Source organism: Netta rufina, assembly GCF_964035555.1.
Source record: "Netta rufina genome assembly, chromosome: 5".
NCBI classification, from domain to species: Eukaryota; Metazoa; Chordata; class Aves; order Anseriformes; family Anatidae; genus Netta; species Netta rufina.
In genome coordinates, this window is record NC_140128.1 from 29270475 (window position 1) to 29414590 (window position 144116).

General features: G+C 43.2%; 2 protein-coding genes across 2 annotated transcripts; both read right to left on the reverse strand.

The window, feature by feature from the left end:
- Positions 1-22568: 22568 nt before the first annotated feature.
- Positions 22569-67073, reverse strand: COX16 (cytochrome c oxidase assembly factor COX16). The gene is made up of 4 exons (XM_084288354.1): positions 66974-67073; positions 56574-56651; positions 35212-35274; positions 22569-22917 (listed from the first exon to the last, which is right to left on the reverse strand). Exons 1-4 carry the CDS (start codon positions 67031-67033, stop codon positions 22801-22803), a joined length of 318 nt encoding a protein of 105 aa, XP_084144480.1. The 5' UTR covers positions 67034-67073; the 3' UTR covers positions 22569-22800.
- Positions 67074-71702: 4629 nt separating this feature from the next.
- On the reverse strand, positions 71703-122809 carry LOC311210420 (deubiquitinase DESI2-like). Its single transcript, XM_084288352.1, has 5 exons — positions 122330-122809; positions 88839-88911; positions 87435-87528; positions 86241-86382; positions 71703-72491 (listed from the first exon to the last, which is right to left on the reverse strand). The coding sequence occupies exons 1-5, from the start codon at positions 122366-122368 to the stop codon at positions 72249-72251; spliced, it is 591 nt and encodes a 196-aa protein (XP_084144478.1). The 5' UTR covers positions 122369-122809; the 3' UTR covers positions 71703-72248.
- Positions 122810-144116: the final 21307 nt, after the last annotated feature.

A 144116-nucleotide genomic window follows, 5' to 3' on the forward strand; every position in this document is an offset into this window, starting at 1 on the left:
ACAGTGAGCCTGGAGGAGCTCTGTCTGTCTCTCCTCAGCAGTGGATCTGCACCCCATGGCTTGCAGAAAGAGACCTGCAGTGAGGCTTTTCTCACCTCCCAAGACAGCTGCAAGGGCTAATTACTTGACATTTGCCTGCAATGCCCTCCAGAGGATCAAGGTGTGGTTCAGTACACCCATTATGTGGCTCATTACAGACCTTAGTGTTTACTAGACAAGGGAAAGAGCATCCCAGGAGAGGCATCAGCATGGAGCAGCCTCCTTAGTGTTACACACTTCTACTCACACCACCAGAGCAGCAGGACCTGCTGTGCTCACATCCCCCTTCAGCTAGTCCTGCCATGAACCCTGCACTCCTCCTGCAGCTGCTGTCCCTACCGCCACCTTCTCACTGGTTTCACTGGCATCTGGAGATGGAGCGAGCCCTCACCTTCTCAGCACGCTTATATTACTGTGGTGTTTCATATCTTTCCTCCTTACTGAAAAGCAGAGTGGAGGGTAGCTCCATGCCCCACAGGACACAAGCTGCACATCTTCGGTGGACACATTGAGATGGTAAGTCCATTACCAGCTTTCATGAACAAGGAATGTAGGTTCAAGAAAGGAAAAAGAAATATTATTAGAAGGACCACAGCCTCAATGAGTCCCGTCACTTCCCCCAGCTGCTGCTGTGTCTAATCATTTTCATAGTGTATCAGGAAGTGTGAAATCACCGATTAATTTTATGACTCTGATTTTCATCACAGAAGGTGGGGACGTAAAACCTCTCTCTCCTCAGTGCAGTTGCAGGTTTATTCTCAGCCACCAAGCCTCCTCCCTTACCCCAGGTACCACTGGGGAAACCAGCGCGACAAAACGCTGCAAACCAGGTCACCCTTCCTCTTTGACAGAAACACACAGACAAGCTCCAGTCCTTGCTACAGAACCCCCCAGGGTGCTGGGACATTGAGCAGAGGAAGTTTCCTTCACAGACTTGTCAACAGTGCTCAGTAAATAAATAAAATGCGTGTACCAGAGCTCCGCTGCCAGGGGAGGCTCTCTCACACCTCCCAGCAGTGCAGAAGCAGGGCTCTGAGCCCAGACCCCCAGGCTGTGAAGCACCAAGTGTCCCAACTCACACCCAGGTGCCTGTGCTCAGCACTCACAGCTCTCTGAGCACTGCGCTGGCCTCAGCTATGCCCAGGGCCTCCAAACCTCGTAGGCCCAATTCAGACAACGCACACTCCTGAGCTATGGACAGCCCTCTCTGGCCTGCTGCAGAAGAAGAGGACAACCCCTCCTCACACCCATCCATGCCCACCAGTTTAGGAGCTCTCCCTTGCCAGAGGTGCTTACAGAGAGCCGTGCATGAGCTCCTGACCAGCTCAATGTTACCAGAGCACAGGGGGAAGGACACAGAGCTTCCAGTCATTTTAGCAAAATGCAGATGATGATGGCTTCCACCCGTGTCCAAACTGGAAAAGAAGATCAGAGCACTGGGACAGACACAAACCCCTTGGCCAGGGCACAAAATTAAGCAGGGTTTTACGGGCTAGGATGAAAGGGGAAGTACTTCAAAGACTGCAAAGCATTAATTTTCCTTTTTGCTGTGGTTTTTCCTTCCCCCTTGCTTTAATATGATGGATCACCTGATAATGACAGGCAGCCACTGTGATTGACATGTACATCCTGGATAAAGGAGAACAGGAAATTGGATCTGAGGCTCTATACTGTATTTCAGTGAGCTCTGGAGCCACCAGAAAGGGACGCTTGGTCAGACTGCTAATGCCATCACATCTCCCACAGCCACAGACATGCAGTCGTGTGTCCAATTTCCTGCCATCACTCGTTGTGTCTATCGTGCAGCCAAAGAACAGCAGCATGAAGTATATCTGATTTAGAGATGTGCATGAGTGAGGCACAAGCTCTAGCTAAAGTAGGAGATTGAAGTGTTGATGGTTTTCAACAGGGAGCCTTCTCGTCTCCTCCCTGCCCACTCCAACCCATTTTTTTCCAGGGCTTATGGTCACAACTATTGCCACTTTCACCAAGACCTCAGTGAACTGTTTTAATACTGGCTTTTCTAGCCCAACTTCTCTCTTCTGTGAGGAAAGACCTCTCAAAGTGCACCAAGACCTTTCCTCTCCCCCATCCTCTGGTGCAATCATGGAGGCAATACACTGAGCACAAAACCTTGGTTACCTTCACTCTGACACCTTCTGCATCCTGCAGGAAGAGCTGGCTTGCCAGCTGAAGGGGATGGAAAAGCAAGGAGAACCACAGCAGGACAGGAGTAGCATTGCTAAGACTGAATGAAGTCTCCTTTGGGTTTGGATAAAGGATGTAGCCCTGCAGGAGCTGTCAGGGCACCAGGAATCCATTCCTGTTGTGGGCTTTGCTGGGTCCTCAAGGGTTTTGCCCAAGCACAGCCAGACAGTCCTAAAGAAAATACCCTGCATGTTTCACGAAAACAATTTTAATTTTAGTTCTATGGGTTGGACAAGCATCTGAACATGCATGAGTTTTAATTGCTTTCCCAACTTTGGGGGATCTGCACCACGTCCCCTTGAAAACCTATTTGAATTGCCAACATAGCAGAAAAATCCACCCAGCAATAATATCCCTTGCCTCACTGGCCCATCAAGCTGAAATGTAATAGACAAGATATTGATGCAGCAACCTGATGTAATCAAGAGCTATAAAAGGCAAAGCAGTAAATCATTTGGATGCAACAGTCTGTGCACTTAGCTGTTCTTTATGTTTTCTAAAGCATCCAATAAACAAAATTGTGCTTAACTACTAACAGTCGCACAGAAATTTTCCTTGCAAAACTTCTGTTCTTACAGAACGCAGATGGCAGTAGGGAAGGAAACATCTGGGAAGTAGGTCAAGAAATGTCCAGGATTAAGAATGATTTTTTTCTTGTTCTTCCCTGCAGGCAGATTATCTGAAACTCACCTCACTGATGAGCACAGCTTTCAGAAAAGGCAGCTCTCGCTGCTCCTGTGGTTAAAGAGTCAACCATATCCTCCGTGGAACTCAGTGCTCTTAGGACTGAGCATCAAGCGTGCTTATAAGACCTAAAATGAGAGCTACAGCTCTGGGGGAAGCTTGTGCAACACTAACTGGAAGTGAAGAGTCAGGTCTGTCTCTTACGCCTCAGTTAGGACCATCAGGAGCCGCCCTGAAGTGATGGAGCTGCCTGGCAGAGACGGGGATGCTGACTGCAGCGTTCCCCCTGAGCAGGAGCTGCTGGTCCCCAGAGCTGGCAGCTCAGGTAAGCTGGAGAAACGCACACAAGGGTGGCCACAAAAGAGGCTCTTGCTGGAGGATCAGGAGACCAGAGTCCCCTCCACAGCACAGAAGTGGGTCGCAGCCCCCTCCCTGCCAGGGTCTCAGTGTTTCAGCATGACCTGTAGAAACACAAAGCCTTCTTATAGATTTCAGATATGCAGAAGCACACTTTTGTTCCAGCCCACAAGACAAGCTTTGGTTTTCCTCCACATCTCAAGACTTTGGTTTCCAAATAAAGAATCAGCCAAGATATACAGAGGGTAAATGAGATCAATAACTCCTATCAGCTTCTAAACTGACTAAAGAGACAGCTCAGGAGCTGGAAAGAGCTGTAGATTAGGCAGAAACTGAGGCATTTTCTTAGCTGCTTCTGTACAAAATTCCTGAGAACCAATGGAAGACGGAGCCTTTCTTTGTCTACTTGGCCTCAGTAATAAGGCAAACCTTGATGTCTCAAAAGGGAGGGCAAACACCAGCAGCACTGCAGTTTCCTTAGGAGCTGTGGAGCATCTCATCAACCTCACCCCAGCAAATTCACTGCAGGTGAGTGCTGTTGCTCTGACAGAGGCACACAAGACAAAACTTGCCAGCAGAACCAGCCAGGCTTTTTGGTGGGTGTTTGGTGGCCAAGTATCCCTGACAGCCGTGGAACTGCTGCAACTTACCCCAGCTCAGCATCTTCCTCATTGGCTGACATTTAACTGCCCTGCTTTTTCCAGGATTTATCAAAAACTCAGGCACTCAAGGTGACTCATCCCCAGCTAAGCCAGAGCAAGCAAGAGCTGTCATGCTGCGCAGTGCTCTGGCTGCCCAGGGGGGCTGTCAGTAACACGGAGTGACCGGGTCCTCCCTTGCCTTATTAACTGGGGCAGCAGCAGCGTATTGCAGGGCATCAGCCAGGTTGGATGGACCCCTCCTGTGTAAGGGAGATGGGGATGAGGAGCAGCCACCCCCCGTGTTGAAATGGGCTAACAGTCACACTACTGCCACAGCAAAATTCAGGTATGTATGTACAGAGCAGCCCAACTAGCTTGCATGGAGCTACATCATGATAAATAGGAAGAAAAACCCTAATTATAATCACTTGTCAAGTAACTTGCACTTTCCCCCCCACTCTCCTCCCTTTTCCTTATAGCCTGTCAGTCTCACTGTCAGCCTGCTCATGATTTTCATGGTTCTGCAGCATGTTTAGACTGAGGATGAAGCTTACACGTGAGCAGGTGAATTAGGGGCAGCAAAGCAGTACCCAGCAAAGCCTGGAGGAGGAGGCATGTGCTCCCAAAGGAGCCGGCACGGCCGCCAGCAGCACATCCTTCAGTCCTTCATTGCTGGGCTCCTGAAAGCACATCCACATCTGGACACACCAAATGTTTTACACCATGGGCCCCCTTCCTTCCCCTTCGGATCCCAATGCCAGGCCTGGACCACTGACATTTCTCACTAGAGGGCAGCAGGATGCGTTTAGAGATGCACATAGCAGAGCCAGCTGTGCCAGATATCAGGCCAGCCCTCCAGGTCCCCCAGACCAATAAATAGCTACTCACACACAGGGATGGGAAGGAGAGAGCCAGCAAAGCCCAGGATTGCACGAAGGGGTCCAGGGCAGCGCTGCCTGTCATTAATATGCTTGGCACAGCATTAAAAAGGGGAGCAAATGGGATAGGAGGCCAGCACGGCAGCCTTGATGTAGGACATGAAAGGAGACATTTGCTATCAGAAGATCAGAGACAAGGAGGCACCGCTGTAAAAAAAGAATGGCTACAGCAGAGGGTTCAGCTGCTGAACAGCCCTGTGATGGGCATGAATTCGGAAAGAGCTGCTGCTCCCTCAGAGAGGCATGTGCACACTTCCCTGCCTTTCCGTGGTTTATTATGGAGAGTTGTTGTACAGGAAGGAGACGGGAGATGAAACTGCGCTCATACTTCAGAGCCAGAGCTGCTAAAAGCTGTGGAAAACTGAATTGAACGCACAGGATGAATTGAACAATAACACTGAAGTGACACAAAGTTTGTCACTGGCATGTCGGGAGTGAAAAAAGAAGTGGAAATTACTTGGCGTGGCAAGCAATCCTCTGTTTGAATAGTGGAAACTGCGTTTTTAGAGCAGCTTACTGTGAGAGCCTGATTAGTCCAAGAGCACTGAATGTAGCACTCATTTGGCAGGCCGGGAATCTTCCATCTCAGTGCAGCCTAGCGCAAGCGTCTGCTCCAAAGGCATCTGAGGCAAGTGGCTTTACTTAAATATAAGACATACTAGAGGTGATCCCACTAAATTACTGCCCAAAGTGGCTCAAACTTCACTAGGCAGAAAGCAAGCTGGGAGCAAAACCCCAGAAAGCAAGAGCACATGCCAGCCATGATGCAGTTCATCTGTCACCAAGGATCAAAGAACAATCTTGCCAGAACTACATCAGCCACCCCAGGTCCCTCAACACACCACTGAAATGAAGCAGTCTGGAGGAGCACAGCAAAGATTTAATTAGCCATAACAATACCACTGTAGGACCAGAGCTGAAGAAGGCAATAGCCAAACAGCACTGGGGAGTATGTTTCTACAGACAACGGGAAATCACTGTCACTGGGACTTGGCTTCAGAGAGCCTCCTGGGTCTGCATGGGATGTTAGGCCTGGAAGGGCCTGCACTGACCAGTGAAGTTTGGTAGGAGCCAACAGCTGGGTTAAGTTATGCCCCAGATACTCAATTTCAGTGAGGCAAGTAAGGCACTGAGCCCCCAAACACACTGCTCAACATCCTTCTTTCTCTGCAAAGCGTGTAGAGAAAGAGCTGCCCAAGGGAGCAGGTCCACTGGTGGGTTTTGGTTTACTAACACAGCCCACCTGCAGTGAGACCTTGCTGAGCCCAGAGGACAGGTGGGGCACCAAAGGCACCAGTCAGAGCCAGGGAGAAAGAAGTACAGGACAAACAAAACTATAAAAAGAGAGAGCAGGCACATGGAAACGTGAAATTGCCTTGTCTGAGCTTTGGCAAATTGGCACTGAAAAGGAAGTGTGAGTCATGAGAAGTAAATGATAAAGTTCCCCTAAACCTGTCTCATTTATTTAAAATTACACAAATGCAGGTTGAGAAGCTAAAAGCCTGTCAGCATTCCCCATCTTCACAAACATGGGTCATGGGGACTCAACAACACAGGCACCAGGTTGACAAGAAGAGGCTGCGGCGGGCAACCCCCACATCTTCGCATTCTCTCCTTTACAAGGCTCCCTCCTTTACATCTTTCACCTGGCCTGTCATGCCTCAGCCAAAGATTGCCATGGTCCCACAGGGACCAGGGGACCTCTCCCTCTGGAAAGTGGGATTTGGGAGGCACCGACAGCCAGAACCTGACAGAAGGACAAGGCATTGCAGGCTGACGTGGCTGGTCCAGCAGCCTGCATATTTGGCCACAATGATCCTCCTGGCCTCAGTTCACTGATGGGTGTCTCCAGCACAAGGGCTGTGGTTACAGCAGCCAGTCAGCCCTCTGTTTGTAGCCTTCAGTACTGGTTTACCATAAGGGAGTGGCAGCCTGCATTCCCCCAGGGCTGTCCTTCTGGGACACTGATAGCAATTTGGAGAAACCAATAGCAGGGGAGGCATGCGAGAGCTTCACTCTGCAAAGCTGAGCTTGCTAAACATCAAATTGTCTTTGGTGGGGCAGTGACGCTGCAACAGCCCCACCAGAAGCTGGGCTGAGGACAACTGTGGCCAGCTTCTTCTCAACTGGAGAGGGAAGGATGCCTTGAAGAAAGGCTTGGAGGACATCCAAGCCTGAGGACAGCTCTGCTTGGACTTCTGAAATGCTCCCAGGTTTTGAGATGACTTCCCGGAGAAGTCGGGTGTTTGCACCGCTCTGTAATCTGTGGAGATTCCCCTCCCACCTGTTACCTGCTGGTCCCAGAGCCCAAACATTACCCAGGCAGAACAATATGAGAGCACAAGCAATTTGCCTGCATTGTTAGGGAAGTGGAAGCAGGACAGCAAGCCCCAGCCCTACAAATGGTTATCTTTCAGTACATAATTCTTAATTACATACTTAAGTGAAGCCTAGAGTAATTTAGTAAGTTAAGCATGTAATTCCATTTTAACTGATGGGTAAGCCCCTGGAGCAAGTGCTTATGTGTACACAGGGCTACTCCCTGACTCCTGCAGGGCCCCTGGGGATCTGAGAGGTCTCATTCTGGCTGCACTGGGGGTGCTTCAGCAAGACACCGCATCAGCGTGCAGGCAAGTGGGCTACAAAGCCCTGCCCCAGACTTACGTGACAACCCCAAGCCACTGAGAGAGCGAGTCTGGGTGATAAAAACCCTCTTCTGCTCTAAGAAGGGTGGATGTGGGATAGATGCAGCCCGATCTGGCTATGCACTGTACCAGGCAGCCCCTGAGCCTGCCCGGGAGCCCTGCACCTCTCCGTCTGCCAGCACAGCTCCAGCAGGCAGCCAGCTCACCTCTGCTCACCCCGGTGCACAGCTGTGCTGGAAGGAGTTCCTAGCACAAACCTGCCTACTTCTTAGTTTCACCATCTATAAAATGAGGCTAAAAATAGACATCCACCTTTAGAAAATATCTGGAGATCCTTTGATGGGTGCTGTGCAAACAGAAATTGTTGTCATTAACAGCCAGGTAAGATGAAAAAAAAGAAGTGGGGGGAAGACCTGTGCTGAGACTTCTGATGGGTTTGTTGAGTGAAAAATAAAGATCTATTAAAGCTACATTTTACTGCTTAGATTAAAAAAAGTGCCACTTATTTCCCTTTTCATCATGTATACCTCAAGCCTTGGAGTCTCAGCAGCTTGTAAAAAGTACCTTGGATCATTAGCTCTTCCACCAAAATAAAAAAAAAAAAAGAGAAAAATCATTGTGGCTTAATTAATCTTACTGGTGACTGCCATGCAGCAGGAGGTAGTATAAACACACGACTGAAGACTTGGCACACTGAAGAAACATCACACTTCAGCTGGTGCCAATACAATGGAGAATGGATTTAATACAACACTCAGGGGAGGAAGCAGAGGGAGGAAGAGAGGTGAGAGTTGCCTGCTGCTCTCAGACACAAAGGAGGCTCCTGAACAACAGGAATTGTTAAAAAAAAAAAAAAAAAAAAAAAAAAAAAAAAAAAAAACGACAGCAGGGGTTTCACATCCACCTTGCTTGGCAAGGAAGGTCACCTGAGCCAAGGCAAAGGCTGCAGATGGCACCTTTATCAAGGCACAGAGATCTGTAGCAAACGGCCCAGTACATGAGTGCACCTTCAGCACCTAAGGAAGACCACGGTGTTGTCAGTGATTGTAGTGACCCCTGCTTTATTATCAGCTACAAAGAACCACTAATGGTTTGAGCTGCATGATAACAACACCAAGGGATTTATCTGGTGCAGAGGATCAAGGCCCTGGGCATTGTGTAACTGCACAGAAACTAGTTTTTACCCTCTTACCAGACTGTGAAGGCTGGTCAAGGGTGGGAATAAAGTGGAATTATCCCCTTTTCATAGATGCAGCAGAGAAATGATGCTATTTATCCACAATTACAAAGGGAGACTGTGGCAAACCTTTTCTGCCTCTTTCCTTAGAAAGTAGGGCATGATTTCTTTCAAGAGCAGCAGTCAGTAATTTCTCCAAGGTCAACAGTCAGTTCAAACTAGACAGCACAAATGCTCATTGGCATTTTAGAGGTGAACAGCAAATAAGCATTTGTTGTTGAACAGATACCCTCCTCTCTTCCTTGTGCTAGATCTGCTTTCTTCTTAGGGAAAAAAATATACATAAAAGAAACAAATATTGCTAAGTAGCTTCCACTAAGGTGTGCTATGTCGCTTTTCCAGTGCTGCCTACCCTCTGGGCAGGACAGGGACTTACTCTGGGTGAACAGCTCAAAGCATCTTGCACATGGCAGATTTTTTTCTGGTTGGGTATCAACTAGAGCATACAACCACCTGGGAAGAGACATGAGGAAACTACTAGCAGAGATGCACAAAGGAGGAAAACAAGTTGAGGAGCTGGGAGGGGGAGGAAGTATGCAGCAAGACGTATCTGCCATGGCCAGCGCTAATATCACTGCGCCCAGCTTGCGTGTGACTCAGTCAATCCACTCTGGGCATGACATTTCTCTTGGTAGAACATGTCCTCTCCCCAGCTCCTCCGCTCTAATGCACTGATGCTTTCATTTCAAAAGGTGACATGATTACAAGCGATGCTAAAAATACACAAGGGCTTTCATTCCACTCCCCCGTCTCTGGTGGAACAAAATTTCCAGCTTTCGTGTTAGCCATCAAACAGTGATTTAATCTGAAAGGCGTTCTGGGGGCCAAGAACATTCCTTTTTTTCATTATCTCCTTCCTTTACAGGACATTAAAAACCAAGACTCAAACTTAGAGCCCAGTCTAGTTGTTCAGATGGCTGTCAGCCCTCCCCAGCCCCACCAACAGGAAGGGGTGCCATTCTTCCACCCATCCTTCAATCTTAACCATGCCCTTCTGTGTGGTTACAGATCTAGACTGGTAGCACTCAAATTTCCCATGCCATTGGCCATCTTAGCTACTTTGAGGCCACCATAGTCTTATGGCAAGGAAAGGGCTGAGTTTATAACAGACACACAGAGCTGGGGTTCATCACACGCAGCAGCCTGCTGCTCCCCCAAAATTCAAGCCTCCAGTGCATACACACCATGAAGGCCCTGCCAGCTACCTGGGGAAAGAGCCTGCCAGGAACCAGTGACAGGCTGGCATTTACATGCAGGAGATTTTAGATAACAGAGTTAATTGTAAAAATCTTCAGCATTTCTTGCACAAAGTGCTCAATGTACTTGAAATGCTGCTATGGATTCAGTCCATGGATGATGCAGATGCAGGTGAGCTGCTCAAAATGACTTGAAATTAGTTTATAAAATTACTTTTTTTATGTAACCTCAGATTGCTCTAAGCTTTCTTTAGCTTTAAATGCTTTTACCTCACATATGAAACATTTTCTGCTGTGGTTTGAAAGACATATCCTAATACTAAGTTACAGTAATTCCTGCTTGTGTGTTAGGTATTCAAAATAGAAACCTTAATTACAAGTTGGAAATGCTATAAATGGCAGGCAATAAATCTCAACAACAGAGGATCAAAAGGGAATGAAAACCAGCAACATGGTTGTTTTTAATCTAAAAAACAGGGCACATTAGTCTGGTACTAGACCTCAGTTGTTTGGAGAATTTTACCTCAAGCAACAAACTATGTAAAATGGTTATGTCGTAGGAAAATTAAGAAAATACAAACATTTCTCTTTAGGATCATTGTCAGTGTCACAAAACTCAGGTACTGACATTGGCTTTACATCATTCTTTCAGAAGAAAATACCCTTTGTGCCTCTGATTTGTATGCACAAGTGCTAGACTATTGAAAGATACTTCTTTTAATGAGCACTCCAAAATTTCCCTTTCAATATTACATAGGAAAAAAAATAATGGTTGAAAGCATCTCAACAACATCTTTTGCTGTCCCCAAGTTTTTTACTTGCTTAAAATCATATGTTTATTTTTATACCTCAGAAAAGCCTTTTGAGGTGGATGTTTTGTAGCAGCACACAAGCCTCACATAACAACTTGATAATGAAGTTAGACAAAGAGGACATCTTTCTGTACAAAAATAGCATGTGCACTTTATGTTCTAGTTACTGATCAGAGATCATTTGAGTATAAAATTTGTATTAAGGGATAATGAATTAATCCTTTGGGAACACGGAAGCGAGTTCCTCTGTAAACCCAGAAACATGAGCTACCTCTCCAGAAGAATTAAGAAAGGGGAAGATGGCCTTCTGAATGACTGGTTCAATTACAGAAGCTAAGAATTCATTAATTTTAAAAGATTAACTAGACACTTTCATATGTGCTTGGACTAGCTGAAGCAGTCTTCCAGCTCCTTTGAAACACAGGCAAGAGTGAACTGAATACCTATGTAAAAACACTGTGAGGTTTGAGAAGCTCCAGAGAGGCTGTGAGGAGCCGCAGCCACTGGGGCAGCCTGCCCCCTCCACATCTCATGGTGGTGGCATGGAGCCCACTAGGCCCAAGCCACCAAGCTGTGGCACCCAGTCATGAAAGGCTGGCAGCAACACTGCCAGGTGAAGCCAGCCGGGCCTTAACTGCACCCTATAGCCCATTTTTACAGCAACTTGGGAGACAATAAATAAATGCTTTTATTCCCCTGTGCAACCAGCAGTGCCCTGCCCTCCAAGCACCCAGGCTCGCAGCTCCACGCAGGAAGCTCTCCAGCCATAACTCCTCATCCCAGGCCTGCAGCAGACAGTGCAACATGGTGGCTTTCCAGCTTGACTCTGGCTCCTGACACGAAGGCATCCCCAGACCACGACACAGGGAGGAGCAGGCAAACAGGGCCAGCAGCTAGCAAGAAATTTCCTAGTCGTACTAATGGGATAATGAAGTGCAGCTCCAGGTAGTAACAGCTTCTGCTGAGCATCACAGCCCCGAGGCCGTGCACTCACAGGGAGAAAGAAGCTATCTTTGGTAAACAGATTTCACTTGGACTGAAAATTTTCTGTCCTTTTTCGCTGATTTGATTCAGCAAAGCTGTTTCAGTGGCTTCCCTTGCCATTATTGATTTAAATACTTCTGCTAATTATTTGGCACACAATTGAGAATTGCCCAGCTGCTGCAGTTATCCGTGATTTACCAACCACAATTCACTGACTGGTGAACACCATGCTTCTGACGGCGAACTCATCGGCTTGCTTACACTGCAGTAGGGCTTGCTGCCATGTGCAGAGAGGGGGCTTTGTCTGCCCCTGAGGACAGCTCAATCCTCCCAGCTCTGCTTAAACCTCTTCAAAAAGAAAGACAGAGATCACCTTCAAAGTAACCACAGTTTATTATTTATCTCTACTCTTCTTTTTTTTTTTTTTTTTTTAGTAACAAAATGGTCATGATTATTAATCATGATTGTTTTGATTGAATCTAATTGCAGTGTTCCCTAAAGTGTAGCAACACTCCCTCCACCCCCAGCCAACCGAAATAGAAAAATCGCATCCTGAAAATAGCAGCAAGAGACAGTTAACAAAACCTGGCCTCCCACAAGTTGTGTCATTAGACCAGACAGATCTTTGAGATTAAATCAGCTAGGAGACTATGGCTATGAAAGACATTGCTGCCTTCCCACAAAAGCCGTTCCTGCAGCAGAAGCCTCCTACATCCCTCCCTATTCCACAGGATGCAGAGCTGGCTGGTGCTGCCCCTCAACTCTTTTTGGAAGGTTTTGGCCAGTCCTCCCTTGGCAGAAGGTAAATTCACAGCATCCTCTATGTACCTTCTCTGCAAAGGGTAGCTGCAGAGTCAAGGGTGGAGTTTTCAGATGGTCTCCCCCAACTCAGAGATAGCCTGCAATTACTGTAGGAATGCTGGAGTTATATTTTCCTCTGAGTTATACAAAAGGCCCTACTATATCATTTTATGGTCTCTACCAGAGATAATACATATGATTTCCTGTTCCATGAACGACTGAGGGATTACTTAAGCAAAACTAAACACCCTGCATTGTGTAATTACATAAAACCCTAAGGTGGGCCCTCTACAGAAAGCAAACCCAAGGACCACTCTGAGCAAATTGACTACAAAAAGGGTGCACAAATCTCTGGCTGAAATCTGCTGGTGGAGACCTCCTCTGGAGATCAGACTGCTGCAGCTGCATCAGTATAAAAAACGAACTGGGAAGGAAAGGACATGCCCCCAGCATGATACCACAGGCTGCAACAGAGGCACCCACCTCCAGTCACAGTACCTAGAATGAGTCACAGCTCAGGACAGCAAGACACAGAAAAACCCAGTGTCCCAACAAAATCCCAGACAAAACAGCATTCTTTATACGGGATGTCAGAACCTTCCCTCTGTTCTGGCTGCCTCTTTCTCATTTCAAGTTAACAGATCTGTGTACAAAACCCTGGGCTGGGCAAGGCTTTCAGGCACTGTCTGGCAATTACAGCGCCCCCCCCCCCCCCGTGGATACTTAGGTTTGGATTTAGGAAGTCTAGAAACTACCAAAACCAGAAAAAAAAAATGGAAGTATTATCAATATATTATCATCACAATATTTTAAGGGCTTCCAGTCTTTTTCCTAGTCCCAAAACCTTACAAATGTAGCGATGCAAAACTCTCAGAGGACTTACCTGTGTTGTCTTGTCCAAAAAAAAAGGTTTGCATATTTCCTCCAAGAGTTAAAGTAACTAAAAAAGAAAGGAGTCTGTTATTACATACAAACAATCTTTTTGTTGGCCTTCACAAGAAAGGAAGTGAGACCTCCAGCTGCTTTATAATTTCTCCCACTATAGCAAGCAAAGGCACACCTGCCTTCTGGAACAGCAGTAATTCAGGCCAATGCAGATCAGCTGTACTTGCAAGGCACGCTAAAGGTGGCTTGACTTCTAAAAGCTGTCAGGTCTCTTAAAGAGCAGGAATGACAATAGTTACAGATGGAAAAGAGCTGGTAGGTCACTGAATCCAGCCTGCTGCAAGGGCAAGATGGACTCTCCAAAGAGATACGCTAAGGACATGTCGAGCCTTACAGTGATACTACACTTGATTTTAGCCAAAAGGCCAAGAAGTGATAATAGGAAAGGGACTGAGGATAAAAGTGACTGGTGGCTGCCCCCGTGCACTCTGCCAAGGTGATCCAGGGCAAACCTCTTTGGAATAATACTCAGAATTTATTAAGTTGGGTGGATGGTATTTGATCTGCTCTTCTTAATACATAATCCTGAAAGGTCTATGCCCAGTTTTCTGCTGTAATAATAATGCTGTTTTGCATGTTACAAGAAACCTGAATCAATAAAGTGGTCTCTCAGGGCTGGTTTGCTGACACACTGTTCATGACTTTGCTGTACACAAGGTTATCTTTAATGGCAGAAAATATCTTTTTATTGCTCCCCGCTGACTTGGAGGAGACTATAGATCCTCTGACCTTATTGCCCATGCAACTTGTGCTCTGGCTGAAGGACAGTCCGAGCAAAACTTGCTTTCAAATTAGGAAAGATGCCTTAGCCTGTTTCATCCAGCAGACAGGACTGTGCTCAGTCCTGTTCAAACAAGTTTATGATTTCCCCTCCTCCGTGACATGACTCCCCTCCTCAGAAAGATAGCTTAGATAACTGCCTCTGTAGTAGGCAATGCTGGGATTGCAATTATATCTAAATACCGGTGTTACCATGTAAAATTTCTGCTGATCTTTGAAAAATTAATTTACTGAGATAATCATTAAGTTGCCAAGAAACTCAGAAGCTTTTCAAAAGAAAGAAGGAATAATACATTTTAAAAGGATGTCAATATCAGAGGTGATCTGATTTTCAAATTTTGTTCAGGGTCCATGACCCTGTCCCAGAGGGCTTGGGGAGAGAAGCCCATGCGCACCAGCAGTGGAGCACATGCCCTCTCTATTTTTCCAAGCACCCGTGTGAAGGTTTTGTCTTTACTTTCCATTAAAGCCAAAAGTGGAGCTCTCCAGACTGCCTACTAAATGAGGAGACTTCTTAGACTGGCAAATGTAGTCTTTGGGACTGTCTATATACGTATGCATATCTATATCTAGCTATTTGATAAAGGCATGTAACAACACACTAGGGACATTAAGGTATTCTACAATTTTTTATATTTCATTAAAATTTCATTAAGGTATCCTACATTTTTTAAATTTAAGATTTCCAGCTACACCTCTTTGCACAAGGTAAAACAGAGAATGGTGAATCCTCCGAAGGCTAAAGAAACTTTTCCAAGGAGAAAAGGACAACGCACAGAAACAGCGTGGTCCACTACTTCAGGAGCTCCTGGATTACACTCTCTCTGGCCTGGGAGTGTAAAAGACAACTAACGCCTCTTCTCTCAGTAGGTTCTTGGCATTACCTAAACATACAGAAAGGGAGATGCAAAAACTATATAGAATATGTGGCAGTTAAAGCGGACAGTGCCAGCAACAAAATTAATATATATATTTATTTATATATATACATGTATACATAAGTAGTATATATAAAAGTAAATATCCTTTTGGGGAGAGAAATTTCTTGGGAAGAAATTTTGATGTTTTAACCTTGGGGAGCTGCAGAAAACCCCATGCAGCCTTCTGCTGCTAGCAAAAGGGAGTAAGGAGTGGAACAGTAGACACCTCAGGGATTAATAACTGAGAACCCCACATACCAGATGATATATGTAGAAGATACTATCAAATTACCTGAGTCCTTGAGGTTAGTCGAAGGTAGTAATGTATGTATCAGGCTTCACCTGGACATTATCATATCTGCATTATTAAGATAATGTGCAGTATGGGTTAGAAGAACACTCCTGTCAGATAACATTGCACATCCCAATGGAGCTTCAAGGGACAAAGACAGCTTAAATTTTAATTTCTGATGTGAATAATTCATTATGTGGCTAAGAAATCTTGAATACATGAAAGATAAGGTCTCCTCCTCCTGTATGTGCTCCAAATCACTGACCAGACAATCAAGTTTGTCCACAGAAAGTACAGGTTCCCATATCCAGCTTTTTCTTGCAAAGTACGAATAACCTGGGTTAGTCAGAAACCTCACTCCAGGTAACAAAAAACTGCATGATCTGTGCTGGCTGTCGAGGAACAATGTTCAAATAAGTACTTAAGACAAATTTAAATTTCTGAATATTTGCAAACATTGGTCTTTTTAGCTAAGCTGAAGCATACTGTGAACATGCCCAGCTGCTTCGTTGCAATGACTACCCTAAGTCAAGATAAAAAACAGTGTTGTAATTCACTTTTAAACCTTCCAACCCCTCCTGTCATTTGTAAAAGGTGAAGTTTTACAGACTTGATCAAATTGCATTCATGTTCTTCTGCTCTTAAAGGTTAATAAAAAATAAAACATGATTTTGCTGTTTATTATTCCAGCATGACCGATAAGGATGCTTGCACTTCACAGGGAGCTCATGGACTAAAAGGCCTGTTATGAGAAACGTGCAATCTCAGATTTTTGTACTGAAAACACATTTGTATGGTAAAGAGCATCACCAGGGGGGTGGAGAGCCAAATTACAGTAAGACATGACCCCAGAATTGGATGGACTATGGTCAATTCAAACTATATGAATGGGAGTAGGACTGGAGTCTTTCCATCTTTGATTGCCAATTTGTTTCTAGACAGGCAACTTAAAATGATGGAAAGCCTACAACTATCACTTAAACAGGGGCAGTGCCCTTTGTAGACTGGGAAAAATGCTGGCTTTCTTCTTATTGTATTATGGTACACGAGAATTCTCGTTGAATACTTAATACAAAATGACATCATTTAAGATGAAATAAACAGAAATAAATTCAGGTTATATTATTAGTGAAAGCAGGGAGAAAGAAGGACTTGTTTCCACAGACAACTTCATCGGTTAACGTGAAAGTGACAATGCCATCAGCCAGGTTAGCAGCATGCTGGAGGCAGTGAGGGGCAGGTCTTCTTTTTTATGAGTAGCCAAACAGGTCGTGAAATCTTCTGTAAACTGCAAGCATACAACTTAACTAATGCAGGCGTGCTTGTCTGCTGGGCGTAATGCTTGTGTACGCAGCCACAGAGGTGTGCAGTGACACACTCAGCCAGAATGTAGGATGTAGATTCACCATTTGACTAAGGAATTGACTGAGATTGCTGGTTTAAAAAAAAAAAAAAAAAAAAAAAAAAACATATTGTAAAGAATTTTCTATCTGCTTGATTGACATTTTGCAACCTGTTCACTGAGAGGGATTTATTTTGGCAAATTACTGAGAATATTTTTTGTGAAAAGTTTTGGCAACTGCTGAAATATTTTGTGTTGACAGTCTTTTGAGTGAAAAACACACTTTAGAGATCAGTTGTGGCTTTTCATTTCCAAAGTTAAGCTGCCTGAGAAAAAAGAATCAAGAAGAGAAAAACATAAAAAGGAAAATAAAACATCACAGTTCACCCAAACAAAAACATTTCTAAAACTATTACCTTGCAAAATATTCTACTTGACTTTTTGTTCTGACTTGAGACAAGACCATTTTTAAGCCCAGAAGTTTTTCCTGAGACAGAAACAATTTTCCTTCCTACTCCATCCAGAGGGACCAGTCAGAAAGAACACAGTGTTTTCTATTACTATTTTTGTCCTTAAGATTTTTTTTCTTTCCACTTCTTTTTTTTTTTTATTATTTTCTCTTATTTCCTTTTTTTTCACTTTCATTTTCTTTCCCTTTCTTTCTTAAAATGCCCTATGCACTACTAAACAGGGAAGAAACTTGAGCCTGGAAACCAAGATTCTTTGCTCTTGCTCTCCTCTATTCCTCTGTTATTCAGAAGGAGTATGAAAAGAGCTATATTAAGCTGAAATTTTATTCTGCTGTCCTCTGTTCAACAAAAGATAGCCCACTAAAGCCACTAAATCACAGATAACACTTCTCTGGGCAACATTATTAGGAACTGACAGCTGGTGATGGATGAAGATCTCATCTTTTAAAGAAAAAAGTATATTTAATTTCCTTTGTACATAAAATAGAGAGCACAGCATTGTGTATCTAAAGATAAAAAGAGACCCAGTGTATGCAGGGTGCCATACTTAAGGGGATATAATACTGGGTCTGTGTTTCTGAGCTTACATTTTACAGAACATCTTCAAATTAATTTAGAAACCACTATTCTTCAATTCTCAGTAGAGAATTAACACTAAAAAAGAAAAAGAAAAAAAAAAAAAGAAAGAAAAAGGAAAAAAAAAAAAAAAAGAAAAAGGAAAAAAAAAAAAAAAAGCAGGGGACATTCTGCAGTCAGTTCCATTAGAAATAAGCAGCTCAGAGACTAAGCTGTTACTTTTTAGGAAGAACACTGGGAGACAGGAGAGAAATGGATTTACAGGGCAGCCAGATGGGGTTCTGCCCAATTCTTCCTGGGATTAAGCACAACTCCTGGGAGCCACTGGGTCTCCTCGAGGCCGACACCAGATTTGGTACTGAATATGCACAGTGGAGTTGGTATTGAACACTGAGGATGTCATCAGCTACCTTGAAAGAGTTATGTTAGATTAAGTATGGCCATTTTTCCATCATCTGAAGCACATCAAGCCAGACCCCAAGTACGCTGGGTGAAAGCAGATAAATTTCTTCTGTGGAGGCACAGTAATACACACACAGTGCTCCCTTATTTCTGGTTTGTTTTTCCCTCAGATGACTGTGACTGTGACACATTCAACTCTTCACATTTGCAATGTATAACCATATTTTACACGTCCTTTCTGCGGCACTAACAGCTGCTGCTTTGGTTGAATTTAATTTTAACACACCTCCCAAGCAGGATAGAGATGGCGACGATGAAACTTTAATTACCTGTCTGCGCTAAGTAAGACTTTAACTGCTCATGTTCAGCAAGAAAATATGGCCAGTCTGATGCCAGTGGTAGGAAAGACTGCTTCAGTCTCCTGGGGTAAAGAACAGTTTAAGAAAAACATCTGTATGGAGTTTTTGTTTCCAAGTCTAGAGACTATTTGTGCACTGGATGAGTCTGGCTGCAAGTCCTCGTAGGAAAAGGAGGCCTAACTGTGTGCAATTACCTGCCTTTGATTACAGACTCGTAGTTAGCTCGTCTAAAACACAGCGGAATTTTTTGTGACCCTTACTCCACTGAAGGATGAAAAGAAGCTTTCCACTGAAAACACTGGGGAAAAAGCAGTCTTTCTAAAAGTAAGTTTATGGAAAAATTCTGTGACCATCTTCATGTCAAAATGGTTATTCTGCTTTCTCTAAGACTTCAGATCAACCCCTTCTTCTGTCTCATTTCTTTACTCTTACTCATTTCTTTACTCATAACGAACGTAGTAGCAAAGGATAATGTTTAGGCTTTCCCATTTCTTACAGAAAGAAAAGCATCTGGAAAATATACAAAATCAAAAACTTGTCCCAGGCTTGAGATGGAAATCCAAAGACAGCAACTTAGACCAAATGCAAGATCATCACAAAGTACAAGGGTCTACACTGGTATTTCAGAAGGTGAAACCTATTGCTTTAATTTTCACCTATAGACATGTACATACAGTTAAGCAAAAACTGTTGATGTAAAACATCCAATTAACAGGATAACCTTTAAATCACTCCAAGGTGCTGCTCCTCTGTGAAGAAGTGGGTTTCTCCTGATCTGAGCGCTCAGCAAGGTGGACACACATCTTCACACACCCATCAGTGTTAGCAACCCTCTGCTTTTTGGGATTCCTCCCCAGCTGCTGATGGGGTATGTGTAAGAAGTTTTTCAGAAGTTTCTGCATTCTATACTCTGGTCTAAAAGTCCCATTGCTCCTCTGTCATTATGGCACAATCTTTTTTAGGGTAGCTGGAGCAATTTTCAGCATCTTGGAGGATCAATACTGGCAAGACTATCTTCTGCATGATTCTAGAAGTTTTTAACACCAACTAGTCATCCAAATATATATCCGAATCTTTGAATTTTGAACTGCTATGCTATTTAGCAAGTTTTGAAAGCTTTTTAGATCACAGTAGCTACAGCATTGGCTAAGCTTCTACATCTCTGTTAAATGTGAACTAACGTACTTTACATTTTATCTTTTGGGTCATCCACGAGTCTGCAAATACGAAGTGCCATGGGAGAAACAAACTCAGCAGAATCCACAGGGCTGACCTCATGCAAGGTTTGGTTTGGACTCTGGACTGCAGCTGGGATGCATCCAGCCGGATACCCACGGGTGCTACATTGAGCTCTCTCCATCCCCAGAGACTGGTGCCCCAGATTCCCACATATGCAGTACTACTTCTGTGCTCTACTCATATTCTTGTTATGGACGATCCCAAAGACCAACCTTGTCACAATTTCTTTGAGAAGTAAACGCTTCCTCCATTTTTTTTTTCAGTCCATATACACACAGACACCTAGCCAGACTTCTTAGTCTTTTATTTCCTATTTCAGCAAAGCTGACTAGAAGACCTGGCTTCATAAAGTGCTCTCTTTTACCCATTTAATACTTCATACCTCCCACTGAAGTCTTGTTTTCATTCCCCTCAGACCAGTATATGCTAGTGACAAAAGAGAATTCAAAACTGTTTCATTACCTCTGGCCCCTCAGCCACATGTTCAGGAGGCTGAGAATAACGATTCAGGAATTTAACAGGGTTATCCCCAGGTGCCTTGAAGATCATCAGAAATGCTGTAACATGGCTTTCAAAAGGATAGTTCAAAAATAAGCAGCCAAACTAAGCATGAATCCTGAACCAACTGATGTTTGCCTCTCTCTTTCTCGTTATGAACTATAACTCTCTACATCTAGAGTGCCTTCTACTTTGGGATGCTTGATAACTTAAGAGACTTTAATTGACTCTTTCAACGTGGTCTCTTCATATGTATTACTTCCAATTCTGTGGCCACAAAAAGCACGATATAAAACTTGAAGCTGTTGTCCAACTTCATGGCACTAAAGAGAAATTCCTGAAGCAGCTCTCCCCGTTTAATAAAGAGTATAGCAGTACAGCTCCTATACCTGCCAAAAGTTTTTGTTGTTGTTGTTGTTTGTTTGTTTGTTTTGGTTAAAATTCATAAATGATTCAACAACATTGAAAAAAAATGGGATTGGAGGTTTGTTTTTTTTAGTGGACTATCAGTAAATATTCTAATTGGGACTATGTCTTCATATATAACTTCAAGAGAAGGGGCAAGTGAAAAAGTTTTCCAAATGTATGTCACTTTTGCTCAAAGATGCTGAAATAATTCCATCACTTTCCAGAAATGCCATTTCACAGGTAGTTACAAATATGCTCACGGAAACTACAGAAAATGTAGTGTCAGTCTAAAACAGAGGCACCCTTCTCTCCCCCCCCTCAGCAAGCAACCATCTAAGAAACATCAGAAGTCAAAACTGAGTCTTAAATTACGACATAAAAAGTGTTCTACGAAGAATTACTTACAACCACATTCCAAAACCGTTGAAATAACATTGCTGTGCCCCAAATACTTTTTGTGGAATATCAAATTCGTAAAAATACACAGGATCTGTGTATTGGCAGTGTTTTGTCCGTCAAGAAAAGTGCTATGCGTAAGGATTTAATGAGAGAGAAATATCTTTTCTTCTTCCCCTGGGGAAGGGGTAACTTGTCCTACACACTGTGCCTAGAAAGCCACATGCTTGTTTCAGGGGTAGCATTGGTCCACCCTGTGAGCCAGTATTGCAAGACTGTGAGCTAATCATGCCTCTGCATATGCAAAATAATGGCAACTTGTCAAGGCTGGGAAAAGGAAGATGCTTATCCTCTGGGAAACAGGTAACAAATTTGCAGAATCATCATAAGATGGGTCTATGCCCAGGAACATAAAGAAGTGTTTCCAGTGGTCCAGCTAGTACCTGAAGAGCAGCTGTGATGCCAGCATCAGCAGGAGCCCTAGCTCAGAAAAGACTCTGTCACTGTACTTAACGCACTCACGTCCCTTGAGCAATCAATCTTGCTGCTGCCAGAGCTGCACCAGAATTTGAATTTGAAGAGTTGAAAAGTTGCTTAACAAGGTAGGTAGTTTCAACTAGTCCTCACCTGTCCTATTTTATATCTTATTTGCCCAAGAATGTTATTTTATCTTTGAGGTAAAAAAAATAAAATAAAATAACAAACCAATGAAATTAATTTCCTTCTTTTCCAGTTCTAACAGAGCTTAATGCCACTGTATTCTAGCTTTTTAATCATTTCCTTATAGCATTTAGATTGCATGTGACATATTTATTGCAGAGACAAATAAGACCATATCTCTATGACTTCCCAAGGGATTTACACATAGGTGTCACTGAATGCTCTGAAACCAGAATCTGTTCATCTGTGCTCTGCTGCTCCGTTCCCCCAAAAAGGAGTTTTACAAGTGAGGCTGAGAAGCTCCAATGCAAATGTCCTGCCTGCACAAAAGCATCAATACACCCATCACAAAAATCTGCCCATAGCTAAAAAAAATATTATTTAACCAATTTCCAGCTGACACTCTGCACATGCCTCTGCACAGACAAGCTCCTGGAAATGAAACACAAGAATATTATTTAGCCAAAAATGGGCTCACTGTTCCTGAACAGTTGATATGCCTGTGGAGTCCCTTCCAAGCTTAAGAGCTTGAAGTCATGCAGAGGCTCTCTGAAGCGACATTTGTCTGGTCACACACATCTAGATGACAACGCTGCTGTTCTTGTTGTGGTACTGAAAAATGACTCTTGAAATGATATCTCTTGCTGAAGCACCTCAGCTTTAAACAATAATTGTTGAAATGGAAAAGGAAAAATCTGATATACTCAGTAAAATAATCAGCTGTTGTTTTTTGTTTGTTTGTTTGTTTTATTGAGAACTCTCACATACAGCCTGTGGAACTGTGCAAATGGATGCAAACAAAGAGCTTTGTACAACATGGTGCCTTTTGGGTTCCTCTCACAGTTATACACACTGGCATGAATTGCTCAGAGCAACGCTGTCCTCCCATGTCTGCTCCTGACAGTGGAATAAAAAATAAGATAGTCCAGCCTGAGACTTTTTTCTGCGGGCAGCAAAGTAGGCTTGCTTGATCACTCTGTCTTGAGATGGGCAGCCTCCCGCCGCTGCTGCTGAACAGCCCTGGAATCTTCCCACAGCTGGGGTCCTCTGATGTTCTCCCAGTTATCCAAGTCAGATTTTTCCAATTTCTGCAGATAAACATAAAAAATAAGTGTCACCTTGACAGCCCCATGATTTAAAATACGTATTATTCTACACTGTGTTCTTTTTGCACAAGAAACAGCATCACCGTTGGGCTGAAGAATTTCATCCACCCTCCAAAAGTTCTTCAACAAGGAAAAAAATCATGCAGTATCCACACAACTGCATAAATAACTAAGGTAGGCATTACTGCTTATCAATAGATATGGAACATGTAGAACAGGAATAAGTACAGCATCTGAACATGACTGAAGGAGGTATTTTGTATTCATTCTTTCTTTTGACTCTCACCTTGTCTTCCAGATCAGTTCTTCATCTGCAAGTCTGCCTACTACTGAGGTAGGAGTGAAAAGCATTGGTATAGCTCAAACAGAAGATTATTATTAGTGACCTGAAGTTTCTGTCAGCACAGATACAAAGCATACTGGAAAAGAGGAATCATCTAGCACTAAGAGCCAGTAACAGTGCAACCCCTTCCAACCCATGTGGTTTTATATTGAGAAAACTATGTAATGCTTTTTACTATCTAGTTTCATAAGGCAACTAACTGTCAGAGATAGGTATACATGGGATATGCTAAGTGGCCAAGCTGTCAGATACTTAAAAACTAGCTAGATTTTAAATTAAATCCTTTCTACCATCCCCAGAGTCAGAAGGGGCAGTGACTGGAGTCTATATCTAGTCTTAGAAGTGCACAAAACCAAGGAACAGGAACTCTCCCGACTTTACCTACCACGTGCTGCTGTTGAGGAAGACAAATTTATACTTCTCCTCCACAGTCCTTCTAGCAGAGATGCAAAAACCTCTTCCTGGCAGGCACAGACCTCAACTCTTGCACGCCAGCCTGCAGCATAGGATGCTGTACCAGACAGGAGGCCAAGCAGGGGTTGTGCACCTCTGCCGGAACGAGGGCTATTCCGCATGCTAGTGAATAGGGCAATATTGCATACCAGTAATGAGATGTACTGCAGTGGGCTTTGAACCTCCGATTTGTCATTAGGGTTTAATCTCAGCAAGTGCTGTAAGAACACACCAGAAAACACTTAACCCTGGCCTGAACTTGTGGTCTAATTTGCCTACTGTCAGTCATCCAAACAAATGGCAAATACTGAGGGACTTGAATAATAGTCACAGAATAATTCAACAGCTATAACAGACCTGCTACTATTAGTTCATGTTATGTAAAAGTTTTCTGTCACTTCTACAACTTGTGGAAATTGCAACGAGGTTAGTCAGATATCAAAAGAAATTAGGCAACATTCTACAGAAGATACATGAGAACATATGCACAAACACAGGAGACTTTCACAAGGTAGGAACAACTGAATTTTTCATACAGCAGAGTTGGCACAGATCTTTCTGAAGAATTGCCTTCATTATTTTATACATTTTATGATTAGCCGGTATTTGATTTCAACTAGAAAGGATCTGAGCTGATATAGGAGGAGGGAGAAGGAGGGTGTTTAGGGAAGGTACACATCATCCCCTGCATCAGCAAATATCCACTGTGCAAATTCAGAATTTAACACCTGATTCAAATGGAAGCTTTAAAGAATCCACACTGAAAATAACCTTGTGCTTTAACAGAAGGAAAGCATGCTGGTTTTATTAAACACAAAGGTACCACGCAGCTGTGAAGATCTAAACTATTCCCAGAGGTGTTCAGCTCACAAAATCTGAACAAGAAACAACATTTAAAATATATACAACAATACTTGTAGTACCCAAAGATAGACTACATAAAGAAGTCTATCAGAACAGATACGTATACTGGAGGTCTTTATGAAAAGTTTGTATTAATCTGCCCCTGAAACTTCACAAAGGCGTAGAGGAGGCAGAGATGAGGTTTGTTCAAAACAGAAACTGCACAATCAAAACTGCACAATCTAAACAAAGACAAGAAAGCATTTTGGCAGCTTCCAACTGAAAGAATGAAGGTACCTGGAAAACACACTGTGATATAATGACAGAATAAAACAACCACGGTTATGCACGGTAAATGGAATTGCCTCAAACTATGAACAGATGAATCTATTTACAGAGCTAATTTTTGTCAATTAAAATATAAAGAATTAAAGACTCTAAAGAATACAGAGAGAAACTATTTTTTCCTTTTTATTCTCAGATTTATATAACGAAGGTATCTTCTTTCTCTCTACCATTTAGGTGCAGCACATGCTGCAAAGTTACAAAGCTCCTTTAGATTGACTGAACTATGCTGTATAGTGAGAATTCAGGCAAGAAGTTAGTGGTTTTTTTCCAAATGAAGTCAACCTGACTGGACATTCTGTTGTTGTTGTTGTTTTAATTATTTTATTTTAACCATCTGGACTCCGCCCACCTACTTTCACAGAGACATCACATAAATATGGTAAAACTACTTCAGCTTCTACTAAATTGAAATCCATATGAACTGGCAATCTTAAAAGTGAAAACCTTTTCCTCCCAGTTCAAATGTACTAAATAGTTAATCATTGGAGACTACAATGATATGTAATCAGATCAGACCAGCACAGTTCTCCCTACTTGTCTCAAATAGCCCAAGGGATACTGAAAATTAGCTGTTTAAAGTAAGATCAGTGTAGTCCATTAAATCTACTGATTCACTTCCTAAATCAGCTAAACTGCCTCTTAAAAGTACAGGACTGACAGAAGCTGTAAATTCAAGGAAAAAATGCAGCTATGCAGAGAGGCAAAGGGAAAAAAAAGAATGTTCAACTGCTTGCCACACACTTGACTTTTAAGATTTTTGTTAAACAGCTCACCTGGCACAAATGCACCAACAAGGAGAGAAAGAGAAAGTTCATTGCTGAACTGCTGGTTCAAACGCCTTGCTGGTTTAGTAAGTAAAAGCCATCATCCTCTGTCTGCCTTGCAATAAAATACATTTTTTTTAAAGAGTTTGACTTCCACTTTTGCAGGACAGTTATGTCACAAGAAACAAGCTGAAATCTGCAGAAATTCACTTTGAGCTATTGGTGCTTAGGTGGAGTTAACTCAAGGTTGCCACCTGCAAGAACTGTTTGGCTTTCCTCTGTTTCCTGCATATGAAAGGCAGAATAAGAAAATCCTGTTTACTGCCTGGCTTGATGCAATAAATTGTGCAATGAGCACCACAGACAGAAATGACTCCAATTCAAAGAGACAATTATTTCCCATTATTGTAGTAAGCAACCCCATTTGCAGATAAAAGCTGAGCCAGGGAGGAACATCCTCATGGCTGAGAGAGGCAATGAAAGAAGTGCATTAAACCTGGCTGTTCTTGCTGGAGTGTCAAAACAGCCTGAAGACCATAAAAGATAGATCGAGAAATTGTTCTGACACACAGATGGAGAGGTGCAGAATGAAGGCTAACAATGTATTTGCTATCTTGTGAGGGACTGCAAATCACAACTTTATCATCATTTATGATCTGGCCTCGTTACTATTATCTCCTTACAGCTCTTTCCCAGAGCCACCTCTCTGACATATCATTTTCATAATAAAAACTTAATGTCACTCACTTTCCTTAGGATGTGACATAATTGTATATTTATCTGTGATTAGTGCTCCTCAGGTTAAAAAATAAACATTTTTTTCCAACTAGAGAATGCTTAGTTTTTATGTTATTAATACATAAGCAAGTTAGGAAATAGAATGCCGTGGCCAGAATAAATTAGTTTTTGTTTGTTTTTTTGTTTTTTGTTTTTTTTCTTTAAGGGAAGAAACGTAGTGGTTTTTTGTTGCATGTAAGCATCCACAGGTTTGATTCTCTTTTTGGCTTTGCTAAAGACCGGCAAAGAAACTCAGTGAAACCAACAGAGTCCTTGTTGCTGCCTTCAGTGGGATGCCAATGCCACTCACCTATGGCACAACTAATTAATTTATAGTAAACTCAATTAAGAGACTCTTCTTCCTTAGATTACTTTCCCCTTAGACCATTTCTGCACTGTGTGGGGCCGTGCTCCAAATCAGAGAAAGTGAACTAGATTGGGAAAACAAATACATACTGTTTATGAATTAACTCCATTTAAGCATAAGACTGCAAATACTTGAACTGGCATAGCTGGAGGAATCACTGGACAGACAACAAACAAACATCTTTTGCTGGCTATGTTGCAAAGATTTGTATCACAGAACTGCACCACCGATTTCTCTGTGCATCATTTTCCCAATTTGAAGAACGAAAACAGTACTTGCCTCCAATTCATAGGCGTCATAGAGTTTAATTAATGTTTATAGAGTGCCCTCATAGCCTTGTGTGAAGGTGCTACAGTGATACAAATTACTTAATAAACCAAACAGTGAAGGTACTTGGTTAGAACCATATGGTTACAGTCTTGAATTTTTAAAGTAAGAGAAAATAGCATTAAACAGATTTTTATCATGGAGTTGGGGTTTTCCATTTCCATTTTCCACCCCTCTTAAAATGGAGAAAGTCTTAAAAACTGCACTAAATCTCAGCGGATGACCCAATACCATTTATGCATTACACCTGCATACCATCCAAGATGAACTTCTGGATTCAAAGGATTCACAAGCTCAAGGAGTAAAGTCAAGAAAACTCAAATTGCGCTGGTCTGTTACTTTTAGTTTATCTTCTTTTCTTGAGCAAAAACAAAATTCTGAAACATTCAACCTATAAAGAATAGCACGAGTGCAATATTACACCTTCAAGATCAAACATCCAAAATTCAGCAAATTCCACTTTTAATTTTAAGCGATAAAATACATGTAGCATAGCTTCCTGTACCTGGAAGTTTTACTAAGCTATGGTTAACGTCCCTCAGGAAGAGAAGAGCTATCCGAGGAGGTCTGTCCTCATTTCTGCAGCAGATCCCTTTAGTAGAGGAGCAGCCAGGGATGGACATCTGGGACGTGTGCGGGCTCCTTTTCAGATATATAAAGCTGAGCTTGGTTGAAGGGGATGTGAGACCTTTTGCAGTGCAGCAGCACAGAAGAAGCAACAAACACCACCTGAAACCTCCAGTTCTGTGGCTAGGAGGAAGAGCATATGGATTTCTACAGCACGTTTGTAGAAATGATGTCTATGGCTCCCTGTCTGCAGCCCATAAAAGCGTAAAGAATTTTTTGGGCTGACAACACAGAGAAGGTTTATTTCAAATATCTTGCTTAAATGTTTTTAAGCAAGGACATTTGTTTTCACTGTGTGTATAAAGTTTGGCACAATACATCCTTCTAATAATTTAAAAAATATACTTTTGAACAAGTAATCAAAAAATAGAGGTTTACAAGGATCAAAATATATCAGACTTGTGAGTCACACATGGCTTTTTTTCCCCTCTGACAAGATCTGAAAAATAAGCTTTTGCAGGTTTCTAATGTGAGAGAAAAAAAAAAGCTGTGATGAATATCAGAGGAAAGGGCTAAGAGACTACCACAACAAGAAATGATCAGTTGCCACTGTGAAACGCCTAACAGAAGTGTGTGGGTACAAGAAAAGAAACAACTAGAGCAGGTTTACAATGATAAAGTCAAATTAAACTTAAATCCAGGCCACTCAAGGACTACTTCAAAGTAACCATACTCCTTCAAATCAGCAGCAAACCATATTAACTAGTCTATCTTTCTGAGAAGCTGAGTTAAATATTCTGCCTCTCACACGCTGCCGCCTCTGTCCTGGCCTCCGTTAGCTCAGGTAACACACAGAGGTATTGTAGGTTAGGACTTTGTTTCTCATCTACACTTTCCTGCTGATTTTCAACTCATCTGTCTTCCAAAACTTGCTTGTCAATTTATATGCTGAAGCAGAATGCCTTTCTCTTTGCAGAAACTGTGGTTTTGGCTAGCTGTTAACAGAGCAACTTCAAACCTTTCAGCCATAAGAAGTTTTTTCAATGACATCAATGGTGACTTTTTGATTTTTGTTATTGGGAAAATTTATTTTGAAAAAAAAAAAATCTTCCCTTTTGTTTCCTATGTGACTAACATCCCCTGTCTGTTTGATGAGGACAGTAATATAGGTAGGTGTCAGTCCCCCACTGTATTGCCAAGCTGCTTCTCAGCAATACTGCTGAGTGTACAGTAAACAAGTAACTTGCAAATAAATCTACCTTCATTCTATCTAAACCAACAGGTCCTCAAAATTAAATCACCAAGACTGCTGTACTGAGAAGGATCAAGGCACATAACTAAATTTTTACAAGAACGAAGAGGAAATTTTAGAAGTTAAAGTCTGGGGTCTCTCTTTGGTTGGAGAAGACCTGTCACTTAAGACAGCATCCCACTCTCTGACAGTAACTTGCTACTGCAGAGTACATTTGTACAGTACAGTTTGAGCATTAAATAAAGATGGATAACAACTTGAAAGCAAGTAAAGAACATGTGAGAATTGTATAACAATCTTCTGAAGTGTTTCAAAATATAGCTTGTGTCCCTACGTGGGCATCACAGAAAGTACACTGGCAGTCACAGAATATTTCACCTAGTGTTTACAGAATGGACAAAAACAAGGGCTAAGGCAAAACAAATGTGAAGTGGCTTATAAAAAGCTGCTTTGCCTCATCACTGAGACAAGAGCTTCCTTGGAAACTATTTGCTTTGCTGCATCGTCTTCAGAGGCAGGCAGTGCAAGGCACGTACACAGCCTCAACTGTGCAGCTAAATTCCCATACAACATATTGGAAGTTATTTTGGATATTTTATACCAAGGATGTAACAATTCACCGCTAGGGGCCCATTAACATGACAGATGTGCTTAACATCTACATCTACGTAGTCAGCTGCACAGGGAAACACTCCCAATACTGCCTGGTAGGAGCTAGCAGCATCCCCTAGGACAATAACTGAAAGAATTCAGTCGTGCTGTGTGGATGACACTTTCCATAGTCAAACCCTTTGTATGTGTGTGTGAGAGAGAGAGACAGACAACACACAGGGTAGCTCTAACATGCTAAGAGCTGCTCAGTTCCTCTGGGATTAAAAAACCATCCAAGGGGTGCAACAGCTACAAAGATGTCTATTTTGGAGAGAGGGTGAGGAGCAGAGATTGTTACAGGCATTTGCATGTCTTGGTCGTGTTTGCTGCCTGCTTGCACTCCTAGCTGCCTCACTTTGCTTTTTGCAACTATGAGAAATCAGTGTCTTCTTATTGGGATAAGGGAAGTGCAGATGCAACACACATGAAAGAAATAGCTCACGGCTACAGAAAATCCTGTGCAAAGAGAGATGCTAGAAACACAACTAGAAAAGAATTTACAAGTCTGTTTAATAAAGATGAATTCCAGAAATAAGACTGGTAGAAAGTGATGTCCTGTGCACTTCCCTCAGGAGGCTGTGTGTCTTGCTTCCTGGAAACTTCCACAACAACTCTTCCCAAGATCCTATTGCATACCCACTCAGAATAAAACAAGTAGCACAAACTATTTTAACTAAAATCCTTTCCTTCTCTTGCCCATGGCAGTCCCCACTGATGACAAACTAACACCATTTTGTTCATCTCTACAGAAACAGAAGTGATGAAGACTTATGGTGAAATAAAAACTCTCAAGACCATTTTACATATGAGTAAAGTGAAGTGCAAGCAACTTCACCCTGGGCTTGACCCAGACACAACCCGGAGGACAGTCAGAACCCATGGCTGACTGGAACCAGCTTTTCTTAACCACAGGCTGACAAAAAGGAGAGCACGGGAAGGGTCAGGGTGATTAAAGGAAGAAAGAACAGTATCGCATCCTCATTCAGTGTCACAACTTTGGGCAGATTTTTTTTCCCCAGCATCTCTGACCCCTCTCAAACAGCTCAAGGCAGTTAGTCTCTCGTATCTAGCTCATAGGCACTGAAGTGAATCAATCCTACAGGCCGATCTGTTAATTCCAAAACAACAAAATCAGTAATCCTCCAGTGCTGATAACAGCAGCAACAAGGTGCTTGCAGATATCAGCCACTGGTATTCAGGAAATACCTACCAGAACCATCCTCGTGTCCATATACTCCACTATATCCGCTGATTACTATAAATTACTATGTCACTACACTGTCACTTCATGAAAAAAATGTTTCATCTATTCTGCTGTGACTGCAATCCCCCAAGTCAAGTCAAATAAGCACTAAGCATTTTGAATCATTTTTAGTAGAGCTTATTCAAATGCTATTTTGTTTTACTCTTAAGAGAGTAAACACACAGGTTATGTCCCCATACCACCTCTCCATGCAGCTGCTTTTACTTTTTGAACTGTCCCGGATAAACATTTTAACACTGAAATTACAAAAATTCTGCTGTAATTCTCAGGACAAACATTTACATGTTTGTCCAGAGCTAATGTTGACCTTTTGTGATCTATCAAATTATGAGGAACAAAAACCTGCTACATATTCATATACTTTAAGTCAAGAGAAGGGTTCTCTAGCCTGGCTATGCACAGAGCAGCAGATTCATTCACTTCTCCAATGCCAAGACCAACAGCTCACAACCACCTGAAGAAAACATTTTAAAGTTTTGTAGATTTGATATTCCGTAAGACAGAGAACCCATTTTTGCTTGCTGTTATGTTCAAATGATGTTCCTCTCTGTTAATGATGGATTTCACTTCTAGTTTTAATATCTTTTTTAATTATTTTTTTATTATTTTGAATATCTTTGTTGTATTCAAGAACTCATCAATAGCTACTACTTTTTTCTTATGAAGGTGTATATATACACACAATGTAATCAACATGCTTTCTTGAAAAAAACCTGAAAGATACATTTTTATTTTTTTTAACATTCTGGCATCTTTCCATTTTTTTATTTTTTAACATTTCCAATTTTTTTTAACAAATATAACTGGCTATTTTAACAGGTACTTTGCTCTCCTAATGCGCCCTGCTTAACAAGTAGTACTAACAGCTCTCTGCACCTGCCTGGCTGCACTTTTAACTACTTCAATACTTTTGTGTCACTTGTACATTTGGAATGATTTCACAGTTTCTTCCAGATCACTGAAAAAAGTACTCAATATTGCCTAGGTACATCAACTTGTCAGCTTAAAAGAAAACTCTCTGATGTCCTTTTATCAATCTTCTCTACTTTATAACTTCTCATTTGCTATTTCCATAGAAATCATTTTACATTTATAATTTACATTTTTTTTACCCCTCTGCCTTCAATTCCCATTGGTTAAAAACATATCTGATTCAATCCTAACTGATTTTTCCATTGTAAAATGTTAATTCTGTAGATTACTAATACATTCCTTTTGAAATTGTTTTTATTTGCTTGAAAAACCCTAAACAATTTTTTGTCTTAGGGTCTGCTGTAACTGATTGAGGCCACATTTTTTAGTGTACTAGACCATTATTTTCACAGAAGTACAGAAATTAAGTGCTAGAATCAGGAATGTTAATTTGACAACGCATTTAAACCAACGCAAACAAATGTATTGTGATTGTTAGACATCCATGAGGAAGTCTGTTACTCACCACAAGAATCAGTCCTTTATCTCCCTCTTTCAAACAATATTTTTGTGCTTTCAGATGAAATACTCTAGGCTTCGGTCACAGGTCAAGCACTTGACATTTTTTACCATGTGTTCTACAAGGCACAGCTCAGCAGCAGAACTACATTCCCATTAGTACCCGTGTCACTAGTGGACAGAGCCAAGATTTATTAGGCAAAGGGGAGCAGCAAGGACTAATTGGCCGTATGAGGACACATAAGCGTGTGAGAGGAATACATAAACAACAAAGAACACATGCAAAGGCAGCTTGCTCCTTTGGCACATCCTAAGACACAAGATAAATAGCATTATTAACAGATTTGAGATATGAGAAAAGCAGTATGTATTATACATGCAAATTCACTCTTGCTCAAAACAAGCATACTTTCTGGAAACAGTCCTCTATGAAAAAGGTAAATTTTGTACAGTTTGAGAGAATAGTATTTAGTAAATCAGAAATTAAAAATGTCATAACGTTAATTTCCTCATAGCAAATTGGTATCTACTATTACATCTTTACATCTTTGTTCATCACCATCATGATGAAGACCAAGTGCAGATTTCAAGATTTGAAATATAAAAATTGTTTTTGGCTTTTGTAATAAATCATAAAGATGTATGCTTTAGCAGAAATTATGACATTCCAAAAGAATCTGGTATTTATTCAACATGAGCATTTCTGTAAGGACAACAGGATAATTTTAAAAGTCTTGAGTTGGAGGGGCACAGGCAATGGACATCTGCATGCATCACGCAATCGTGCTTCCAAACAGCTGGCATGGTATCCTCAGTAACAGCTGCAGATATAATGCTAATAATATTGTAAATAATGCTTCACATATCAAAACAGCAACTTTTTTTTAAACTGCCCTTGATCTCTTACTATGTTATATTTAGTAACAGCCACTAGTGTAATCCTCCACTGTGACCTAAATATAGACCTGTAAGATGTTCTTAAGAGCTGCATTTTTGACAAGTAAAGGAATAAAGATGAGGTGGGAAAAAAAAATGCTATACTGGTACAGATGAGGTCCACAGAAAACTGCTCTCCTAATGTCAGCAGTATCTCTGTGATTGGTTAGATTTTGTGTACCAGAATAGAGAGGTAATATTGATTAAATTTGTCAAAGACTCACACAAGGCCTGTGGAGTACATGCCTGACTGCTGAATTGCTCCTGATTCCACCAGATTCACTAAAGCAAGAAATGAGCATGCCTAGTGCTTGCAAGTTGGTGCCCATAGTAAAGTACACATTGAGATTAGAGTCAAAACAATAATCTGAATCTCTTCTAGTTGTGTGGAAATTCAAGCCCATTTGTTTTGTTGAACTGCCCTCTATAACACCCAAGCACTACTTTGGAAGAGCTGCAGCCTGGCAACTCTCTGTGGTTTAGATTAAGAAAAAGTAAGATTGCTTCTGTCACTTCTGTCCATCAGGAAGGAGCCTCATTACCCAAGTAGGGTTGTAATATGTTGTTATGCTACTCGTATTTTATTACCATTGATTTCTCCATAAAGCGGATCCATTTATGGTCATTTAAATATTATCCTTCAACTATTTACTTATCTTGCTGGAAAGAAAGCTAACCATATCTGAATACAGATCAGTTGATTTTGTGGTTAGGTAGTGAGTTAAACAGAGGGCTGTGGTTTTTTTTTACAGCTTGTGGTTCTTCCATATAAATAAATCAGAATAGCCTTATAGTACATTATATGGGAAGTGACATACAGAGTAACGGCATGGGCGATCAGAACTTAATGGATGTGTACGTTTTGTGTTTCCAGCTGAGCTTCCCACATGTACTCAGAGATCAAATATTTGTATTTCCAACACCATACAACACAGTTCTTTGTAGAGTGAGGATGGCCCAAAATTATTTGCAGTAATGGTAGAACATTATCATAAACCTGGCAGGTAGGTAGATGTTCTGCGAAATTACATACATAAAAGTGCAAGAGATAAATTTTATTTTTATTTCAGAGACAAATCACAAAAGGGTAACGTAATAGAAAAGTTTTATTAGCAAGACCATGTACTACCATTTAAATACTTGGGTATGAGAGCTATGGCTGTAATCACAATCAAAATCTTGAAAGGCCTGTGACAGGAATGTAGTATGGGAAGACAAAGAAAAATCTGTGATCAACATAAAGACCACAGGGATAGATAACGTGTTACCTGCATATTTGATCCATGTAATTTAAAAACATTAAAAATCATCAGAACTATTTCTAATCCTTTATTTCTGGATACAGGGAGGTTTTTTTTCCAGTTTTCCTAACAAGGTTTTTCGTAGGCCTGTAGTTTTCTGAAACTTCGGATATTAAACTGGCCAAAATAGCTGTTTTGGAGCTCGGTAATCTTTGAAGAAAGTTGTTGAAAAAAGAAGGAAATATTTCTCTATAAAGTTTTCTGAAATTACGAAAAAGTAATGGCAATTGTTTGAAAGCTACGGAGAAGTTTTAAGAAGCAAGAAATAGTAGCAGGCAGCACATCAAGTACGTTGCTCTGTACTTCAAGCTACAGATCATCAAAATCTATGTGGTAGAAGTGTTTATACATACATATTCCATCTAAGTCCAACATCAGCTCTACTTTTATAGACTAGGTAAACCACAGCCATAGTGGAATTTATTTGTACCACTGTACTTGACACCTGGACATCAAAGCAAAGCTGTGTTCAGAAAGAAGCACTGCATGTTCAAAAGCCTTTCTTTATATAAAACCTTGTTTTTATTAGACATCAGTGAGTCAAAGGCAGATGGCTAATCTAATTTTAGATAGGGACAGATCCACCCCACCAGTGGCCAGAGTAATCAAGGGTAGCCAAGGTTATGAGCCCCAAGCAATAGATTTATTTTACCTCATATTCCGATTCCAGCGTCACATTGTTCTGTTTTAATTTTTCTTTCAATGCAGGATCAACCTGTAAAACAAACAAAAATATAGCAAAAAAAAACATTTGTTTTTAAGAGCTTCTAAAAGAAATCTTAACCTCAGATAAACGAAGTATTAGTATATGTAAATCCTCCTCTACTCTAAAAAAGTATACGTGCTGTCTGTTCAGACACCAGTATGATGAACACAGTGCAAGAATTGGGCTCAAAAGAGACATATCAACAAATCAAAAAGGAAACACATTTATAATTAGTCATGTGCTTGCATTACATTTAACATTTAAACCTGTGTTTGGTTTGGCGATTTCAAACCAGTCAAAGCCTTAACAAACAAAAGAGGACCAGTAAAGAGAAAATTGCCATCACATTACATATTTTACTCCTGAATGGTATGTTCAGTGAGTAGGCACACAATACACTCTGCTTTACAAAGTCTATACATGAGTCACACTTCCAAATTTCAGGTGAATGCACTGCTCCTTCCTAGCTTTAATTCTGTACCAACAACACTTGTGATTCCTGCCACCTTTCAGGTGGTCAAAGAACAAACCTAAGAACAGAAATTTGAGTGAACCACAGAGGATGAATCTTACATAATTGAGCCCGAAGGAAGCTATAGTCATCCCTCCCCTTGCTAATTCTGTCTCACACAGGCCTTAGAGCAGAAGCAAAGGAGAAAAAACTAGCATTCTCCATCCTCAGAGAAAGTGTTTCATCTTCTCCTCAAAGAGAAATCAGCCAAATATGCAGTATTCAGACACAGTCTTTAAGCTAATCAATTAAAATATCAAATAAATCTACCATGACAAACCATTCTCATTTTTAGACCTTAAATGCAAGCAGTGCTAAATGAATCAGATGTGTAAGGGGATTGGTAATGTATTTAGTTCTACATGTATGGTTCACTAGTCCAACTATGACCAGCTCAATGAACAAAAGTTCTTATTCGTAATTTGCTGCTTCTTGATCTGAAAAGTACTCAGTTGTCCCCGCCACTGTCAACTTTGAATGCCTATAAGCAGTCTAGAAAAGAAAAAGGAGAGAACACAAGTTATAGAGCTCTCCCGGGCTACCTTCAGATCCTGCCCCAAGAAAAGCATGTGAAAGTCACTTAGCTCACGACCCTTTGTGGTACTCAAAATACATACGTACCATCTACAATGAGGGGTATTGCTCTGAGAAATTTCCCTGGGCCATAATGCCCCCCTTGCTGATGCTAGGCAGCACGCAGCATGTGAGACCTCTGTTCCCAAGCCTGCTCAGACAGCCCAGCCTCGCACCACCCGTGCATAGCCAGAGGGTCATTTCCCTATCCACCCAGAGATCTGGCCTCAGCAGCACATGCATTTGCAACCTACAAACCCATTATAGTCGGGAACCAAGACGTAACATCTAAAACATTCGAAGTTTGTACAGGATGCAGCTCTCACATCCTCTGTAATAACAACTTCTGTAAAACAGGATATTGACCCCCTATATCAAATAAAAAATGAGATGCCACATCTCTGCCTTGGTATTCAAGGACTCCATAGGACTGCCCTTCATTAAAGACAGATTGCCTGCCTCTTTCTGTGACCACGACCTCCAACAACAGCCATGCCTCATTAGATCAATGAACCCATCCATCACACGTGCAGAAACGAGACCTCTTCGGGCAGCCAGACACACTTTGGAGCTTGCTTTCACAAAGATAAGAGTGATCACGGACCTCAGTGTATTCAGAACTAAATGCAAACGCTATTTGTTATGCTTAGTGTTCTCACAACACACACATGGGGAAGGGGAAATAAATGATGCTCCAGCAGGTGAAAAAGCAAGGGAGTTTTATTTCCTCCTATGTTCTCCATTTAATAAGAAGGCACCCAAGATAACACAGTAGGAGCATCATTTTTACTTAATTAACCACGGCTATAATTTAGCTTACAAAGGCACCTCAATATTCCCTTTATCAAGGTTTACTTTAGCAATTTTTAGTGTGTGGCGTTTGCACGGCCACATTTGTATAAGGTAAAGGGAAACAAGCAGTGAAGTTATTGCCACTTCTCCTCCAAGTCCTTCTGTCCTCATACTTCCTTGTGTATTTGTTCTCCTCTGCCTGAACACAGGGAGAAGACTACCTAAAACTGAAACCCAGCATCCTGGGACTCATAGCTGTCTCATGCTGTAGCTGTAATATTGACAAAAATGCAGAAATGAAGGAGGTTAGTTTAAATTTCTCTCTCTCAAAAAAAAAAAAAAAAGTTATCTCATAAATGAGAAATGAAGAGAAAGTACTTTCTTAGAAGCACAAATTTTATCTAGCAAATTAACTTACTGAAAAAATAGCAGTTAAACCCCATCTTGAGGGGAAACTCTGCACACTTGCTGGCAAGCTCTTAATATTTACTATACAAGCACACCAAAGACTTAAGTCCAATCTGCAGAACATGTTATTTTGCTTCAAGTTGCACAAAAATATCAGGGAGCAAATATGTATTTCCTCTTGTCTTTACCATTTTTGTTCTGTACATACTTAACCATGAAAAATAATTTGAACACCCTTGACTCTGCAGAGAAACTGAGTCATGTGCATGTTCCAAAGCCTTGGTTGCAAACCCCCGCTTTTCAGTTGCCAAATCTAGACAAATCTAGGTTACAAATCATTTTTAGAACCAGCAAGGCAGTTGATGAAAAGTATGTTATAAAGCTCTGTTCTCGCAGTGTTTGTACCATGCTGCACTACCCTTGTGGCATTACAAGAACAAAAAGAGGAAAGCAGAACAGTCCTGCTTTCATTCTGACCAGGCAGACAAACATCGGTAAGAACCACGATCCCAGATCATGTTACGAGAGCTGATGGGGGAAGCACACAAAGCCCAAATGCCCTCACAGCCTAGCACTGTCCTCTGCACCATAATTTAGGAGGCAGGAGGAGCAGAAGACAATATCCCTTTACACTAGGGGACTACTGCTTGTCAGGCAAAATCTCAGATGCTCCTTTAAGATCCATTTAAATTCAGGCTCTGTCACTAAATACAGAATTCAAAGACCCATGTTGTTCTTTTAATTAGTGCATAATTTTTAATTAAATTCTTACTGAAAATCTATTGGAATACTTGATGCAAGTATTTGGACAGCTTTCATGAGAAGCCATCAGCAAGGCCTGGATACCAATACTGAAAATACCATTTTCCAAGGCAGGCTGACCCCTCCCTACTTCAATTGTGTAGTACTTGTAGAAAAAGTGAGTGGAACATTCTCAGAGCTTACTTCACATCACGTCAATCGGAAGTGCAAGGGCAAGTACAGACAAACCTCAAAAAAAGTTTAAAAGTTATCGAATTAGAATTTTGTCCCATTTTTGTCTCCCATTCTTTCAGACTTACCCCTACTAAACTTCAAAAGGTTCTCAAAATTCTCAGAGAGAATGACTTTAAAAATACTCTTAGGTGACTAAAGGTAATATGGGTTAAGCCCAAAAATATTCTCAGAAATCTTAGTAGGCAGCTATTTGAAGCTGTAAGCACCTTAAATCCTTTTAAAACGTGGCCATCACTTCTCATTTTAAGGCTGACATTTTGGGTTTTCCATTAGAACCAGCTGACGTATTTCCCTCCAAGCCAGACCTCTGGGTGCACACGAGGAGCATCACGGCAGAACGAAGCACGAATACCTTGGGCTTGCAGTCCTGACCAGACCAGGGACTCCTGCAGCATGCTGTGAAAATCTGTTAGCCTCTCTTCACTCTCTTGGGTAAAGAGAAATTTTTATTTGTGACACAAATATTTCTGGTATATTTACAGACCTGAATGTGCTGCTACCAAAAATTCTCTGCCTAACAAGTTTGCGCTGGTCTTCAGTGACCACAGTACATTGAGGTTTAGAAGTAAATAATGTAGACAGAGAGCAACTGAAATCTGTGAATGTCACCAATTTTACCTCAAGGATATGTAAAGGATAGCTCTTGCACAAAGAAGCCTGGAGAGTAACACCACTGTCCCCTTTCAACACTGAGCATGGGAATACGAAGCAGATTAGCAGCATCGCTCCCATTCAGCCTTCGGAAAGGAGGAACGGGTTGATTCATGCTCTGGTTTTCAGGGCAGCATCTCCACCACGCCTGGGTGTGCAACTTCAGTAGCCCACCTTCACAAGCAGCCACTCTTTCAGTTACAACCATTATGCTTTATTTGTCTGTATGTACTTACTATTTGTAGCCATGGGTTTTAGTACAAGCCAAGCCTTGAGTACATTACATGCTCTAAAATTACGGGTTCCCTCGTGCTACACAACGAAACTGTCAGGAGACAACCGTGTCATGAGGGGAGGACTGCTTTTAGCAGTCTCCTCTCACATCAGTCTGTACAGTACATTGTATACTCGTGTCCAGACCAAATATTTGTACACCAAAGTCTTACAAAACTTTCCCTCTAACAAACATTTCCAGAAGACAGTAGATGTTGATACCCTAAAACAAATAAGTTATTTTTACAAAAACTTGAGTATCCTTTCTTACACCCTAACCCCCACAAAATAATATCCCACTAAAAGATTTCAGCTTTTACTTGGAAAATGAGGAAGGACGATGGATTGGCTTTAATGAACGTGAATTAAGCCTCCTCCCCTCCGTATCTGCTCACACCAGCACAAACAGATGGGACACAATTCTCCTGCAGCATCCACAACACAGACAGTCCACAGAACGACTGTTTACATGAAATTCTGCATTTTGTTCTCCCCACCCATTTTTTAAATCAAGCATCAACCAGCAGTACCACTTTGGGCCATCCCAATAAAACATCTTCTTTGAATACACTTATCACATGCCTGCTCCTCCAAATGGAAAATCAGCAATCTTGTGTGGATCAACTTAAATCTTCTTTTTGAGAAGAGAGTCCCATAAGTTGTTACAGAAGTCTATGTCATAAATATTGCAACTTGTGGTTTATGAGCAGACTGAGAAGCTGTAGACAAGGCATAAATCCCAGGACTCGGGCAGTGCCACATAAAAGCTAAACAAAGTGTCATTCTGCTGAATGAATTAAGAAAATAAAGGTCAAAGCATAAGTAAGAGGAAAGTGCAAGAGAAAACATACTGTTACATGCAACTTCATGCCCAGCATTCTTTAACTACATTATTCCTAATATTTAATACATGAAAAAACACTTGCATAAGGCTACTGCATAAGCTTAGACAGGAATACTTCTGAATAGTGGGCAGACATCTGAGATCAAATCTACAACTCAGGTTTGTGTCCTTTGACTCTTCCCTAAGATCTGCATAGAACACAGACAGTTAAACAAAAAAATATTTCATCCAGCCTCTGACAGGAATCAATGCAGACATTTCCAAAGGAGCAATATAAAAATCTTATTACAGCAGCAGTTCCCACAGTTATGGCACATGATGTGCCAGTGATCTCTCAAAATCCAAATCTTCTACTTGCTTCCAGATGGATTAAAAAAAACCCTACAATCCCAAACTCTGGACCACACATTTTCACATAATAATGCCAAGGGAAATGCAAGCTATTATGTTAAAGGCTAATACAAAGATGAAACCATCCCCTTCATCAGCAAGCACTTAAGCATATCTAGATTTCTTCATGTAAGATCATCAAATCTAACAAGGGTTCTCTAGCTCTCATTTCCGAGAAAAAAAGTACTCAAGCACTTAATCAATGATTTGTATGCTTTCGCATTCTGCTTGATTTTGCAGGTGCACATTTACTTATTTGATTTATAAAACGTAAATTAGTGCCTTAAACCCTGGCTCTGTACACGCTACCATAAATTTCATTTCACACTAAAATTCAGTGCAAAACCCGTTCTTTCTGGTAGAAAACAGAGTATTCCAATACAGGAAATTAAACAAACAAACAAGGCCACAACACTAGAAGTAACAGGAAGACCTCTTTTGTGTGTGTGAAAGGTTCCTGCAAAAAAATAGGCATCTTGCTGTGTGCATGAAGATGAATCAGTCCCAGGCATAGACCCAACCACCTCTGTTATCACCTTGAGGTCAGAATGACAAATATTTCTGGTACAGGATCTCAAGGCCAGCACTCCTGAGCTTTGCTGTGTCTTAGTTCCCCCGATAGCTCAAGTACAAGGGGAGGAACTCACCGAGTATTGTGTGCAGTTATTCCTAAATCTCATTTTTAGCTCCTTCAGAACAAGAAACAAAAGTGTAAGATCTTCCAGGTGAATTGGAAAACCATGTTTAAGACTCCAGCATAAACTACACTATGCAAGAAAGACAAAAAAAGGCTCAGCCTGCTTTTACAGTCCAAGGATTTAATGTTTTAATCTATTAGCAAAGAAAGAGGTGAAAAGCAAGGCAATGGCATTCACCTCTGGGCCACAATGCAAACCGGTGGTTGCTAACAGGAGATTTTTAACCTGGAAGAATGGAATTGCAAAATTTGTTGAATCGGCTATCACAAAGCATTGCCAGGGAAAACTGCATGAGGAGTAAGTCATCTATTTCAAAAAATATTAAAATAACTTCTCAAGGTGCCTTTGTGAAGCCTCTTTAGTATGCTATACCTGGCCTGTTACAGCCACTTAAACACTGTGAAATACAAGACCCAAACTAAATGCCCTTAAGGTATGAGTCCAGAAAAAAGGAAATGCTACAAAAGCAGTACTTAACAATTTTCCTCAAAGTGGGTATAATTTATGAAAAATACATAAAATCTACTAAAAAATTTCAACTTATTAAATATGGGTTTCATCATACCTTAACTTACCTGTGGGCACTTTGCAATGTCCTAACAAACCTGTCAAAATTCCTTACAATGCTTCTGCTGTTAATATATATTTGTCATTTACTTTTTAGAGTGTGTTTTCTGCATATTTTGTTTAGTCCATCACCATGTTAGTTATTATTAATACTGAATTAACTAGCATATTCAAAAAGCACGTCCCATTCTAACCTGAAAACATTGATCTCTTGCATTCAGAGTCGTATCTTTACTGACAGAAGCAAAAGCTTTCATACTGAATAAAAAATGCACAAATATGAAAGGAACTGGGAAAACAGCACACACGCAGTTTAAGATTTTCCTTCCCACTCTCTTACTCATATGCTAGCCTTGGACAGAATCAGCCTCTTTGTGGTAACTCTAAAAAATAGGAAAATTCCTTAAGTTTCTGTTAAAAGCAAGCAACTTTAATATACATTTTCTTCTGCTGACTCGAAACATTCATCAATATTAATATATATGTGTAGGGTTTTAATTCTAAAAATTGTATTTTGTTATGTTTTAGGAGGCCACTTTCACAGACAATACAATTCTCAAAACTCTCCGTAAGTACTGAAACAATGTCGACTTTTTTTTTTTAAGGCAATTTTAACAGAAACAGTTTTGGGAATTCATTGTGAACTTAGCAAATTTGCTTTGGTTGTCCTGAAACTGCAACTCTGCAAATAAACTATGTTTTGAAAAGAAAAAAAAAACTACCGAGTTTTAATAACTGCCATCCTAAATCTCCATGTTCTAAAGGAATTATTGCCTTTAAGAAAGCTTCTCACTCTACAGCTTACATAGCACTTAAGTAAAAATACTTTCCACACTGACATCTAGTGAAGTTTTACAGTAAAAAGAAAAATCCTGTTCTATTTTGCACCCACAGAAAGCTTTTCATCTTCCAAATTAGCCACATCTCAATTACTAACTTATGTATAAAAATCACTAGAATTTGTAGCACATTTGTACATTAAGCACTCTTTTATTTTAAAAGATATCTTGCCACTATTTTTAAATAACACATTTACCTGCCAGAGTCCCAGAAATTCTGATGAGTATATTTGAGGAAGTTATCATTATAAGATCTGGGGCATATTAGAGGAAGTTAAAGATAAGATCTGGGATAATTAAACTTAAAACATATCTAATAAAGTTACTGTTTTTCCATTATGCCAGGTGAAAATTGGAGAGCTGGGCGATCACCAACCGCATGAAGTTCAATAAGAGCAAGTGCCGGGTCCTGCACTTGGGACGGGGAAACCCTGGCTGCACGTACAGACTGGGCGATGAGATGCTGGAGAGCAGCCTAGAAGAGAGGGATCTGGGGGTCGTGGTAGACAGCAAGTTGAACATGAGCCAGCAGTGTGCCCTGGCAGCCAGGAGGGCCAACCGTGTCCTGGGGTGCATCAAGCACGGCATCGCTAGTAGGTCAAGGGAGGTGATTGTCCCGCTCTACTCTGCGCTGGTGCGGCCTCACCTCGAGTACTGTGTGCAGTTCTGGGCACCACAGTATAAAAAGGACATGAAACTGTTGGAGAGTGTCCAGAGGAGGGCTACGAAGATGGTGAAAGGCCTGGAGGGGAAGACGTACGAAGAACGGCTGAGGTCACTGGGCCTGTTCAGCCTGGAGAAGAGGAGGCTGAGGGGAGACCTCATCACAGTCTACAACTTCCTCGTAAGGGGGTGTCGAGAGGCAGGAGACCTTTTCTCCATTAACACCAGTGACAGGACCCGCGGGAACGGGGTTAAGCTGAGGCAGGGGAAATTTAGGCTTGACATCAGGAGGGGGTTCGTCACAGAGAGGGTGGTTGCACACTGGAACAGGCTCCCCAGGGAAGTGGTCACTGCACCAAGCCTGTCTGAATTTAAGAAGAGATTGGACTGTGCACTTAGTCACATGGTCTGAACTTTTGGGTAGACCTGTGCGATGTCAAGAGTTGGACTTGATGATCCTTAAGGGTCCCTTCCAACTCAGGATATTCTATGATTCTATGATTCTAAAATCTGCAGTTCCCATTTCCCAGTAGGTGTTCTGATCAGTTGGATCTTGTTGCTTAAGGTATTTTTTCAAATCTAACATATCTATTTGTAGAAAACAAACAAAAACACCATAAAAGAAACATGTCATACTTCCAATATTAAAAAAACAAATACTGTAAGACTCAACAACAGCTATCAGAAAGCAGATCCCCAAGCCCTCTGGCTATTATTGTACTTTTAAGGGCTAAACATCCAACACCAAAAAATGAAGCCATCCACAACTTTACTAAGTTCAATGTGAATTATGAATGAAAAACACTTTAATTCATACACTTAAGATATTATTAATATCTTAGGCAAGTTCTCTCTCTTCTCTATGCAGTATCTGCAAAGCTTGTATTCATTCCTACATTCTCTCCATAATCAATGAAGAAAGAAAGAGTCCTTTGGGAATACCTAAATTAGCCTCCTGCTCTGAATCATCACAGAGGATGGAAGGCTGTATGAAAAGCATGCGTATTCTTTGAGGGTTTAAAAGTGGACAGACTGTTAAAGAGAGCCCATGAATTTGTTGGCCCCAGAGCTGTCAGTCTACCCGCACAGGGACAACAAACTCAAATGCCTTCTACCCTCCTGAAGCTGCCCTCCAGGGAGGCAAGACACACTCTTACACCAGCTACAATGTTAATTTCGGCACTCATTAAAGGTTCTAAAAGCAAAGTCTCATTTTTATGCCCCATCAAACTAAGGCAGTTAAGAACTGCCTGACACAACTTACAGGAGGCTCAGTGCTGACTCCAGGGAAAATATATCGCCTATTGAATCACAAGCACAACTATAAATGCCTTGTGCAGTGGCAGATTTTTGAAGAGAGACGGATTATATGTTTTCCCTTCTCATTAGTGATTGCACTCCAGACAAGAGTTTGGGTTCTGCTGTTTCAGACTGCCACGTAACCCGTAGCTTGGAACAGAACCAGTTGACTTGAGACTTTCCAGCCTCAAAACACAAAGGGGAAGAAAGGAAAGGTGCACTCAGAGATCACACTTAAAATGGAAAGATTCATTCCCAGGCAAAGTGTTTTCAACACTCCCTTGGTAAAAAACGTTGAGATCTTCAAGTCAAAAGCAGCAGAAAATCCTGGTCTAGGGACTGGGACCTCGGTACTTGAGCTCCAATCTGCTGAGACCAGTGCCATCAGCTTCACAACAGGAGTCTGGAAAGCTAGTTGTCTTCTGGTGCTTGAGGGAGGTGAGGGGGAAAAACAGCTGGATATTAAATATGTTTTGGCTAAAAGCTGCCTGAAGCTAAATTACACACTTGTAATCACTTCAATTGCAAGGCAGAAATACTAGTAATTAATTGTGTCAATGTGACAGGATTTAAAACAACCAAACAGAATTCTTGGTACTGTATAAAATGTAAAAATCTGAAATCTATCAACATTTTATAAACTGAAATTAGTTCCACTTACAATGGCAGCAGAATGAGTTTCTCCAGTTAATAGCCTCCTCTTCATCTGAATCTAATCTTGACAACAGAAAAGAAACACCATAAAGAATTATGAAATGGAAAAATGGCTTCTGTTTAAAAATGAGGAACTCAGAATACTTGCACTCTATTTCATATTTTGTCACAGAGAAGCTCAGTAATCTGAGGTAAAGCTGCCAGATGTCCAGCTTTCTCCAGACGCAGCCTTTTTTTTCCACCCAGAAATTCTGTCCAGACAGAAAAAAAGAGAAATTTGGCCATTTGCCTGGAATTTCCAGATGCTGGGCAGCATAGTCATGCAGTAGCTCTGACGCGGTTGCTAGATGCTTGGAAATCCTGCAGAATGTGTGTGTGTGGTGGGACTGTCACACTTCCAAAGAGAGTTACCTTGTGTGCAGCTGTGCAGAACATACCTAGCATGCTGCATTTACTGAGTACTCCTGAGTAAGATACACCAGATAGGATCCAAGTTCTGTCCTCAGTTACCTGGACAAAAAAAATGAGCAAGCCCTCACATGAAACATTCACCCTACAGCAATATTCTAAGTGCACCCACATGCATACATACACAAGAAATTTGGAACAGCACATGGGGTCACCAGGGTATTTACTAGTTCAGGACAGGTAACATAACAGTGGTCATATTGCTGCTACACACATCTCAGGATTCAGAACTAGACTTACAGGGACCTAGCACCCGGTTGCACAGCAAAATCCGCAGCATGAATTAAACTTGGAAATTTAAAAAAAAAAAAAAAAAGAGAGAGATTGAGATGCCTAGAAGGGGGATACACGCTAGGCAGCAACTGGAGCAGCAGTAACTAGAGACAAACAACAGGAAAGGCTGAAGAGCTTCCCAGAGAAATTAAATGTGCCTTTAAACTCTCATAAACATCCTGGGCAAGGGCCTTCTGACTGAAAAAGAAGGTACCAGAAAACAGTCATACTTCTACAGGCATTTTGCATGAAGCCTCATAGGTTGTAATCATCAGCTCACCTTGCTGAGATCACATTTCACTAACGCAGATTGAGAAATATCTGTTTAATGGAACCTAAAAGATTTAATAGATGCCAAGCATGCAGCACCCTGAAAGCTCTGGTACCAGAGAGCTTGGCCAAAAGCAGAGTATTAGGGATATAGCAGATTTTCAGTCCAACAGTGATACACAGACAGATATGGAATGGAAATTTTAGGGAAAAAAACCTTTAGATCTAGACAGATATTAAGCCCTTGAATCTTTTATGCATAGTGGGAAAATTGAGTTAAAGACACAACACCTCTCTGCCTCTCAAAGACATTTTTATATCACTCAAATAATGTCTGTTAATGTATCCTTACAAACGAGACACAGCATGACATCCTAGCATCCTAGGTAGAAAAAAAAAAACTGTCATTTCTACACTAGTAGTAGTCATTGCATACTCAAGCACTAATAGGTATCGGCTTTCCTTCACAGCAGAAACCTATGGAAAAAGCTTGACGAGGGTTTGGTGAAATAATTTATCATGGAAACTCCGAAGATTATTATTTAGAGTCTGTGGCCAAACTCAGCATCATTAACAATAAATTTTCACATTCATTGCCAACAAATATTCTGGCACAGTATTACCAGACTGAAACTAAATATTCATTAAAATAAAAAAAGTTATTTCAAAGTTAAAAATTAGTACCACTTTAATTCTTCCTCAGTGAACACATATTGCCAAATAATACTGTTTTAGTATCATCATCCCATCTCGATTTGATGAGATTTCCCCAACTTTTAACAACCGTAGTGAGGTTCTGAGCACCCATTGCTGTTTCAGGTAATTAGTATAAGTCTTCTGGTATTGACAGGTCTCCTGGTTTCATAAGAACAGGATAGATAGGCTGGGTCTCATTTTTCTTCAACTAGAAACATGATGATGTGAAAAGGGCAGCTGCGGGCAATACATTATCTCCAGGCTGTCCTACAGTGCTTTACGCTGTTTGCGGTGACAATAATCAGTGGGACTAGGTGGATCCAATCACTGGAAGCCATTCTAAAACATATACACAATGTCAGCCTCAGAACGGAGCAACAAAACTGTTACTGAGCATCAGGCTGACTACATAGTTGGCTTTTGGATTGTTAATATGCTAAACCAAAAGGATGTCTGAAAAAATGAAAATATACGTGCCTGTCTGGTACAGCAAATTCAGCAAGCACCTGTTTATACATGAAGTGGGAAAGTAATCTGAGCTCAAGCAAAATGGATTAGTTTTTCCTGAAATCAATGAAAAATACATGAAGCCCAACATTAGCAGCTGAACCTCAAAATCTTCAAGAACAGCATGGATAGAGAGAGCTTATTTCCATACAGTCCCTCTGGACTGAACCGAAACAGCAGAAAACTGATGTCTGAACATCTGGTAACACCACAATACAGAGCATGAAAAGCTCTGCTACCCCTTCATTTCTGTGCCATATTGTAGGACTGAAATTACTACCTTGGATAATTCTGAACCACGGTCAAAAGATGTAGCAATTTCCAAATTCTCCCTGCCAACAGGGGCCAGGCTGCTTCACTTAACATCCAATTCTAAAACCCTCCACTAAGCAGGCCATGCTTGAAAGCAAGGTCTGCTTTAATTTAGCAAAATGTTCTTCATTACATAAAGACAAATGACGGGCAAAGATTTTTTTTCTGCTATAAGCAATCATAAATGTACGCCTCTTTGCATTCTCTAAAGAACCAAGCAACACTTCAGTGTTTTATTTTCTTAATTTTTAGAGGACCTAGGGCCAAGCTCTTTAATTAATTTAGTCTCTGAAAATCACCTAAATCAACTTACACAAGGAAATTAGCCAAATTAGTTTGTCTTCATTAAACTTGTGACTCAGGCCACCCTGACCTGCTTAAGTATAAAAAAAAAAGCCAATATCAATGCCCATGCTTGTGTAATTAGCTTACTGAAACCAATTAAATGCATGAAAGTGCATTATAAATAAATAAATGCTAGATAAATGCTAGTTGAGAAGACTTAATTATTCCTCCAAGTTCAGTGACAGACATGGACACTAAAATGATTACGTATTTCCTTGCTGACAAGCTTCGAAAAGATACCTTCCCCATCCAAAAAATCCACCAAGCATCAATTAAAGAGATTTTTATGTTCTTTTTTTTCCACACTCGAACCAAACAGGATCTTTTTAACACTACCTCCTACAGCATTACGGAAGAGGCAGAAGGAAACTCTCTAGAATCACATTACACCTCAAAGAGGATCAGCAGATGAAATGAGTTCCTTCACCTTCAGCCCATTCCTACTGGTTTGCCAATGAAGCTCCAGGGAAGGAACATATAGGGCAAGCCTCATCTTACCTAGTTGTAGCTATCTAAACTTTAGATCTGAAGCATGAAAATTCTGTTTAAACTCCTCTTACAATCAACTGAGTAGAGATAGATGGGTATTTCTAGAGGCAATAAATGCTACTTTTAAGATATGCATCCAAAAACGGAACTAACTCTTCTGCATCTGAAGTCGTGCAAAGGTTTATATCACCTACCGTTCACTGGTCAAATTAAATACACCCACATGCAAAGGATGGCAACTCACCTCACTGAAAAGTGGCAACAATAAAGCATTGAGCTCAAGCACTCTACTTTTCCTGCAGTCAAAACAGAACGTCTTCCTCAAGCATCTCCCTGAAAATGGAATTAAGCTTATTGCAGAGGAATTTCTGTCTCAAACCACCAAGCTATCTGAAATAGCTGTCTGGATAGCTATTTCAAACTAGGCTTTTCATTCAAGACAACGGAAACATGATCAAGATGAGTCCTAGACAGTGCACTGCATTGCATACATACATTTAGAGCTATAATTTCACTTACGTAACTCTAATAATACAAATAATCCAATTTAGACTATTTTAAATTAACACTGTTAGCATTTATTGTGACCTTAACACCAGAAAGAGGTGTTGACACACCTGGAACTCTAGAGGATGATTTTGGAACAAAATCAAGCAGAAAATCTTCAGAAAATCAAAGACAGCTGAGCAAATGGTATGACCTGAGCAGGCAGCAATAGTTACACCCATTAGTTACCATAAGAACTACAACACCATGTTATTTCTCCAGTCCAGCCAATCACAAGAACTTTACCTATCCAGATTACTCCTTGAAATCATGAAGTCACTCAAGTTTTGCCAAGAGCTTATGATCTTTGGGAACACCAAGGTATAATACGATTTCAAGCACAGATATTTATCCATTAAGAACTGCAATAAAAACACCTTGCAATCTTCAGTCAGTTGACTAATTTGGGGGAAAAAATGTGAAAATCACACCTTTACATCCTGCTACAATACTGTTTGCTATCCCAGTAAATCCTTATTATCTTTGATAGCTTTGCAAATAGTATTTTTTTTTTTTTAACACAGCTGCAGGTCCTCAAGTAAGGTGAACAAGACAGCTATGATAAAGCAGCTCTATCTTGCTCAGGTAGATATAACAATACGTTTAACGATGGGGTCAATCTGTTCACAGTCAACAACTATATGTTTGAAAAAAAAATGGCATTGCTTTGGGCATTTTAAATGCTACAGACCCATTCAGGGTCTTAAGCAATTTTGTTTTTGAATCTTCACCTCACATAAAATATATTATTTAAAAGGAAAAAAAACCACACACACACACAAATGCATTCAAATCGGCAGATCCCCCTCCTTGCATATTCAGAAGAAAATGCTGGACTGATTTCCCAGACTTTCCTGAGGCAAATGCCAGTTATGATCTCACCTGATAAAAAGGTCTCATGGAAACAGGTAATTTTTTGCTCCTATTTCCACCTGAAATATTTCACCCTGACCCAAAGCACTTGAACTAATGGATCTCACCTGAGGAAGTACTTTTTAAAAAAATACTAATTTGAATTTAAATAATTCTATTTGAACTAATTAACTACCCTATTCTCTATGTAAATTAGAGCAGCATTAATTATCTTCCTCTTACAGAGAAAGTGAGACTCACTAAAATTCAGTGACTGCTTTCTACAGTCACTTAATACCTCAGTAAGACAGAAAACATTACCTGGATTTCTTAGCATTCTACTTTAGAGGTGTACTCGCTTTGTTTAGGACAAAATAAAATGAAAAGTGAATCAGAATCTACATAGCTTATAATCACTGAAGAGGTCAGTCAGTACTGTAATGCTTTTATATATTCCACAATAGGAACTATTTGCAGACTTCAAAGGCCCATTGATGTTTTGCATCCTGTCAAAATGATCTAGAGACTCCAGGTTTCCTAGAAGTGCTCCTGCTGGACGTGCCCTGAAGGAATTTGCTTCCTACCTCCTCCCTGTACTCTGAGAACCTGACTCACAATAACTCCACTTCAATAAAGCCATACCACTTAAAAATAAACATTCTGTTTTATTAGTCAAAACAGTTTGCTGAGAGACTAAAAGCCTAGATTTCCCCAGGTAGTTAAAACTTTGCTTCCCTTCAGCCCTTCACAGTAACCATCTGTTAATGGTACAAACCATGAAGTCATTACTCTTGCCCAAGATTCTTACATCCAGAATTAGATCTGAAACAGCAAGTCTCTATCATGCCTTGAATGACAACAGTGGGCACACAGTAAACAAGCAATTACTATATACTTGAAATTATTATACACTTGAAAGGGAACATTTTCTGTATATTAAACGGAAGTGACATTTTCAGTTTTAAAACACTTCTTAAAGAAGTATCACTAGTCAATTACATACGCAACATTAAAGACAAAGAAAGGGCCTGATTTTCTGATTGAGAATAAAGATGTTTGGAAAGATGCCTATACAAAACTACTCATTTCTCCTCCATTAATCCAATGTGATTTTCCCGTAAGCATACCTGGTTTGCTATACCCAATTTCAATTTGCATAAATTCTTCCCAGAAAAGAAACAATTACCCAACCTAATGATTTCTCCATTAATGGACATTTTGGCAACAATAGATATTGCAGAAGTCCTTGATTAGTTTCAGGAGAATTCTGACTGGCATAAACAGGCATTTACATCAATAAGTGCCTCAGCACAAATTTGCTTTAAATGCAGGATACCCGGTGTCCTGAGGGAGTACAGCTGATCTAGGTACGCCAAGTAAATTAAGGTATACCCAAAATGTTAGGGTTTTTTTTTGGCTTTTGAAAGACATGCACTCAAACAATGCCCTGATATCCAGAGATGCTATTCTAACTGGATAAAACATCCATTCTTGCCTCCAGCCCCTCTCCAACTGCAGCTCTGTCCCCGTACCAACCCTCACCCCACTCATCAGTCAAGCCTCTGCCCCAGATACCAAGGCATGGCCCAGATGACCAAGAGGACAGAGGTCCTTCTGCAGCCCATTCCTGCTACAGCTCTAAACTCTGTTTCTCTCTCAACCCGAATCCTACTCCCAACCCACTGCATCATCACCAAACCATATTCCCTCCGAAGTCCAAACCACCATTTTCTCTTGAATTTTAAGTTCCTTTTCAAGGAATGTTCTTCAAAACACCGTTTTATACGATAAGTCAGTTTGACATTAATAACATAGGTGATGTCACTAATGCAGCTTTTGTTCATTGAATTACAAGAATACAAAGAGAAAGTAGCAGGTAACCCTTCAGCCACTAAAACACAGAAACTAATTCAACTGAAAAAGGAAAAGGAGAAATAGTTTTAAAGGGAAGGGATCACAGTTTAGCATTTTAAATGTACTAGATATACCACAAAAGGAGCATCTAAGTCCTGCCTATCTAGCAGTTTAATTAGCAAGAAAACAAGTTTAGCAGTCATGCTCACAAAATGAGGTGTACAGTACTTTCAACATCCTTAATATACAATCAAAAAAGATAGGCACTCAGGTATTACAAATCCTAACCTACATCCGGATGGCTTGCTTAACTTTTTGCAACCTCAATTTTTTTTCAGCAGTAAAATGGAAATAATGTCTCAGTGAATTAGAATGGTTCTTAACTCTTTATGGGCATAGAAGCAAAAACTAATGAAATACATTGCTTTAATTTGTCTATAACTAGCCCAAAGTTGGTGTTGGTGGTTCTCAGCCAATACTGCATTGTTCTTTATCTAAATTGCACGTACTCTTAAATAAAATCATAATGAAAAGAAAAAGAAAATACAAAAGAGATGCTGTAGCCTTAACTAGTACAGGCTGTAGCAAAATCCAGATGGCCTCTTTTAACTTTTCAGAGAACTCCAGGGTGCAGTAGCTTCCCCTCAGAGCTTTCATGTACTGCCTAATTCAGTGATGCTTCCCTTGATTATACATGCTGGGACACAGAGCCCCATAGATGCGAACAAACACATCTATTACTTTGATTTTTCTCTGTGCTGTGGTCACTGTCCAGATCATGGAGGCCAAATGTAATCACCGAGTATGAATCTGACCAAGAAACTGACAGAAACAACAGGCAAATTCTTGCCTCTGCTGTGATCCCCATCTGGATAGAGGAAAACTTAGCTACAGCTGGTCCTGAAAGCCCAGGCCTGAAAGAAAATAACTTCCCAGCACACAGCTCTGTAGAAAAGAGTTGTAAGATCACCCTCCCATTTTAAGGGCTGCCTCAAGTATGGGACTGAGCAGAAGTGGGCCGTGTGGTGCCTCAAAGGCCGCGGTCAGGTATGCAACACAAGGAACAACAGAGGGCAAATGAAGTAATTCAGATGGCCCACAACAAGGTCTAAGACAAAATATGGGAATCTCCAAACCCTGAACAGGTAAAGATCTGGAAGATTTGGTCACAGTAGATAGCTGCTCTAAGCCCATTCTTTCCTAGGTTACAAACTCTTGTCACAGACCTCTCAGGCACAGTGTCTGGAGTCTTACACAAACTCTTCTTACACAAAGTGCTACACAGTCTTTAAAAAAGCTTCAGGTCACCGGCAAGTCAGCAGCACTGAGACCTCAAAGCTTCTCTGCATTGCAACAGCAGGCTTGCATACTACAAAGTTAGACACACCAAATCAGTACTACTTCCTACTTAACTGGCATGCTCCTTTCAGATCATTTCACACATAATTTGGAACTAATGGTACACTTGGAGACATAAGTAGCACTGGTAAACAAGCCACTTCTCTCATTCAGAAGGTTTCCAGCACATTTAAAGAAAGGCTTCTTCCACGTAGTACATTTTGCCACGGGGAGTAAAGATTAGTTCCTGTTTCTGTCACAGAGCTTAAAGAACAGGATGTAGCACAATGTTAAAGGTAGCTGCTTATGTCAGTCAACTTGAAGCCAAGCATCCCCCCAAAATTCAACACTGTTTACTCAACACCAAATAGTTTGAAAACAGAACCAAAAGATTATTGTGCACCTTCTAAAATAATTTTTTTTTAGTCTAGATTAGGTATAAAAACTTCATAACTTAACCTCTCCTAACCTCTAATCTGTATCTCCCCTCTTCGTTTAAAACCATTCCCCCTTGTCCTGTCATTATCTGCCCGAGCAAAAAGTTGCTCCCCATCTTTTTTGTAAGTCCCCTTTAAGTATTGAAAAACTGTAATAAGGTCACTCCTGAGCCTTCTCTTCTTCAGGCTGAACAGCCCCAGGAGTGAAGAAATAGGAAGATGTGCTACACTTCCTTTCTCCACACTCAGAATTGCCATTTATAATCAATATAAGGAACCACATTATTTATGTTGATCATTTTCCAGAGACAGCAAAAAGACTTGTCATTATTTCAGCCTCTATTGTTATCTACACTGCTCACTGCCTAAGAGCCCCTGGTGTAGCCCAGGGTTCAGTGGTGAAAGGCATTAACGTGTCCCAGTACTAACAGTTTGCTTATCCTAGTAAACTATCCTTTGGGCAGAGTGACCACGCAATGGTGGAGTTCACTATTCTTGGCGAGGCCAGGAAGGGGACCAGTAAAACCGCTGTATTGGACTTTCGAAGGGCTGACTTTGAGCTGCTCAGGACACTGGTTGGTGGAGTCCCTTGGGAGATGGTTCTGAAGGGCAGAGGGGTCCAGGAAGGCTGGGCGCTCTTCAAGAGGGAAGTCTTAATGGCGCAGGAACGGTCTGTCCCCACGTGCCCAAAGATGAGCTGGCGGGGAAGAAGACCGGCCTGGCTCAACAGAGAATTGTGGCTTGATCTTAGGAGGAAAAAGAGGGTTTATAAGCTTTGGAAAAGTGGGCAGGCCACTAAGGAGGACTTTAAAGAAGTAGCGAGGCTGTGCAGGGACAAAATTAGGAAGGCCAAAGCTCATCTGGAGCTCAATCTGGCTACTGCCGTTAAAGATAACAAAAAACGTTTCTATAAATACATCAACACAAAAAGGAGGACTAAGGAGAATCTCCATCCTTTACTGGATGCGGGGGGAAACTTAGTTACAAGAGATGAGGAAAAGGCGGAGGTGCTCAATGCCTTCTTTGCCTCAGTCTTTAGCGGCAATACCGGATGTTCTCTGGATACTCAGTACCCTGAGCTGGTGGAAGGCGATGGGGAGCAGGATGTGGCCCTCATTATCCATGAAGAGCTGGTTGGTGACCTGCTACGGCACTTAGATGTGCACAAGTCGATGGGGCCGGATGGGATCCACCCAAGGGTACTGAGGGAACTGGCAGAGGAGCTGGCCAAGCCACTTTCCATCATTTATCAACAGTCCTGGCTATCAGGGGAGGTTCCAATCGACTGGCAGCTAGCAAACGTGACGCCCATCTACAAGAAGGGCCGGAGGACAGACCCGGGAAACTACAGGCCTGTTAGTTTGACCTCAGTGCCAGGAAAGCTCATGGAGCAGATCCTCCTGAGAGTCATCATGCAGCAATTGCAGGGGAAGCAGGCGATCAGGCCCAGTCAGCATGGCTTTATGAAAGGCAGGTCATGCCTGACGAACCTGATCTCCTTCTATGACAGAGTGACGCGCTGGGTGGATGAGGGAAAGGCTGTGGATGTGGTCTACCTTGACTTCAGCAAGGCTTTTGACACCGTCTCCCACAGCATTCTCCTCAAGGGACTTCGCTGCTCTTGGCTTGGACTGGCGCACGCTTCGCTGCGCTAGAAACTGGCTGGATAGCCGGGCCCAAAGAGTCGTGGTGAATGGAGCCAAGTCCAGTTGGAGGCCAGTCACTAGTGGCGTCCCCCAGGGCTCGGTGCTGGGGCCGGTCCTCTTTAATATCTTCATCGATGATCTGGACGAGGGCATCGAGTGCACCCTCAGTAAGTTCGCAGATGACACCAAGTTAGGTGCGTGTGTCGATCTGCTCGAGGGTAGGAAAGCTCTGCAGGAGGATCTGGATAGGCTGCACCGATGGGCTGAGGTCAACTGCATGAAGTTCAACAAGGCCAAGTGCCGGGTCCTGCACCTGGGGCGCAATAACCCCAAGCAGAGCTACAGACTGGGAGAGGAATGGTTGGAGAGCTGCCAGGCGGAGAAGGACCTGGGAGTGATGGTGGATAGTCAGCTGAATATGGGCCAGCAGTGTGCTCAGGTGGCCAAGAAGGCCAACGGCATCCTGGCTTGTATCAGGAACAGCGTGACCAGCAGGGCGAGGGAGGTGATCATCCCCCTGTACTCAGCTCTGGTGAGGCCGCACCTCGAGTACTGTGTTCAGTTTTGGGCCCCTCGCTACAAGAAGGACATGGAGGTGCTTGAGCGGGTGCAGAGAAGGGCGACGAAGCTGGTGAGGGGCCTGGAGAACAAGTCCTACGAGGAGCGGCTGAGGGAGCTGGGCTTGTTCAGCCTGGAGAAGAGGAGGCTCAGGGGTGACCTTATCGCTCTTTTTAGGTACCTCAAGGGAGGCTGTAGCGAGGTGGGGGTTGGCCTGTTCTCCCACGTGCCTGGTGACAGGACGAGGGGGAATGGGCTTAAGTTGAGCCAGGGGAGTTTTAGGTTAGATGTTAGGAAGAACTTCTTCACTGAAAGGGTTGTTAGACATTGGAACAGGCTGCCCAGGGAAGTGGTGGAGTCACCATCCCTGGAAGTCTTCAAAAGACGTTTAGATGTAGAGCTTAGGGATATGGTTTAGTGGAGGGCTGTTAGCGTTAGGTTGGAGGTTGGACTCGATGACCTTGAGGTCTCTTCCAACCTAGAAATTCTGTGATTCTGTGATTATAAGTCAGCACATATGCAAAATGAAATGAAGAGTAAAGAAAACCATTTCAAGTACCGTGCCATGTAGTTTGTGGACATCGTATCTTATTTGAGCAAATTCACGGAGTCCAAAAGATCCCCCAACAAGATACAGCTGGAAAACAACAAAATGAAAATACGAGTTAGGACTAATGCAAAAAGAGCACATCACATACTGGCTCACTTCATTTAGCAAGGCGCTCTGCTATTCTTCCAGCAGAAACAACAGGAACTAAAGAAAACAAAATGGAGCAAACGTATAGGAGACGAAAGAGTGTGTGGAATGTCAGAGATTTTTCTTTCACTCTGGGACAGGATTTCACAAATTCCTTCCTTCAAACACCAACAGCTGCATCACGACTCCCATCCTCTAGAAACTTCGTCTCCTCTTACCCCTTTTTTACCTCCCCATATGGCTTCCTGACATAACTGCAACAAAGGAACCTTTTGTTACTGCCACAGCATTTATTCCCATCATTTTCAAACTCTGTGGGGAAGTAACAATGCCGCGTTGACTGACTCTGATGTCTGTGTGTTCCAGATCTAATTAAGCTTCTGAGCAGACTGGCTCACTGGAATTGTGGTTCAGTGATACATTATCAACTAAGCTAAGAAATCACATCCAGCACACCTGCACCATTATTATTGCCTCCTTAGTTGTCTTGCAATTCCCTCCATACCTGCAAAGCTTATTAAAGAGAGTAATACAAGGATTAAGGGGGGGAGTGCTTCATAGCAGCATTAAAAAAATTATTATTCTTTCTTATGGCAGAGGGATATCATAACATTGCCTATGTATTTTTATCGTTGAAAATGGGCAGATCAACCAAAAGATCAAATATTATTAACAAACACCATGAAGGACTTAAAAACTAGCTTAGAAATCTCTCTACTTTGTGGAAGAATAAGTTTTTTTTCACTGCTGCTCTGACATGACAGACTTTTTCTGCTGTTCTCTGCTCAGGCTGAAAGGCTTCACATCTACAGATGAGCATCTTAAGGACGGCTGCAGAAGCAAAAGGAAGGGGAGACGACCAACCTATTTTGACTCTTCTACCTGTTACAGTCCTTCATTACAGGCTGCTGCTGCACTGACAGCCATTCTCTGTGCAATGATGGTTGATTCTTGATATACATTAGGTTTGCTGCAATGGCTTGTGTCCAATGATTGTTATAATTATGCTGCGCAGGTAGTTAAAAGGGTATGTGCTTTCCAAACAGTATCCTATCCTAAGTTCAGGCCACTGAAGCCACAAAACCATATGCATTCAAATAAAAATAAATAAATAAATAAATAAATAAAAAAGCCTTCTACACTTATTCCTTCCATTTATTCTTTCTAAAAGGTGCAGGACTACGGGATTTTCCATCAAGCAGATAAAGCTACTCAGAAACAGGCACGTTTGAAGAATTCATTTCGTTCTTGCAGATACTGAATCATCAATATATGTAGCAGAGAATTATTAAAGGGAAAAGAATGTCTTTCTCACGTATAACTACTTTGTTAAGAAAGAATAACAAGAAACAAAAACTAAAAGTATTCAAATTGGTTAAAAATAATGTGAATATTAAGATATATTCAGTCAAAGCAGGTTTGTCAGCTGAAGGTATGGTATCTTCATACCATATGCTGGAAGTCTCAAGGATCAGCCAATAATTGAATGTTACTGTGGCTGACACCTATCTGCTAATGAAAATCTATGCTAATTCTTTAAGTCCTAGTGAGTATTCTGTTAATTAACAGCCTATGAGTTAATTTAAACTTCATGTCCTAACAAACAGAAATCTGTAGTAGTATAGACAAGATTATGGCTGCTACAAACTACAGCTTCTGTTTGTCTTGTCAGTGAGGGGCTGTGGTGGAGCAAAAGCAGCTGCACTAGAACTGGTTCAGTGCACAGCTGGTAAAGTAGGTAGAAAGTAGAAATTATGATGTCACTTCAAAATTAATTTGTCCAACAACAGGCTTGCATAAAGTACATTGTTGTGAGATGCAACATGAACAAAACCATGCTCCAACTAAAATAAATAATACATTTTTTTTAAGCTTTGATAATTTAAAACTATGTAATGTACATCATAGCTAGGGGAAATCAGGTAGATGGCTGTTGCATGAAATAAGTCATGTTTCTCATTTTGTCTCATCACATTCTATCACTTGTTTGACAGCAAACATCCATTATAAACTGCAGTTTACGTTTGCAGCTATATCCATGTTAAAAATTTGAGACTCACACCTCTCCTCCGTAAGACAAGTTTTGGCCTGAAACTGTAATTTTACTTAGAACTCTTTATGCTGCTAAAGGGAAGGAAAAGAAGAGAAAGGAAACACTTGGACTCTGATCTACTTTTGCTCTTCATACAGCATAAGCAGTATGGCCAGCCTGGCCTGTCGGACATTTTGCTTGTCAGACCTTACCAACAAAGTTGCCTTTACATTTCCAATCCTGCAATGGTGAATTGATCTTTCAATGAACCATCAGTTCAGCTGTGCCAGAGTCAAAGCCCACTGATGCTGTAAGGAACTACAGCTGACACTGAAATATTACACAGCGTAAGGCTGGAAGGTTAGGATTCAGATTATATAAAAGCACTGAATATACATAAAATATGAAGATATTTACAATTATATTTGATCAATGTTTTAAAGAACCACGCACAATGTCTTCATCGCAAAAACAGACCCAAATCAGCCACATTTAGCACTTAGTTAACCAGCCAACAGCATGGGAATACAGTTAGCCAACAGCACTGAGCATGAATTCCCTTTATCTCCACGTGCCACAGCAGCAATGGGCAGCTTTTCAGTCAATTATATTTTTAAAACCATGTTCAAAAGCCAATAAAAGCCATGATAGAGAAAGTATCAATGAGTTTACACAACTATAATAGCAGTAAAGGTAGTAAAGGACTCAGTGATTGACATTGTGTTGAATGGAAATATTAGCTTGGGTTTAAGTTTCTCCTTTCTCATTAGGAGAGAAGATGCCCTCACCACCCTCATTTAAGTTAATTGTCTTTAAAGAGAAAAATACAGACATATACACACACAATGATGAAACATCAAGATTCAGCAATCATAATAATCAGAAGTGGGACAAGAATTGATGTTAAGAATTCCAGCAACGTCATTAGCTGACTGGCCTTGCATATTCTGTATGTCTGACATGTTTCTAGCTTTGCAATTTGTGATGGAGATAATCTCCACATTCCCTGCAAGCCAAAGACAGAAGCAAAGTTCCACACTTTCCACCTGCAGCCCTGCATTCTTTCACTGTGAGGGAACTATTAGATTTAAATGCATCAGAACACGGAGCAAAAACTTTATTACACAGTAAACACTGTCTGCCTAGTTACTTGAATGCCTTCAGCAGATCAATTAAACGATGCTACGATTTCACTTTTTTCTTTTACTTACACCTGAAGTTTACTCTTAAGAAAGCAAAAGTGGGAGACATCCCAGTGAGCCAGCACTTAAGGCACGTTAGTGCAAGCGGCTTAGCAGCACAGCTAGCACGATCCCCCCATTAAAGATTTCACACTGGATTATTCCTTTATGTTTCAGTGAGTACACAAAAAAAACTATGATGTTGTAATGCAATTATGCATGCATGGAAGGCTTGCATGTTGCAAAACAAAATGAAAGATAGGATGTGACATAAGAGCACCATCTGTCACATATACTCAGCAACCTCAATACATGTCTTATGTAAAAAAATGACATAAAATTCTCTTTAATTCTTTTTAAAAATCTATTTGCTCACTTCTCCATTGGGAAGTATGTTACACAATTAGTTATGGATGGCATCAGACTGATCACTTAATTGCATCTTAGGATGGGTAACACTCGTGTTTGTCACCACCACCAGTGAGATGTTCACTGAGGACTTGTAACAGCACAAGAAGTTCGGACTTAAGAGCAGATCCCACCCTTTCCTGCATACCCTTCGGTCCCGTGAGTTAACAAACTAACAGGAAAATTTCTCCGGCAGCACCAGCAATGTGCAGCATCCTAAGCATCCCTGTTGCTAGAGGACCTCACTCCTGCTATAGCACCAATTGTGAAAGCCAGATTACTAAATTACTTCACAGTTGTTGTAGATCCTTAAATTAATCAGATCACTATATGTAGTGCTGGCAACACGTATTACACACTAAGTGTAAAAACATGCTAATTTTCTAGCCTCTTCTTTAAGAACACTGCAGCAAAACCCTCCAGCTATTCATCAGGAGCTTCAAAACTAGAACAGTCGCGAATGGTTTTATTTTAGTTTGCAGTGATCACAGTCAAAAGGTTTGGGGGTTTTCCTTTTTAAAGAACTGTCATATATGTGGTGCGGAACTGGTGAAAGACAGCAACTTGGCAGCGCAGAAGACTGAAGTCTCTTATTTGTTCCTAAATAAAGTAGCATTCAAGCTGCCAGTCCCACAGCAGAGCCCGGCAGATCATCTGAACCTGAAGCGCCCCCCTCTGCCAGCTCTAGAGAGTATTTTATGTTCCAGCCCAACTCCAGCACTGCTCTAATGCAGAAATTGTTGAGATGAAAACAGGGCAGAATCTTCTCAGAAACTAAACTGCATGACCCACTGCATCAGGTGAATTGGCTCAATATGTAGATTGGTAGAAACCGACCTACAAACAACGCAGAACTGACAGCAACCCACACGGTCAGTGCTCAGTGTGAGCATTAACAAAAAAAAAGGGGCATTTTCAGCCCCAGCATGGTCACCCTGCGTTACACCCACTGCTTGGACTGGGCAAATGACACTGGAATTTCATTCAGCAGCTGCAGCTGTTTGAAAACCGAGTCTGCCAGGGTGGCCAAGCTGCAGTTGCTGAATACCATCTCCTTCTTCCGAAGCCTCTAAAAGCCAAAATTTGGGTTCATTATTAAAATTAGTATTCCCATTACTCAAATGTTATAATCTAGCCAAGGTACACTATAATGAGAAACTGTTTACACCTTATGGCAACCCGGGGTTCTTGTCACCTGTTCACTCTATGAAAAATAAACTGAAATCTACATTAAAGAAGATAAAAACAAACCACTACTAGTCAGGAAGCACTTCCCTGTTGACAATGCTGGACAGGGACTGAAAATTCAATGGAGTATCATTAATCTTACCCACTTATATTCACCACCCCTTGAAGAAGGTGGATCTTAAAGCAGGACTATGCACACAGTGTGAGAATAAGCAAATCTCTACTTGTGCTGCTGTTCCAAGGCTCAGCACCCATCTGCAGATCTCTGAGTGCCAGCTTAGTCCATCCTAACAGCACTGAACAATGTAAGCACACTCCTGTTCTAAAATAAAAGAGAGGACAAACCTGGAATACAAGAGAGTAGCTAACATTTATCTGGAAAATGCTACTCAAAGATTTAGAATCAAAAATAAAAGTTTAAGGCACTGATTCAGAAGATGAGCTCAGAAACTCTAAGACCTGCCAGTCAACTCAACGATGGATGTCAGCTATTTCAGACTGCACAAACTGGAGTCCACAGAAGCCCTTTCAGCCTGAACATGCTGGCTTGCACTCCGGCATGAACGGTTCTGGGGGTGGTTTTATCTGGAGCAGCTCCACACTCTGCTGTGGATTCAAACACACACTCAGATGAACAGGAGATGCAAAGGAGAAGTGCAGCACAAGTCATGGACATATCCCATGATAATCTTAGAGACCCAATATTTATAATACAAGTGATTAAAGCATTAAAATGACACGATCCAACTCAATGATTTAGAGCTACCAATTTAAACGTCTAAAAACTGTTTTGTATTTATTGCCTTTCTAGGCTACAGATTTAATACTTGTGGGCTTTTACAGGCAATCACAATTTATCTACAAATATTAGAAGTCAGAACTCGTTTACCATGGATAAATGTAAACTCCTATCCGTATCCCAAAAGCATATTAGCATTTAAATGAACTGTTCTGTATATGTCAAATTTTATTGTAAAGTTGCATGAAGTAATATATACTAATAAAAACCCTGCAATTCAATATTATGAATTGTTTAAGGTGATAATGTAAATGATGTTAACAATAACACTGACATATCTGGAAGTAAAAAATGCTAATTGTAGTTATTCTTTTTCATACAATACCAAAAGATAATTGAATAACAGTTTTTATACAGAGACACTGATGGCAACAATAAATCTCAAAAACATGATTACTCCCAAGAAGAATTTTTCACTTTTCTAAGTGTTTGTATTATCTTTTATGGCTAGATCCTCCAAAATCAGCAGGGAAAAAAAGCGTGCCCAGTGTAGAGCTTATGCCAGGATTCAGAACTGAGCAGCTTTTTATGCAATGTTGTATTTAAGGGAATCTTTGGACACTTGGTTATTTAAATACATTTAAATGATAAAAATGTACTTTCCCTACCCATTAGCCCAGTACAACTTCCAATATTGGTGAGTCACAGCACAAGGTGGCACTTCCCAGAATTTACAAAATATTTCTGAGCATCAGTCTTAGCTTCTAGATGACCCCGACTTCACCAGCGAACAAAACTAATCCGCATACATATGAATTCATATCCTGATAACCTCTCCTTTTTTTTTTTCTTTTCTTTGCCAGAGGAGGTCAATAAAGTTGAGAGAAAATGGGTTCATTAACAAGGCCTGAGACACCTCTGACATTCTCTAATGGTGCCTGGGAGCGCTGACCGCGCGGCTGCAGCTCTGGTAGCAGCTCTCTCTCATCTGACCTTTCTTCTCCTCCTGTACGTGACAGGCACTCTCGCTGTCTCTTAACAAAGTGCTTATCAAAGTAAACTTGCACTGTTCAAGGCAGCAATGTAGATGGCAATGTAGTACAGTCTGTGGGCAGACACACTGATGGAGATATATTTTAGGAACACGTTTATTCACAGAGAAAAACTTTCACTGTTCCAGGCTACCTTCACCTTCTCTTCTGGCAACACTATGCACACCAAAGACAAGATCTGGAAAGAGGAGATACACAAGGAAAGTACTTGTAAAAGCATGGTCATTACAGAATGAGGAGATTAAAAAAAGAGAGAAAGAGAAGGAAAAAAAAAAAAAGAATGAAAAGATGTCAAAATCCACAGCTATAGATATGAAGAATGTCACTACATGCTAAATGTTTGAAACCTGTGAGCCTGCATATATAGAGCATTACACTTATGTTAGGTGTGCAGTGAAAATCACCAAGTGAGGCACAGACCATGTTTCCTGTCTGCCAAGATGCTGCTTTAGATCCTCTGCATTTATTTTTTCCCTTGTAACATGTTGACAGCAGAACTGGAACTGGATCTGTACATTCTTTTTGCAGCTTAGAGTACAAAAGATCCTTGTCTAGAATCAGCCAAAGACAGAAACAGAAATTCAGGTTTTGGCAAGTGTTGTGAGCATACAAAATAACATTTTTTAACATGTGTTTAAAACCTGTAACTGCTTTGCTATTTTGAAGCCCAAACACTACCTCAATGACTTGGAATCGCCACTTACACTTGTCTGAAAAAAAAATACTTCTAGCAACCTTCAAATGTTCAAAACTGCAGCAGAGGTACCCTAACATGATCCGTGTCTTGTAAGAAGGGTGTGACACTGGATCCACCTGTTGTCATACCAATGAGCCTCACTCTCTCAACATCTTAGAGAATCACCCCACCAGCTGCAGTATGCTGATGGACACATCCCTTTGGGGCTGGTAGAGATGACTGTGGAACAGAGCCAAGCATCCCAAAGACGTGGAGGCTCCTTCCTTTTAATGTCAAGCCTTACTTACCGTGATAGGAAAGAGACAACAATACAGCTGACAAAGATGTTTAAATTACCACAGTACGGCCCTTCTGTCGTAATAGCAAATTTTAGAGCTACAACTGTAAGGTCACTGAGCTCATCCCAACATCTACACAGATGCTGCCATCTTCACCAGTGCTTTACGACTACGCACCCTGCAGCGCTCAAGCTGTTAAGATATTCCATGCCAGGTTAGATTGCTCTCTCCCGCACGCATACAGTTTTACACCATGCAGAACCTGAGAAGTTTACAGAAAAAGAGAGTTAAAGAAAACGTTGACAAATCAAGGTTTCCTGCAGATTAATTCCTGCCCGCTACAGTCTCCCTGGTGCTCACAAAGAAACAGTCTTATCTTCTGAAAAAGCACGACTGAAAACTGTGATTTACACATCTTACTCTGAAAGCTGCTGTCATTTTGATGTTTTAAAGATGAACCAAGAAAATTCCTTCTGCATAGAAATATTCTAACAGCCCCAAGCCCAAATGAATACACACGCAAAAAAAGGGTCAAGATAACTTACACTAAAAAGGAAGAAAAATTTTTAAAGCATGTGTGTATATAGTGAGACCCTCATCTGTTTTTGAATTATGATCTCTTCAACCTTGGATCCTTTTTAAAGAGTAGTGCAGGGACTTCTCATTCAAATATGCATTACAAGAAAGGAAGATATGAAATCGATTTGAATTTTAAAAAAGCCAACATAGTATTGATGAAAAGTCCAGCACTGGGCTCATGTCCCTCAGCAGTACTGAAGAATAAAGTCTCATCTTTGTATAGAGAAAAATTATGTACAGGATGCAAGAATCTAAGAGAGAACTTTCATTTCAGTACTATCAACAACTTCAGCAGAATTTAAAGGGTTACCAAGGCATGCTCCTTCCCTGACTGTGCACAGATTCAGCACATTTTCTGCTATCACTGATCGTTTAGGAATATTCTGCTCAGCTTCAGAGATGCCTTCAGAGGTCAATAGATAGCTGAGAAACTGAAAAAAACTGCACAAGTTTTCCTTTCTCTTACTCCTTGGGAAGCCTTTGGGCAACAACACAAACATTCTGAAATATTCACAGGGGAGACTAATTTTAAGGCATGGAGATATGAAACCCTGGAAGGAGATATGACAGAGTATTTCTCAATATTATACTGTTTCTGGGGGAAAGATAACTGCGGTAAGGAAAGAGGAATGAAATTAAACAGGACAAAAAATATAAGTCTCTAAAATGTCTGCTATGACTGATGGCAAACCACGCAACAACACCAGAAGGCCCAGAAGGGCAACCAGAGGTCTGCCCTGGCCCAGGAAGCTGAAGCCCTAGCTCCAGCACTGGAGCAGAAGTGAAAACACGATGTTGCTGACAGGTGGTTGTTAAAGCTCTTCTCCATGTTTGTTTGTGTTGTTTTTTTTTTTGTTTTTTTTCTCCTTTCTTTAAACAAGTGTTTTACTTTACACTTCTTTCTGTGTCGTATAATATGATTTGTTTTTTCCACAACGCATATTTGTTCTGCAGGACCCACCCCACCCAAGATACCTTCCCACTTTGGAAAAGAACTAATAAATGTGTTGTGGGTTTTTTTTTTTTTTCAGTCCTTTCAGAACACAAATGATAACAAGCATGTCTTTGCCATACTTTTTGAAAGTTTTATCAAAGTCAAGATCTTGCACATCAGTTGCATCTCCTCACCCACTGCACCAGTTAACCTACCAAACCAGATGCAGTGTTATTGAAAAGCTATGGTGACTTTCTTCTCCACCAGTGTACCACTTCTAAGTATCTGTGATTTAATCATTTAGTATTATTCCCAAACTTTTTAATGGAGTTAAAATTGAGCTGCAGAATATTCAGCTGAGTTCTCCTTACTTTGAAAGCAGCAAACCTTAAAAAAAAAAAAAAAAAAAAAAAAAAAAAAAAAGAGACCTTAATAATCAGGTAAACAATAGCACTGTGACCTAAAAATACACCCAACCTGAAACACCTCAGAAAGGTGTTATTAAACTCAAGAATAATATCCGAATGTCCAAACATGAGGGCACTAATTTCAGTCTGAGCACCAAGAAGCGCAGCTCCGGCCAGCCCTCGGGACACAGGTGCATGCAGCGGGGTGGCTGGACAGCTTTAGTGCCGTACCCCCGAGCTGTTTGCAGTACCAGGGACTGGACTGGCTGATGCAAACGGTTCATGCAGCTCTGTCATTATCACATTAGCTTGTTGGTTTTTTTTTTGACCTGTTTTCATTTCTCACAAGTGTCTTTATCATCGTTTTGACAAATGTTACTTGAGTGCGTTCTATTTCATGAGCATTTCCACTTAAAGCTCCTACCCTGGACACCTCTGGAATGGCACTTACTCGCATCACTGAAATAAACAGCCTGAAACCTTTTAATCCTTTTAACTTTAAAGAAGCGCCGCCGCCTTTCTCCGGACCACCCCATTCTTCAGACGTGAGCTGCGGGAGATTTAAGGAGGATCCCGTTCATTTACCCAAAAGCACTATAAAATATATTAAAATCACCCTTTACCCTACTCTTCATCCACCTTGAAAGCCACTTACCCTTTCAGCACCCCAAACACGGAAACGATCGTGAGGCTGCCCCCGGGGCACCCAGCGCCCGCCTCCCTGCCCTCACCCCCCGGCCCCTCGGGCCGCCCCCCGCCCCGCTCACCAAGAGGGGGACGCCGTAGGTCATGGTGCGGCCCCTCCACAGCCGCCGGAGCCGCTCCATGAGCCGCGGCAACGTTTTCCTCCCTCCTCCCCTCCCTCCTTGGCGGTTCCGGGCCGCCACAGCGGCTCCCTCCGGCGGCGCAACGCGGCCGCGGTCGCAGCGTTCCGCGGGGAGGCTGCAAATGGCGGCGCCGCGCCCCTGCCGCTGTCCCCATCCCCTGTGAATCCCTTGTCTGAGGGAAACTGTGTGCAGGAGGGGCAGGTCGGGCTCTCTTCCAGGGCTGTGCACGTTCAAAGTTACTCGCTGCACCATAGTCCCTAGGGGGGGGTGAAAGCGCCGTCCACAAACCAGAGCCTGGCACTGAATTACCCTGCTGAAATAAAATTCCTTTTGGGTGTGTATGGTGGAGGAGTTTGCCCTCGCTAAAGACACCTTTGAAGTCGCAGAAATGAGTAAACAACACAGAACTACAGAGAAAAAGGCTTTCAGGCAACCCTGAGGCTGATGAGCAGCTACTGTGCGGCCAGGTGGTTGGTGGCTGGATGTCCCCAGGGAGAAGTTCCCTTCGCGACTCCCAGAGGTGAAAGCAAGAATGTGTTTCTGCAGCCAAATCTGCCCCAGTAGGCAGAGGAAAGGCCTGCAGCGAATAGTTGGGGAAGGAACAAAGGCTCGTGTGCCTGTGTAACGAAGAAAAATCCATGTGAAAATCGATAGCTGCTATGGCGTTCCCAGCAGGGAAGAGAGCAGCAGTCCCCTGCCAGCAAGGTGAGGACAGCCTCTTGGCACCTGCTGAGCCATGGGTACTGCGCTGTGGAAGATCTAGCGCTGCATGTGTACACGCTTTGTATTCACCAATAAAGATTTGTAAGGGTCACAGTCCCTGCTGAGCACACCCTGGTGTTGAACGTGTGAAAAAGAGCGTCACCGAGGGGATTTGATTCAAGTTCTTGGCATTTTTCTTCCCTGTGGGCTTCTGCGGGACATTCATTTGGAAAAGGGCTTGGCCTGGGCTAAGTGGACCTCAAAAACAAAACATGCCACTTTGCAGAATGATGATTAAATGATGACTAGCACAAAGGAATGATTAGTTCACTGAATCTCAGCACACGTGGGGATTTTACTGCCATCTCTAAAGCCAGCCTGAGGAGCTGAGACCAGGGGCATTTCAGGAAAGCAGGTGGCGTGGAGAGACAAGGAGCTTCCATAGCTTACCCCAGGGAAAGCAGGACAGCAGGAAACATTGCCATTCAGATTGGTAAGGCTGAGGCCACCACTGAATTTAAATTTACACAGCTTCCACCCTCCCCAGTGAGACATATAAAAATATTCGCTCAGTGGATGACCAGTACATAGGCAGCTGAAGCTATACTTACAACAAAACAGAAGTCAGCTCAATACTGTTAAGGAAAATGTGCAAACCCCAATAGGTTTTGCAGGTGAATACACATCTTCTTTCCTGAGGGCTTTCTTCTATGATTTTGAACTTTCCATCAAATCTCATTGATTAGGCAGTCCTCAGGGTCTGGCAGTTAGCTGTGTCTTTCATTTTGTTTCCCAAGGAGATAAAACTACCATGATCATACTGCCAATTTTCCTCCACTGTTATCCCTTATCCCAATCATGTTGCACTCCCAGAAACTTTTAAATCCGATCAAAACAAAGCTGGCTACAGCAGCATTAATGGATCATCTGCTGCGGTTTAGAACCAGCAGTCATTCATTCCTGGTAGCAATTTAATGTCTTCCACCATCCCCTCAAACACCTGAATTCCAGAAATGCTGACTTTTGTCTGGGAGTGAAGAGTGCAAAAGAACAGGCCTGTGTTCATCTCTGGGCTGCATTCAGTCTGAGATGAAGTCATCACAGAGCACTCCTATCAGCACCGGGAATAATCTGAAATTAAGACAATTGCTATTGCAGATACAGAAGTGCTGAGAAGAATGATTACTACTTACCTCATTTGCCTCACTGTAACTTTCCATAAACACAGTTTGTCCTGTAACTTGAATTAGACTAACCTTACCTTCATTATTACTGTCTCACCTGAGGACTATTAGCTCCCTGCTAGAGAAGTAACCCTCAGCTGCTGATGCCCATGTACAGCGTTGGTGCCCTCCCATTCCAGCTTCAACAAGGGCACAAAAAGTCCTGGCAGTAAGTAGAAGGGTTAAGAGTCTGTGCTGGTGCCATTGGGTGCTCTTGTCAAGACTCATAAGCTGCTCTTTGTTTTCACTGATAATTGCTGGTAGCTAAATTTTTTCCATGGTGTTATAATCTAAAACAGTCAGAGAAAGTAAATAAGAAACTAAATGCAAGTGTTATGATAATTACAAAATAATAGCAATAATTCTGTGTTAGAAGGATAAGACAAGTGCTTAAACCAAACATGCTGTGCTAGAGATGAACAGTAAATTAGACTTAAAAATGTTTTCATTTTTAATAATCTAAAATGTTGTTAAATTACAGAGATAAAGCTATCACCAATATATATTTTATTTCCACAGTGTCCCTTTGTTCTTGACATTGTTGGTCAATCACCTTGAACAGAGAGGGGTGGGGAGAAACCTTTCTGAAGACTGGAATATACTCTGGTTTTGACTTATGACAGAGGTTTCATGCCTCCTTGTTATGACCCCGACTGCCATAAACAGACTGACGAACATAAAAGTAGATAAACAAACATCTGGTTTTTATGACACTGACAGCTCTTCCCAAGCGTTACTCCCAATGCTTCAAGCACATAGTCATGTCCCCCCCAAGAAGGTTGAGTGCACCTTTCTTGTCTGTGTTACAATACAGCCAGTTAAACATTTTACTTTGTGAACTACTGTGAGAGGGTTTTCCTCATGAAACGTGCTGCTGGGGCCATAGTTCTCTCCTAGGTGTGTGCATGAGGTTTTACATGGCGCTCAGGTGCTGAATGGAAACCCAAGGGCTGGCTGGCTGGCTTTTGCCATGTCAGGAATGAGGTGCATCTGACTGCAGTTTCCCTGCCCTGCATGGAAGCTCTGGGAAAGCCTTTTCTCACTTTCCTCCAGAGAAGGACTTTAGAAAGAGATTTGAAAATTCCCTGCACGTATTGTGCTGCTGGCTATTGGCAGGCACCCTGGGAACTTCAGACAAATGGAGCTTGCGCTGCTGGTTCAGGCTACAGTGACCATGACTGCAGGGGAAGGGAGTACACAACAGTACATTGTGTAATGTTTCTGGGCAGCAGGATGGAGAACAGGATAGAAATCTTATTAAACATCCCTGGATGAGCCAGGGTAATCAAGACTGGTGCTGGATTGGATACCAGGAGCTGCAGAATTGCTCACAATGCAGTATTGGCTGTGGGTAGCCAAGGTTGGTAAGGAACATGACTTTAGTTCAGTACAGAACTTGCAGCAATTTGTTCAGAGGATAAAAATGAGAGGTGTGTTGTAAAAGGTTTGTTGCCCAAACACACACAAGTCACTCCAGGCAGCAGTGGAGTGAGACCAACCTGTGCGTTGTATTTCCATATGATACATCTCACCAAAGCCTTTCTTCATGAAGAGTGTGCACATGTAACAAGCCACTAAGCACTGCCTGTGCAGACACGATGTACAGCATAGCCAGCCATGAAAGCACACGCTTCTGTATACCTGAGCTAAGGAAACAGTTGGACTTAGCACACTCTTGGTCTGACAGCAACCAATGAAAGGAGACAACCCATCTTCAGCGCTTGTAGTTTTTCTGGGTGGAGGGAGGAAGTCCTGACTTGGTAGCAGCACTTGAGAACAGCACTTCTAAAACAGACACCTTCTGTCAGCACTGGGCCTGTTCCTTTTTCATCCTCCTTTGTGTGGCCAAGAGGAGGTAAAAGGGAGAAAGTGGGGTCTGGATTTCCCCTTTGATGCTCTCCCACATCATCTGAATAGAACTCCTAGTGAGGTAACTGAGTGCAAGTCTTGGCGAATGTGTCCTTTCCTCCCTCCTCAGCTTTCTTATCAGCCATCAGAATGAGCAGAAAAACATCCAAAGACCAGATTTTTCTCAAGAGCCGGCCTGGAGAGACCAGTAAGCCAGCTCTGCCCATTTTTCATGCCATTGAAATAGTGCACACAACAGAAGGCACCATGGTGGCCCATGCATGGGAAGGGTCATCCATGCTTTCCTGATGTGGCCCTAGGTTTCCCCTCCACCTCCAGAAAGGGAGGAGAAGGAAACATGCTGACATTCTTTGGGTTCGCCACTTATTTGTTACCTTCTTGGGTTGGCATTAAAATAGGCTGGGGAAGGGTGGCTCGGGAGACACCTTTTAGGTCTTGTGAGTACAGAACAAGCTGAAGGAAGTACTGGTCTTCCCAGCAGATTCCTTCTCCTCACCTTACTGCTCCAGAAGGCCATTTTCCCCAAAGACAGCCAGCAACCATAAGCTAGGAGACAGATTCATCAGCCTGGGGAAAAGAGGAAACCAGGAACACTGCCTAGAAATAGGGGAACTGAGAGGGGTCTGTGCCAAAAAGCACCAATATGGACAACAGTCATCTCTGCACCTACTTAGCAGCTGCCTTTATGCACTAGCCCCATCCTTTTTTTTTTTTTTTGACCCCAAAGAAAAGCCACAGTAACACATTCATTTTCTAGGTTCTCTTTGTTATTATTTTCAAGAGCAGGACTGTCATTCGAGCTCTTAAACTAGAGTACTGAAAACTGGTGTTTGTAGAACAGCAGCACCTTTCATTTGTCCTTCACGTGAGTTAGAAACCTGATAATTACAAAAGGGATGGGGCTGAGTGGAGCTTGTTGCTGGTCTAAGAGATGAGGTTGAGTTCTGGCTCTGCCTCCTTCACTGGGTGTGGGCAGGAGATTTGCCATTTGGGAATGGCAACCCCAGCCAAAATAGAGTGGAGGCTGCTGGGCTTAAGTGGGTGGGGGAAGAGATAAAAAGATAAAACTGCTCCAGAGGAGGAACGTCACAGTATGGTGCCCCCCGTCCCTATGTGTGCTCTCATGCCTGAGAGAGTCAGCAGTTCTCCATGGATCGAGGAGCATGAGGATCCTGGGAGGAGAATCCAGCTTAGTTGCCACACCTCTCAGCTCAGCGCTGGAGTTCACAATCGTTTTGGCAAGCAACTGTCGTGGCAGCCCTCCGAAAAGGGTCTGAAGCTTCTCCTCCTCAGTAGGGGTCTTCCTTCCCCTGCGTTGTCAGGTGAAGAAAACAGAGAAACCAAGGTGTGTGAAAGAGTGAGCGAGGAAGAAATAGTACACGAGAGAGGAGAACGTTATTAGAGAGCATACTGGGCACAGCTTAGACCCGGGTATGTCTACAGGTTCGCGAGGTGCCTGAGGCTGAGGGGGTGGCGGAGGTGGAGGGGGACTCCTCATCCGTTGTGTCCCCCTGCTCCTCCTTGTGGAGCCCGAGGCTGATGTGGCTCTGCAGGGCTGCTGGCGTCAGCCACTCCTTGGGGAGGCAGCTCTGGAGGAAGGGGATGCAGGAGCTGAAGTAGGCCAGGCGGTTCACCCAGCGGGGGATCTCCTTCCCGCACAGGATCTGTGGAGCAAACCAAACAAGAGCATGGTTAATAGTACCCAAACACATCTGCAGTGGCAGCATCACCTCCATCTGCTCCGTCACCTCAGCTGGTGTGCTCCCCATTGCTCTGAAGAGACCTGTTTGAATTCAGGGAGCGTCCTCTACAGCCAAAACCAGCTCTAATTGCAAACGACAGCACGCAGCGACTTCTCAACACACACACAGCCCTGCCAGCCATAGCCCATATCAGCATCTGAGCAGTGACTGGGGAAAACAGCTCATGGCCCTCAACATCTTCGGCCAGACCATTCTCCAGGCAGTCCATGGGTTAAGGGACAGGCCTGCTGCTGCCCCTCCGTCAAGACAGAAACACTCATTTTCAGAATTGTTCAAAAATTTTGGGAAAAGATTTAAGCTGTTGCTGGGCAGACTCTAGGAATCGAGAAGCCAAGCCTGACTAGGCAGATCTCCGGAGATGCCTGAGAAGCTGCTCTTCCTGCTCACTTTTCTTCCTTGTGCCGACACACCGGGTCGGTCAAGTTACAATACCTCAGGGTCCTTTTCCTACTGTCACATCACACTTTGATTTCTCCTTCCGTAGCATTTCCTAAATGCAGGGAAGAAATCTACAAATGTAAAAATACTAGCTTCTCACTAGGTCTGTGTTTCATCACACATGCTGCTGGCCCCAATTTGGGTTACACTCTGCTAGCACAGGCACTTTTTCTAAGTCATATCATATTCAGCACAATGAAACACCTTGCTGCATACTGCAGACCCTTCCTTCTGCAGCATTTGACCACACATACATACAGGTGCCAGATTTTAGAAGCTCTATCTGGCTTAGGCCACATAAGGAAAATTTCCCTTTGCATTTTACCATTTCCCAAAGCAGACACAGAAGAGGCACCTGGAACTTACCAGCCTCAAGGATCTGTCCTTGGTAAATACACTGCCTGTGCTGCCCTACACCAGTATGCTAGAGCCTGAGGTCTGTGGCAGGTCATACTACCTGAATTCTCCTTCCCACCCAGCACTGTCTCCAAGGCAGATGTTGAGGAAATGCCACCCCACAGACCTCGTTCTGTACTTTACATGGATTAGTGCTTCCAGGGCTGTCCACGCTGCACCTTCTGCCAATACTAAGCTCCTTTCATTTCTCTCCCACCTTCTTCCTGACTAAAACTACACTTAATTTAATACCAATTACTGCAAAAACTAAGAGGTTGTTTGTCTCTAATCCACTAAAGAGCTTATTTGGTGAGATGTCTGTTATTGACAGTGGAAATGCAGGAATGCTTAGAGGTTTCAAAGGATTTTTCAGCGAGCAGCACTGGAGCAGTTGCAAAGAGGACATGCCATACTGCTGGACAGGTCTTAGGACTGATGGCCAGCTGGTCCTTCACGTGCACTTTGGTCTGGCCAGAATAATCTAAGCTCCAGTCCAGCAGTCACCTTGAGTGTAAGGAAATTAGCTTACTCCGACAGCGTGGAATTTCCAATAAGGCGTGGAGATGGCAGCAAACCTGAGACCATGCTAATTTGACTATGGAACTAACTTTATTCTGACATGCATTGTTTAAAAATCAATGTGTGAAACTGAAGCCATTATCATTAGGCATCAGAGAACGAGCAGAACCATTTGGCTTCTTAAATTATTTTCAGGTACAGAGTCCTGTTCTTTACTCAATACCCTGTAAATTACAAGGGTAATCAAGGACTTCTAATTCAGTTCTTAATGGTGCTGCATTTTACTTAACCTCAGACACAGCCATATGAATCTGTGTTTTTAATATTTTTAATCTGTGGACAGTTCCTTCAGTGGCAATTCTTTATCCCCATCCGGTTTCCATTGCTAGAACTACTGCCTGAATCAATAAGCACAGGCACTCTCTACCTGCATTTAAGACTCATTCAAAGAAAATCTGCTGATCTATTTGATTTTCTCATCAGACGCCTCTGATCATTTTCATAAGAATACTGCTGAATTTTTAAAACTGTACTCAATATCTTCTACTCGAACATTGAACTTGAGCCAAAACCAACAAATGCAGCAGAATTGCCTCTAGATTTTGTAGCATTTCTCTTTCTTCCTGCCCAGGAACTCAGGCAACATATTGCCAGTGTAGAAAGTGACTCAGTTCAGGCTCCTTGTGATGCATGCATACATGTGAATTCAGTTCTCAAGGAACCATAGGTCTTCCTAAAGATTTCTCCCCCCCAGATATTAATAGGAAAACAAAAACAGGGTATGATTCTTCAGAAAATTAGTAGAAGCAATAGAACGGAACAAGGTAAGACTGCTTGAAATGGAAATACAGCTTTAAAATTTGTCTTTCTTTTCTAAGCAGATTCCCTGGCAAATGAAATAGCACTTCCAAATGTGGAAGCGATGCTGAAACGTTTGCTGTTTGTTTATGGGAGCTTCTTCACCCAGAATGAATCAGTGAGGCCAGGAGGAGCCATAAAAAGAACTGAGAGATGTGTGGGCATCATGACATCGATCAGCAAAGGGCTGTTTGTGAAGCTTAAGGATAATGATAGAGTCAAAGCGGTTTCCCTTTCCTCAGTAGTGTTTGCCCTTGTCTCTCATCAGCAAAGCCTCGTTACTATTCCACAGCAAAACACAATGCTCCACGGGAGCAAAAGGGCAACTGCAGGGAATTCCACTAACACTGTAACCTTCTCCTCTGTTTTCAGCTCCTTGCCATAGAGTGTGTCATGCTACATCATCCAGCAGTACTTGGCTCACGGAGAAGCATCAAGTAAGCCTGACTGTGATGGGATTGAGCCAACCAAACTTAAATAAAACAACACAAACAAGATGAAGTGGGTGTTTTCCAGCTGTGTATGAATCCACAGAAACCTTACTGCAGCTCTTTAAGGCAATTCTCAACTGAAAACCACACATTGAAACAATAAACTTAATAAACTTACAGAACCCTGTTACCATACACTGTTTCCACAAGATTTTTTTTTTTTAAAGGTTCTCAGAAATTGGGTATTTAAGAGTTTTTTCTTGCCTGACAACCAGGTTATTTTTTCTTTTTTTGAGGGGGGTAAACTTTCCTGTGATGGGTCATGTAGCTGTCATGTCAAACTTAGCATATAAGCCACTATGGGTCAGAAATCACTGGTCCTGGCCATCCTATCAAATTGTCCTGCTACCATCCCTTTTGGAAATACCCAGGGACCAGAAAACTACCACAGCTGCAGCAGAGCCTGAGCGTGACACCTGAAAAAAGCACAGCTGGTGTGCAGCTGATTGGAGAAGAAACTTTAAAGAAACACCTAGGGCCACAGAAGGGCAAAGCATATGTGAGATGCAAGCCTGAAAGGTAGCTCAGGGGTTAGCTGTAGCTTATCTGAGGCATAGAAGTGCTTGGGATGGGCAACCCTGCATAGTACAGGAGAGGCTGGACTATGAGCAGCAAACCTCAGGCCATTCAGGCTAAGCAGAGCTCTGCAGACCTCCTGTGAATATTGTCTGGCTATCACTGCTGAGCACAGCTCTTCCTCATCTATCTCGCTCTGTGAGGTGCCTGAAGGCGTGAGTTATTCCACCCACCCCACAGAGACAGCCAGCCACTGCCACAGCCTGAAACGCAGCCCCTGGGACAGCGGGTGCAGCTTCTGCTTGCTGGCCCAGACCGGTGCCCACCTACCTCCTGCAGAAGCCCCCGCGCAGGCTGCATGTACTCGCAGCTTCCACTGAGCGGCACCTTGTGACAGTCAGCCCGGGCTCCCGGGGGCTGCACAGGAGCTGCAGGGGACTCTGCAGATGCAGCTGGGTCAAAGGGAAGCAGCAGTTCAGACATCCGTAGCTGAAGCCAAACGTGAGGGAGAAACAGGACCCAGCAGTTCGGGTGCTGTTTCGGCACGGCTGTCAAATCCACACCGGGATTTCAACTCATCAAGAAGCAGCTCGTTTAGGATGTAAAAAGAGCCTCTGAGCATCTTTAGCCCTGCCATTTGGCAGTAAACAGACCCTGGTTAAAATATATAAACAGCCCTAGGGTATAAGGACTGCAACTCACGACTCTTCCCTCCCTTAAGTGCCCTAAGAGCGAGGATTTATTTCTCAGCAAGACCTTACAGCTCTGTGTAAAGTTTTACCTTGAGCAGGAGAGCAGCCTAGCAGCTGGAAAACATGGGTTTGTATGCCATCCTGCTACGGAAGAAGCTGAGACTTCTGCCTTACAGAGAACAATGCAATCAGCCTGCTGCTATCCTCCTCTTTCTTCTCTTTTGAGACAGGGATAAGGTATGCGCCGCGTTCTGTGAACGCTATTAAAATATACTAGACGTAATCTGAGGTAGCTTAATGTACCGAGCCCCTTCCAAACGAGGGTGAAGGGCTGTTTAGTTGCGGATCCTAAAAGAAAACACTTAAATGCAGTAAGTTCAGTGCTGTGCTGGATGGTGCAAATTGGGGCAATTCAGGCCACGCACACAAGTCTAGGTCACCACACTTAGGTATATGTTTGTTTTTTTGTTTTTTTTTTTTTTGTTTTTAAGTGAGCCCTTCCAGAGGCACCGTGTAATCCTCTGGTCTGTGAAAATCAAGCTGTGCAGAGGCAGTGTTACATTCCTCAAGCAATGTGTGCTAATTACTTCAGTTCTTCTCATCGTGCTGAGGCTCTGAGAGTTCAGCCCTGAACATCTGCTCAGCCACCCACGGCTACTTCCCCTCAGCTGCCCTGCTTAGAACGAGGTGGCGGCCACACAGGGCACATATCCACAGAGCTGCTGTGCAGGGCTCCCTTGGCACATCGCAGAGAATGCAAAGGGGCTTACTGCTGCCTGAGGAGTCCAACACATCCCACAGCACTTCAGGGGCAAAGCCTTCAGAGTCCAAGGGGAATCTTTCCAGTGTTTGCTCCTATAAGACCTAGACAACACAGCGTAGATGACGCTTATCTGAATTTCAGAATAAGGCCATTAGATGCAAACCAGCACACCTGCCCAGGCAAAGCTTGCAGGCTGCACTACAGCGGCCAGAAGCATGTGTAAAAAGAAAAACATGGCAATGCAATCAAATTAGTACTTGGAGACATACAGAATAAACCACAAACCCAGTGCAGGAGCACACCTTTGCCCAGTGCTCAAAGAGCTGAGGAAGTCTGCATGTCTCAGCAGGGAACATACCTCTAGCTCTGCCCTGCAAATGTGACTACGTGACATCTGACGGACCACATTCAGGGCAGAATTATGAGTGGCATCACTGATTTGCTATGTACCAACACTGCAGCATGGCCAAATGCCTCTGGGCATGAAAGTACTTGTAGCCAGCACTTCTAAGCACAGGGAGCAGGACAGCAAGGTAGGCAGCAAGCAGCCTCCTAACAGATGACCATTTCAGCAGCGCTGAGTGTAATTAAGTCTGGGCTTGTAACTGATATTTAAAACACTGCAAACAACTGTGATTCATTTCTATTATCATGATGGCATGGAAAAGAACTCTCTTCTCCTAGCAGGTGCAGCTTCAAGACCAGTGGCTGAGAACAGCTGTTACCCAGTATGATCGTCCATATGTTACAGTATAATACACACACATATATGTATAAACACAAATGTTATGGCTGTCCTGAACACGACCAGGCCAACCCACATCCACAGAGTGATGGGCATGAGCAGCATCCTTTTTCCCTGAATAGCTAGTCAAGAAAATCCCGTGTTTCAGTCTCAGTCTGAAGCCTTCTTTCCTAACATGGGTAAGCAGCAGGTTACTGAAGATGGAGGGACTATGAGAAGAGAGAATACAGGAACCCATGGGAACAGGGAAAGACTTTGTCTGGCAGGACTCCTAAGCAAAAGCTTCCAGTCTCAAAAGCCTATCAACATACTTAGTTCATTTACACTTCTGACACTTTTCATTTATCAACAGGCATTGGTGAAAAAGACGGGGTTTTTCCTTGCCATCTTCATTTGTATAAAGGAGGCATGTCCTCAGCATTTGTGTACACAGCCTCAAAGGGTTCACGATGGTGTGTCTAGAGAAGAACTCCCCAGAGAGTATGAACTAACTTGGCTCCAAGCTATTATGTTTATTTATAACAGGGTAGGCCACAGGGTATTTGGTTTGGAAAGACAACTGCAAAAATAAAGCAAATAAAGCAAAATAGATGGTGCAACCCCCCCACACAAGCACACATGTACAACAGTTCCAGGAAGATTAAAATGTTGGTTGTTTTGTTTTTCTGTTTCATTGTTGTTGTTTTTTTCTCTCCACTCTTAAAATATCTTCACATTTAATCTAAAGTGACCGATCTACCAGAAAAAAAGGGAAAACCTGAAATAACTGCAAAGGCACATGTGGCAAAATCAGACAATTTTCAAACACTTGGAAGGATGTGCTAAGAACTTGCTATTTTGGGGGGGATGATTTCTTTTTCCAATTATTTGCCACCTCATGCCATTCCCTGCACAAGTAGGTAGTCAGCAAAAAGAGGATGGACTGAGAGACCTGGAAGATGCATGTAGGATTTATTCCATTAACCCTTTTTGTTGGGCTGGAATACCCTTTCAGGGTAGCAAGGCTAGAAAGGGTAACAACAGAAGAAGAAATGTATACTTTTATATTAGCCTTCATTCCAAGAATTCCCCAAGTACTTTACAAATTTCAACTAATACACAAACAACACTTAGAAATCTCATTTTGCCACTACAGAGCAGCTCTATCAGTGATACCATTTAGCAGTTTACTAACAGTATACAGTTGTGCATACTTACAGGCGGAATTGAGAGAAAAATGACATCCATCTGAAACCATGAGGATGATTTATGGGTGCAGGATGTCTTTATTAATAAGCTGCTTCTAGATGTAAATGGTATTTAAGAAACAGAAAAGCAAGACGGCCTGTTCCTCACAGAGCTAGCGACATTCAAAGGCTACTTGAATGAAGCATGTCTTTCCATCAGCTTTGGTGAAGACTGGCTCAGGTGTCAGGAAACAAAGGTTTCCTGATGTTCTTTCATAGCCCACAGTTGCTTTTCAGTTGGGTTGTTTGTTCATTTCTGTCTCTCTTTCCTGCCTGTTTGGAGTTGTCTGTCCCCTGCCAGTAACAGACTAGCACACACACTTTTGTCCAACAAAACACCCATCTCCTCCTCCTAACAGAGGCAACTGAAAAGCAACTGTTGACTAAGGAAAACACGAGTATCACTTCGCTCCTCAGGATCTGCTGAAAACTGGTTTATAAAAGCTTTTGTTGCTTTCAACCATGACACAAATGCCTCCTGAAGTTCCCTTCTCTGATGTTTAATCCCTTCTCCCTGAGCTTTCAGGCTAAGGAAAGCTTCCTCGTTTTTAATAACATTACAAGAGCTCACGTGTGTCTGGGGATGGACCTGGAAAGCTTTAGGGCTGAATTATTCATTGCGATTAAAAAGCTGCCCTCGTTTGGTCCTTGACTCAGCAAACCTGCCTTTCTCAGCAAATTTGGTGAAAGTCAAACTACTTTAAGGAAAGCAAGATTCTGGTCCAAGTCTGTTACAGGCTGCCAGTTTTGCCTTGGCTGGGAAAGGACAAGTAACCAGACATGGAGAAAAGGTGTGTTGGCTACCATCTCATGGCACTTCAAGCACAGCCCCACTGCAAGTGGGGAAGTAAAGAAAGATGACTCCCTTCTACCAAGGCTCCAACCACAATTGTTGACTCTGGCTACAAAGCATTTGACTATGTCCACGATCCCTGTCCAGTAGGGGCCAGGCTCACCTATGATGCTAAAGAATTTTCCAAGGCTGAGATGCTTAGGAGATTCTCTTCCCCTCCTGTGTTGAAGACGAATAGGCCACGCTCACTTCACTAGTCCCCAGGACTATTTCCCAAGGCCACTTCAGCTAAAGAACACCACCTCCAGTTCCCCCAAACATCTTTCTCTCCAGAAACTTCTACAAATTCTACCACTTCAAAATGAGCTTCTAAAACCACAAGCACATTCATTCTGATTTAGGCCGTTCCCTTTCCCTCCTGGAATGTGTTACTTCCTTGTTCGTGTAAATAATTAAAGTAGAACAGTTCCCACAGGAAAGGCTGACGGACACCCTTCTCCAGCACATCTTGCGGCTGATATTCAGAAGAGTTTTTGCTGGAATGCAGAATAGAAGGTAAATAAATCTTTGGTGTAACTTGCTCTCCCACACCCCAGTGAGCTTCTCTTTATCCAGGAAGCTTGTGGTTACTTCACAATGAGTGTCTCACCAGCTAGAAATTCTGTTTGAACCCACAAAAGTTTTCCTATGAAAAGTTTTAATAAACTGTCAGATCCATCTAGAAGTCTCTGCTTTCAGTGACTCAGTTTATTCCAAAAATCCTAGTTCAGCTTTAACAATTATCTCTGTTAGGATGTTAGGATGTAAAGGGGTGAAAAGGATCCATGAGTACAAAAGAAAGCTGGAGAAGATATCTGTTTTCCTTGAGGGTTTGTAAACCCTCAAATCCAAGTGATCTATCCCAAGTTTATGATTCTCTGACATATACAGGTCAGAAAGAAATCATTTCCCTTTCAAGAACAGGAATAGAAGACATGATAAAAGAATAAAATCTTCCGTCGCTGCTATCCTTTGATAACTCTGATAAAGTTCCAAGATCAACAATCTTTAAGGTGAATCAAATCTGTACCTCTTAATTCATTTCCTAATTATGATGAGCATCAACTTCATATCTTGCCAAAAGGGCCCATAAGACCTACTGACTTTATTGCTGTTCTACAGCTGGCAATTGGAATAAGAGAGGTTATCTTCCCTGGTACTCACAGAAGCCTCGCTTCTTTGATAATTGCGTGCCATGTGTCCTATAGCAAGGTGCTAAACAATTTATTTAAATATCAAGCATTTCAGTTGCTTGGCAGTAATCACATTGGTGAAGGGAGAAGGAGTGGTTTCCTTGAGTCATTGCACTTATCTTCCAGTTCTGGTACTGATTCAAAGGTGTTTTTCTCCCTTCCCATGGTGGTTTGCCCTTTTCTGAGGCATGCTGTAGCAGCAACTGTTGTCACTCTGGTAGGAACAGGGCTCCATAACTTATCTAAGATAGGAAACTTCAGAAGCATGGAAAATTGCTGGTGGGAAGTCAAATGAGTCATCTTCTGTTTGTGAATGGTCTAAGCAGCAGAAGCTTTCTCTGAGTCTTTAAGTCGCAGTGACAGTGTCCTTACACTCAGTACTGAGGAATATCACCAGACTGGAGAAGAACCTGAATGTTTTCTCCTTCCATCCTCCTTCTGATCCTCCAGTTACAGCTGTTTTCTCTAAAGATGTCCTTGGGCACTGTACACTCACCATATGCCTACACATCACAGAATCACAGAATTTTCTAGGTTGGAAGAGACCTCAAGATCATCGAGTCCAACCTCTGACCTAACGCTAACAGTCCCCACTAAACCATATCCCTAAGCTCTACATCTAAACGTCTTTTGAAGACTTCCAGGGATGGTGACTCCACCACTTCCCTGGGCAGCCTGTTCCAGTGCCTCACAACCCTTTCAGTGAAGAAGTTCTTCCTAACATCTAACCTAAAACTCCCCTACAGAACAGGGCTCATTCTTACTTGCCCCCATTTGAACCCCTTACAGTCAACCTTTCACCTCCATGTGTGTTTGGGGTACAAGTTGTGCCAACTATGCTTTTGCCTTACCTAGTATCTGCCTTCCACAGGTCCAAGTCGTATTTAAGAGTTACAGAATAATCAAGAGCCGTGCTCTGCAATGAAAGGAGAGCTCTCTGACAGCAATTTCACAGTTCCCAATATCTGTGTGCATCTACCTTTATCTATGCCCAAAGAACAGGCTTGGTGATAGTATAATTGCATCTCTTTCTCAGCACCCCAAACACACTATTCACAGCAAACCTCCTTGCTTCCTGCTGCTGTAGTAACAAGTGCTCTTGAAAAGCCATGGCATGATTGTGACCTCAAGCCTGCAGGTCCTTCCTTCCAGACCAGGAATTACTTTGCGTTTAGCTTTCTGCTGAAAGCACAACTATATTCCTTTCTCTTTACATCTGCTTTACAGGAATTTGTAACTTCTGTCCTTGTTCTGAAAACCAGGAAACTCAACAATTCACATTATGGAAAGGACTAATTATTTTAGCCTCTCTTTTTATTTTTAAAGGCTTTTTTTTTTTCTAATGTTTAATAGCCAATGTTTTTCCATCTGGGAGAGTTTAAATAGCCTCTTTCATCAGGCAGGGCAACTCATAAAGAACATAAATATTTTGCTGTTCCTTGAAGGGCCATTTGTACGTATTGCTGGCATTATTAGGAACATAGTGACTGAACAACAGATGATCAAACAGAATGACTTCACCCAGTATTGATGTGGTCCTAACTGTGTTCTCCCCACACACATAATATTATCAGAATGCTAAAATCCCTGCTGTGTGCCTGCTGCACCACCTCCCTGAAGTGCCTGGAGTACTGACACACAGCAAGGCACAGAAGCTCAGAACAGCACAAAAAGCTTGGGCTTGGCTGCTGGTGGCCTGACTGATTTTTCTTTGCAGAAATCATAGGCACAAGTCCCCTAAAAGGAATGCCCATCCTCCTGGACAGTTTCTTCAGAGAGCGTGGTACTTATACTGCTTGATTTTGGTGACTGTCAACATAAGCAACATAAAATGAACAAGGCCTTGTAGGCAAGTTGCTAATTCCAGTTTGATGAACCTCTTCATTTTAACCCACAAGCAATTTGCTTAAGTGGTTTTATAAAAATGGGTACCACGGGACCATGTAGCAGCAGTCAGAGTGTCTGAAACAACACTAACTAGATTTTCACTAATTAGATCAAGCTCCCTCACCTTCCCTCACTGACAGATTGTGAGGGTAAAGGGAGACCACCAAGGGGTATTAAGTGATGTGTGTATCAACTTCCTTAAATTGAAGCCAGGTACATACACATGGAGTGCATCTAATTTCTCTCTGATGACTAACCACCAGGAAATTCTGCATGATGTTACAGCAGAACTTCCTTCAAAAGTGTAGTGAAGATGGTGTGCAGCACTTACTGGGCAGAGACTTACAGTCCTGGGTAGTTCTTCACTTCTTAAACATTCTAAAGTTCCCTGATGAGGAAATATTTCTCAGAAAATCCACAGGAAAAGATTCCTGATCACACAGCACCTTCACTGAATCACACTCTGAGAAAGCTTTCTCCACGAAACAGTGTCGGAGAAATTGAAGTCTGAACTTCTGCTGCTGCACTCTCAGTTTTCTTTCCACGGGAGTTGCTTTGTTAATAGATCCATCCATCTTTGATCCAGTCACTGCACGTTAGAAGGCCATGGGGAACTGGCAAAGTGGGGAAGAGATCTAAGTCTTGAGCGAGTCCAAACACGCTTTGCAGTCTGCAGCAGCGAGAAAGGAAAATTCAGAGCTAAGTACCAGCAAGGGAGTAACAAAGCCCCTTGTAACTCACAAGTGAGCGTGGGCAGGAAAATCAGAAGGCCCAGAAAGGATGTGTGGAATTGCAGGGAGAGGCTCAGCACCACTGTGGCATATAACAGCACAGCTAGATGAGTTTTTTCCAGAGGTAAGTATCAAGAAAAAGGCATGCCCTGTGGTTCAGCAGAGTTTATCTGCCTGTGCTGGACCTGCTGCCATCCAGGGATTTTTCAAGATGCACAGCCAAACGTTCATGACATAGGTCTGGACATCCCCCTAACCATTAACGTAGTCATTCTGCTTTGTCTGCTTAGACAGCAAGTTTTGTAACTATTGAAGACAACAACTGCCAGTTACCATGGTGAGACCTGAAGCATCATTATATTAAATATGAATTTAACAGAAAAACTGTTCGTAGGCAGAAGTAGATGGAGGATTTTAGATATATGTTCTGTTTGCTGAGAAAATACTATTACAAAGGACAAGAAAACAGGAACTTTGAAAGCAAAGTCCTACTCCTGTGATTTCAGCAGTCCATGTGAGGATGAGGAACCTGGCCTACAGGTGTCATGTATGGATCCTAATTAGCAAGCCTGCAGCCAGTGAGGAAGTTAGGAAGGTCAGGCACAGCCCTCAAGCACACGGCCATACAGCCCTGTCTCAAGGCTTGCCAGAGGCATTTGTGAGAACACCTGAACCCACACATCACCACAAGGCTCTCGAGTTCCAGCTCTGATAGGGCTTGCTGATAGAGAGCAATGCAAGCCACAAGGCAGCTAATTAACCTTAGCAGATAAGAGCTTTTATGGAGAAATTTCAAAGCACTTTTCAAAGGAAGGAAGTCATCCAGCATACAAGAGGGGACAGTCAGGCACAAAGCAGGGATGTGACTTGCCTGGCAGTAGTCAGGAGGCTCAGAAGAACCTGAAGTCACCACGCTGCTCATGCTCTGGGGCAGATTTATTCTGCCAAACAAAGCTTCTAACAGCCTTTGTTTTAAATCTTTGAATACTTTTTCCTGTTTTCTGTTTTTAGCTACCACATAACATTGCTGTGCATAAATAGATGATGATGATTTTTATTGCTGGGTCACAGATGAAGAGTCTGAAGGAAAGGACAATACAAACTAAGCAGATTAGTCTCAGAATTGGTCTCAGAACACAAATCTCAGTTCTTCTTTCTACCCTCTATGGTGACACACAGCTTGAGAGCCACATATGGTGTGGTCAATGCATTCTGCTTGCTTTTAACAGCTGAAGGCTGTACCTTACAGCTCTACATGACAGGGATAGGGGCAGTCTAATCTGGGGGGGAAGGACAGGAACAGTGTTCGGGTTTTGTTTGTTTTTAATGGAAACTACAACAACAAAAAGAAAGTACCAAGGATGTAAAGTTAAGCAAGTATTCAGATGTTGGGAAGTGAGAATAGAAACTTCCATTGCTTTCAGCTCAAACAGGTTTTGTCTTAACAGATTTCAAGCTTTCTCCACATGGAGTAGATTCTATCCTTGCAGTTGCCATAAAATGCCTATGGAAGACACAGAAACAGTGGCATTGTTTTTTGGTGGTGGTGGTGGTTTTGTTTGGTTGGTTTTGTTTTGCTAAATGGAAGGTCATTTGCACTTCCTTCTTTTCACTTCTTTTCTGGCACTGCGTCAAGATCCCAAAACCAGATTTACATAAGTGCTGAAATACACGTACCTTAATGGAAACATGCTTTAAACATCTCAGCTTTTTTTTTTATTTGTCAATTTAAAAATTAAATAATCAATATCTCAGATTAGGAAAGAGGGTAAATTTGCATTTCTCTGTGCTTCAATCATCTCTGAAGAGAAATAACAGCTCTGTTAAAATTCACAGCGTTTTTGGGAACATGGAAATATGTAAGTACCAAAAACAGTTACGAGAAAAATGAATACTTTTTTGTAAAATGAGTTTTAGATCGTGCACATTAAATAAGGAAAAGGAACACTCACTTCCTGAATGCTGCAACATTTTGTTAGCAGAACACTGAGAAGCCTCTTTTATTCCTTTTCACATCATATAAGGTTGTTTATGTTCTTGCTATTAAAATGGTGCACATCTGCATGCAAGCCAGGTTTGTCTTTCCGTTTCCTGCTCAGCAGCCTATTCAGTGAGCCACAATGCAGGCAGTCCAAATTTTACCCACCATTTAGACCAAACCTGTGACAAACCTGATGCATCTCCATCTCCTAACCCCATCGTTTTGAACAGCAGCTGGTTTTCAAAAACATTAAGGGCAGAGACAGGAGAGCTGACTACTGACTCTGAAGTGGCAGGCTGTGCTGATCCTAGCTCCCCTTCTGTACTCACTACTACAGATCTGAAGCAACAAAAAAGTAGAGAAAGAAGACAGTTGTGCCCACCTCAGCCAGAGCAGCAGAGAAGTGATTACAGTTCTTGTGCATCAGATGGTACGCGTTGCCTTTGTACTCCTTGCCCAGTTCTTCCATGATCTTATCCACATCTTCTTCTGTGAAGTCTGTGGTGCCCAAGGCAATGGATTCTCTAGTTAAGAACAAAACACAACAAAAAAAAAAACATGGAAAGCTACAGTGCAGAGAGTGATACGTACCCAGGGAAAAGAAAACAAAGCAATGGCAAGAAGGCCAGGTGTAAGACACTGACATGAATATCCGGGGCTATCAGAGAGACCCTTACTAACAAAATGGCATACTAATATCCTCAAAAAATATCCTTTTTATCTACAAAGCTGGTTACAGCACAGAACCAGTCCTGAGAGCCTCCTGCTCACACAAGGGAAGTCGCAGCTGCACGGGTCTGCTTGCTTCCCACTCTGCCCACAGCCCCTCTGCAGAAGCTTTCAGTAGGACAGAGGAGATGCTTTTCCCTTGATGGAGAGTGTTTCCACAGTGTGGGCCAGGAAGGAGCAGACAGTTCTATGCATAAACATATTGTTTCTCCCAATATTCATTCAATAGTGTTCATTCCTCTACAAGTCCTCAACATCCCTCAATGTAAACTGGCAGTGTGAAGGTCAAGTTCCAGCTGCCATGGGCAGTTCCTTGAACCACAGCCCCAAAGCCTGAACACCCTGAACAGCGCCTTAATGAAGTATCCTCTCAGTTTCCTCTAGCAGCTGGCCTGTCCTTTGTGATAGTGTAGCAATAAACCCAGGAGATGACTTGTCATACTCCATGCAACATCCACAAATAGGTGATGCTCATGAAAAGACAAGTTTTCTGTTCCCCTCTGCACTGGCTCTGCATAACACACAGCTACTCCCATTCTTGCTGACAGATGAAACCAGGAGTACAGAAAGCAAAGAAAATTGGAAGAGAGAACTACATTCATTTGTAAGGCATTTGTACACATTTAAACTCTGCCAAACACAGTTCAGCACTGCTCCCTGTCTGTTGTACACCCTTTAATCTGCCTTCAAAACCCCTGCAGGGCTGCCTTTGAACCAGGATCATGTAAAGGAGGGAGTGAGGGTGCTAATGAGAGGGAGAGGGAGACCCAGAGGAGAGGACTTCCCCTCTCCCTCTGGTAGCTGTCATTGTAGGGGGAGCAGGGAAGACGTAGAAAAGGGCCCTTACTTGAATTTAAAGGTCTCGCCAAGCTCTACCGCACTGCCAGGTGTGATCTCGAAAATCCCACTGAAAGGGTAGGGATGCCCTCCATAGGCAAACTCTGATGAGGAAAGAAACAGACTGTAAGTAATCGAATGAACGCTGTGTCAGGAAGAAGTCTATGGCAGCTGTCTGCGTGGCTCAGCATCAGCACCAGGGGCTGGGCTATTGATAAAGTCAGCCTCAGCCAGTTTCTCTTTCCAGGTACCTATCAGCCCGAGGATACTCTCACAGCCTCAGCTCCAGAGCAGGCTCCACCAATGCTAATACTAGTGGTTGCACAGCTAATTAGCAGCTAGTGCTACTAATCTGCTCCTCGACACCAGGCAAGCTCTCCAGGTCTGTCTCTGTGCCTATATAGGCCAGTGGGAAGTTCTGTGGTGGAGGCATCTGGAAACACTGTGAGGCGGTCGGTGGTGGCACCGAGCTAGAAGAAATCTTTTCTAGAGTAGGGAGAAATCAGTCCCCTTCTTCCAGATGGCAGCACAGCAGGCAGCTACGGGGAATTCTTTGTAGGGGAAAAAAAAAAAAAAAAGCTGATTACACGCTGCTGCCTTAGCACGTGGGCTGAGCCTGGAGGCCCCTCCGTGTTATACAGGCCACCTTGCATGGTGTGTGAAAGCTGCTGTGCTCAAGACAGAACACAGCACCCCAGGGATTTTTATCTGCTGCATGGCACTAGCTAAAAATACCATGAGTGAGGTAACCCCGGTCATTCCCATTTAACACTGGCTGAAGAGGGCAACAAGAAGTCTGTGATGCTGTTCCATCCTTTGGCTTCGCTGTGCTACAGCTGTTTTTCCAGATACCTTGGGTGCTGTAATCAGCCTCAACCCTATCCAGACCATTTCAAAAAGCCTTGCAAGACATTTTATTTTTTCTTTTAATTCTGCTGTTTGAAAATAAAAATTTCTAAGATCTGGAGATGCAAATTCTAAGACTTCTAAAGCACAGACATTCATACAGAATTACTGCAAAGCTGGTTTATTCTGGCATGGAATTAGTACAAACATCCTTATGCAGGTTTTAAGACAGCCACTGATCTGCATCTCTTCCCCCTCCCCAGACTCTCCTCCTCCTTTGTTGCAGGTCTTTCCAGTGTTGTTTGGTCCTCCCTCCCTATCTGCCAGCCTGCTACACACCTGCACAAGCTATAGAGGCTGCAATTACATGCTGAAGATACAAAGAGCTACTTTATTCACGGCAGAACTGCACGAGTTCCAGCTGGACTCCACAATGGACTCTAAAACAAAGCTGGCTGAGTTTCTCACTCCTTGCCAAAAGCTATGCATTTGGGATTTTTTTCTGTATCAGACTAGCCATGCAATTTTCTCTCTGTTCTACAGGTAATGAAAAGGAAATGCTTCATACCTCTGCCGTAGATCTCGATGCCAGAGTGGAAGACACCAATCCCCAAGGTGGAGGTGTATTCATTTATCCAGTACTACAGTGAGAAAAAAAGGCACATTTGGGAGCATTAGCAGAAAAAAAGAAAAAAAAATACATGATCTTGCCCTGGGGCATATACCCCTATCTCCCTTCCTCAAAGCAGCTTCTCTTAAGGACAATGATAATTTTGAAATTTTCCTAAGACAAATTCAGGTTCCTTATAGAGCAACAGAAGTGGGCACTGTGTTTATACAGCTGGCTGTGATTACATCTCCAAAAAAAAAAATGCTCATCTAATCCTTTCCATGTAAGGCATTTTCCTATATTAAGATACAACTAGACCTGAACCTGCATAAACCCAGCTTCCATAGGATATGTGATTATTCAACTCTTTTTTCCCTTAACTAGCTAACCATTTCCCCTCCATTCCAATTTGCTCATCTTATTTTCAAAATACTGAAGATCATGAGTTAAAGCACTCCCAAATATTTTCTGTACACTGTTTTACAACACCTCCCAACATCTTACTTCTTAATCAGTTAGTTTTAGGCATGTTTATTTAGGCAATGAGATCTTGGAGAGAAATCTATTCCTCATGTAAGTCAGAGAAGCACCATTTAGTAGTTCTCTATATCTCCAAGATGACCACAACTTCACCCGAGTTTGAGACAAATTTTCAAGAGGAGCTGTTAAATGACTTTGTTGCTTTGGAGTCCATCTCCTCCCCACTAAATATAGAGCAGAGGAATGCTACAGCACGCATGCACCGCTCCTCCACCAGCACTGCTCAGGGCCTGTTTCCACCATACCGTGAAGGACAGTGCAGACGTCCAAGCAAACCCCAGCTAAGCTAATTCTGGAGTGGGAAGCCATACGGCCATGCCAGGGCAGTGCTGCACTGGAGATAACGAGCCCTGCTCTGCACAAGTATTTATTAGGTTAGCTGCAGAGCTGCGCTGCCACAGAAATGATGTCTTCAGGCAATGAGTGGAAACCGCCAGCGCCTGGTATATTTACAGTTCGCTTATGGCAGTGAAAATGCATCTCTACTAACTCTGAGCAACCCAATTCCTATTGCAATCAAGCAGTGAAAGGAAGTGAATGCTGTTGACTTATCCCTGCACAACAACACGCCAGGCTCATTAAGCTAAAATTCCCTTACGGCTCTGGCAACAGCTTCAGGTGGAGCCAGAATCGGCTGCAGCACCCCTGGTGCCTGGCGACGCTGAGCTGCCACGGTATGAGCATGGACCCCTCCGCTCTAGGCAAGCAGAGGTCTGGCACACTCCATCTACGTTCCTCACTCTGCTTGCTTATGCATTTTTGATGACTGCATTGAATGCGGTAGCTCTGTAAATCATCAGGAAATGCTTTCTGCATGACCACTGCGACTCAGGAAAAGCGTAGGCCCAAGCCTGACTTGACATGGGGTTGGTCAGTATGGATACCTTGAGCTGTGTCCCCCAAAACGCCTGCTTCTGGCAGTACAGCACTTTCCTTTGTTTTTGTGAATTACACAAACTCTTGGGGTTTTGGACAGATCAGAGCACTGGACTGGAGCTAGATTAAGTAGCTCTCAACCTCCGCCAGTTGAGATGAGGCACTAGCAGTGAACCCTATTTTTGAGGGCCACAGCTGGTATTTAGGGATAAACAGCCCCTTGCCTTCTGCTGCTCTTCCCCACATCCCTGCTCTGACTGGAGAGGATGACACAGAGCTGGAGGCTGCATGGAGGAACCCACACAACACCAGCCACATCTCCTGAGAAGACCAAAGCCCGTTTCTTTCTTCTCTCTCTTCAGTTCTATTCAGACTCCCAGATGGCCTCAGTAAGCTTCAGAGAAGCACTGGTTTCCAGAGAGCCCCGCTGTAACTGCTCCCAGAGGGCAAGGTAAGGAGGTTGCCTTCGTCCCTCAGGCCAAGCTGCTGTCTCACAGCAGCACTCCAGGCACAACGTGCCCAGGTCACACCAGCTGCTTTGCTCAGAGGAGTAACAGCAAGCTTTATTTTAAGTTGGAATCATTCTTGCCAGTTATCAAAGTCAGGGCTACCTGCAGGGGCTGCTCAGCATCAGGCTTTGTACTTCAGACGTGAAATGGGAACTGAAAGCCACTTCCAGCTATAGCTCTTCCTTCTTCTGTGGCATCCAAACAACAAATAAGTAGAAAAACAGGACAAATAACGCACTAAACATGACCACCTTGTGTGTGCAGAGTGCTTGTCGGGCCACAAAGCCCTCTTTGTCCACCACCCACCGGCACCATTCCTGTTCCCAGCAGAGCCACAGCCCCAGAACCACCCCATCACATGGACTCCTCTGCATTCTTCGCTATGAGTCCCTTTAACAAACTATTATGGACCTAACTTAACCTCAGCCACAGCTGAATTTCACCTGAACAGAAGCAATATGGGTTTAGTGCTTCCTTTCAGATAACCTTGACAACACAGGGGTGTTAGTGAAGTGGGACCTGATTTGCATCTTAGATAATACTGAGGATTTCTGTTTGCAGTGAACTGTTAGCAAGACTGAAATGCAAAGCAGCTCTGAATCACGGCTGCTGCTGCCCTCAGCTCACCCCCATCTCCAGGGTGCTGCAGAATCTGCCGCTGGTGTGCGACCGAACACGCAACAAACGCTTCACGGCACTTTGGCACAGCCCACGGGTTGTCTCAGGAGGAAGCTGTGCTGAAGCGAACATGTCAGTCACTTGCTGAGCTGGAAGAGAGAATCCAAGCCAGATTTGAAGCCAGGTTTGTACACACATGCACGAGCTGGCCTCGTTTTCCAAGGGCTTTGCAGTTCTGAGCATAAGAATAGCAGCAACAGTCAGCAAATACTCATCTCTTGAGTAAATTGGCTATATCTTAGATTTAAAAAAAAAAAAAAAAAACACAACCTACAGCCTGTTCTGAGCCAGCTGAAAGAGCTATGGAATTGAATTCAGCAGTATCTTAAAGGGACTTGTGATTCATAGCTGCATTGCATGCTGCCTGCAAAATTGTGTCATAAACCCTGCAGAAAGGACTTGGAGCAATCTGTCTTGTTTCCACCTTCAGCCAAGACAGAGGGGAATGGGCTTAAGTTGAGCCAGGGGAGTTTTAGGTTAGATGTTAGGAAGAACTTCTTCACTGAAAGGGTTGTTAGACACTGGAACAGGCTGCCCAGGGAAGTGGTGGAGTCACCATCCCTGGAAGTCTTCAAAAGACGTTTAGATGTAGAGCTTAGGGATATGGTTTAGTGGAGGGCTGTTAGCGTTAGGTTGGAGGTTGGACTCGATGACCTTGAGGTCTCTTCCAACCTAGAAATTCTGTGATTCTGTGATTCTGTGAGGCAAAGAGGAAGGCTAGCCAGGCTTCACAAAAACTGGAGATAGCCCAGGACTCAAAATTCAGACCCAGAGAGGAACCTCTTCTCATTTTGCATTATACAAATTAAGAGTTTTTCATGCAAGTCCCTGATGAAGTAGAATTTGAAGTTTTCTGTTTTTTATTCAAGCCATCTCTGATTTCACAGTTGGTTTGGTTCAGAGATCAAAGTGTCCAGTGAGAGTTCAGATTCTGGTGGATACTCTGAGTCAGTTGTGTTATTCACTTTGTTTTATTTATTCTGTTTATTCATCTTTCATACTCAGAGACAGAAGTGAAACTAGGACAGCAAATATCCCAAATTTGAAGAAACAAAACTAAAAAGCTTCATTATATTGATATGCTTCTGGAAGGTCTGGGACAGAGGAGCAGATAGCACGATCCTTGTAGATTATGAACCAGTAAATAACCAAATCTCCTCCTCCATCTGCACATAATTCAGTAGCATTGCTTCCTTTTCCCTGCGAATCAATTGGCAAAACTTTGCTTCTAGGAGCAAGAGAACAGTAATGGGGGACCAGAGCTACAGATAATATTGTGACACTACTGGTGTGTATAGAGAGTGTTAAGGGACTGAAGGAAATGGTCAGATCCCCTCACACTCTGCTAGTCTGCAGAGCATGAAGCACTCCTGACAACACGAGTCCCATCACAGACTATCTGCCCTACTCCTGGGCTTGAGTTCAATCCTCTCCTTTTTGAGAGCCAAGTCACATACCATCACACCAAGTCCTCCCTTGCAGAGGTGACATCTCCTGTCCACAGGATGGGGGAGCTGGCTCACTGCAGAAGAGACCCTTGGCTTGACAGATCCCAGGGGAGGACACTCAGGGCTCCAGCCGCTAATAGTGTACTCCATGACGGAGTTAGTCAGACAGACAAGGAGCATTCCTTCACTCCTCTGCCTTTGATACACTACGCAAACTTCATGCAAAATGTTTTTTCCTGGAGGCTTTGTCTTGGCCTTTGCAGTGCTTGGCCTCTGCTGTTAATTTACCTAGGCAGCTCCATGAAAACTTGCAGAGGAGCGTGAGCAGTCATAAATGCACTGAAAAAAAAATGCACTGATACGACTATCAGTCGTATCTCAAACACCAGAAAAATCCTCTGCAACATTAAAGCTCAAACCAAAAGCCAGTATTAAATGCAACATCAGACTGATGCAAGAGGCCAGTCAGGAAGCATCAAAGTAGTATCTGGCATTATTTTCTGAGACTTGTTGATCCAGATGTGAAATATGAGAGTAGAAAAAACAAACAGTTGAAGCCAGAAATCACTTCAGGAAATCCATCAGTGAAATCTCAGCCCTATACAGTCAGGTAGAAAACGTTCAGTGACTTCAGAAGAGTTTCACTTTTCCCAATACATTTTTCTGAACCAGGATCTTGGGCCCATATAGGTGGAAGGAAAGAGCCCAAAACAGCTCACAGACTATTCCCTGAGCAATGCTTGTAGTTAGTGGTGAAGGAAGCATTATCTCACTACAGACATGCAGGACAGCAGGCTTCTGATAGATCTTTGCCAAGAGCCTTCAGTCATATTGCAGCAGTATTCACTCATGTCCTTAGGCATGTGCACAGTTCTGCCAACGTGTCTCGATCCTTCTGCTGTTCACTCCTGGCCTAGAGCTCTAGTAATAAAAACTCACTATCACATGGCGTGACATCAAATTATACAGCATGGCTGCTGTTAGTAAGTTTTCTTTAGCAATTGGATGAGACCCAAGCTCATTTCAGTGTGACCTGCGTCTCTTTTACGCTCAGTTCTCCGGAGTTCCAAGGTCTGTAAATTAACCAAGTTTAAAATGTTATTTTCCTAATATGACGTGAATACAGATTAAGCGTGAAAGGATTTAAATGCATTCAGGCAGAACAGCAACTAATAAAAAAATAAGAAGCCTAACAGGATACTGAGAGGAGGAGTGATGACAAAGACCTGCCTTTGGTACTTCATACCTGGGAAAAGCTGTCTGGATAGGTGTTTACCCTACAGCACATGCACAACATGACTCTTCCCAGCTGGAGGAACACTTCCTAAGTCAGGCTCTTTTGCTGCTAGCAAAAGATATCAGTCTGCAAGGCCTCTGCTTCATGGGCCAAGGTCTGGCAGCCCATCAGGCCACTCCAAATGCAATTAGCCAAAAGTGCCTGTTTTACTCAGCCATGCTAACTTTCACTTCAATGTCAGATAATGACAGAGAAACACAATACTGCAGTAAGCAGTTCGCTGGTTACAAACCAAATCCACAGGATCAGTCTCCAGTTGCGAAAGGTAATAGCTGGCAAGTCTCAAGAAGAAGTTCCCAGAGAGTGGTCACTGGCATCTCCATGAACCACCCTACTGACAGAAGCGAACAAAGCCTGGGGAACCACAGGGTTTCAACAGGACAGCAACCAAGTGCTGAGATGTCTGCAGCTTCAATAAAGCCAGAGAGCTCTGTGTAACACTGACATGAGGGGTCGTACAAGGTAGGACTTGGGGACCTCACTTCAGACTTAGACATTTTAGAAGAACAGGCTGGAGAGGAGACATCTGAGGAGCAGTCACATTACAGAAAGAAGAAAAAGACAAGGCATCTGCTCTGCAAAGGATCTTTTCCTCTCCAGCTAGTTAAATACACTCCTTAGCTGTCTCCTCAGGAGGAATTTCTTTGGAAGCTGCAGTGTTTTTTCAGACGTTATTATATACTTCTGAATTGCCTGACGCATGAGCCAACGCTAAAATCTTAGCAATCATGAAACAAAGAGCTTATTTCTGTGCCTCCTAAACACCGCATGTGGATTAAAAACTACTGCTGCTGCTGAGGGAGAGTTGGAAATCTACTTATGCTTCAGTGTTGTGATGTAATGTCATTTTACTGGAAGAACAGCAGGCCAGCAGAACAACATTAATCACGCTGCAGAAAGGAAGCAGTATGCATTCCAGCAGTTACCTTTGGGCTGGGCTCTGACTATTTGACTTCTTAAATTATGAAAAAAGATTTAGCTGTGAGAATGGGATACCTTCAGTGCTGCCATTTACCACCTCCTCCTACCAAGGGCAGGCATAGCCCCGGCTCAACGTGACACCACTTGAAGTCTCTTAAAACCATCTACTTTCTCCGCTACCATTCTGCTTGCTACCTTTCTGCACTGATGGCAGGCGTTATCCTGCAGCCATGCCAGGGAGGAAGCTGAGCCCTGCCTATCTTTTGCCTGAAACAATGCACATCTGTAACCTGTTATTAGAAGGTAGACTATATTTAGTGCAGAATATGCATCTCCTGCTGAGGAGCGTAAACGTTCACCCAACCGGTGTTTCAGAGCTTGAGTGAGGACCTGCTTTATTAGCGGAGAGAGGGCGACTAGCTGCCTGGATTAAGCAACTATTTTCTGTTCCTGCAGAATGAACACCCCCATGTCTTCCATTTGCAGGTTCACAAAGAAGCCGTCAGAAGTTAATCCACCAGCCCAAGGGTCTGTCAGTTGTGACACTAATGGCCCAGCTCAGGCATCTGTGTACACAACATGGTATTTGTAGTAGATCATTTGTGCCATATGAGAAGCAACATGCCATTTTCCTAACCTCCACCTGCTTCCCTTCACCTCAGCTCCAACTGTGCCTGAAGGAGAGGAAGGGGTGGGACTGGGGGCATCCAATGAAGCCACTAAAAGGGGACATTGCTGGAGGTGGGAACAGCATGTGCCAGTGCTAAGAGCCTGACCCAGACAGTGGTCTCATAAAAAGCCTTGCAGAAGGACAGTCTGTGCTATTGCACACCATTTCACATGCTGTATCTCCTTAGTTTTGACAATTTCTGTGTACAATCATAATCTCAAGTATATGGAGACAGAAAAAAAAGGCCTCCATTTGCAGGATTATGTTGAAGCGTTTCAACTCCCAGGCTAGCCTTAACATTTTTTTCCAATATGTCATTGAGTGTTAGTAAGGTTTTTTTATCCTGCTTCAAGTGATACAATCTGCATGGCTGGGACTAGGTCTGTTTTCCTGATAAAGCTACTATGCACAGTAATCCTGCTTTTGGGATGCATCTCATTTGCTCTGTGTGCAAACCTCAAGTACAGCTCAAAGGGAACTGAACTCTCCTGCAAAACACCAGACATGCTGTATACAAGCTGTACACAGGACTTGTTCAGTAGAATTGTCCTTGAGTTGCAGGACTGAATTAGTTACTGCATGATTCACACAGATAATTAATCATTATTTTCCACTTGGACAAAGGAGAGTGAGGCTACAAGGAGCAATAAAGGTAGGAAACACAGCTGGGAAACTTCGGTGTGTTAGGGAAGTGCCAATACCTTTGCCTTAGATGCATTCACAACAACAAAATGAGAGGTATTCAAAAAGAACGGCAGCTAAATGATCACGGAAATGGTGAGACTGAGTTACAAGAGAATTAATTCAGAAGAGCTTAGCGAAGCAATGACTACAGATGACAAATTTGCAAACATTTGAAGGGCTGATGAATTATGGGAGAAGACTTCTGAAAAATGGTACAAAAGGATTCAAGTAGGAGTAGCAGTTTGAAAGAAGAGAGACTTAGGCTAAGCATTTAGGAGATCTTTGGCAGTGAGAAAGCACAAGGAAACATTGATATGACTGAAAGCTACATCAGGAAAGGTTTAGCATGCCTGTGCATGACAGTATTGAACAGTCTGATGTGTTTTCCACTGCTAACATCTAGGAGGCTGTTAACAGTCTCAGCTGAGCACATTTTAACCCTGCACACCTATGTGCATTGTAAGTCCTCGTCTCAAGTCTTTGGAGCATGTCAGGAAGCAGGTTTCCTACCAAAGGACATGCGAGTGACTTGTGCACCCCTTGTGAACCACTGGGAGATAAATACCCTACAGTCCAGTTTACGAGGAGACATCTGAAGCACAGTGCAGACACTTGGACTCTGGAACTACCAGGCAAGCGAGGGCCAAGCTAGAGCCAAGCAACATGGTCTTGATATGGTCACCTTGTCACCCAACAGCTTTCCTCAAGACTGGATGCATCCTCTAAGACCGCCCAATTCTGTGGTTCTCTCTCCAAAGAAGAGGCTCGCCCTGTCCTGACAGCCAGCAGTACAAAGGGGAAAGTGACATTTTGTGCATCCTTTGAAAATGTGCACTCCAGTCTACATACTAAGCTTGCCTAGACCAAAATACCTGCCTTTGTTCAGGGAATCGGGCTGTAGGAGACACGTTCCCCAAGCCCTCCACAGAATAGCTAATTGCCTGACAGCTGTAGCTTGGCCCCGAAGTGCTGAAAAGCACAGTTCATCTCTCTGCTCTGGCAGATTTGTAGCAGGAATTTAAACTTCAGCCTGTCACATCCAAGATGAACACCCTAATCACTAACTATAGCTTCTCCATCAAAGTGATGCATGTGCAAGTAAACAGCTCCAGCAGGAGAGATTGAGAGGGATCCATGCCACCACATAAACAGGCAGTTAAGACTCTGACCAGAGGCTCCTGCCCTGCTCAGGTAGCTGAAACTCTCCCTGATAGTAGCAAAGCCTTAATACAACACTGATTTTTCTTCTCTGGCTTGTTCTCTCTCAGGGTGCACCTACCAGACAGAAACACAAATATTTACTTTTTTTTTTTTTTTTGCTAGCTCAGGCACACCAACAGCCCACATCCAACCACGACAGATTTTTAAGGGATCTCAAGTTTTTAATAAGAGCATCGAAAACACTAATGTCTTTCAAACTACAAAGTACTGCTGATCCTCCACTATGCTCTCTCCATTCATAACTAGTTCAGGAATAAAATATTGTTCAGTAGGATCCAATTCAGCCAAAGTCTTCGGGAGAAAGTTAATACCTATGAAGAAAAGTCTGCTCATCTCACTAACATGGGGGAGGGATCCATTTCTGGGGGAAATGGAGAGTCTGCCCTTCTTCCCGAATGGTGTTTCTTCCAGTTATCCTCTGACAAGTTACTTAAGACTTCCCCAGTGATCCAGACCAACAAACTCATCTTCATTTCACATCAGCCTTGCTCACCTGCCAAGATCAGTCCGCCTTCTCTCCAGACCATACCTAGTTAGTCGGATGTCATAGAGAATGGAGAAGCATCACCCAAATGCCAAGCTGCAACCATTCTGTAGAGACGGGATGCAACAGACTAATGGTAAAGCCCCTGTTGTCGAAGATATGACCATGACAATTTAAATCATCTGCACACAGGTCACTTTCAACTTCATTTTGGCAGGAACATTCCCTTAAGTACTGCCCTCTGAAGGCACACTGCACTGAGGTATAACAGTGGCGGGGTGAAAAACTACCTAGTAGAAGGCATTAGGTAGTAAGCTTGATTCAGATTTAGACATATTTGTAGACATGAAAGGATTAAAAAAGAAGGGAGGTGGAAGGAACAGGAATATGGATGTGTGGAGCACAAGAGAAAGAGAGAAAGAAAAAGCAGCCCAGGAATCAAAGAAGCAATCTGCCGGTTTATCATCATCTGGATGTTTGCCTACCCCCTCAGAGAAGAAAGAGCCTCTCTGACTTAACCCTAGAGGGGAAGAACACCCAGGAACTGCTGCTCTGGAAACCAAGGCCAAAGATTGTTCACAGGCATGGTGGAGAATGCAACTATTGAGTTATACACTTCCCATAAATTTAAAGATTTACTCAAAGGTGGGCTTCTTTGTTACCATTATGCTCACTCTTAAGACAGGTGACTCAACAACACTCTACGTCTCTATTTTGCAGTTCTTCCTCGGATTTCAAAATACTTTAAAAACATTGAATTTTTAAGCCTCACAGCGTTTGTGACGAACATGAAAGCATTCTTCATTTTAGAGGTAGGGGGAAAAAATACCAGAATACAGCTTGTGCTTTGACTATGCAGTGAATCAGGAGCAGAGATGAGTTCAAGATAGCTCAAACAATCCAACAACACTTCTATACTGCCCACCAAAAAAAAATAAATAAAATAAAATAGGGATCTACATGATTATCACAGGGTTTGTTAAAGTTGAAAGGAGTGAGGCTGATCTACAGCATCTCCTCTTCTGAAAAGGGATATTGTAGTGGCTTCGTTTGCCAAAGGCACTATAGCCTATTGAAGAGCTCGCACTTCATCTGACAAACTGAATGAAAGAACTTGGAAGAAGCTCTTTAAAAGTTTCAGCTGTATTTTTTTTTCCAGCTTTAGCCATCTCTGAAGGAGTTCCAGCCTTAGCAGTCAAATCTCTTAATGACAACACTCTTTTCTGCATTACAACTCAATTTATTAATATTTTCACCAAGGACAACAGTCTCCTAGCCATACAAGGTGGGGACAACATCTACTCTCTCCACACCAAGAAAGAATAAGGAACTAGGCAAAACTACTTTGACTTCTGCCAAGTTCCTGCATGGATAACTACTTGGGAAGACTGAGGTAATAACGAAGTCCTAGTAGGTACAGCCATCACAAAGGGACACGAAGTCTCTTTTGATGTCATCAAAGAGCCAAGAACATCACAGGCAGGGGAATAAGCAGCCCTTCTGCACCATCCCATTAATACAGACCACAACAGCATACTGCTTTCAACCCGTTGTGCGGAGAGAGACCCAAGGGAGACAGAAGACAACTTCAAATGAATCTGCAGGCTTAGCAGACAAATTCATTAAACAAATACTGATGTCTTCAGCAGAAAAAAAAAGTGCAACTTTAACCGAAATAAAAATAAAAGAAAAGATGAAAAATATTTTGGCTTCAAATAAGAGAGGGAAGTGCATTCAAACACCTATAGACTAACCAGTGATGGACTGCAGGGACAGTCCCAGAGGTAGATGGGAAACAAGGACACATGAGGTTCACTTTCCCTGCTTTGCTATGGGCATACAACAGACTTACTTTGGACCAGGTCAAAACTAAAATTTCATCATGAAGGTACCATGTTCAAATTCAAAACTGACCCTTCAAATTCTTCAGATTCCTATTTACCCTGAAGTGGCTAACGCCAACAGCATCAGCAACCTGAACAGACTCTCCTGCAGCGGAAACAGATGGGCTCCATTCTCAGACAATTCCAACAGAGATAAGGATCTCCTCTCCTTCCCAGCGCTGATTGTTTGCTGCTGGAAGTCCATGGATGCAGACCTCACCCTGGAGTTCACAACGGCAGCAGTAGCACCTCACAACCAGGAGCTGAGCCTACCCACCAGCAAATCTGGATTTCCACAGGCAATACTGTAACTATATGAAAAACACCTCTCCAGATCTCCTCTCTGTGCAAGTCCCATGTAAGGCCAAAAATCAAGTCCAGTGCTTACACATCACACAGACCTGTAAATCCTCACTCCCTGTCTCCTTCTCGCTTGCCAAGAACATTTGTACCTGTCCTGGGAGCCAACAGCAGCAGCATCAGGAAAAATAAGTGGGGTGGGGGCTGTTTGCACCTAAGGAAGCTATATTCATGCTGGCTTCAGTGGCACGTGTTCAAAATACCTTGCTGTGCCCACGACAGAAATTGGCTGGGTGCCATTGACATTAGTTTGCTATTGCAAAAATCAATATTTATCTTGGAGCTTCTGAGAAGGGAATCTGTTCTCCAGCATGGACGGGGAAAACCCTTTCTCCATGTGAGCTGAGATTTTTCCTGGAGAGGTTCCAGGGGCCATGCCTAGCTGGCAGTGTTTCTAACCAGCTTAGCCTAGGAAAATGCTGGGAAACACAGATTCCCTCAGCTTGTGCCTTGTCCTTTTTTCCTACAGCGCTTTGTCCTGTCCTGGAAAACTCTTCAAAAACAGTGCCAGTTTCACACTGCGCCTCGTCTCTCTGCATTATGTTTTCCTACAAGAAAAAGCGATATTGGTGCATTTTTGCCAGTCATACACACATCCACTCTGCCGTTCCAGCACAATTACTGATATTACATCGTTGCAGTGATGTTTCCATATTACAATTTAAGGGATAAAGCAGAAGCCAAGGAACTTAACTATAGCAATGATGAAATGCTGCTGCACCATGGGGATTCAAATACACCTTCCCTCAAAAGGCCAGTTTTTGCGGGTCTGAAGACAATAAAGGAGTAGAGCAAAGAACAGTCCCTCAAGAAGCAAACTGTCTAAAAAAAGTGGGTTACCCTGGAACCTAACCCAATGCCAAACTGTTTTTTGGAAGAATTATCTTCTTCAAAGCACAGAACTGATAGAAAAACTGTGATCAGGAAAGTTCAGATAAAGTCCTTTATAACCCATGATCAAAGGGCTTCCACACTGGCTGATTTTAGCACTGTTTAAAATGGCTGAGAACAGTACTAACCACAAATAGTGCTGGAAGTCTGAGTGATCATTTTTAGTGGGTGACATTCAGCTATTGGATGCTGACAAACAGCTCTGAGGATACTTTATCCCCCATATGAGGATGCAACAGAATGATTAACATCATTCAGCATTCAGCAATATGGAGACACTGTTTTGGGTGAAAATAATTTCAGATTACAGGGTGGCTATTTGTGTAGCCCTTCAATGGGATAACCTCTCCTTGCTTCTCATGAGAGTCATGCACCGCCATGCACAGGGACAGGCACAACCGTGCCACATGTGCAGCTCCATTGGGAAAACATTAAACCTACCCTACCCTCCACCTCAAAACCAACACAGCATGCATGAGACCAGCGTTGGGATATCATTCAGGCTGCCCTAAGTAACTCCCATCTGCTGGGCACAGTAATCATTTTAGACTTGTGCCAAAACACAATTTCTGTGCTAGTCCCCTGTGCATTGCACGTGCCTAAAACCAGACCTGAAACAACCTCAGGGATTCAGCAAGCTGGTTTCTTCATGGATGTGCACCTTATTGAGTCTCCACATCTGCCATGTACCCAGGAGATCAGGGACTGAAGGGGAAGGGCACAATAAGGAAATACTTCAGAAAGATCAAGGAAAAGAATTTGCCATATATAATAGGTTTCACCAAAAAATCCTCTACCCCCAACTTTTTTTTTCTCTATAAGAGTCCATTAGGTACTGCAACTGCATCTCGGCTCCTATTTATTTTAGTTAAAAGGGAAATGGTTATGTATCTGTACCACAGCATGCAAATGGTACCATCTGCCAGCTCCCTGAGAGGCCTGCCAAAAAATTCTCCTGCATGCAGGGTAGACAGCTAGTCTGAACTGTGGCCAGGCTACCATAGGAGAAAGAGGTAAACACTATAAATGCCTCATCTAGCACACAACATCCTCTAGCATCAAAGACATCTGCTCTCAGATTAAATTATCCCTCTAGTTTAGTCCTTTCAAGAACCTTCTAGATGCCTAGAGAAGTGTTGCAGGAAAAAAAAAAAAAAAAAAAAAAAGACATGCACACTTAGTCCTAGCTGACAACAGGCCACCACTTTTCTCAAAAGCAAGGTAACTCATTTCTAGGAGCAAGGAAGAACACTCCAAGCACACTCCCATTTCAGTTAGTGCCAAAAATAAGAGCCCATGCTCTTAATAGTAGAACACTAAACCCATAAGTCAAGTTCCATGCTCACCCAAAAATGCTGCCCAGAGAGACGGAGAGCTGAAAAAATACTGCACTCTTTCTAAAGTGGACCACTGGCTCTGTGTAATGCTCAGACAGTAAGGCAGGAGAACAAGAGCAGAACTCCATACTGCTGGACCTCACCTAGGTGCAGGCATGGCTCCCACAAGAGATGAAGGGGTTTGCATGACAGATGTGGGTCTCATTTCTTCCACTTTGCTTTTCTTTAAGTTCACTCATGCAAGCTGGGGACTGCGAGTGGCCATAAATCTGTAAGTTAAGCTAATTATCCCGCAGACCAAGAGAAAAGAAAGATATTTATTCTATATTGCAGGGAAGTATCTGGACACTCCAGGAATGAGAGTCATGAAAGTGATGAATGGATAGATCTGAGACCATTCAGTTCCCACTCCATATATCTGCCTTCTCCTGAGTTAGATGGACACATGCAAGAGGTAAACAGATTCATCAAACAAATAAGATCAGCAGCCCAGCTGCTGTATTTCATCTTATGGTAAACTTTCATTTGCTCTAAGAAGTGTAAGTTTGGTATCATTTATACAATTCCTTCTACCGTGCTTCCCTTCAACACCTCAAAATACTGCTCAGTCTCTCTTCCAGTGAAAGAGACCAAAAATATCAGTAGAAAACAACACAGTGGGAATAAAGTTTTATCTGACCAGACACTGTGACCACAGAAATGTTTGCATCTGAGACTTCTCTTCTTGCTAGCAGTTAGGGTAGCCAGATGGGGTTACAAAACCAGTCCCTGTTTGCATGCATACAGCCAGATGTAGCTGCCAAGCAGCTTGCAATCTCTTTGGAGCCAGAACTCTCTTGTTCCGATTTCTACAGTGGCTTCATGAAATACACTGGAATTCCAGTTCATGGCCGGGCCTCAGTCACTATCACAAGTAGTTCCTTCACAGCAGAAGGCAGGTACCAGCATGCTGTAAGCAGGAGAGTGTTAACTCATTCCACATAGAATATAGATTAAACTTGCACAAGAAACAGTACATATTCACTCATGCACCACACGTGCAAACATACATACAGTCTGCACCTATACAGCGAAGAATTAGAGGACAGCAACATTTTAACTCTGGTTTTTATGAGGGGCTCCACTGGCGTGAAGAAGACATGCCTAAGAGCATGTTCAAAGCCAGCCATGGCTAGACTCACAATCAACCTCTTTTCACATACATTTTAGTAATAAAACCCAGAATCAGACCCAGTATTGCACCAGAGGAGCAGCACTATGTATTTGTCCTTGAGAAATCTCCTTAGGGGAACAATTTTCTCCTAACCTTCTCCACAACGTGGCCACTTGCACAGGAGTGCTGTGAATCCCTGGAAATGCTTGTGCTGTGTCAATACTTAGCCTGCAAAAAGGTCAGCCTCCGTCAGCAAGGAAACTACAAAAGCAGCGGTTTTCTTAACTCTCTCCCAGCTTACTTCATCCTCAAAGATGTATTGGTATGTTTGTACACTGTGAGCCACAAGAAAAAGTACACAGCTTGGTTTTCTACCCTCCAGCAGCAGCAGCTTCTGGGTAACCAAGCACGAAAACAGTGCTGGATATACACATATATATATATACGCACCAGCCATCAATGCATCATCTTCCCCTCTTTGGGAAGAAAAAAAAGTGACATCAGCTGCATTTCTATTTTGGGCAGCCTTACAGCCATGATTATTACCTCACTCCAGCACCAGTGGGGTTTGGGCAGTTGTGTTTGCAAGCATCTTCTTTGCTTTCCCTTCCATCTCAGTCGTAGCAAGGTACGGGCTCTTCATCATGTCTGATCAGGCAGCAACAGACAAAGGATGCACGTGAGACCAGCCCAGGGCTGAATCACTGCATTGGTGCCAGCTCTGAAGAAAAACACCCTCCAAGAGAAAGAATACCAACTGTGTTCAGAGAGATCAGATGGAGAATACCACATTCATACCACAAGTGAGCCTTTGGAAGATGGCTGAAGCAAGCAGGGGTCAGCAGTGAGCTTGGAAGTCCCAATACCACCCAAGCTTTTGGGAGCATCCAAATGCATTCTGTGGAACGTGGAATCATTTGCCATTGTAGCACTCAGGTTTTAGATCAAGTGCAATCACTTAAAAGATTTAGACAACACAAATCCACAAAATAGGGGTGAGAAAACATCAAAATATCCAACAGAGCTCTCTTAAGGATCGCTTCTCGTCCAAATCATCTCTGAGCGTGGGCTTCCAACAGCAGATAAAGACATTGTCACTTTAGACTTCTAGACAGACCTGAAAAGGGTAAGAATAGCCCCTCCAGTGACATCTAGCTATTCCATCAATCCTTCCTTCAACACGTCAGAAAAGGAAAGTCTGTAGGGCCAAGTGATAGCAACGCTGTAAAAGGAGAACTCAGACCTGACATGTTTATTGCAGAGAAACTAAATAAAATCTTTGCAGCAGAGCCTTCTTGTTTCCACCAAAGGAAAACTGTTGAGTGTCCCATGCCTGAACCTCCCACTTTTATTTTTGTAGAAGGAGTAGGAAGAGCGAGGAAATCATAAGAGGCTCTGTTTCAAGTTGACGTGGATGAGTTTATGACAGAACAGGAGGAATCAGCCGTGAAGAATCCCAGGGCCAGAACAACACACGCACACAGAGGAAGCACAAGAACAGAATAGCTGTGCTAGTAATTCCTTTGGGCAACCTCTCATGGAAAACGTCTTTTGGACCCAAAACACCCAGAGGTAGCAACTGTACTGCCAATCTTTAAAAACAAGGTCCACGTGAGAAACAGGGAATTACAAGTCTGCAAGCTGGACATCTGGACTGAATTAACCAACAGAAGCTATAATAAAGAACAACATTAATTAATAGTTCAATAAACATGATCTTTTGGATAAGGGTCAACATGACTTCTGTGGGGGTAGGTCCTATGATATCCACCTCCTGGTATTCTTTGGAAAAAAAAATCAGTGAATGTGGAGAAAGCAGTGATCTTACTGCCATAGCTAACTTTAATTTGTAAAATGTTTTTGATTACATTCTTCAGAAAAAGCCTTTAATGATGTAACTGATCACGAGACAGAGGGATATGCTTTAGTTCTGCAGGTGGCACAAAAAATGTAGGTACAGAATCACACAGAATTTTCTAGGTTGGAAGAGGCCTCAAGATCATCGAGTCCAACCTCCAACCTAACGCTAACAGTCCCCACTAAACCATATCCCTAAGCTCTACATCTAAACGTCTTTTGAAGACTTCCAGGGATGGTGACTCCACCACTTCCCTGGGCAGCCTGTTCCAGTGCCTCACAACCCTTTCAGTGAAGAAGTTCTTCCTAACATCTAACCTAAAACTCCCCTGGCTCAGCTTAAGCCCATTCCCCCTCGTCCTGTCACCAGGCACGTGGGAGAACAGGCCAACCCCCACCTCGCTACAGAGGAAGTAATTATTCACTGTCAGATACAAGACCCATCAAAGAAAGCCAGCAAAAGTCATTTCAGGGCAGGGGATAGCGAAGACTTTTCACCAATAAGTAGCAGTGGCCACAGGCAGACACTGAGGGTAGAACAATCATATTGGACTAGAGGGACCCTTGGCCTGAGCCAGTTTGGCCGTTCTTACATTCATGTGCTCTCTTCTGTGTGAAAACATTAAAAGGAAGCAAGCCTCCCAAAAACTAGTTCTCCCATCGTAACACTGATTTTAAAAAGGAGCAGAGTTTTATTTCCCAAGAGAAAGAGGAAGAGGAGACCTATTTCAAATTCCTATCTGGAAGACTCTGGGCAAGCCTTATGAGCCACTGGAAGAGAATCCGTCTCACTCTTTGATAGCCAGGATACAGTTTAAGCAAAGGTTTTGAGATTACACGGTAATTGCCCAATTAGCTCTTGCGTGCAAAAGGGATTCTCTTGTGTTTATCCATATCCAGCAGGGCAGAAATCCAAAGCTTTCTGCCCACTGTGGATTTGCTTTTCCAATTCATTAGGATTAATTTCTCCACCACCCACACAGTTCCCTCAATCTCTTCCTCCCCTCCCTGCCCCATTGCCACCTGTCAGAGTTATAAAGATGATTGGTGCCTCTTAAGAGCAGCACAGAGCATCTTTATCCATCTACTTACTGACAGATGCTTTCTCCCCTCCTTTGCTGAGTCCTTTCCAAAAGCCTGCCGCCTGTCAAGCTGTCCCCAGAGCAGGTATGTGCACACAGTGTCTACCCACACCCCCTCTGGTAACCCCGGTGTGTAACATAACCCCGTTCCAATCCCCCAAGCCCCAGGCAGCATTCTGTTTTGACAAGTCTCAGAGAAAACATAAGACAACTTTCAAACCCAGTAGCCATCAAGCTAAGCGATAATCCGTATAAACTGGCCAGCACCATGCCTTCAGGCTGGCCCAAATTATTTTTTAGCACTTCTAAAGCAGAGGATGAATTTGGGTAGATGGACATACAAGCAAATCCTGTTGCCTAGCCTTGGGGCAAAACCAGGACTGACTGTTTCTCCCCCATCTCTGCAGTCCAAGGCTTGTACAGAGGCACAGGAAACAAGCAGGGCATTAATTCTTCTAGCTCCGGCTCATCTACCCCTGCTTATTAAGTAACATCTTTCTCAGAAAGCCTCTTGAATTATATTACCAGAGCTGTTCTGGAAGATAATTGGTTTGGGAAGAGCCATCTCTGATCCTGTTGGTGTCACGGTATGACACGAAATCCTAGGAGTTCTCTTTCAAATTGGAAATCATAATAGCAACAGAGAGCTTTCATTTCAAGAAGAATGAACATGGGAAGAGTGCTTCTGACCCACAGTCCCTCCACTGCTGGAAATTATTTGAACTCCATCAAAGGAGAGCACAGATAAACTGGAAAGCCCCAGTAAAATGCTTTGCTTAGAGACATCCGTCACAGTCCTTAAAAAAAAATAAAAAAATAGGAGTACTTTCAGCAGCCACAGCTGGGCAAGAGGAAGAACAGTCTCACAAACGTAACTCTGAATGAAAACCCAAGAGACGGCACAGCGACAAGACACCTAAGGATGAGCCGAGCCGGTCTCGCTGCATGCCAGCTCCTCGGCTGCAGGATGAGAACAACAGCTTTCTCCTTCTCCGGGGAAGTGCTGGGACGTACACAAGAGAAGGCTGAGCAAGGATCACGTGCCGGGGTTGAAAAGGCTAAGCAGATCTCTCGAGTACCCTTCTGTTAGTGCCTGCCACGGCAGCACAACACAGAGGGATTCAAATTCGCTTTAAGCTGGCAAGTATCTGCAGCAGCCCCCGGAGCAGAGCACTGCTCTCTGGGAGCTAATGCATCTTGGCAAGATGCAGGGCACACGGCCCCCTCGCACAGCATTATTTTCTTACCCACTGCTTCTGCACCCTCAGTCCCTCAAGCAGCATCCACCTCTGTGATTCGCACACCATCATCTTGGGTTGCTGGGGCTTTCCTGTCGGGATTAAACAAATAGCAAACTCTGCACTGCCTTTCCCTCCCCCTTACCTCACTCTCCCTTTGCTTCTGTACATGCTGAAGTGAAATGCTCCCTCTGAATCAGATTTCAGCTGTCACAAAGCCAGCAGTTTTCTCCGAGGAAGTCTGGGTGCTAATGACAGAATTAGCAGCTGCCTCTAAATAGTTCATCTGCCACATGTGGTCAAAGGCCAGTAAAAGCAAGGCCAGGAGCAGGTGCACGGGCTGATTGCTCAAAGAACCTCCCCAGGCAGGGGGAAAGGAGCGAGGAGACCTCCCCACCCACACAAAGCCCAGGGACAGCAGCAGCAGGGCTGCAACAGGGAGCGTGCCCACCTAGACACAGCGAGGCTACAGGACACAGGGCTGCTCCCCCAGGCACCCTGCTGCTCTCTGCCCTTTCTTCAGCCCACCCCAAGCAGTTACACCTCAGACACCAAGCAGTACTTAGGGCTGTAACCCCTCCAGCACCCCACAAGCCTCTCCACCCACCCTGCACTTTGTACAGGTGAGACAACAGAAGACAGAAATATTTAAGTGCCTTGCTAGAAGTATGACTGAGGGGGGGACTAGGACTATGGTTTCGGTGTTTCTCTTTCTCAAAATCCAGTGCTTTACTCAAAATGAAGGTTTGGTTGTTCTCGGCGAGGGTCCAAGGACATGCTTCATTGGCAGCATTACACAGTCTATTTAGAGCTTTTGATTCCCACATGTTCAAAGCACTTGTACTTTTCACAAAAACATTGTGGTGTCATTGAACATGATGTTATGTTTGAACTGAAAGGAGGAAAAAACATCTCTCCCCATCTATTATTACACATAAATACGAGTTGGTCTCCTACTATCACGCTATCTTAGGAGAGAATGAAAGATGAGTGAACTCAACCCTATCTATGCTAATTAGTGACCATCCATCATCAATTTACTGAGAGGGAAAAAAAGCTTCCTGCGAGGCCCACCGTTATTTCTTCCATTCTGCTTGAAGGCATCCTGGGCTAGAAGGAAGGATGGGAGAACCTGGAGGACCAGAGCACCTGAGCCCCACTCCCATCCCAGGGGCAGTAAAGAGCAGAGGTTATGTCACACGTTTTAAGAGGTCTGCTCAGTTGCATCACCCAAAAATTCATACAGTAGGATTTCAAGTGGTGGCAAAAAGTATAACATTGCCTTCACTTGTCAGCTTAAGGAACTTGTTAGATACATGCTCTTACCAGAGGGAAATCTCAGAGTGCTCCAAAACACTTTTGCAGAGAGCTCAGATGCTGGCAGCGTTTAGGTAGAGCTGTCACTAAGACTAGCACCAGCTGAAGGCTTCAGGAGAGTTTAGGAAAGGTGCCTTGTGCCACGCTGCTCAGGACCAGATAACAAGACCTTTGTTTTATTTGGGTGATCCTGGAGCTATGACATCATTTAAAATGCTTCTTCTGCAGACAGGCAGAAAGAAACAAGTTTGCAAAAACTGCCCTATGAATGAATGGAAAGAAGTCAGGATGTGGGCTTGTTTTCAGATCTGCTTCAACGTGTCATCAAAATTAAAACAGAAATAAACTACTGGTGTCACTTCCTATCCAATATTTCCAGCTAGAAGGAGCTGGGGGTCAGGTTTTCACACCTGAATACTCCCAACACTGAGAAATGCCTTACATCTTGATGCAGGCCAAGCAATAATCCTCCTTCTCTCATGTGTGCTCTCCGGTCTGTCTCTGTTCAGCCCCTCTCTTTTGGGCTAGCCAACTGCCTGCACACAGACAGCAGGCAAGTCCCAGAGCCCCACGTGTGCTCACACACCCCGCTGTTTCTAGAGCAGTGGTAAGCAGCAGCACATCTCAGAGACAGGCGATCAGTTGTGCCCCCCAGGGATTTAAGAGACATTCAGGTGCCTTTCAAGGGAGATAAACATTTAAGTGCTTGTCCTACTAGGGGACCATAAAAGACAAAATACCTATGCTGCAGGAGCATTACACTTCCAAACACACCCAGCACCAGGACTGCTGCAGAATCCAGGACACAAGCGTAACTCTTCTGGTCTCCCTGCTCCTACCTGCATTGCCCCTGCTCGCACGTTTCTGGTAGCACCAGGGCATCTGGTGTGGGGCTCAGCTGAGATGGTCACCACTTCTGGGTGGCTTCGTCCATTCCTGAATGCTTACAGTCCCTAAGAAAACAACTTCACAAATAATGAGTGGCAGGGCACCAAAACCTTTCTGACTCGACTGATAAAACAGTTCTCCATGCTTCACGGGCAGTTCAGAAGCTCGACACAAGGGATATTGTGATGATTAATAATGAACTGGCTGGAGACACAGAGCTCAAGGACAGATGCCTCCCATCTGCAGGCTCCGTGAGCTGAGGCTGCACTTTGCAGGAGGAGGGAGGGGAGCCAGCAAGGCGAGGTGACAAGGTTGGTGTACCCCTAGGACACCAGCAGCCTTATCCAGATGCTTTTCCTTTTGTCTCCCAACACATAAGAAGGTATTATCCCGTGCTTCTCGAGGTAGCTTTTGCTACCCTAGTCACTGGGGGATCAGAGCAGCAAGGATCCCTGCCAATTCCTGGTGACAACTCACCTAAATGAGATGCATCCTCAGAAGCTGCATTCGTGTATTTAATAGGCTTTAACATCAGCTTTAATGAGACACCTCTGAGACCTCAGGAGAGGTAACAGACAGCTGGAAATGTGCTTCAAAGTCCTGTGGGTGTGAGAAGCAGAATTCAAGTTCAGTTCAGATGCACAAAGTACAGGATTTTTAAGCACCTGATGTGTTAGAGACTATTAAATTGTTCTTTACAACAACTTTAAAATTATCTATCTGCATAAACGTGTTTGATCCAGCAACAGCTTTAACTGTATCGAGATTATCCAAAACAACAGCTGCAATAGGAACTGAGCTGCATATCTCACAGTAATTACACATTACAAAGGGAATCCTTGGAGCATTTCAATAACATGCCATGTAACAAACAGCACTTAAAAAGACACAGATAGACATGCTAGCCTCCTAGCGTAACTTCACTGCAGGGAAGGGTTTGGAAGAGGCCAGTTTTATTCCAGCCTGCTTCCTGCCTCTCAGAAATAGGGGGAGTTGTAAAGGATGCTGAAAAAGTTCAAGTGTTGTTTGGATACAGGGTGTTGAAGAAGAAATGCTGTGAGAGAAAGAAGCATAAGGAGCATCTTCCTCTCCACCCCCTTTTCTCTTGCCTCCTGATTCAATTCCCGTAAATGTTCTCTTCCATGAGCTCTGCCTGAATACAAGGGACAGAAGGGGACACCCAGCAGTGCTGCAAGGCCAGAGGGACGTGTCCCCAGTGCACTTAACGAGGTGCTGGGACAGATGCCCTTCTGTCCTCCCTCCCCCCCAGGAGCGTCCTGCCTGCTTGGCTGGGCTTTGCCATGGCTCTGGCTACCACGATGCGGTGTCTCCTGCCAGCAGCACTCTGCCCAACGGAAGAGTCAGGATTTGGCCCAGACAGTAAAAACGAGCAGAATTTGCATGGATCCACGTGGTCCGCATGTGTTTATCTTCACAGAGCCTTTTGCTCTCGACAAGCCACAGCTCTCATGCTCATGAGACCTATACAAAAATGGTAAGTTTCACAGTGCTTCCCTTCTGGCCCCATGAAGACCCGAGCTTGAAGCGGACCCATTCATTTTGCCTCTCTCTGTTCTGTTTCTGCTTGGCTTACGCTGGAATTACTCTGTTCCGGTGTGGTTCAGTAAAACCCATTCGTCAAAGCATTTGTCCCCAATATCCTCACAGCAGCAAGCACAAAAGGCACAGCGCTCCAGCAGCGGAATAGGTCGGTTCCACGTTCCAGAGATCTGCCAAGGAGAAGATAGCCAGCTGCCTTGGATAATGAGCAGCCATAAAAATTAGAGTGAACAAGGGCATAGCAAATGACACTGCAATCAAGAACAGCGATGTTAGAACTGGAGACAGACCAGCCAAAGCCAGTGGGTGGATTTCAGCTTGGGATACGTACTTCCAGCTCTGGCCTCTGCAGGTTTGGAAACATCCAGTATTGCCTGATGTCTGTCTAAAAATGCCCTGAATGGAAGCAGAGCAATAGGAGGAGAGAAGAGCAAGGTAGACTTCCATTTACCAGGAAGAGTAATGCTTTCCACTTGTACTTGACAATGAGGAGTCCAGACACTTGTCCAGGAGAGGGCAGACCAACTTTCTAGCCTCCTCAGTCTGTGCGAGGGGAAGTTGGGCACCCTCCTGGAACAGCCAGGACCCACTCTTAGTAGGCAAGTGGATGTTTCCAATCAAAAATTAAGTGTTTTGACATAAAAGACCCAGAACAACCAGACCCAGAGCATCCTGCTGTCAGTCTCTATGGCAGACTTGCATGAAGGGGCAGTTGTTTGAGTCCCTCAGGGATTTTATCCAGGTCTCTGTCACTCTCAATGAATCAGCACTCTAGGTGGTAGAAGTCAAGTGCAGAAATACCGCTGATCCTCCCCCTGCACATGCACAGTGCTTGTGTCAGAACCTCTGGGCACGTCATTGCCATCTGCAAAACCACAGGATACTCCAGACATCTCCACAAGTTGATAGCTATGAAACAGGATCTATGAGGAAGGAGATCTGGACCTTTACAGAGAGGAAGCCAGACATCAGATGGGCACCCTAAAATGGCCCCGATGTCTGTGCATCAATATCCACTACAAATCACTAGAAGATACTGAAGAGATCACCAAAGGGGCTGCAGTTCCTTGCTGATTTAAGTAAGACTATAGGTAAAGCAGAGTAACAGATCCAGGGCTGAAGGTTCAGCAAAGCATGTTATCAACAGAGCTTTCACTGTGCCAGGTCCTCCATCTCCCGGAGATGTGCATCCATCAGCAGTCACACAGCCGCTGACCTGTGTGCTGACCCACATGATGAAGGCACTTACTAAACAGGCTGAAATGCTGGAAGCATTTCTAGCACCTGGCACTTGTTTATGTGGATAAGCATCCCTGTCTATCAAAGATCAATTGTAAACCACGGCATTTCTCTTACCCTTATCATTGCTTTTCCAGACACCTTAATGTTCAAAGCTGAAAAACTAAGTTACCAATTAAGACAATTTTCCACTCTTAGAACATGGCCTCATGTTTTGCTCTGGGATGAGAAATCTCACTGATTCATGTACTTGTTAGATAAAGCTCTGAAGTAACAGAAATGTTTTCACTCCTCTAAACCTCTCATACAAGAACATTCAGTGTTTACCTAGAACAGCATCAAAATTTTTTTTACCCCAAAGGAATTTGAGTCAGTTTGCAAGAGAAAGATTCACCAGCGTTGTGAATTTTGCTTCTCTTCTTCCCCAGCAGAAACATAGATTTAACACATTGATCGATCTCTGCCTCCCTCCCCAGCTTCAGCTACGTCATCTTGGCACGATGACAGGAACAACAGAGGCTGAAACACGGAATAAGGGCAACCCAGGCCACCAAAGCAGCCTGCAGTCCTAGGACGCCCATTTAAATTCAGTCCATCTCACCAATGCACAAGCATATACCTGGCTACCACCACGCTCAGAAATGGATCTGACAGCTCTTCCAATTTAGTGCCTTTGTTTCTATCACTGGTGCTCAGCTCTCCACAGAAGCCCCCTTGCATGTAGAAGTGGTCCCCGTGGGCTGCCTCGCTAGGAGGCTTGATGGCCAGCTGAGCCATGGCACCAGAGTGCATCAAACCTACAAACCACAGACAAAATGCAGAAGGGTCTGCTTTGCTACAGCCAGCGTGGATCTTTTTGGTTAAGAGTGACAGTCTTCGGTACTGTCAACCCATCAACTTTTATCAGTACTAAGATCGATTTGAAAAAATAATAATAATCTAAGTGACTTTAGGAACCTTGACAGCCTACTGAGCCATAGGCTAAATCTTGCTGCCAGAAGTGTCACATTCTACAAGGAGCCTGCCTCGGTGTTGGGGGGAGCTCCAAAAACACCAGAGAAATTCACTGGAAGCCAGCTTCCACATGGCTTCAAGAGTAAACCACCATTTCTCTCAGAGCCACGCTCAGAGACAGGTCAGCAGGTTGTGACTTTGCCTGTAGATGAGGTTAAAGAATAAGTCTCAGGAGCAACATAAGTTTTCTGTGAAGTTAAAACTGACCTTGCCTTGAGAACCTGGATGTATACCTGCAATCCTGCCCATAAACAAGCCAACTCCTGCCTCTCCAGGAATTCAGGCTGCCTTGTGTTGAGCCCTTTAGAGGCACTAGGTCAGGTTAACACCTGAAGGAGCCAACTCGAGCACTGCTGGGTTAACAAGGGATCTGTGAGGCTTTTCTCCAGAAGCAGAGCTCATGCATTTATTGCACCGTGTTAGCCTTTCCTTAGTTCTCCTCACTCATAAAGGTTTTGTGTATTTACTGATGCTGATGTGAAGGAGAGCGTGTTGTGGAGCAGCTTTCCTAGCACACGTGGCACTCACAGAAGTGTGAATTCCCACGGTGCTCCAGTTGAGCCAGTTCAAGTCGTCCCACGGGGCAGCAGAGCACCGGTTCAACAAGCTGCTGACGGGGTGAATGCTGTAGCTGGAAAGAGCAATGCTCTGCGTACAGTCAAGAGGCACAGTCAGGAGATGGAGATCATCAAACATCTCATACCCAAGCTTAGAGTAATCAGCTAGAGAACTGCGGTGCTGGAGAAGATGAGCAGCAACGCGGACAGGTAGCCGGCTTGTCACCCTGACAACATCAACCCAGACTGTTCCTGACGGATAAATGCATCTCCAGGCTGTTGCTAAGACAACAAAAAACCATTTATTATGCATAAATGGGCACATTTCATCGCTGGGCTTATTAACCCAGGCCATGCCACTTACTCCGTAGCTTCTTAATTGGGTTAGATCAGATGCCATATCCCGATTGCTGCTTCTTGAACTAATGGACTCAGCTGCAGCTCAGTGTATTAGCTGCTTTATCTCTTCTTCCTCCAATTGATTTCCTCTCTCCAAAGATGCAAGAAAGAAGGGACGTCTAGTTTCATTTCATCATTTTCCCACGGGCTTGACTCAGGCTCTGACTACACCACAGGGCTCTGCATCACTGACCTGCTTTCCTCTTCCCTTCGCTCCTGTGCTCAGGCAGCAACCCCGCTCTGACTGGTCTGCCTGCGGCCAGCCTGATGTCACTACAATTGAATTGATGCAGACTCGGAGAAAAGCAGAAACAAACCCTAGCTTTGATTTATTTGAAAGTTTGGATGTACTGCTTCAGATTTGCCACAGCACCCTATTTATTTATTTTTAAAGCCAGAAACACTTGCACTGGGAGATGTTGCATCCCAGAGAAGTGAAGCCATGGATAGCCCTCTCATACCTTGGGCTAAGGACTCTGCTGACATCCCAGTAGAGCAACTTGCTCTACTATCCTACTTCCCATCATTTGCAGGAGTGGACTACCCAGTCTCTCTGGCTTCTAACCAAGCATTTTCCTCAGAGATTTCTCTGGATCCATAATGACATGTAATAACACATAACACATAACAACAGTGTATTACCATCACAGATCTTGCAGTGGGACCTTTTTTTTCACTTGACTTACTGTGACTCCAAGACCTAGGCAGCATGAGCATAGTTTAACAATCTCACCAAGAAGCCAACAGGCGGCCAATTAAAAGCTCCAGGAAGACAAAGAAAACAAGCATTTGATATCTACCAGCCCTCCCTTCCCACTGCCGCCTGTGACTAGCAGCAAGTTCAGTTGCTCAAAGAAAGAGAAGCAGTTCAGCACTTATGTAGGACATGTTACAACACTGTGGGGAAACCCACTATGAGACACCAGGCAACTGCTATCTCACCAGTCTGTTTTGTTACACAGCATGCTGTATGGGATACGGTCTGAAGGCAGCAGAGTGAGGTTCTGTGTAAATTAAGAGTCAGTGACAAAGTAAAATCCCAAGACCATAATCTTCCCCTTGTCACTCAGCAATTTAAGGATCTACCTTTAATCTAATCCTGTAAGAAGCCTGTGAAGAAGATAAGATACCAGAGATCTTCCTCAGCCAGAGCTTATTCATGAGATTCTTACAAGCTTTGCAAGTGGTCACAGAACAAATAAGGATATCATACACCTACCAAGCTTTTCCAAGAATACGGAAAACTTCAGTGAACAGTGTATTTTTGAGAAATGAAGTGATTCAGATTTGGCAAATAGTTTTGGCGAGAGATGATTGGCAAACATTTTTAGGAAGAGTCAAAACATTTCATTTAATGTGTTTTAAGAAGTGGGGATTGTGTTTCAGAACAACTATTTTTTAAAATATATTAGGAGATGCCAGAATTTAATTAAAAACTCCCAAAAGCAATTTTGCATTTTGTTTTCCATTTGTTAAATATATTGTTTGGCCAACATATGAAAGAGAAAAGAAAAAGAAGAGATCCCACCGACTCTCTATCACTTCATCTTTCAAGACCACAAGTTGCTGTACTGACGTAAAGCATCACTTCAGCTCATCCCAGCAGGAAACTCCGCAGCTATTGAGCTAGTTGATGAAAGAGTCCTTTTGCTTTCCATTTGGCTTCCTGGAATACCAAAGGCAGTCAGGTGATGCAGTATTTCTCTATACATAGCAGCTCACAAACAACTCCTGAGTAGTGCAGAAGGGGGACCACCACCTGCAATAGGATTTCTCGCCTCTCCCTTCTGACTAAGTGAGCTGAGAGCATCCGAGACCTCTACTTGCAGTAATCACAAACATGTTGACATTTTTCTGAGTAACTAGACTCACTCTTCCCTCCAAATAGAGAGGTAATAAAGCGTTCCATGAGCTAGTCAGTGCTTAAAACATTTGCTCCAGAGAATCAAGTGTTCTGCTTGCAATCCTTGCTGCAGCTTCTAAAGCAGATTCAAAGACTCCTTATGTACTGAAGCTGGAGGAACAAAGAACCTCTAATTCCTTCAGTCTCAAAGCACATAATTATAGTGGTCAGGAGACTCACTCTGCCTGTTCCACCTGCATAGGAAGCCAAAAAGGGATGCTAGAATGGTAAGGTTGCACTGGTTTTCAATCCTGTATACACGTCACCATCTCCAAATCAGATGCAAGCAATGCTCGTTCAAGCAGAAGGCCAAAAATAGCAGGAAGAAAAGAAGCTCTTATCTCCATAATATTATTCTGTGACAGAAAAAAATAGCTTAAAGCACTGAAGTATTGTGTGTTTATACTGTGGCCATACTGACCCTCTAGCTTTACATCTTTCCTCACTGATCACTGGCCTCTTCTCTCTAATAAGAGACTCTCTGACAAGCTTCTTCTCAGAGCACATAAAATAAACACCCAACCCTCACCCTGTGCCAGGGCCTGCTGCAGAATACCACAAGCAGGTTTCCCCACCACAACGTGCTCACCTGAAAATCCTACCTCTGCTCCGGGACTGAGAATAAAGCCAGACTGCTCCATGCAGCTCCCCCTCCTTGAGGCAACATCCTGCTGCCAGACCTTGATCCCTGAGCCCAGCTCCACACCAAAGGCATTTATAAAGTCAGAAACAAGCTCTTTGAAGCTTTTCTCCTCACCTGAGCCACTCCCAGGCTGTAATCAGCTTCTGCTGCCTGGCTATGAGGAGCACAGACCGTGCTTCCTGGTGGCCCAGCTGAAACTACTTCTCCTCTCCCAGGGAGAAGGACGGACTCGTTACAGCACACTGGGCCCTGCTGAGATATTGTGGTGTCACCACCAGAGAGAGGACAGTGGAGGTCAACCACACTGTCACCATCCAGAGCCACAGCTCATTCGACGTTTGCAGAGAATGAGGGGGCTGCTTTGCCACCACCACAGGGTGCCAACCCTGTGGTCACAGTGCACTCAATGTAATTTTCCCCTCCGGGCTCATCAGCTCCTAATGAACTAAGTGACAACTTACAAAACGCAAGGAGCTTTGGAGCGTACCTTGGTAGTGAAGACAGACACTTGTGATTTCTGTGGCTGATTATTGAAATTTTGGGCCCTTGAACATGAATACACAAGTACACAAAAGAGAGAGGAGCTAGAGTAACTTCAGTGCTTGCTGCACTGTGCTTCCTTCTATCCACTACTCTGGTGACATGTAGAGATTTCTCTCCCAGTGATTGTGTACTAACACTTCCCTCCCTCCCTCCCTCCCCAGAAATGCCTCCTTCTGTGCTGATGCAGCCTCCCAGGATGCTCAGTTCCACCACACTGATAAAAATCAGTGGTGAGATTCAGGTTTCCAGAGTTTCTGGAAACAACACACACGACCATAGTTTTACAACCGCTGGCCAAAATGCCACCCCTACTTCAGCACAGGCTGCAAGCAGTAATACCACAAACACAAAACAGAGGTCTTTATCACTTCCGTGGGGACAGGAACTGTACAGTGTTTATTTTTCTGTCAGGGCTACTTGGCTGATCCACTCGGTGTGATGGCGAAATCAAAATGACACTGTCATCCACTAATCAGTGAAGCAAGAGAGACCTCAACCTGTCATCTTCAGGGCCACCCTTTGCTATCAGCCATGGCCAATCAGCCCTTTAGAGGGCAAATGACATAAAGGACACAAAGAACTAAAAGAATTTGGAAAAGCCATTTTAAGGAATTACATTTTTTGCTAACTCGTAAGTTAGATGTCATTGGGAGAAATCTCAGAGCTAGCGCACCTACAGTGACCTGAATGTAATTTAACTCCCATCACTCCAGAGAGGATGATCAGCAATGTCAGTGGAATCCATGGGATACAGGTGGGAGAAGGATCATCTCAGGGGCTTGTTTTCACCAGCATAAAGTACAAGTAAAAATACCAGCAGATCAAGATGATAGCTTTGTATGTTATCAGCTGCAAAGACAGTGGAAATTCAGGACAACTATACCTACAATAAAAAAGGGACAGCAATGATGTAAATATCTTTTCTTTTAATTTAATAGCATGAATGTGCTTTGCAATAAGCTGAAAACATGATGGGAGCCCCCAGCTTGAATCTCTGCCAAACTGACTATTTTTAGTTGAATGCATTTAGCTAGCTTGTTAAAGCTTTAAACCTAGGCAATATTTGCAGTCACTCTTATGTCAGATCTCAGGAAGTGACATTCATTAACGTTACAATGATGTAGTTAACTATTCCAAAGTAAGACAGAAAGAATTAAAGCTATGAGGAAACAGAATGAGATCCTGACTGAAGAAAATCAACCCTGTGATCTAAGCAAGATCTCATCCATGACAAACAGCTTATTAAGGGGGTTTGGAGGGAAGGGATCAGCAAGTTATGAGGAGGAAATTGATTTATCTTTCCAAAAGTAAAGTGATAACTGACTGATCGGAGCAAACTCTGTCATAGATTTTACAGAGAGAGTTATTTCCTGCAGGTCTCCAAACAGCTGTTGGCTTAGGTTAAGTCCATGCAAGAGAGAGATTCAGATTGGGAGAGACTCATCCACAATCAAGCCCCTGATCCGTGTTGTTATTCTGTATTCACATTTAGAGCTTGCATCAGACTTCAGCATCCTGCATACTCTTTAAAATATCCTTGTTGAGCAGCAAAGCTCTCCCTCCCGGTCTTTTTTTGCAAGTGCGTGCTGGTGTGTAGAAGCTCTTAAGCAACAGATAAAACAGGATATAATCACTCTGCATGCTGGGGGTTAGGGAAATTGCTTTCAATGAAGATATTCTGAACACTTGGAATACAAGTGATTTCTGCTCAATTCTTTTACGCTGAAGAAAATAAGTCTAATAAATAGATCTACCTGCTTTAGCTATTTGTGCTAAACACCTCATTAAGCGTAAGCTTTTTTTTTTTTTTTTCCCCTAAAAGAAGCATGGTACATATCCAATGGGTAAAAGGATAAATGGCTATAATCTTTGAATACACAAGACTACACAGAATGGGTATTTCATAGCTGCACAAAGCCCATAATTGAACTTCTGCCCTAAGGGTAAGCTTTCCTGCAGTGTAAGTGCTTCCAGATGCCATACAGGGGTCATGTTCCTTGTCAGGAAAGCAGAGCTTTACATCCAGTTAATTGTTATCCCCAGCTGTCTTTTTTTTTTTTTTTCTTTGAGACTAGTTTTCCAACAGTCATTCAAGCAAATGTGCTCATTTCCCAGTTCCCCCGCAATTCCCCACCACAGTGTAACAAAGTGCAGATTTTGCATGGCTGCATTCCAAACTCCGTGGTGTTAAAATCATAGCAGCAATGGAAAAGCATGTAGCCTCAATAATCATAATGTAGGATTTGAACTAGAGGTGACTCAGTGGTAGTCAAACAGATGCTATATGAAAATAGAATGGTTTCTATGTACAGAGCATTAACTTGTGGTTAACCCACGGAGTTAGTACTGACACAGGAAGGTTTGTGTGGCTTGCTGGGACGCAAAAATTACTCAGTCTGAATTAAACTGATGACCTTGATTCAGTTCACTGTGTCTGGGTGTCCATCTCAGCACACAGTGACCATGAGCAGCAAGTCCCTTCTCCACAGCTTCATTTGGGCATCATCTTTGGTGTCAATGACATTAAAGAGAAGGCAAAGACCAAATCTGTCCAGATCCCTTCAGCTCGGTACCAAAATACTAACTGATTTGAGACAGCTCAACAGTGACTGAGAGGAAAGTTCAGACCACAACCAGCAGCAGAACAAAGTGGGGAAACAAAAACAAAAACAAAAACAAAAACAACAAGGCAGACAGTGCATACAACAAAAGAGCAACACAACCCCTTTACCTTCTTCAAATTATTAGCTAGGAACTCTTGTGTGTACGTGTGCAATGTCAGCTTCTTGTTACCACAATCTAGCCACCAGCTGCTTGGGTTACCAGACCTATTGCTTGAAGAACTGCTTGGGGAAGCTCGCAATTCAGGCTGCCAAGCAATTGACCATTAAACACTCAAGACCAAAGTCTAGGGAAGGAGTTTACATCAATTTGGTCACCTTTGCCAATACTAGCTTGGGAAGAGGCAGCTTCAAGCTATTCTTGTGCTTTCCAGACTGTCCTTCAACATAGACACAGTCCTACCTGAAGAGTCCTTACCACCCCCTCTTCCCTCAGGAAATAACCTACCTTTTTCAGCCAACAAAAGATCACTTTATCTTTGTGATGAGAAGAGGTTTGGTATTTACTAGAGCCCACCCTTTGGTGGCTATTCACTGGATTTTCCCAACAGGAAAACCTACATTACTCTGCGGCCTTCCTATTGAAAGTTGTCACCCTTTGATGACAAAAAGCGCAAGTATGCCATAATCTTAAAAGTAAGGAGCTGGATAGCTGGATGTATAGAGCCAGTCAGGACACGGGCCACATAAAGTTATATTTTCCCCAGTAAAGTTCACTCAATTCTTTGTAAGATTTGAAAACTTTTTTTAATTTTTTTTAATCACTAGCTCATAAATGCAGGAGAGGATGTACATTGCCATCAAAATGTTCCTCACCTTAACACATCTATCCCAAACTTGTGCTGGGCCAGCGAGCAAACAGGTTGTGCCAAGCCTTCTTCTTTCTGGGGGCTTGTCCCAAGGACGGGATTCAGAGATCATCTGTTTGTTAGCCCAGGGAGTTTCCACTGACATTGCCCCTCGCAGAAGGAGGGCAAGGGAAGCAACTTGCTTCGCTATGAACTTCCAGGAAACATTTCCAAGCAGCATGTCCCTATGCTCCTCCCTGTGCTGAAACTTCATCAGTTCAGACTGCTTTTTACTCCTGCTGTTCCAATTAACCTTCAGAGACAATGATTAACTACTATCTCATGTATACGAGGGACTGATCCAGATTATTAGCCTAGAAACCACATCCTTAATATAATTCTACAGATGTTTCTCATCCCTGGATGATATCCTTACCCCTTCCTCACAGCCTGGCAGTCCTTGATCACTCAAAATTAAATGACGACTGGCTGGCTCCTAGAGAGAGGTGATCACATCTTTCTTAACTGGGACACTGGAAATTAAAAAGTCCTCCCCTCACCCACTGCTGCTCCTGAAAAATCCTGCAGAAAATCCAGCACGGTTTTACCTGTAATCTGCCACAACGTGCTGAACATTTCAAAGAAAAAAAAAATAATAAACAACAGTGGTCAGCGTCATCTCTGACAGCCAGAACATGGCATATTCAGATGAGGAGGCTGCTGGAGGAGGGTGGACATCCCCCTCCCTGGGGATCTGTGCTTGGCTCCTCTTCGTGCAATGCCTGCCTCCGAGCACAAGCTCCCTCCCCGTCCCTCTGCTCCCACAGCCCGAACTGTTTCGCACTCACCATATCATAGACGTTGAGGATCACCGGTTCATTGGCCATTGTTGATTGCAGCGGAGGCTGGATGAAAACCTCTCAAGTCCCTGCCAGATGTGCGGTGCTGCCCCCAGGGTACGCCTTCACCCTGAGGCAGGCAGAAGGAAGAGCCTCATCCTGCAGCCTCCCAGGGAAGGAGAGCGGAGGGAGGAGGAAAGGAGGGAAACCTCACGGCTGCGGGGTGCGGGGTAAAGTTGGTTGCAAGAAGGCAGGAAGGCTTGGGCTGGTGTTGCTGGTTGTACAGGGTTTATTCCACCTCTCCACAGCGTGACAGACACCGGGTTTCCTTCCAACTCTGCAGCTGACCCCCCGGGGGTCTGTAGATTGATGCACGGCCACCGTCCGGGTGTGTGAATCCCAAAGCCCCAGCCCCAGGGACGAGCCCTCTTCTGGCTCCGGGGGTAGCAGCAGGAGCAGGGGGGGAGATGAGCTCTCGGCGTCCTTCTGGGCAGCTCGGCGTGCTGAGGGCTGCAGATCCGCTGGGAGCCCCGATGGGGGGAACCGGGGCTCAGGCGCTCCGGGGAGGGGGGCTGTCGGCCCCCGGCAGGACGCGGCGAAGAGGCTGTGCCAGGGGGGCTCCGGCGCGGGGCTCGGCGGTGGCAAGGAGCGGAGGAAGGGGCCGGCCACCCCCCGGGCACAGCCGGGATGCTGCCAGGGCCATGGCGCCCCCGGCCCGGCGGGTTGACCTGGCGGCTGCGCCTGAGGCGGCTGGCGGCGGGGCCGCGGGGAGGAGGGCTCCGGGTGGGCTCCCCGCTCTTATTTCGGGAGCGGCTGGTCCCGGGCCGGGCAGCTCCTGCTGGCTGACGGACAGGGGGTCCTGCCCCGGCCTCTGGCGGTGGCTGGCTGCATGTCGGCACGGGGCAGGGCGGGGAAGGGCCGGAGTTGCACTTCTGTCAGCGGCGGGGGCCGGAGTTTCTTTCTCCTGTCCTGCAGCTACTTCACGCTGGTCTCACGCGGCCGGGCGGCTCTGCAGTGGCTTGCCAGCAAAAGCTCCCCTCCGACCTGGATGCGAGAGTCAATTATAAAATCCACTGCGGTAATTTCATCTTCCCTTCGCTCCTCCTCTCGCTTTAAAGGGAGAGAGCAGGGCGTGCGATGGTGCCGGGAAGGGGCGCAGTGGGGATTTTTTTGGGGGGGGGCTCCTGCAGGCAGGGACGGGAGGCGCCGTGCACATCGCCGTGACCTGAGGGGCTCAGGCACCGCAGACTTTGTGGAGCAGCCCCCCCACCCCCCCCCCCAAAAAAAAAAAATAAAAAATCTATCTATATAAATAAATAAATAGCAGGGATGACCTCATCTGAGCTGGAGGCGTAGCTGAGGCTCTCCGCCAGCTCTCAGCCAACCAGCTCTGCACGGGAATCGCAGGGAGCCCGTTACATCAGCAGAGCCCAGCATGCCACAGCCCTTCCCGGCGCTGTCCCCGGCCGCAGGGCACCCATCCCGCCCGGGGGAAGCGCTCACCTCCCTCGGGCAGGGCCAGGAGGACAGCCCACAGCCCTGCAGCCTGCCCAGCCACCGGTTAGGCGGTGAGCAGGGGCTGTGTGGCGGTGAGCACATCTACGTCTTGCCTTGCTAGCTGCCTGCCAGGAAACTTTTCCCCCCAGCCGGTGCCAGAGGAGGCCTGGCTTTGCCCTAAGGGTACACGCTTCCAAAGGGGAAAGCCACGTCTGGGGTGTGCAGCATGGCAGGGACTCCTGCACAGCAATGTCATCTGGGGTAGTTATCCCATGGGTGGCTTAGGCAACTCCAGGCACCCCCAGCCCTCCGAGCAACCCCAGGTACCCTGCTGGGTGCCTTTAACCAGCTGGCTGAGGCCTGCAGGAGCAGCCAGTGCCGGTGGGAAAGGCTGCCTCCTCCTCCCTGCCACCACAGATCCAGGCACTGCTCAGAGGACAGGTTAAACCCCCAGCAACATACAAGGACTGCTAAGCAATGACAGGCTCCCTCCACAAGGAGCTAAGCACCATCATTTGCACCCAAACTTGCAAAACAAACCTCCTACTGAATCCCACAGGGCTCCTGCTAACTGTCAAAGACATCCCGAGACTGTTACTTTGGGGTATCTCTGCTGCTCTGGTGGTGGTGATGTTTTAGGAACACAAGAAAGGGAAAGGAGAGGGAATAGCTTATATTAGACCAACTGATGTAATTGGAAGAGAAGAGCAGCACAAAAGCTCTTCCCACACTTGTCCACATGCTTACTTGCTGAATTAATTCCCATGTCTGCTGTGCCCAAAGTTCTCTAAAATAAATGAAGATGCTTAAACCAGGCCCACATTCCAGCAACAGACATCTATAAATATTTAGTAGTTCAGAAAAGTGACAGTCACAAGCTTAGATGTTTTGTCCTAAAAACATTTCTAAAATAATCACCTAAGGAAAGAGTAAGACCAAAATCCTACTTTTAAACTTAGAAATACAAGAAGAAACAAAACTAAAGCTAAAAGCTTGTCTTTAAATTCATCTTGCTTTTGGAGATCAAAGCCAGTCTAAACGTGCATTTGTTATTTAAAGGACTTTTGCTGTAGGATATACAGTAAATGTCACTTGCGCACGAAGACCAGGATTCACTCCACCTAACCTGAAATGTAACTGCAAGAGCTACATTATGAATGTAGTTGCTCTAGGCTCCCTCATAGGCTTATGGAAAGAAGTTGTTCCACATAGTGACACAGCCTCACCTTTTGGGTGATCCTTTGAAAATTCCTTTTTTCACTCCGTTTTATTCTAGGAGACTTATTGTAACTCCTGATAGAAGGGGTCAGTCTGAATACAAATGTCCCAACATTCATATAAGCTGTTTAGCAGCCATATACACTCTTTACAAGGCTTGCTTTGGGCTATGTTAAAGTGTTTCACCTACAGCTGGGGCTGATTCCACTCAAGAAGCAGAACTGTTCTATTTCAGGTGCGTGAGTACAATTCTGCAGGTAGCCACACTGCTAATAGGCACCATAATCAAAGCATTAAAAAGCATTAACATTTAAATGACTTGTAAATAGAGAGGAAAAGGGAAATTCTTACTACTGATTATAGCATCTGGAACGAGCTTTGGGATCTGTTTTGAATTCTTTTAACCTTTTACGCTAATTTTAGGAAACAGCAGAAGCAAGCATTTCCCCATACATATGCCTAAGGCTAGACAACACCTTTGTTCACATTTAAACAGCCTGCTGCAAGGGCTGACTTTCTGAGATTCTCCACATCCCTGGACCCCCTTAGAAAGGATTCATTTGTGTTGAACTTCGTCCTTCCATACTTACTACTCATGACACAGAAGGGCACACACCTTCAAGGATCACTGTCTGTAAATCAATGTGGTCTTACAAGTGTTCTTAGATTAAGAGAGAGGTGCAGTAAAGGGGTTAAAAGTAGACAATAATGCCGCCAAACAACATGAAATAGAAAACCAAGAATCAGGTACAGCCTGGCACAACGACCAAGGCTGTAGCTGGGAGCACCTCAGCCACCTCCTCCAGGTTCCCAGTGACAAAAGTGGCACTGCTGGGCTCTGAAAACAGTGCTATGCCTTTCCACTGGGGACAAGAACAAAAAGAACAGCAGTGCAAGACAGCACTCATGGATGTCTTAGAGATGATGGTCGTGCCTGTCTACTTGCACTGCTAATCAGAATTTCTTGTTCAAATTAACACTTTTCTTTAATTTCAAAGGCTCCTTAGCAACCCAGCAGACAATGGGGCTTTCAGGCACATTTCACAGCTGGGCTGCCAAGTTTAAACTTCAAGACACATAATGGTCTTATCTCCACATCAGGTACGCCACCCCTGGCTGTCCATCATCCTTTTCGACAACTTGTCATTTTGGATTGTATATAGTGCTTCTGCCCACATCAAGTTGTCATTATTATCCCATTCTGAGTACATTAGCCAAGACCATCCTTTTTAAAGGAAGTATAAAAAGGCCTTTTTACAAACTGGAGATAGTTTTTATCAAGTCCCTAAGGATGGTGGAGGATATTCTAGAATGTAAAGAGAGTTGCATTCCTCTTCCTCCATCTACAATAAATCACCTCCTGGGTGGGCAGCCTTGTTCCAGGAGTGCCACGGAGGCATTTTGATTGAAAGAGTTTTATCTCACTTCCACCCAAAACACTTGCAACCTAAGACAGAGCTGACTGATTTTGGTCTGGCTGTTGAATATGGGATATGAGAAAAAAATAGAGAGAGGAAATCAGCACAGGATTCTAGCAATGGCAAAGGGTCCGTGCTTCACCCTGGGTAAAGCAATATGTGAAATAACTAACTTCAGATTGCACCACAAAAGGCAGGATAAGCTGTCAAGGATTTAAAGGAATTATCCAAGCCTGTGGGGATCCATAGCTGAAAGCTAGGTGTGTGTTAGTAGCTGGAGGAAGCAAAGTTAATATTTGTATTTGATTCCTCATTGAGCCACTCTTTATTTTGTATTTTGTCTCCTATCTCATTGCAGCTACACTTCTCAACTTCTGAATATTAGGTTGTTTCTCAGGGCTGAAGGCTGGCTTCTGCTGAAGGGACAGCCTGAGTTACAGCCTCCCCCTGAGCTACAGGGGCAGGCATTGCTGGGGCAGAGGCTGGTGGCTCTGGGCTGGGCTGAAATGGAGTTTCTGGGCCACAGACAAGGCTAGGGGAGGAGAGGCAGGGTCTTTAGGGCCTACTCCTGCCTCAGGTCCCTGGCAGTTTGGACTCTATCACTTCTGTTTACATAAAGCAATGCTGTCAGCTGATAGACAAATCAATATACACTGAGACTTAACCTGGAAATCAGGATGGAAATGCTGAATATCCATGTTCATTCTGATATTAAAGATTAGGCAAGTAGTTATGAATATCATTACTGCAAACTCATGGCACTAAGTAATGGTTCAAGAGCAGTCAGTGCATGCAGTGAAGAGGAATATCGGTAACTAGTGTAATATACCTAAGGAGCTAAACAGGTTTAGTTTCACAGTTTTTCACCAACCACATCTTCAGATCATTTATTTGCATGATGTTCAGAAGCTGCAGGGGGGAGAAGGGTTCCAGATTATTGGAAACTATGTGAACAGACAGGAAGACAGTGCACCTACCCAAGGAAAGGTGGCAGTTTAAAGAGATGGCACAGGTAAATGGCAAGAGAAAAGATACACCATCAACCCCATGTCACAGAGGTATAGGGAATCAAAGTGACCAAAATTCAGGCAGACAGATCTGCAGGACATACAGTCAGGACCAAAGAGAACTGACCTGAGGTCTGCCTGACGTGCTCTGATCTACCACATGTTGCCAGCTGAACACAGAATTCAGACGAAAAGGATAAGCTCCTTCAAAAAAACACACTGCTGGGGACACTGCCTACTTTTCATATGTCACCAGCCAGATAGACTACAGAGAGCAGGAAATATGGGTGTTCTTGGTCCTGCAGATTTAAAGCTCACTCCAACGAGGAGCGCACCCAAAGCTTCAGATTACAGAGTTGGGGTAGGCAGCTTGCACCCTTCTGGGGATGCTTGGGCACCTGTTCCTAGACTTTTCACTAGCCATTAAGCAAAGTTGTTACAGCACCTTCAGACTGCCTATTGATTAGCGTCCAGGCATTAGATACCCAGGTATTAGGTCTCTTTTTCTGTCTGGCTGAGTATCATATTCTGCAACTGCATCATAGCTGCAGTTGGTCATCCTAGAAAAGCTACCAAAGGTAGTGGCACAGGATATTGATTAAAAAGATGCATACAAGCATCACAACTTATTCATAGAATTTAGGTATTCCTTTTTCTATACCTCAGCCTCTTTCTGCAGTTCTTTCAGAACCTGAACATATAGAATGTGGAAAAAAAATCACAACAAAACTGAAAGGCGTATCAAAACTAGTCCTAATTTTCAACTTTTCCAATGATTTTTTATTTTATGTGCAAAGTAGGATAAAATGCAATTTTTAAGCTAATCTTACAGCTTGGTAACAGTGGTTAGTAACTATAACTGCTCCAGTGCCTTTATTTGGGTTGCATTAATTTCTTTACAAATTATTGTCGGTTGCTGTGGGTTTTGTTGTTGTTATTGCTTGGGTTGTGTTTGTTTTGTTGTTGTTGTTTTGTGGGTTATTATTCAGAATATTAATACTTAATTTCCTTTTCTTATTTTACTTTCCATAGCCTCATGCTGGATGATTAGCCAGCTGATACAATAGCATGCTGGAATTCTCTGGAGCTATCATGGCATCCAAACAACACAAGCAACCTTCTAGCTTTCAGAATTACACACCAAAACCCACATCTAATGAATGGTGAGTGCATCTAGGACTGCCATCTGATACATTTAAGACTGCTAAACTCTACTGACCAGCACCACCTATAGGTACCTCTATGCCAACTTTAATCACCTCATTTCTTTCCTAGTTTTAACCCCTACCACTCGAAATCCTCTGCTAATTTTAAAGAATGCGATATAGACGTAAGGCTAAGCAGAGATGCTAGGTCTCCACCACCGAAGGAGCACCTTGTCCCTTGTTCAGTTAGATACAGGGAGTAGGCAGCTCATTCCCTCAGAGCAAGAGTAGAGTATGGCCTCACTGCTAGACCCTGGAGTTCATTCATAGGGTTTCTTAACATGTATGGCATTTTACTGAGCTACGAGGCTCAGCGATGGGTTTTGTTTAACCCAATATAGTCTGTAAGACATATCCTGGGCATTCCAATAAGCTGTTGCACATTATCCATATGAACAAACACACCATGGCTAACCATTAGGCATGTGTGCACTGCTCATCTGATCCCTTATTTAGTCAAGCCAAAAAACGCTGCAGCACCTTCTCAGACAAAACTGTTCACATGTAATAAGAGCATCAAACACTGAAGGAAGATCTGCTATTAGAGGAAAATCTAGCAGGACTTGGAGATGGAACTAGGTACATTTGTTTCTCACTCCTCCAACCCACAAATTTGAAGAAGCCTGACATGGTACACCTGGCATTATCTGGCTACCAATGTTTTTGAATACTGCTGTAACGTATGCTGAAATCTGTATCAAAGAAAACCAGTAATAGTGTCCCATTCCCCCCATATTCACTGAGCTCAGTTTGAGGTCTTACTTCGCAATAGCAAAGTAATAGAAAGAGCCCATGGCACACGGGCACACTGTGCCGGTGCACATTTTCCACTTTCCGCCTGTTTTTATTTACATCATGAGTGCAGCCCCAGCTCTAGTCACCATTTGCAGTCTTTCACAAAGGACGGATGTGCTAATCTCCTTCAACTCTAAAGGCAGGTTAATGGTGCCAAAGCAAAAAGCTGTGTGTTTTGTTTCCACAGAGCTACAGATAACCAAAGCTTCAGATTAAATACATTTGTTATTTAGGAAGGCTGAAGCTACCACAGATGTCCCGGAATTGTATTGGTCACAAATGGATTATTTGAATATATTTTTCCCACCACCTAGTAACAATCCTGTTACACACAAGTCAGATCAACATCTGAATAGCAAGTAAAAATATGCGAATGCAGCCACCCAAATGGTGGGGAAAAAACAATTCTGTCTAGCAGGGGTGATGGAAGAGCTTCAGCTGACAGGCAGGATAGAGAGGCTGGGAGAGGCGCAGAGGCCTCTTGTAAAGTTGATGGAGTTCACAGTTGTAGGGACACGTCTCTTACCTTTTACTAACCTCCTGCATCCAACCTAATTTTGAGCTGCTGTTCCCATCCTGCATCCTTGATAAAGGCTCACACTTCTCCAGTTCCAGGGGCACAGCTCCCCACCAAACACAGCCAAATGGTTATCTTGTGGTAGCTACTACCTGCACACAAGTGCCCTGACTTCCTCCCACCCAGTGAAGAATTGGAGAAGAAGGAGGAAAGGGACAGCAGCAGCCCTGGTTCAGCAGCAGAGCCTTGGTTCCCCTTTCCTAGGGTCACTTTTCCCCTCAGTGGGAGTCAGAAGCTACATGACTTCTTCTGGTAAGAGATACACTAATATCAGTGTCCCAGCAGAGCTGCATTTGCCACCTTCATTTTCCCCCATCTCCTTAGCTCATGAACGCTGTGAACGCCGCAAAGCACTGCTGGTGTGTCACTAACCGCTCCAACCTCCCCACAGAGATGGCAGCTCCTGACAGGACGACTATCAATAGTCTCTGAATCACTTCGAGATGAATCAGACTGTTAAAATATTTAATAGTCATGCACCAGCTTGGCTGCTTCCTCACCAAGCTCAGACCTTACAAAATTATGAGTAATACTTGCACTGAGCAAGGAACTAGCATTTTGAAGAAAACCATCTCCATTTCTCCCTGCTCTTTCCCTCCACTGGCTAACACTGGGGCAACAGTTTTCAGAATGCTGACTAAAATCTTCTGATTAGATGAAATTATATCTTTAAACAAAGGAGAAGAGGGATCATTATAGGAATGTTTTCCTAGTTATCTTTCTCTAAATAGTCACACTATACTTTCTGCTCTCCCAAGGATGAGGAGGCTAGGTGGCAGTGCAGGCTAATGGACTAGCTTATTATTATAAGAACTAATTAAGTGAATTTGGTGTTCTTAGCATTTGGATCCGTGGCTAGCATAGATTTCTCCAGCCCTCAGTCACTGAAAAACTCCAGGCAACAGGCCTAAGCATATAATTTTGCAAGGTTAGGCCCAGAATTAATAGTTGATAGGAGCCCACTTTTTTGAACTACCAATCATCCTCATACCTTTGCTTGAAGTAACGGAATAAGAACATAAAAAATGGCAGTGTTGCTTTGGACATGTATCAGTTTGCCTGTTCTGCCTGTTCCTTACTGTAGGAGCCATGAACACTAATGCACACACATCCACACCTACAGCCATAACCTAACCAAGGCAGCAATATCAACTTGTTACTGGTAAAAACAAAATAAAATAACTAGATATATAAACAAAATAGCATCTTTCTTCTTCCTGTTGCTCAATCTGCCTGAGCAGATAGGATTCCTCTACTAGCAAGCTCTGTTCCTATTAGGAAAAAATGATGGTCTCAGTAAAGGAGTTCTGCAGGCACAGTCCTGCCAGCCCACAAAAACATACATGAGATCTTGTATACAGCCTCGTGCTCACCCCTACTGTCTCCAGTTATTGTATCTCTCAGAAAGGTTTTGTTTACATGTATCTTTCTACATGTCTGGAAAGAAGAATGCATGGTGCCTGCTTTGCCCTTACTTGTATCTTTGCACGGCAGTAATCACCATCACCTTCTATGATGATAACTCATGTATAAAATAACTGCAGGGACGGATCTCCAGCTCTGAATTAGGGCGAAGGTGTGACTTTGAAGGACAGGAGTTTCTAGAATTAAAGCTACTACACGATCTTTACTTAGAAAATGGCTCCTTATTGAAAAGCAATGCACACCCTCATTCTGACCGAGGCAGGGTAAGTACAAGAGAGCATTTGGAAAAACAACAAGACTGAGCTAACTAAATCCTCCAGCTTCTCAAATCTGACATGGCTACTTGTCTAGTGTAATTTTTCTTCCATGCTTTATGATTTACATTTTGGTTGTCATGTGTTGAATCTAAGATTATGACATGCCTTACAATGATATGAGGGTACTGCCCTTCAGTCTGCAATAGATGTTGTCTAAAGAAGCTGGGTACCAAAATTATGCAATCATCCGCTTTTTGATCTGCCCCAGTAGGATAACCCTGTGATTCTTATAGCACGCCATACCTACTATTTGATGAAGGGCAGGGAACTGATCTGGTTGCTCGCAACATTTCTTTTTATTTTTAGATGTGATAAAATAAATGACTGGAAGATAAATCGATCAGGTTGTAAACCAACCGAGTTGAATGGGCAGTCCTCACCGATCTAGAAACCAAAACATGTCAAAGTATCGGTGCAAATCTCCTGCTTCTAGCTTTCCTCTGCAACAGCTAAAAGCGTAGTTATAGCACTGCAACAACACCACCTGTATTCTTCATGAAAATAAAACCTTATGGGATACCAAGACCTAAATGGTAAGTCCTATATCATTTACGGCTCACCATTAAATAAGACAGATGAAATAGGCTGGCAGGCAGCAGCAGAGCAGCTCAAACCTTTTGTTGGCTGAAATGTGCCAAAGTGACAGATGATAGCTATGCCGCCTGAGCACTACTAGCACAGAGCCTTGGCTTGCAGACACACCAGCCAGCTAGTGCCTGGGACACACCTCTGTAAGTGGGAAACAATGGAACCTGCCATTAACGTACTTACACCAAGGGGAAATGTTGCTAGCTGGATGAGAAAGCAGAGACACCTCTTCCCAGCGCCAAACTAGCTGAGCTCATCCATGCAAGGCTCTGCTGTGACACAAAGGCACGCTCCTGACAATGAAAGCCTGTGGAGCGACTAAACCAAGGGTACAGCCTAAATAGGCAGGCAGAAGAAAAAAAGACACAATGGGATGGTGTGCTGGGCTGAACTAGGTGAGTGGAGAGTAACGAAGGAGAAACACATGGCTTGAATTCCTCAGGCCTTCCCAGTCTGCTCTGGAATGACTATTTGTAATGCTTGGAGGCTCCTCTGAGATGCAGGAGACCACCAATTTTAGCACAGTAGGATGCAGAGATGCCCAACACTTCAAAAATTAGGGAGAGAAGAGCTACATGATGTGTTGGTTCCAACATAAAGCCTGAAGCCAAACGAAGAGTGAAGTCACAAGCACAGATTTTGACCATCCCTAAAGGACCAGGATCACTAGAGTTCATCCTGAAAAGGGAAGTCTGATGAAATTGAAAAAATTAGCACAGCAATTTTTCCTCAAAGGAGTTCAGGGTTTCATTTGATATATATGTGTATATATATATGTAATATTAATTATAGAGGGGTGCATATAATCATATGTACATACAGATTCACATACATATTTAAAAAAAAAAAAAAATCAGTTCTTGGGGGGAGTTCACTGCAGTATTTTTCTTCTCACTGTGCTAAAATCCCCTTACTCTATACCCCAGAAGTCTCCCCAGAGAGAATGGGGAAGAAGGGAATTTGCTTCTTTTGGTAAATCCCACTGAGACAGAGAGGGAAATCAATGTTTCCTTCAGAAAGAAAACAGCCTTTTGAATGAAAAAAACCAACAGCTTTTACTAAAAACATGTTGCAGCAGAACAAGTCCTATCATTACAAAGAAAGGAACTGCTTGCAAAATGGAATCCCAGCAGGCATTCAACCTTTCCCCTTTCCCAGCTTAAAAGCATCCCAGCCTCATCAAGCAGCAAGGCCTCAACAAATTTATCCTTACAAATGTAAGCAGCATAACTCCACCTTTCTCTATCAAGTCCACACATACGCACCCTATCTCTCTCACTCAGAGAGCTGACATGCTAATAAATGCAAGGGGGTTAGCTGCATTTTGTATTCCGGGCATACTCCAAAGGGGCTCTGGAGATCTTGCTATGCTGATGGAATTCAGCTTGGCCTTGTTTGCAGCTGTTACTGAGATCCCAAATGGAATCAGATACAGGTCAGGTGTTTTCCATTATCTTGAACTACATTGCTTTCGAAATCTCTCTGCTAATCATATCTCTTGTACATGATATGAGAAGAGAGATTCAGAGGCCAGATCCTGAAAAAATGTTGGTTTAAAGGAAATTTCTTGAAGTCTGCTTAGTGGTATCTCCTGCCTCTGCCACTCAATCAAACTCATTCAGCCCTGAAATATATCCTGATCCCAGCAGCCGAGAGACAGCCAACAATATCCTTTGCATCAGTTATCTGTTTCTGCCCACATACACCTATAACAACTCACAGCAATCAGAACACCTGAATTTTGAATCTGTGAAACTCCCTGCTGGAAATAAGGAGACTTTCACATACGAGGCTTTTTAGATATGCACAGGGTGTGCTGTGCTCCCGTGCAGGAATAACCCTACCTTACATTCCAACTAAGTTTTCATTTGGGCTGCATCCCCATCACCCCTTATACTTGCTGCATTACTCACCGCTGGCCAAAGAACAGATCGCTTCCCCAGATGAGGGGATCAGTGATTCCCAGGGGAACTAATGAATCCACAGCAGATCTACTTCCATCCATTAAGGACTACTAGGGACATATCTTTGTGCAGAAACCTGCTAGATCTTGAAGCTCCACTTTTCCTTGATATGTGTTTTACTGGAACAGACAAAATACTTTGGTAATCTAACCTTTAGAAGCACCCTACCCAGTGCCTGACTTGCTGAGGCCACGCTGCAATGAAACCAGTATATTCATTGATACCAATCCCATTGTTCCACAGTGCCTGGCCCAAAGCATACTTTTTCTTTCATACAGACTCAGACACCAGAGTTACGCAGGTCTTCGCGTTGTGGCAGTCCATTTGGTATGTACCTTGAGTCCCCACTCTTACTGAGTTACACTAGTAGCTTAGGTGAAGGGAGAAGAAGCTCACCAGGAACAATTCTGTGCCCTGTTTCTGGTGCATACAGTGTATTACCTGGAGAGCGTTCATCTAGAAATGCTGGAAGCTTGATAGAGGTGATGCTATTTTCCATCTTCTTCCCATTTTCCCTTTGATTGGCCAACATTCACATGGACATTAGCTGCCACGAACAGCATTCACGTTTGAGCTTGCAGGTCACAACTGTCCCTGCCCCAAATAAGATGGCATACCATTTATCTCTGCTCCTCTCTCAAATACCAGTGTCATGGCTGTTAAATTTATCCCAGGAATAAGCTCCGTGCTGGTAGCAGTGAGAGGCTAAAAGAGACCAAGAGATGTGAAAACTCTCCAGGAAACCATATCAGAGCCAGGTCCTCTAGGAAAGCTTTCACCTCTCTCAGAAAAGCCCTGGAAGGTCAGAGGATAAAAGCTTTGCTCAGCCTGAATGCTGAAACCTCTGCTGTTTGCTGGAAAAAGGCCAGGCTGGAGCTCTGAGCCCTGACAGGACAAACCCACACCCACTCAGGTAGGAAGTCACAGTCAGCAAGGACAGAGGACACAGCCACAAAGGTTTTGCCTTCTGGCAACTCAGTTCTAACCCAGCTCACGCCGTGCCTCCGATCTGCATAGGTGACAGATGTGTTCTGCTTATTGCTTACTACAAGAGAGCCAAAGAGAAAGGATTTACTGATCAATTTCAATTCTCTCTCAGTTCTCCAGTACCAAAGACAATGCTGTTTACCTAAATGAGGGGGAGGTATTCAACCACACGAGACAGCTGCAGGATGGTGCTCAAGAAACTGATACACTCAATTGAGCAATGTACAGTGTATACGTATAAAACAGAAGCCTATTTCCTGAATAAGCCATACCTGCCAAGCAAAATATCCTGTTCTAACACATGGTATCTTTGACATTTACCTTCAGTCGTGAGGAGACTTACGATTCACAAGTGCCATAACCATGTATGATTCATCAGCTGTCTCCACAGGACTGAAAAATAAATGTCGTATCAGATTGAAACCACCATCTATTTTACAGATGCTTATTAACAAGTTATTTAACGTGCCAAGTTTGTTTTGCCTTTCATAGTTGCAAAGTTTCTTTTAGGATTTTTTTTTTTTAATTTTACATTCAGCTCTAAAGCACCTTGCCATAAAACAAATCACACCTTAAAAGTGTTCTCCTGCTCAGAATTCTCATTCTTTGCTTAGCTTTTTAAAAGCAACGTCACTCTCCTAATACATTGAAATACAGACAGAAGCCCTGCTGACTTCAGGAAGCAAGAGCAGATGCAAAAGACATGTGGAGCAGAACAGGCTTTAGAGATAAGAGATGCCAGGAGCAGAATCTAGCAGGGGCCAAAGTGAAGCCCTGAACACAGTGCAGACAGCAGCAGCTGCAGTATTCTGGGATGCCTCCGTGCCAAGAACAGTGCTACAGGTTGTGACCGACCGTGGAAGAGCTGTTTTGTTGACACATACCACCACATAATTTGACACATGCTGAGCTGGCCTTACCCACGCCTGCTTACAGTAATCGTGTTTATAGCTTTGGCCCAGGGGGTATTCTTGCATTAAATCCAAAGTCTGTCACCAAACACAGACACGGGCACACACTACTGTATCTTGCATACCTAAACATGGGCTTTTGAATTGTTCTCAGACAAATGGGTTTTGCAAGTTGTCCATACACAGTACAGGCATGCAGAAGCCCTTATATTTAAGCTGTACCCTTGCAGGGTAAACTTACACATATAGAGCTGTATGCATGAAAATGGAGATGTAGTAGTTGTCAGCCAGGAGTGACAGACTTCAAATACCATCACTCCTGGTTTAACTTTCATTAAAAGTGACAGGATAAAATGGCTCTCATACCGCTGTGATGCTCTGAGAAAGATCCTCTTCCAGTACAGGTATCTCCTTGTAGACAGAAATATTCTAAAGAGGAACTCAGATTATCAAATTCATGCCGTTCTGTTCCACTTAATTAAAACATTGCTGGTAATTAGGGAACCCCGCTGGCTCCCCTTCTCCATTCTTCCTGATCCTCCCCATCCTTGAAATTCAAATTTGAACTTACCCGAAGCGTGGAGGGTGTTTCAACTCGGTGTTAATTTCAAACCAGTGGGTGGTTAAAGCCAAGCAACGGAGTTTGGATTAAAATTCCAATCAAAACATCTTTAAAGTTCAGGACAAAGAATAGGACTGAGATCTGAAATCAGGAGTTTTCACCTTCATTCAAAGATACTAAGGACATATTCAACCTTTCAGTGCCTTTCAATCACACAAAAAATGAATTTGTACCCTTGGACCTGGTAAAACCTTTCTGTATAATCAAAATCTGGGTCTGCATAAAGGTAATAGTTACCAAATATTCTCACCTTATTGGCATATTGATTGTAAAATACTTTTTTTGTCCTGTAACTGGGAACAGTCTGGGCTAAGGAATCTCTAAGTAGATGAAGAAAGAATGCACTGAAGCATAATATGGGTACATCACATACAGAGTCTGCAGGCTGATGGTCCAACAAAATTTCATTTTGTTCTGGAAATAAAATAAATAAATAAAATAAATAATAAATAATAAATATAAAAATATATAATAATATATTATATTATATAATATAATATAAATAAATAAATAAATAAATAAATAAATAAAAAGGAGAGCCATTTTAAAACCATAGACCACGTTTTCTGCATTTGTATGCATCACATTGTTCAGCTCCAGTAGAAGGCTTAGCATGAGCAATATCTCACCTCATTAAATCCAGCTACCCTGCGAGTCCACATGTGCTCTGTGCCACTGCCAGCAATTCTACTGTGATCCCACCACTGCGCCATGCAATTCAGGAGAGACTCCAGCCTGTGCTTCTGCCTGTTAGGAAGATTGCCTGCTGCTTATTTGCCTCCAACCTCCCTGTTGCCATAACTGTTGATTTTGAATGAGGAGAAGATAACGACAAGGAAAGGAGAGGGCATTTTGTCGATAAAAACTTTTATCTGCCAGTTTTCTTAAGTGATCTCCAACTCTGAACAAGACATAGGAGTGGAACAGCCTGGAAATTGAAAGGTACTGTTAGAACAACCCTAATTACTTGGCTCTGCAAAGAAACAACAAATAACTACCTCTAAAGGATGCACATATTATTTCCCCAACACTATAGGGCTGCTATTGCTTTATTAAATTGTCCACAAGGGCAATGCACTACCTGCAATTTTGGGAGCTCTTCCTCTTCACTAAAACGTTATTAGATCACTAATTCCTGAATCCTTCTGAGTGTGGCTTTCTCTGAAGAGTTGGCTTTGACTGCTATACAATTTCAGAGCTTGTGAGATTCGCAAAAACCCAGTTACAAGGGAAGTCCCTGGAGGAGTGAAACAACAAAGATCCTCTAGCAGAGCTCACCTACAGGAGGCAGGCCAGAAGTCTCACTTTGGAACAACTTTTACATTCAGTAACGCATTTCCAGGCATATCAGCACCTGAAGATAGCTCCATGCTCATCAGAAATTTAGTTGACATGATGCTTGATAGCAAAGGTAAGAGCTTATCACAATCGACATAATACATATCGAAACTAGTAGAAAATCTAGGACTTACTATCTCAAAGAGTTCAGCAGCCTCCACTCCTTACCTGAGCATACATTATTGCCTCTCCAAAAAAAAAAAAAAAAAAGGCATTTCTGGGGATGCCCAGGGACTTTAAAAAAGGGAGTAACATTGCTTTTATTGGAGGGCTGTGTGTACACAGTTGCAAGAGAGTGAGAGAGGAGTCAGGAAAAACAACATGGGAACCAGCACAGAGTAGGAGAAAAAAACCTCACAGAACAAGTAGAGACATGGCTCAGGGAACAATTCACCAAGGGACCTCTAGGGGTGAGATCTGGGCATCTCTTCGAAAGAGACAAGGAAACAACACAGACACTGCTTGATGTACCAGAAAAGAATCGAGTATTTTTGCAAATTGGAAGGTAACATCAAAGATTCCTAATTTTTCCACAAAGTTCATTACTATAAACAACCCAAAGGGGGTTGGACTGCAAGCATCAAAGGCTGAAGCCTGGATGTTGAACTTCCAGGTGATGAGATACACAATAACATGCAGCCTTATTAAGACCAGCCTCTCTTTCAGGAACTAGAAAACAAGTTTGTTTTACCTAATTTTAAAAGGCTCAGATAGTAATCTGAGCAAGTTAGACCTTGCTCACCTTCTTAATAAATCAGTTGAATAGCTACTGGAAAGCAGAACTCCAAAGACACCCCTGCGGGAGGATTACAGTGCAAACTAAAAACAACCTCTATTGCAATTCCTTGATTGTATCAAACAAAACAGTAAACAGAGAACTAGTGACCAGTTTCTATTTCTGGAAGGTTCCTCATGGTTAAGTAATAATTATTGTTTAAGCTTTAAGAATTAAAATTTGACCTTTCCGACCTATGACTGAGAGCAGGAAAATAGCAATTAACAAATAATTCGCCTCAGTAAGGAAAGGTCAACAGCAGGATACATCAAATTCCAGTACTTGGATGCATTGTGATTAAAACATACCCTAGACAACTGGTAGAGAAGACAAAGTGATACAATATCAGTATTTCAAGTGATACCACTATGTAGAAAATCAGATTTTATACAGGAAGGTGATACCTTTTATTTGACTAATGGGTACAGATGGTAGACAACAGTCAGCAGCTTGGCATGCTAACTCTCCTCAGACCCACCTGTCTGTTCTCAATTCCATTAGCCAACCAAATAAAAGGATACTAACATTTCCCTACAAAACTTGCCGTACTTGTATTTGGATATAAACGTGGTTATGACAGTACTAACAATATCAGTATTTAGGATAAGGACTTTCAGAGACACGTTGATGTTTCAGAACATAAAGCGATGACTACAGAGCTTTATAAAGAAGACCATCTCCTCAACACCTCCTGTGGAGTCCACCTGAAATAGCCAGTGCTGGTCCCACACAGACTGGAACCAGAATTGGCTTGGGGCTGAAAAGATCTCTAAAGCAACCCAGAGCAGCAGCAACTCTACCATACATGATATGCACTCTACTTAGATGATTGCTGACTCTTCTCACATTGGCTTTTTGATAGCACTTTATAACAAGAAGATTTTACCCAAGAAGTGCCTCAACTACCACATTTGTTTTGGCAGTAACAGAAGTGATATTCAGGGTTCAAAACAGGAATTCACCCCTTATCAGAAAAACAAGTTCTCCGCTGATGTACCTCACTGCAAGATGAATTCCCGCAGCTCAGTAATTCAGTTCATTTCTTTATTAAGCAACCAGTCAAGTTGCAATTCAGTAAAGAAAAGCACAGCAAGAAGCGATAATTAGGACTTAAAAATACACTCGGCTGTTACTGCATGCGAGCTCAAAATATAAAAATCACTTAGCAGGTTTTCTAGTTAATGGCTTAATTTTCCCTTCTGTTAAGCCTCTAGTCTAGCAGAAAGTATCACTTAGCTAGTTCAACTGCTAGGTCTCCCTGTTAGGAAATTGTTGTTCAAATATCCAAGAGGTCTGAATAAACTTCCCCATTAACTTTGAGAATGCACAAAAAAGCTTTGTGTTGATAATAGCGAGGGTTATAATCAAGAGCCATTTGCAAAGCTGAGTATATTCCTTCTGCAGCTTTTCTACCAGCTAATTTTTGTTTCCATTCCAGACAAAAATTTACTCCTCTAAGGTTATAAAAGCAGAGTTTCATGAAACGGGCAACTGAGGTTGTTTGTCTTGTCTTCAGAGTAGGAATTTGGCTTCAGAACACATCAAAAGCTCTAGATCTTCAAGGTAGGTTTTTATAGCCTGTGCTACCAGCAGGCAAAAGAGCACCTAAATATACTTGCCATTGATGACTCTTCGGAAGATTCAGTACATGTATTTAAGGGCTGCTATTGTAGCCGGATTTGTGTGGACTTCTGTGTGACAGTTGTGCCTTTCCCTGAGCTCCCATAAACATCTGATGTACCTTTTGCAACAGCTGACCAGAGGCAAAGTTATCTCTGTGCAGGTCCTTTCCATTCAGAATCGGGGCAGGGCTTCAACAGAAGCTCTGGAAGCCAAAAAAAGAGCAAGGAGTCAAATAAAGACTAGAGCCATGGAATATAGCCGGTGTCTATGAATTATTGCTTAGACAGCTGTGGCACTGTCCGCTGAGATAAGCTTTTCAAAGTCTCCACTCTGAACAAACACTTGGTCTGGCCATGTTTATTTGAATTTGTGTGACATTTGGACCTAGTTCCCTAGTCTGCGCTTGTCCCTCCAATGACAAAGTTCATTATCGTCCTGAAAGAAGCACAATCAATGCAGCCTCTTCTAAAAAGAGGTGAACTGCAGCTTAGACAAGGAAAGAAGTGAAAGGCAGGAAGAACATCCCCTCTGTTCAATACAGATTACTTCACTGCCAGGTGGAGTTTCCTCCTGCTATGAATGTATAACCAGCCCATTATGCCAGTTTGCAAAGCTAAAGACATGCTGGTAACATATTATAGCTCTCCATCGTTCTCTTCCTGCTCTTTTAGGCTATTTCAACAATCAATATGCATCCTCTTAGCCGGGGGAAAACAATGCAGCCAGTCACTGATTCTGGCACAGAACGTCTTGCTGGAGACCCTCTCCATAGTCCTGTGTACAAGCAGCTGTGAGCAAGTCGCTCTGAGCCCCGAGCTCTTGAACAGTCTGTGTTGTTAAAGGCTGGGGATAAACACACAGGCCCCCAAATGATAAGCCTAAACCATACTAACAACTGCTTGAGGAGCTCCTTCATCAATAACAGCTATTAGCACATCTGAGTCTGACTCATCTCATTCACCATCTGCAACAACATCTCATTTACATTAATCCCTCTTTCTTCCCTGCTCCACAGTCTTAGCATTCATGCTTCACAACTCAGAGGACCATTTTTCTGAGTCTTCTCCATTTCAAATAACAAATAAACAAACAAAAACCACAACCTATCACATGTATTTAGATTAGCCACTGGTCATAACCAGGAACACTGCACTTCGATACTGCCATCTTGGGAAGCAGTGAAATGGGAATGGCTAATGAATCGCTAACACTCAGTAATTACACATCTTAACAGGCAGGCAGGGATTGTATAGATGGGTAACTGCTGCAGGTATGCAGTATTACATCAGTTCTTCAGCCCTACTCTACTACATGCTTCTAAATAGATTCAGATGAAGGAGTATCCAGCACCCTCGTGAAAACTCTGTGGGCTAAACCAAACAAATACTTTATATCTGAAATAATTAATCAGAGCAATTGTTAAATGACAGAAATATGTCATTACTAGTGGTTTCACAAAACAAGCTTCCTGTTTCTAACACCTGAGTTTTAATCCATAAGGGAGAGGTACAGAATAAATGGCGATTCAAGCAATTCAAATTCCTCTCTGAATCAGCCTCTCAAGGAGACAGCTTTGAGGCACGCTAGGACTTTCCCCCTGATAACCCATCCTTGTCCCATAGGTGATAATTACCTCTCTGCCTTGCAGCAAGGGCAAATAGAGATCTCTTCTCCACAGGGGAAAACCACTTTTCTGTCTCAAGTTGTCTAACTGGTTAACACAATAAAGCTAAACTCAGAGAAGATGCATCAGCCTGTATTTAGCCCCAAGTTTCCAATTCAGGCTTGAAAAAGTTCTTGTGTGTCCCCAGCGTATGGAGGAGCTGATGACAGGCAGAAAACTTTCAGAATTAGGCAGAGAAATGTAGCATCTGTCTTGCTGAAGGCCCAGCAAAAAAGCAAAGTATTTTAGGCACTGAAAACACACTGGAAGGCCATGGCAAAGTTTTAGAGAGCGGTTTCCACTTTGGTGCCCTAAAATAGATCTGTGTTTGACAAGGAAGAGAGACAGCTCTCTGCCACCTTCCTCCTTCCAGCTCCCCCCACTCCCAGCAGAAGTGTGGCAGGCACAGAGACCTAATGACGCTTTTCTTTTGGCGAAGCATCCCCTGTTGTTAAGCTCTGTATCAGAAGCGGTTGCCCCTATTAAAGGGCAGTGTGCAATCTCACCTCTAAAATGCTAAATATCACTAACGTCAGAACCAATTTCAGTCAGTTCAAGCAGCTGAGAGCAAATCCCTTTAACTTTAACCACTTCAAAATCAAGGGCACTTTGACTTTATGCAAAAATAAACCCTCACGTTGGGAAAGCAGGACCTGCTTCTCAAAGAAGCAGCAGAGCTAGTTATAAGGCATTCACCCAGCCACAGGCAAACAGTGCAACAAGGTGGCCCAAACCTGGTCCCTTATCAGCAGTGAGCCCTCAGGGTTGGATGCCTCTCTCCCTCTCCAGCTGATCATTTGTCATCGGTGCCTTTCACATCCCAGCCCCATTTCCATACTGCAGCGTTCACCTTGAGCAACGTGAGTACCTGTTCTGATGCCTGCATTTAAAATAGCACTTAGAGAGAGAGCAGTACCAAAGAAAAGTGGTGTCCCTGAAGGGAGCATTTTGACTTTTTTAATATTTTTTACCACAGCCACAGAAGTCCCTGTGCTGGTTGCGTTTGTTTTTATTTTCAGCTTCGTACAACAGCTTCAGAACCGTGTGCTCTCATTCAGCTGACCAGTGCTTTTACAACCTCTGTGGTGTATAAACAGTTCTAAAAATCCCAAACAAACAAATTCAGTAGCCAAAATGGGACATACTAGCACTTCAAGGAGAGATTAATTAAGGCTTGCCAAGCAGGCAGAACTTGAATACGGAATGGGAAGGCTTTTGCTTCCTCATCCCAGCACGTCTAAATGTTCATGCAAGAATGTCTGAAGACCTGTGTCAACCTCTGAGTGAAATGCAGCAGAGCCCATAATCCAGTGCACTGTATAATTTCTGTAGAGATTCAAACACTCCCTTTTAATTACAAATAGAAGAAAGTTAACAGATTGATCAGATTCCTTGAAACTGTCTGCGCAACACTTCCTCGGTATTTTCCAACTGACTGGCAGAGCTGGTATCACTGCTAGGAAAAAAGAAAACATCAAACAAGAAAAACAAGGGCTTAAGACTGAAGTTTGTTTGCAGAGCTGTGCTCTGCGAGCACCAGGCTGGCAGACAAACTGGCTTTTGTGGCACTTCTGCTGCTGTTCAGCCACGTGGCGGGGGACAGCTCGGCTGGGCCTCAGAAGCCCCGTGTCGTGCCGATGCCCTCCCTGCTTCTTTCTGCAAGACTTCTGCGCCCTTTCTGGCCTTAAGTTCTCCTGATTTCTGCTCCCTGCCCATGCTGCCCTGACAGAGCCAGGAAGAGGTGAATACTTCCCTTGCATAAGAGCACTTTGCAGCCCACAGTATTATATTTGCCATTCGTGTGTGACCAGCGTGCCTTTTGCCTATCGGTGCACAACAGTCTGGGGCAGACAAACAGAGCTGCAC

Bases quoted from the DNA above. Each gene is read 5' to 3' on its own strand.
- COX16 (XM_084288354.1), bottom strand. From the start codon at position 67,033: ATGGAGCGGCTCCGGCGGCTGTGGAGGGGCCGCACCATGACCTACGGC. The intron at 56,652-66,973 runs GTGAGCGGGGCG...GTTGTTTTCCAG, and splicing joins CCTACGGCGTCCCCCTCTTG to CTGTATCTTGTTGGGGGATC. The intron at 22,918-35,211 runs GTAAAATAAATC...GTTTATCTGCAG, and splicing joins CGCTGGAATCGGAATATGAG to AAATTGGAAAAATCTGACTT.
- LOC311210420 (XM_084288352.1), bottom strand. From the start codon at position 122,368: ATGGCCAATGAACCGGTGATCCTCAACGTCTATGATATG. The intron at 88,912-122,329 runs GTGAGTGCGAAA...TTCTCACTGTAG, and splicing joins TCCTCAACGTCTATGATATG to TACTGGATAAATGAATACAC. The intron at 87,529-88,838 runs GTATGAAGCATT...TTTCCTCATCAG, and splicing joins CATCGAGATCTACGGCAGAG to AGTTTGCCTATGGAGGGCAT.